This window comes from Heptranchias perlo, chromosome 20 (genome assembly GCF_035084215.1).
Source record: "Heptranchias perlo isolate sHepPer1 chromosome 20, sHepPer1.hap1, whole genome shotgun sequence".
NCBI classification, from domain to species: Eukaryota; Metazoa; Chordata; class Chondrichthyes; order Hexanchiformes; family Hexanchidae; genus Heptranchias; species Heptranchias perlo.
The window spans coordinates 24,385,251-24,489,843 of NC_090344.1; the positions used below are offsets into that span (position 1 = coordinate 24,385,251).

At 44.4% G+C, this 104,593-nt stretch overlaps 20 non-coding genes across 20 annotated transcripts; 9 read left to right on the plus strand and 11 right to left on the minus strand.

The window, feature by feature from the left end:
- Positions 1 to 2,040: 2,040 nt before the first annotated feature.
- Positions 2,041 to 2,111, minus strand: trnag-gcc (transfer RNA glycine (anticodon GCC)). Its single transcript has one exon. It is a non-coding gene; the product is annotated as a tRNA-Gly (tRNA).
- Positions 2,112 to 5,059: 2,948 nt separating this feature from the next.
- trnag-gcc (transfer RNA glycine (anticodon GCC)) lies at positions 5,060 to 5,130 on the minus strand. The gene has a single exon. It is a non-coding gene; the product is annotated as a tRNA-Gly (tRNA).
- A 6,233-nt stretch (positions 5,131 to 11,363) lies between these two features.
- Positions 11,364 to 11,445, plus strand: trnas-gcu (transfer RNA serine (anticodon GCU)). The gene has a single exon. It is a non-coding gene; the product is annotated as a tRNA-Ser (tRNA).
- An 11,479-nt stretch (positions 11,446 to 22,924) lies between these two features.
- On the plus strand, positions 22,925 to 22,998 carry trnat-agu (transfer RNA threonine (anticodon AGU)). The gene has a single exon. It is a non-coding gene; the product is annotated as a tRNA-Thr (tRNA).
- A 5,657-nt stretch (positions 22,999 to 28,655) lies between these two features.
- Positions 28,656 to 28,737, minus strand: trnas-cga (transfer RNA serine (anticodon CGA)). Its single transcript has one exon. It is a non-coding gene; the product is annotated as a tRNA-Ser (tRNA).
- A 5,565-nt stretch (positions 28,738 to 34,302) lies between these two features.
- Positions 34,303 to 34,376, minus strand: trnat-agu (transfer RNA threonine (anticodon AGU)). The gene has a single exon. It is a non-coding gene; the product is annotated as a tRNA-Thr (tRNA).
- Positions 34,377 to 52,333: 17,957 nt separating this feature from the next.
- On the plus strand, positions 52,334 to 52,404 carry trnag-gcc (transfer RNA glycine (anticodon GCC)). The gene has a single exon. It is a non-coding gene; the product is annotated as a tRNA-Gly (tRNA).
- An 11,395-nt stretch (positions 52,405 to 63,799) lies between these two features.
- On the minus strand, positions 63,800 to 63,872 carry trnak-cuu (transfer RNA lysine (anticodon CUU)). Its single transcript has one exon. It is a non-coding gene; the product is annotated as a tRNA-Lys (tRNA).
- Positions 63,873 to 67,210: 3,338 nt separating this feature from the next.
- trnai-aau (transfer RNA isoleucine (anticodon AAU)) lies at positions 67,211 to 67,284 on the minus strand. The gene has a single exon. It is a non-coding gene; the product is annotated as a tRNA-Ile (tRNA).
- A 2,506-nt stretch (positions 67,285 to 69,790) lies between these two features.
- Positions 69,791 to 69,864, minus strand: trnai-aau (transfer RNA isoleucine (anticodon AAU)). The gene has a single exon. It is a non-coding gene; the product is annotated as a tRNA-Ile (tRNA).
- A 933-nt stretch (positions 69,865 to 70,797) lies between these two features.
- Positions 70,798 to 70,871, plus strand: trnai-aau (transfer RNA isoleucine (anticodon AAU)). The gene has a single exon. It is a non-coding gene; the product is annotated as a tRNA-Ile (tRNA).
- Positions 70,872 to 71,397: 526 nt separating this feature from the next.
- On the minus strand, positions 71,398 to 71,487 carry trnap-agg (transfer RNA proline (anticodon AGG)). The gene is given in 2 exon segments: positions 71,398 to 71,433; positions 71,452 to 71,487. It is a non-coding gene; the product is annotated as a tRNA-Pro (tRNA).
- A 1,878-nt stretch (positions 71,488 to 73,365) lies between these two features.
- Positions 73,366 to 73,439, plus strand: trnai-aau (transfer RNA isoleucine (anticodon AAU)). Its single transcript has one exon. It is a non-coding gene; the product is annotated as a tRNA-Ile (tRNA).
- A 527-nt stretch (positions 73,440 to 73,966) lies between these two features.
- Positions 73,967 to 74,056, minus strand: trnap-agg (transfer RNA proline (anticodon AGG)). The gene is given in 2 exon segments: positions 73,967 to 74,002; positions 74,021 to 74,056. It is a non-coding gene; the product is annotated as a tRNA-Pro (tRNA).
- Positions 74,057 to 75,934: 1,878 nt separating this feature from the next.
- Positions 75,935 to 76,008, plus strand: trnai-aau (transfer RNA isoleucine (anticodon AAU)). Its single transcript has one exon. It is a non-coding gene; the product is annotated as a tRNA-Ile (tRNA).
- A 526-nt stretch (positions 76,009 to 76,534) lies between these two features.
- trnap-agg (transfer RNA proline (anticodon AGG)) lies at positions 76,535 to 76,624 on the minus strand. Its single transcript is given in 2 exon segments — positions 76,535 to 76,570; positions 76,589 to 76,624. It is a non-coding gene; the product is annotated as a tRNA-Pro (tRNA).
- Positions 76,625 to 81,082: 4,458 nt separating this feature from the next.
- Positions 81,083 to 81,156, plus strand: trnai-aau (transfer RNA isoleucine (anticodon AAU)). The gene has a single exon. It is a non-coding gene; the product is annotated as a tRNA-Ile (tRNA).
- A 2,493-nt stretch (positions 81,157 to 83,649) lies between these two features.
- On the plus strand, positions 83,650 to 83,723 carry trnai-aau (transfer RNA isoleucine (anticodon AAU)). Its single transcript has one exon. It is a non-coding gene; the product is annotated as a tRNA-Ile (tRNA).
- Positions 83,724 to 84,493: 770 nt separating this feature from the next.
- Positions 84,494 to 84,566, plus strand: trnak-cuu (transfer RNA lysine (anticodon CUU)). Its single transcript has one exon. It is a non-coding gene; the product is annotated as a tRNA-Lys (tRNA).
- Positions 84,567 to 97,072: 12,506 nt separating this feature from the next.
- trnag-gcc (transfer RNA glycine (anticodon GCC)) lies at positions 97,073 to 97,143 on the minus strand. Its single transcript has one exon. It is a non-coding gene; the product is annotated as a tRNA-Gly (tRNA).
- Positions 97,144 to 104,593: the final 7,450 nt, after the last annotated feature.

Here is a 104,593-nt window from a genome sequence, read left to right on the forward strand (position 1 = left end):
GCCTCCTTCTGTGCTGCAACTATTTGACGATCGTATGATTCTATTTATAACCTTCAATTTCTTTGCATGCATTTCTCTATTTTTTCACTATCTCTGTCTCTTGTACTATCCCCTGATGGACTTCTCAGGCTTCCTTGAACGGCGATGGCTGATCGAACCTGCAACACCAGCAGAGAAGGTTAAAGAAAGACTGAGACGGTAGGAAAAGTAAAGGGGCAACCCAGCTGCTGCATCCAATGTCTAAACATTTATGTCTCGTCGCCCTCACAGTGAAACAAATCACCAATTTGATTAAAGTATTCTTATGGTAGAGCCTATGTTATCACCATGCCGAGACAGACGGCAATCATATCAGAGAATCAGAGAATCTTAAAAATTTACGCCAGCGGAGGCCATTGCGCCCATCGTGTTTGTACCGGCCGGAAAAGAGGTATCCAGTATCACCCGACTTACCAGCGTTTGGTCCGTAGTCTTGTCGGTTATGGCTCTTCAAGTGCATATTAAAGTGCTTTTTAAATCCGATGAGGATTTCTGCTTCTCCCACCCTCTCAGGCAGTGAGTTCCAGACCCCCAACACGGGCTGGGTGGAAAAAATTCCCCTCTGCTCCAATCTAATCCTCTACCAATTACCTTAAATCTATGTCCCCTTTTTATTGACCTCCGTGCTATGTGAAACAGGTCCTTCCTTTCCACTCTATCGAGGCCTGTAATAATTTTGTACACCTCAAATAAATCTCCCCTCAGCCTCCTCGGTTCCAGAGAAAACACCCGCAGCCTATCCAATCTATTCTCATAGCTAAAATTCTCCAGTCCTCTCAACATCGTCGTAAATCACATCTGCACCATTTCTCGTGCAGTCACATCTTTCCTGTAATGTGGTGACCACAACTGTCCGCAATACTCCAGCTGTGGCCTAACTAGTGAATTATTCATTTCCAGAACAACCTCCCTGCTCTTACATTCTATGCCTGGGCAACACATGTAATTAAATAAAATGTCTCAAGATGATGAAGAGATTGATGCTGAATGTGAATTTCCCCCAGGGCAGGCGGTCTCATTGATATTGGATGACGGGACAGAGAACGACATATCGAAGTTTGCCGATGCCTCCAAAATGGGCAGCGGTGTAAGCAGTGTAGATGAAAGCATAACATTCCATTGAGACATTAATATAATAAATGAATGGCCAAAACCGTGGCAAATGGATTTCAATTTTGGCAAGTGTGAGGTCATCCACTTTGGACTTCACAAAGATAGATCAGAATACTTTACAAAAGGTGACAAATTCGAAACTGTGGAGTTCCAAAGGAACTTAGGTGTCCATGTACATAGATCAATAACATGTCATGGACAGGTACAGGAAATAATCAAAAAGGCTAATGGAATGGTGGCCTATATATTTAGAGGACGAGAATACAGGGAAGAGACATTATTCGAGAGCTACACAAAGCTCTGGTTGGACCACACCTGGAGTACTGTGTTCAGTTCTGGACACCGCACCTTCGGAAGGATATACTATCCTTGGAGGGAGTGCAGTGTCGATTTACGAGAATGACACCTGGACTCCAAGCGTTAAATTACGAGGAGAGATTACACAAACTATGGTTGTATTCCCTGCAGTTTATTAGATTAAAGGCTGATGTGATCGAATTATTAAGATATTAAGAGGAATTGATGGGGTAGTTACAAAGAAACTATTTCCGCTCGTTGGGGTGTCGAGGACTTGGGGGCAGAGCCGAAACATTAGAGTCAGCACTTTCAGGAGTGAAGTTAAGACACACTTCGACAAGCAAAGGTAGGTCGAAGTGTGGAAATCTCTTCCACAAACGGGAGTTGACGCGAGCTCAATTGTTAATTTCAAACCCATGATTGAGAGATTTTTGTTAACCAATGAAATTTAGAGATATGGGACGAGGGCGGGTACAGGGAGTTCGGTCACAACTCAGCCATGACAACATTGAGTTGCGGAACAGGCTGGAAGGACCAAACACCAGACTCCTCTTCCGAAGTTCCTCCTTGGTGCAGAATGCAAAATGATCGTGCATTGGCCGGGAATCGAACCCGGGTCTCCCGCGTGGCAGGCGAGAATTCTACCCCTGAACCACCAATGCTGGTTTATACAGAAATTGCCTGTTTCTAAATGGAATCCTGTCTGAACGAACATGCCATTGCCAGCTGCGATGAACGAGTGGTTCAAGCTGTGGTCTCAAAACTCCAATGGGGTTTTCCTGCCTTGGTTTGAATTCGGCTCGCAGTGCTGCGGCTTAAAGATCTCTTCAATGCTCAAATACATTAATTGGCATTAATTGACCGCAGTCACCTCTCTCCCAGCATCAGAGATACTTCAACGTGACCGGTGCTTTTAATCGGGCGTCCAATCTTCTCTTCCAAGATTTCAAGACCCGAGAAGGAATCTTTCCCAATCTGCAACTTCAATTCTGCTAGTTTGCAAAACCTGACATTTATACTCTTTATTTTCTTTGCATGCATCTCTCTATCTTTCCCTGTCTCTCTCTCTTTTCTCTCTGTGTGACCCCTGATGGACTTCTCAGACTACCTTGAACGGCGAAGGCTGATCTCACCTGCAACACCAGCAGAGAAGGGTAAAAAAGGGGACTGATACGGTTGGAAAAGTAAAGGTGCAACCCAGCTGCTGCAGCTAATGTCGACACACTGATGTCTCTTCGCTCTCACAGTGAAACAAAGCACCAATTTGATTCAAGTATACTTATGGTAGAGTGTATGTTAGCACGATGCCGAGACAGACGGCAATTATATCATAGAATCCTAGAAAGTTAGGCGAAAGAAGGAAGCCATTCTGCACATCGTGCCAGTGCCAGCTGAAAAATCTGTACCGAAACTCATCCCACTTTCCAGCGTTTGGTCCCTAATCCTGTTGGTAACGGATCTTGACGTGCATATTGAAGTTTTTATTTTTCAATGCGATGAGGGTTTCTGCCTCTCCCACCCTTTCAGGCAGTGATTTCCAGACCCCCACCACCCGCTGGGTGGAAAAAAAATCTTCCGCTTCCCTCTAATCCTTCTACCAATTATCCTAGATCTATGTACCCTGATTATTGACCTCTCTGCTAAGGGAAATAGGTTCGTGCTTTCCACTCTATCTCGGCCCGTCATAATTATATACACCTCAATTAAATCTCCCAACAGCCTCCTCAGTTCCAAAGCAAACAACCCCAGCCTATCCAATCTAATCTCATAGCTAAAATTCTCATGTTCTGGCAACAGTGTCGTAAATTTCCTCTGTACCATCTCTAGTGCAATCACATCTTTCCTGTAATGTGGTGACCACAACTGTATGCAGTATTCTTGCTGTGGCCTAACTATAGTTTCATAAGTTTCTACCATAACCTCTCTGCTCTTACATTCTATGCCTCGGCTAATAAAGGAAAGTATCTTGTATGCCTTTTTAACCATCTTGACTACCTGTCCTCTTACCTTCAGGGATCTGTGGACATGCACTCCAAGGTCCCTCTTTTCATCAACACCTCTCAGTATCCTCCAAAGCAATGTAGTTTCAAAGCAACCAACTCTGAAACGTCTTACTTGATAATACAAGTCGGACAGATGAAACCAATTTCGTAAAGGGAAACGAATATTGGTGACAGGAAATAGTTAGTGTACAACTTGATATTACTGCAAACCGGAACAGAAAACGAGATTGGATGGATAGAAGAGGTCTGAAAGGATGGCCGATCGGCTTTGTGAGACAGCGAAACTTTACACTGGTTGCATGAAGCAAGCAACAGCGCTTGGTTGATCCAGATGCATGATTCTCGCTTTGGGGCTTTTGTTGATTAATATCCAAGTAGTTCCGGGTTCAAATCCCCGATGAGCCTTGCTGTCCCACTATTTTGAGTGAAAAGACACCAATTGGCTTCTGACATCTTCTCAGTATTGCTGTTGGCAGGATTGAATGACATGCAGAGCATGTTTGAGCTCCAGAGGACAGAGTGCAGAAGTTCCCAAGACGCAACACATGTAAAGTATTTAAAATGTCTCAAGATGATGAAGAGATTGATGCTGAATGTGAATTTTCCCCAGGTCAGGCGGTCTCATTGATATTGGATGACGGGATAGAGAACGACATATCGAAGTTTGCCGATGGCCCCAAAATGGGCAGCGTTGTGAGCAGTGTCGATGAAAGCATAACATTCCAGAGAGACATTAATATAATAAATGAATGGCCAAAACCGTGGGAAATGGATTTCAATTTTGGCAAGTGTGAGGTCATCCACTTTGGACCTCACAAAGATAGGTTAGAATACTTTACAAAAGGTGAAAAATTCGAAACTGTGGAGTTCCAAAGGAACTTAGGTGTCCATGTACATAGATCATTAACATGTCATGGGCAGGTACAGGAAATGATCAAAAAGGCTATTGGAATGGTGGCCTACATATTTAGAGGACGAGAATACAGGGAATAGACATTATTCTGCAGCTGCACAAAGCTCTGGTTGGACCACACCTGGAGTACTGTGTTTAGTTCTGGGCACCGCTCCTTTGAAAGGATATACTGTCCTTGGAGGGAGTGCAGTGTAGATTTACTAGAATGATAACTGGACTCTAAGCGTTAAATTACGAGGAGAGATTACACAAACTATGGTTGTATTCCCTGCAATATAGTAGATTAAGGGCTGATGTGATCGAAATTATCAAGATATTAAGAGGAACTGATGAGTTAGTTATATAGAAACTATTTCCGCTCTTTGGGCTGTCTCGGACTTGGGGGCATAGCCGAAACATTAGAGTCAGACTTTCAGAAGTGAACTTGGGACAACTGTCCACAAGCAAAGGGAGGTAGAATTGTGGAAGTCTCTTCAACAAACCGCAGTTGACGCGAGCTCAATTGTTAATTTCAAACCCGTGATTGAGAGATTTTTGTTCACCAAAGGTATTCAGAGATCTGGGGCTCAGGCGGGCACAGAGAGTTTGGTCACAACTCAGCCATGATCCCATGGAGTTGCGGAATCGGCTGGAAGGACCAAACACCAGACTCCTCTTCCGAAGTTCCTCCTTGGTGCAGAATGCAAAATGATCGTGCATTGGCCGGGAATCGAACCCGGGTCCCCCGCGGGGCAGGCGAGAATTCTACCCCTGAACCACCAATGCTGGCTGCATGTTTATCTATGGAATCCTGTCTGAACGAGTATGCCGTTTATAGCTGCGATGAACGATTGGTTCAAGCGGGGGTCTCAAAACTCCAATGGGGTTTTCCTGCCGAGGTTTCAATTCTGTTCGCAGTGCAACGGTTCAAAGATCTCTTCAATGCTCAAATACATTAATTGGAATTAATTGACCACATTTACCTCTCTCCCAGCATGAGAGATACTTCAACGTGGCCGGTGGTTTTAATTGGGCGTCCAATCTTATCTTCCAAGATTTCAAGACCGAGAAGCAATATCTCACAATCTGTAACTTAAATTCTGCTAGATTGCAAAACCTGACATTTATACTCTTTATTTTCTTTGCATGCATTTCTATATCTTTCCCTGTCTCTGTCTCTTGCCTCTCTGTGTGTCCCCTGATGGACTTCTCAGGCTTCCTGAACGGCGAAGGCTGAACTAACCTGCAACACCAGCAGAGAAGGGTAATGAAAAGGACTGAGACGGTAGCAAAAGTAACTGTGCAACCCAGTTGCAGAAGCCAATGTCAACACACTAATGTCTCTTCGCTCTCACAGTGAAACAAAGCACCTATTTGATTAAAGTATACTTATGGTAGAGTGCATATTATCACGATGCCGAGACAGACGGCAATCATATCATAGAATCATAGAAAGTTAGGCCACTGAAAGAAGCCATTCTGCACATCGTGCCTGTGCCGGCCGAAAAAATAGGTACCGAGCCTCATCCCCCTTTGCAGCGTTTGGCCCCTAATCTTGTTGGTTACGGATCTTCAGGTGCATACTGAGGTTTTTATTTTTCAATGCGATGAGGTTTTCCGCCTCTCCCACCCTTTCAGGCAGTGATTTCCCGACCCCCACTGCCCACTGGTTGGGAAATAAATCTTCCGCTGCCGTCGAATCCTTCGACCAATTATCTTAGATCTCTGTCTCCTGATTATTGACCTCCCTGCTAAGGGAAATAGCTCCTTGCTATCCACTCTATCTCGGCCCGTCATAATTTTATACACCTCAATTAAATCTCCCAACAGCCTCATCAGTTCCAAAGCAAACAACCCCAGCCTATCCAATCTAATCTCAAAGCTAAAATTCTCCAGTTCTGGCAACATTGTCGTAAATCTCCTCTGTACCATCTCTGGTGCAATCACACCTTTCCTGTAATGTGGTGACCACAACTGTACGCAGTATTCTTGCTGTGGACTAACTATTGTTTTATAAATTTCTACCATAACCTCCCCTGCTCTTATATTCGATGCCTCGGCAAATAAAGGAGAGTATCCTTTATGACTTCTCAACCACCTTATCTACCTGTTCTACTACCTTCTGCGATCTGTGGACATGCACTCCAAGGTTCCGCTGTGCATCTGCATCTCTCAGTCTCCTCCCAAGCAATGTGGTTTCAGAGCAACTAATTCTGAAACGTCTTACTTCATAATTCAAGTCGTACAGCCGAAACCAAATTGGTAAATGGAGACTAATATTGGTCACTGGAAATAGTTAATGTACAACTTGATATTGCTGTGCACCAGAACAGAAAACGAGATTGGATGGACAGAAGAGGTCTGAAAGGATGGCCGATCGGCAGTGGGAGGCAGCGCACATTTCAACTGGCTGCACGACTTCACTCTCAGCGGCTCGTGGGTCTCGGGGTATGATTCTCGCTTCGAGGTTTGCGTTTAATGATATACGCGAGATCTCAGCTTCAAATCCGGCACGACACCTCCTGTCTCAGTGCTTTTAGTGAAAAGTCAGCAATTAGCTTCCGACATCTTTTCGGTGTTGCTGTTGGGAGAATTGAATTATGTCCAGAGAATATTTGAGCTCCAGAGGACAGGGTGTGGAAGTTTCCAAGGCGCAACACACGTGAAGGAGCGGGTGAGTGGGACGAACTGGATCGCTCTTGCAATGAGCCGGCACCGGCTTGATGGACCGAATAGCCTCCTTCTGTGTTGTAACCATTTTATGATTGTATGATTCTATGTATTCTCTTTATTTTCTTTGCATGCATTTCTCTATCTCTCCCTGTATCTGTCTCTCGTATTGTCCGCTGGTGGACTTCTCAGGCTTCCTTAAACGGCGATGCCTGATCGATCCTGCAACACCAGCAGAGGAGGTTAAAGAAAGATTGAGACATTAGAAAAAGTAAAGGTGCAACCCCGATGCTGCAGCCAATGTCTTCACATTAATGTTTTATTCGTTGATGGGATGTGGGCATCGCTGGCGAGGCCGGCATTTATTGCCCATCCCTAATTGAGCTTGAGCAGGTGGTGGTGAGCAGCCTTCTTGAACCGCTGCAGTCCGTGTGGTGAAGGTTCTCCCACAGTGCTGTTAGGAAGGGAATTCCAGTATTTTGACCAAGCGACGATGAAGGAACGGCGATATATTTCCAAGTCGGGTTCGTGTGTGACTTGGAGAGGAACGTGCAGGTGGTGTTGTTCTCATGTGCCTGCTGCTCTTGTCCTACTAGGTGGTAGAGGTCGTCGGTTTGGGAGGTGCTGTCGAAGAAGCCTTGGCGAGTTGCTGCAGTGCATCCTGTGGATGGTACACACTGCAGCCACGGTGCGCAGGTGGTGAAGGGAGTGAATGTTTAGGGTGGTGGATGGGGTGCAATTCAAGCGGGCTGCTTTGTCCTGGATGGTGTCGAGCTTCTTGAGTGTTGTTGGAGCTGCACTCATCCAGGCAAGGGGAGAGTATTCCATCACACTCCTGACTTTAGCCTTGTAGATGGCGAAAAGGCTTTGGAGAGTGAGGAGGTGAGTCACTCGCCGCAGAATACCAAGCATCTCGTAACCACAGTATTTATATGGCTGGTCCAGTTAATTTTCTGGTCAATGGTGACCCCTAGGATGTTAATTGTGGGGGATTCGGCGATGGTAATGCCGCTGAATGTCAAGGGAAGATGGCTAGACTCTCTCTTGTTGGAGATGGTCATTGCCAGGCACTTATCTGGCGCGAATGTTACGAGCCACTTGTCAGCCCAAGCCTGGATATTGTCCAGGTCTTTCTGCATGCGGGCTCGGACTGCTTCATTATTTGATGGGTTGCGAATGGAACTGAACACTGTGCAATCAGCAGCGAACATCCCCATTTCTGACCTTATGATGGAGGGAAGGTCATTGATGAAGCAGCTGAAGATGGTTGGGCCCAGGACACTGCCCTGAGGAACTCCTGCAGCAATGACCTGGGGCTGAGATGAATGGCCTCCAACAACCACTACCATCTTCCTTTGTGTTAGCCACTGTAGAGTTTTCCCCCTGATACCCATTGACTTCAATTTTACTTGGGTTCCTTGGTGTCACACTCGGTCAAATGCTGCCTTGATGTCAAGAGCAGTCACTCTCACCTCACCTCTGGAATTCAGCTCTTTTGTCCATGTTTGAACCAAGGCTGTAATGAGGTCGGGAGCCGAGTGGTCCTGGCGGAACCCAAACTGAGCATCGGTGAGCAGGTTATTGGTGAGCAAGTGACGCTTGATCGCACTGTCGACGACACCTTCCATCACTTTGCTGATGATTGAGAGTATACTGATGGGGCGGTAATTGGCCGGATTGGATTTGTCCCGCATTTGTGGACAGGACATACCTGGGCAATTATCCACATTGTCGGGTCGATGCCAGTATTGTAGCTGTACTGGAACAGCTTGTCTCGAGGCGCAGCTAGTTCTGGAGCACAAGACTTCAGTACTACAGCAGGAATGTTTTCGGGGTCCATAGCCTTTGCTGTATCCAGTGCACTTAGACGTTTGTTGATATCACGTGGAGTGAATCGAATTGGCTGAAGACTGTGCTATGAATATGAGGAGGAGGCCGTGATGGATTCATCCACTCGGCACTTCTGGCTGCAAGCGCTTACAGCCTCACGTGCTAGACTCCTCCATCATTTAAGGATGGGGATGTTTGCAGAGATTACAGAGCCTCCTCCTCCCGTTAGTTGTTTAATTGTCCACCACCATTCACGATTGGCTGTGGCAGGACTGCAGAGCTTTGATCTGATCCGTTGGTTGTGGAATCGCTTAGCTCTAATCTATAGCATGTTGCTTCCGCTGTTTAGCATGCATTTAGTCCTGAGTTGTTGCTTGACCAGGTTGGCACCTCATTTTTAGGTATGCCTGATGCTGCTTTTGGCATTCTCTTCTACACTCCTCATTGAACCAGGGTTGATCCCTGGCTTGTTGGTAGAGTGAGGAATATGCCGGGCCATGAAGTTACAGATTTTGCTGGAATATAATTGTGCTGCAGCAGGATGGCCACACTGCACCTCATGGAATGCCCAGTTTTGAGCTGCTGGATCTGTTCTGAATCTATCCCATTTAGCACGGTGGTCGTGCCAAACAACACGTTGGATGGTCTCCTCAGTACGAAGAGAGGGCTTCGTCTCCACGAGGACTGTGCAGTGGTCACTCCTACCAATACTGTCATGGACAGATGCATTTGCGACAGGTAGATTGGTGAGGCCGAGGTCAAGTTGGTTTTTCCCTCGTGTTGATTCATTCACCATCTACAGTCGGCCCAATCTTGCAGCAATGCCCTTCAGGCCTCGGCGAGTAGTGGTGCTACCGAGCCACTTTTGGTGATGAACATTGAAGTCCCCCAGGTCTGTGGAAATGTCCGATTGAAAAGGAATGAGGAGAAATGAGAAGAGCGGGAATGGTGAAAAAGTGTCGATTACAGGAGGTTGGCCGTGAGCGAAAGGTCCTTTGAATGTCCGGCGCGGAGGGGATTTTGTTCCGAAACGACAGACTTTAAAGCGCGTGGGGAAAGTGAAGTGTGAGCTTTGTCCTTTGGTCAAATTGGGTGCTTTCAGGAAAACAGCCATTGTGAAATCACAAAAATGAAAACAGAAAATGCTGGAAACACTCAGCAGGTCAGGCAGCGCCTATGGAGAAAGAACCAGAGGTAAGGTTTCAGCCCTCTAAACTTTTGAATTGGAAGTGGACAGACTGGTATGTAGGAGAGTCGCAGAACTATCTAAGTTGCTGGAGTCCGTCTTTCGATCATGTGGGTTTAAATCTCCCCTCTGCCACAATTGATAGAACCGTTTATTTTGGCCGCCTCACCTAAAAATCTTCTTTCCAAAGAAGTGCGTTTCCGCATTTCTGGCTCACATCTGTTTGCACAAATCAGCAAAGTCAGAATTGCCACCCAAAATGTTTCTTGCACGGAGGTGTTGGGATTGTAAGGGGTGATCCAGGTGAATTATCAATCAAAGTGCGCAATGGCCCCCTGGTAAACGAAGTATCTCTTATGGTGAGCAGAAGATGACAGATATGCACCATAATTATGTATTTCTTCTTTGCATCACACTCGGATTTATTATCAGGGAATGGACATGAGCAGGTCGATTTACGTTATGCTCCGGTCGCTTTGCATCGCCCCCGACACATAGAATCGAATCATCGAAAGGTTACAGCATGGAAAGAGGCCATTCGTCACATCGAGTCCGTACCGGCTCTCTGCAAGAGCAATCCAGCTAGACCCCAACGCCCCGCCCCACCCCGCCCTTTCCCTGCAGCCCTGTACTTTTTTTTTCGTTTCAAATACTTATCCAGTTCCCTGTTGAAGGCCATGATTGAATCTGCCTCCACCACCCCTCGGGCGGTGCATTCCAGATCCTAAACACTCGCTGTGTAAAAAAGTTTTTCCTCATGTCACCTTTGGCTCTTTTGCCAAAAACCTTAAATCGATGTCCTCTGGTCCTTGACCCTTCCGCCAATGGGAACAGTTTCTCTCTATCGACTCTGTCCAGATCCTTCATGATTTTTGAATACCTCTATTCAATCTCCTCGCAACCGTCTCTATTCCAAGGAGAACAACCCCAGCTTTTCCAGTCTATCCATGAAACTAAAACCCCTCATTCCTGGAATCTTTCCAGGAATCCCCCACCATCAACATCCTGGTGGTCACCATGAACCAGAAAGTTAACTCGACCAGCCATCTAAATGCTGTGGCGACAAGAACAGGTCAGAGTCTGGATATTCTGTGCCGATGTGATTCACCTCCTGACTCCCCAAAGCCGTCTCACCATCTACAAGGCGCAAGTCAGGATTGTAATAGAATACTCATGTGATGGTCATTTACATAAAATGTTAGCTGTGTTTTTATATCTAAAGATTCTGCCTGACCTGCTGAGGATATTCAGCATTTACTGTTTTTATTTCAGTTTGGCAACATAGCCAGTATTTTCATTTTAAATAAAGGAGCTTTGGCGAGTTTGCACATGCGACGAGGTGGCCGAGTGGTTAAGGCGATGGACTGCTAATCCATTGTGCTTTGCACGCGTGGGTTCGAATCCCATTCTCGTCGATGTTGTGTTTAATCTAGTTTCATTCATTCAGTCCATCCAGAAGGTCGGGTCTCTTCCTTCTCGAAACGGCAGACAAAGGTTTTTGCATTGTTTGCTGAAATCAGCAACAGTTCCAACCACGAAGGTGTTGAGATTGCAAGGTCGCAAATAATCAAAGTGTACAGTGGTGTCATTGTAAAAGGAGTAAATCTCATGGTCAACGTAAGAGAAACTTATGTCCCATAAATATGATTTATGTCCGGATCATTCCGTGTCTGTGTCTGTTTAAAAGCATTGCGCTGTCAGTCCCGGATCATTCCGTGTCTCCATCTGTTTAAAAGTGATGTGCTGTAAATCCCGGATCATTCCGTGTCTGTGTCTGTTTGAAAGGGATGTGTTGTAAATCCCGGATCATTCCGTGTCTGTGTCTGTTTAAAAGCGATGTTTTGAAAGTCCCGGATCATTCCGAGTCTGTATCTGTTTAAAAGGGACGTGCTGTCAGTCCCGGATCATTCCGTGTCAGTATCTGTTGAAAAGCGATGTGTTGAATGTCCCGGATCATTCCATGTCTCTATCTGTTTAAAAGGGATGTGCTGTCAGTCCCGTCTCATTCCGTGTCTGTGTCTGTTTAAAAGGGATGTGCTGTAAGTCATGATCCAGACCTTCAAAGCATCCTACGCGCTCTCATCCCACGTACTCCCCGCGTGGGAGACTTCTACTGCCTCCCAAAGATACACAAAGCCAACACACCCGGACGTCCTATCATATCAGGCAACGGAACCCTGTGTGAGAACCTCTCTGGATACGTCGAGGGCATCCTGAAACCCATCGTACAGGGAACCCCCAGCTTCTGTCGCGACACTACAGACTTCCTACAAAAACTCAGTACCCACAGACCAGTTGAACCAGGAACACTTCTCACCACGATGGACGTCTCAGCACTCTACACCAGTATCCCCCACGATGACGGCATCGCTGCGACAGCATCAATACTCAACACCAACAACAGCCAATCTCCAGACGCCATCCTACAACTCATCCGCTTCATCCTGGATCACAATGTCTTCACCTTCGATAACCAGTTCTTTACCCAAACACACGGAACAGCCATGGGGACCAAATTCGCACCCCAATACGCCAACATTTTCATGCACAAGTTCGAGCAGGACTTCTTCACTGCACAAGACCTCCAACCAACACTATACACCAGATACATCGACGACATTTTCTTACTGTGGACCCACGGCGAAGAATCACTAAAGAGACTACACGATAACATCAACAAGTTCCATCCCACCATCAAGTTCACCATGGACTACTCCTCAGAATCAGTTTCTTTCTTGGACACACGAATCTCCATCAAAGACGGGCACCTCAGCACCTCACTCTACCGCAAGCCCATGGACAACTTCACGATGCTCCACTTTTCCAGCTTCCACCCTAACCACGTCAAAGAGGCCATCCCCTATGGACAGGCCCTGCGAATACACAGGATCTGCTCAGACGAGGAGGAACGCGATGGACACCTACAGACGCTGAAAGACGCCCTCGTAAGGACGGGATATGACGCTCCACTCGTCGATCGACAGTTCCGACGGGCCACAGCGAAAAATCGCATGGACCTCCTCAAAAGACTAACACGGGACGCAACCAACAGAGTACCCTTCGTCGTCCAGTACTTCCCCGGAGCGGAGAAACTACGCCATGTTCTCCGCAGCCTTCAACATGTCATCGATGACGGCGAACACCTCGCTAAGGCCATCCCCACACCTCCACTACTCGCCTTTAAACAGCCACCCAACCTCAAACAGACCATCGTTCGCTGCAAATTACCCAGCTTTCAGGAGAACAGCGTCCACGGCACCACACAACCCTGCCACGGTAACCTCTGCAAGACATGCCAGATCATCGACACAGATACCACCATCACACGAGAGGACACCACCCATCAGGTACATGGTTCATACTCCTGTGACTCAGCCAACGTTGTCTACCTCATACGTTGCAGGAAAGGATGCCCCGGAGCATGGTACATTGGCGAGACCATGCAGGCACTGCGACAACGGATGAACGGACACCGCGCAACAATCGCCAGACAGGAGAGTTCTCTCCCAGTCGGGGAACACTTCAGCAGTCAAGGGCATTCAGCCACCGATCTTAGGGTAAGCGTATTCCCAGGCGGCCTTCGAGACACACGACAACGCAAAATCGTCGAGCAGAAATTGATAGCCAAGTTCCGCACCCATGAGGACGGCCTCAACCGGGATCTTGGGTTCATGTCACGCTACACGTAACCCCACCAGCGGAAAAAAAAGTTATCTGTTTTTAATTCAACGAGTCATTTTCTGTCTTTCTCTTCCTTTCGGATGTTTCTCCCTCTCTCTCTCTGTTTTGTGTTCTGGCCGTTTGTATATTCGGTGGTCCTGTATGTAACACCTCTCTGTCTGAACACCTTGCTTGCCTTGACAACGGGCAGTTGGAAAGATTATCTGTAATCATCAGGTATTGTTCTCTGAATATAAATGCGAAACGTTCAAGGATTTCCTGACATTCACCTGACGAAGGAGGAAGCCTCCGAAAGCTTGTGATTTTCAAATAAAATTGTTGGACTATAACTTGGTGTTGTAAGATTGTTTACATCTGTTTAAAAGGGATGTGCTGTAATTCCCGGATCATTCCGTGTCTCTGTCTGTTTAAAAGCTATGTGCTGTAATTCCCGGATCATTCCGTGTCTGTTTCCGTTTAAAAGGGATGTGCTGTCAGTCCCGGATCTTTCCGTGTCTGCGTCTGTTTGAAAGGGATATGCTGTAAGTCCCGGATCATTCCCTGAATGTGTCTGTTTTAAAAGGGATGTGCTGTCAGTCCCGAATCTTTCCGTGTCTGTGTATGTTTAAAAGGGATGTGCTGTAAGTCCCGGATCATTCCGTGTCTGTGTCTGTTTAAATGGGATGTTTTCTAAGTCCCGGATCATTCCGTGTCTGTGTCAGTTTAAAAGGGATGTGCTATAAGTCCCGGATCATTCCGTGTCTGTGTCTGTTAAAAAGGGATGTGCAAAAAGTCCTGGATCATTCCGTGTCTGTGTCTGTTTAAAAGGGATTTGCTGTCAGTCCTGGATCATTCCGTGTCTGCGTCAGTTTATAAGGAATGTGCTGTCAGTCCCGGATCATTCCGTATCTGTTTCACCCGATTTTCTTGATACCTTTTTCCTTCTGAACTGAAATGACGATCCTCTCTGGAGAAGAAGGTTCACCGCCTGCTGTTGAGTTCAAATTCATTCTGCTGGGCTTCCATTCCAATCTCCGCACTCTATCCCCCATTCAGTCCCACCCCCGCCTGGACATTATAATCTGCGATATTCATAAGGGAATGGAGAAGCAGAATATCATGGTTATAATTTTCTTGGCTCCACAACACTGAATATTGTCAATTCCAACGATTCCGAAGGTCATCATAGAATCATACAATCTTACAGCATGGAAGGAGGCCATTCGGCCATCGTACCTGTGCCGGTTATTTTTCGAAGACCTCTCCAAATTAGACCCACACCCCAGATTTTCCCCATAACCCTGCACATTAGTCCTTCTCAAGTACATATCCAATTGCCTTTTGAATGATCCTGTGGAATCTGCTTCCACCACCCTTTCAGGAAGTGCGTTCCTGATCTCAACAAACCCTCTGTGTGAAAAAAAATCTCTTAGATTCCTCTCTAGTTATTTTGCCAATTATTTTAAATCTATGACCTCTGGTTACCGACCCACTTGCCAGAGGAAACAGTTTCTCCCTACTTGCTATTTCAAAACCCCTCATTATTTTGAATATCTCTATTATGTCTCCCGTTAACCATCTCTGCTGTAAGGAGAATAATCCCAGCTTCTCCAATCTCTCCACATAACTGAAGTCCCTCATCACTGGTATCATCCAGGTCAACCTGCTCTGAATCCTCTTCAATCCCTTTTCATCCTTCGTATAGTATAGTGCCCAGAAGTGTACAATATATTCCAGCTGAGGCCTAACCAGTGACTTGTAAAGGTTTAGTGTGACTTCCTTATATTTAAATTGAATGCCCCCATTTACAAAGCCAAATATCCCATACGCTTTTTTAACTACCTTATCAACTTGCCCTATTTTGTGAATATGCTCCCCCAGGTCCCTCTGCTCTTGGAACCCCCCATAAATTGTTCCATTTAGATTATACTGCCTCTTCTTGTTCTTCTTCCAAAAGTGCATCACTTCACACTGATCGGCGTTAAATCTGTCACGTGACTGCCCATTTCACCATTCTGTCCATGTCCTCCTGAAGTCTGCTGCTATCTTCCTCAATATTTTCTCCGTTGCCAAGTTTTGTATCATCCGCAAACTTCGAAACGGTACTCCCTATTCCTACATCCAAGTCATGTGTATATAACAAGAAAAACAATAGTCCTAATACCGACCCCTGGGGGATTCCACTGCATATTTCTCTCCAGTCAGAAAAACATTCGTTCACCACGACTCTCTGCCTCCTGTCCTTTAGCTTATTACGTGCTCACGTTAACACCGGTCATTTAATCCCACGTGCTTCTAGTTTTCGAATAAGTCTGTTATGTGTTAATTTCTAAAATGTGTCCTCAAAATAAATGTAATCCCGTAATTTAATTCTTAAGCAATGAGAATACAGATATTAAGACCGAATGATAGATTGGGTTCATTCCCATTACCCGAAGTTGACGGGACCCGAGGAGGTGAAAACCCATCTGGGTTTATATTTTCCAAAAACGGAGACGAAAATCGCAAAGCTCATCCCGTCGAAATCCAACAATTGGACTGAAGATCCGACATTCTGGAAACCCGGGCGTTCCAGAAACCCTTCTGGAACGCCCGGGTTTGCAGACCTGGCCGTTCAAAGAAACCGGATAAGACCATCAGGGGGAAACACAGAGAGAGAAGAAACGCAGACAGAGATATCGAGATACATTCAAAGAAAAATAGTATCAATCTCCAAATTCTGTGATTGAGCAGAATTTAAGGTGCAGCTTAAAGGCAATTCGTGAAATCTTCGAGGTGGACATACGGGAACTCTGCCAGACTGCATGTTCTAGACATGTATCCAACGCCACACGTGCAGTCGGCAGCCGTGTGTGCATTGGTGGTTCAGTGTGGGACCCTTGCCTGCCGGCGGTAAACCATGAGTTTGTTTCCAGGACAATGCAGCATCCTTTACCTTTTGTATTCTGTGCCCATGAGATCGCCTGAGTTGGGATAAATTCATGTGACGGCTTCAATCTGTCCAACTTCGAGAAAGATTATCTTCATTTCGTCTCCGTGTGTTGCGTGGACAAACCTTCTGCATTCTGTCCTCTGGTGCTCAAACATGCTCTGCTGGAGATAAGTCAAACCTGCCTTCTGCACCGCTGAAAGGAAATGAGAAGCCAATTGGTGATCTTTGACTGAAAATGGGGACACAACGGGGCTCAACGGGTTTTGAACCAGTGAAACTCTCTGACCGAGAATCAGACCCGAAGACCAACTGGCAACAGAGCCGTGCAGCCACTGTAAAATTTTACTGCAACGCAGCCGATCCGCCATCCTTTCAGAACGCTCTGTCCATACAATCCCGCTTTCTTGTACGATATACGATGTCGAAAAATGTCAGGTTCTACACCAATTATATCATATCAACAACATCAAATTCCTTTTGAATGGACGACTTGTATTATCAAGTAACACTTTACAGAATGAATTGCTCTGAAACGACATTGTTGTTTACACGCGACCATAAATATACTTTACTCAAATTGCTGCTTTCATCCACTATGAGAGCGAAGAGCCATGAATGTGGAGACATTAGCTACGAATTTATCAGCTGGGTTGCACCTTTCCTTTTCCTACTGTCTCAGTCTTTTTTTCCTTTACCCTTTTCTGCTATTGTTGCCGGTTAGATCAGCTCTCGCCATTCAAGGAAACCTGAGAAGTCCATCGGGGACAACACAGAGAGACAAGAGACAGAGACAGGGAGAGATAGAGAGATGCAGGCAAAGAAAATAAAGAGTATAAATGTCAGGTTTTGCAAACTAGCAGAATTTAAGTTACAGGTTGGGAGAGATTCCTTCTCGGGTCTTGAAGTCTTTCAAGAGAAGATCTGACACTAATTAAAAGCACCGGCCTCGCTGGAGAATCTCTCATTCTGGGAGAGAGATAAATGCGGTCAATTAACTCCAATTAATCTATTTCAGCACTGAAGTGATCTTTGAACAGTGGCTCTGCGAGCAGAATTCAACCCTGCGCAGGAAAACCTCAATTGGATTTTGAGTCCAACGCTTTAAACACTCGGCCACCGCAGCTGTAAACGGCATGTTCGTTCAGATAGGATTCCAAATGGACACTTGCCGCTATTAAGAACGCGCGCATTGGTTGTGCAGGGGTCGAATTCTCAATTCTTATGCGGGAGACTTTGTTTCGATTTCCGGCCAATGCAGAATCATTCTCACCAATGAGGAGCTGAGGAATATAAGTATGCCATTTCTCCCCTCGAGCCTGTTCCGCAATTGAAACAGATCATGGCTGATATGTGACCGAACTCCATATAATCGCTTTAGCCCCGGATCGCTTAATAACTTCAGTTAACAAAAATCGATCAATCTCAGGTTTAAAATTAACAATTCAGTTCGCATCAACTGCCGTTTGCGGAAGAGAGTTCCAAACTTCTACCTCCCTTTGCTTGCAGAGGTGTTTCCCAACTTCACTCCTGAAAGTCCTGACCCTAATGTTTAGGCGATGTCCCCAAGTCCCAGACACCACAACCGGCGGAAATAGTTTTTCTCTATCTCCTCCATCAGTTCCCCTTAATACTTTGAAAAGTTCGATCAAATCAGCCCTTAATCGACTAAATTCGAGGTAAACCCTAGTTTGTGTAATCTCTCCGCGTATTTTAACCCTTGGGGTCCAGGTAACATTCTAGTAAATCGACGCTGCACTCACTCCACAGCCAATATATCCTTCCTTTGGTGCGTTACCCAGAACTGAATACATTACTTCAGGTGTGGTCTAACCAGGGCTTTGTATAGCTGTCGCATAATGCCTAGCCCCTTGTATTCTCGTCCTCCAGATATAAAGACCAACATTCCATTAACATTTTTGATTATTTTTTGTACCTGTCCATGACATTTTAATGATGTATGTAGATGGACACATCAGTCTTTTTGGACCTCCACTGTTTCGAGCTTTTCACCATTTACAAAGTATTCTGATCGATCCTTTTTGGACCAAAGTGGATGACCTCACACTTGACTAAATTGATATCGATTTGGCACAATTTTACACATTCATTTATTATATTAATGCCTCTCTGTAATTTTATGTTTCCATCTGCACTGCTTACAATGCTGCCCATCTTGGTGTCATCGGCAAACTTGGATATGTGACTTTCTATCCCGTCATCTAATATCCGCCTGAATTGGGAAAAATCCAAATTCAGCTTCAATCTCCTCATCATCTTGAGACATTTTATTTCCTTCACGTGTGTTGCGCCGACGAAACTTCGGCATTGAGTCCACTGGAGCTCAAACATACTCTGGATTTCATTCAGTTCAACCAACAGCAACACTGAAAAGATATCAGAAGCCAATTGGTGACTTTTCACTAAAAGGAGGGCTTGTCCGGGATCTCTCGCATATCACTCAATGAAACACCCGAAGCGAGAATCATACGCCTAGACCAACGAGCCGCTATTATTTCAGCTATGCAGCCAGTATAAAAGTTCGTTGCCTCCCACAGCCGATCGGCCATCCTTTCAGACCACGTCTGTGCATCCAATCTCGTTTTCTGCTCCGGTGTCCAGCAATATCAAGTTGCACACTAAATATTTCCAATCACCAATATTAGTCTCCCTTTACCAAATTGGTTTCGAGTGTACGACTTGAGTTGTCAAGTGAGACGTTTCAGAATTATTTGCTCTTAAACTACATTGCTTGGGAGGATACTGAGAGGTGTGTCGATTTGAGGCACGCTCTGTTCCCTTTGCATCGCCTCATGCGCATTGACTTGAATCATGGAAAGGCAACAGCACGGAAAGAGGCCATTCGGCCCATCGAGTCCGTGCTCGCTCTCTGCAAGAGCAATCCAGCTAGAAACACTCCCCCGCCTTTCCCCGAAGCCCTGCATTTTTTGTCCTTTCAAGTACTTATCCAGTTCCCTTTTGAAGGCCATGATTGAATCTGCCTCCATCACACCCTCGGGCAGTGCATTTCAGATCCGAACCTCTTGCTGTGTGAAAAAGTTTTTCCTCATGTCACCTTTGGTTATTTTGCCAATCACCTGAAACCGATGTCCTCTGGTTCTTGACCCTTCCGCCAATGGGAACAGTTTCTCTCCATCTTCTATGTCGAGATCCTTCATGATTTTGAATACCTCTATCAAATCTCCACAAAACCATCTCTGTTCCGAGGAGAACAACCTCAGATTCTCCAGTCTATCCACGTAACTAAAGTCCCTCATCCCTGCAATTATGCTGGTAATTTTTTTCTGCTCCCCCTCCAAGGCCTTCACATCTTTCCTGAAGTGCGGTGTCCCGAACCGGACACAATACTTCAGTTGTGTTCGAACCAATGTGTTATAATGTTTCATCCTGACTTCGAAACTTTTGCACTCGAAACATCTATTGATAAAGCCCAGGACCCCGAATGCTTTTTAACCGCTTTCTCAACCTGCCCTGCCACATTCAACTATTTGTACACATGAACCTCTCTTTGTTCCTGTACCGCTTTCACATTTGTGCCCTGGAGTTTATATTGCCTCTCCTCGTTCTTCCAACCGAAATGTATCACTTCGCATTTTTCAGCGTTAAATTTCATCTGCCACGTCTCCGCCCATGCCACCAGCCTGTCTATGTCATTTGAAGTCTATCACTGTCCTTAACACTGTTTACTACCCTTCCAAGGTTTGTTTCATCTGCAAATTTTGAAATTGTGCCCTTTTTATCTAAAGTCCAAGTCATTGATATATATCAAGAAAAGCAGTGGTCCGAGCACTGATCCCTGGGGAACACCACTGTACAACTCTCTCCAGTTCGAAAAAGAACCGTTCCCCAGTCATCTCTGTTTCCTGTCCCTTTCTTGATGATCAGCCTACCATGCAGCACTTTATCAAACACCTTTTGAAAGTCCATATACACCACATCAACTGAATTTCCTTCATCTATCCTCTCTGTTACCTCATCAAAAACACTTACAGGTTAGTTAAGCACGATTTGTATTTAACAAATCCGTGCTGGCTTTACCTAATCAATTCACCCTCGACCAAGTGACTGTTAATTCTGTCCCGGATTATCGTTTCTAAAAGTTTCCCCACCACTGAGGTTAAACTGACTGGCCTATATTTGCTGGGTTTATCCGTGTACCCATTTCTGAACAAGGGTGCAACCTTTGCAATTCTCAAGTCCTCTGGCACCACCCACATATATAAGGATGTTGATAGATTATGGCCATAGTCATATTTCTCTTTGCCTCTCATTTCCTTTTTCTCTTCCCCTCTGAACTCCCTAATTTCGGCCTGGTGAATGAGAGCATAAAAAAGTTAGCATTTCATTCAGCCGGAAACAGAAAGTTACTGGTTGATTAATGGCGATTTGAACAAGCATTCGTCTTTTTTACAGAGTTTAATGAGTGTTGCGAAATTAATACAGTGAACTAGAATTCCTGATGGGGAACCGCTTCAGACATCACATTACTGCCCACACTGGGAAAAAGGATACTTCCGAAACTTTGACAACACATCTCAGGTCCCGCTGCAAAGTCACAGCTTGCCAGCTGTTCCGAAATTTGGAGCCTGGACAGGGAATTAAACGCTGGATCTTCAGCTCACTGCCCACTTTAAAAGTCTGATACTCTACCGACTGAGCTACCCAGGCTCGATACTACATAAGCTCCCATCGTGCATATTCATGGGAGGTCTCTGAATTATCCCTGCTGCCGGCGAGCAAGGGTGAGGTCGGTTTTATACAATTCTCAGCAACGTGTTGAGGAGAATCCTTGTTCCTGTTGAACATGATGTAAGAAACATGGACAGTGAACTCGTGAGTTTACAATTCTTCTTGTTTGTGCCAAATGTCTTGTCATTCGTTAGCACCAATTGAAATAACACTTTACCCAGCGGCACAAAAGCTGAACTTGTCCCACACGGGAGCTGGAAAAGGCCTCTCGACCTTTCAGCGTATTAACATCTGTAAGCTGAATAATTTCTCCCGTTACACAGTGACACCAGGCAGCATATTTTCCTTCAAAATTTTGCCAACACGAAACTTCCAACCGATGAATATCGGCTTAACGAAAAGAAGAATTGTTTGTTTGGTTCTTTAGATTTAAAGATCTCGTACCGGCCCCTTTGCCATATGAGCTGCCGCTAAAAGTCCCCTCTCCCCCTATGAACAAGAAAACTGGCACCTGCTATTGCAAGACGGCAGGCCGGAGGAACCCAAGAGCTCCCATGGGAACACTAAGAAGTAGACGCGTTATGGAACATAACAGTTGCACCTTGAACTCCAGTCAAAATGTTCGGAGTAAAAGGTTTGATTGTTTTAGAAGACGCTCGAACTCACAACCTGGTCATTTCGGGAGCCCACACTGCTATAAATAAGTAACGCACGCTCAATAATTGTGCAACACGAGAGCAGCGAACAACCGACAGCATCAGCGCTCCTGCCAAACAGCTTCATTTTCGGTCTCTCAATGATCACTTCGAGATCTTTCTCAAACAGAAGCCTCCAATCAACATGCGCTTCATTAAATAACAATTCTTAAATCAAGAGAGTTTTGATCGATCATGACTAAAGCATGTACAATTTCCTCACTTGTTCCTTTCAATCCCCTGGGATGGTAAACATCAGGTCGTGGAGATTTGTCTATATTTAGCCTAATTATTTTCTCCATTGCCATTATTTTACTAAAACGAAACCCCTTGATTTATTAACAGTTTTCCTCGTGTCTCTGCTTTTAGCCTCATCCATTTCTGTGACGACCGATGCAAAGTAAAAATTTAGCAACTCTGCCATTTCCTGATTTTCAATTACAATATCACCTCCATCTGTCTTCAAGCGGCCCACATTACTCCAAGCCTCCCTTCGTTCTCTTAATATATTCGGAAAAACCTTGAGAGTTGTCCTCATTTTCCCTCACAAGTTTTTCTCCTTTTCCCTTTTTGCTCCTCTTACGCTTTTTCTTAGTTTCAGCACCACAATAAACAACACTCCGCTGTAAAGTTCGGCTCAATAGTTCTCCAATGTCAGAGCGAGAATTGTCTGATCCCCGAATTTATTTAATGTACCAAATACAATCACACATAATCATCCGTGTAACAACGCACTGATGGATACACAAAGATCAACACAGCGAGAAATCCAGTCAGTGTCGGTATGCACAGGTGAACGGACAAGCGAAACAGACAAATTTAAAACGGCCTGAACCCCCAACAGTGAAGTGTCGCTGATAGATATTAATGAGAGGAGGTGGAGATAAAGTGTCATCAATTGGCGCTGTGGCTTACTTGGTTAAAGCGTCTGTCTAGTAAACAGAAGATCCTGGGTTCAACTCCCAGCAGTGCCTTGTGCAGCTGGTTATTTTACCTAATTTGTGGAATTGAGCGACAAAATAACACTGTGGTGTTTGTTCAGGAGGAAACGGATCACCGAATGACTGTTCAAAAACGCCCTTTCATTGTGCAGACAGACCTCTCATAGAATGTGTCTGTAACACGTTAATTTAAAGACACATTCTTGTTTCTGGGCTCGTTGGGGTCGTGGTTTAATTCACGATTTGAGGTTCAAACCCGGAAGTAGTCCGAATTTGGACCTGGACTTGTGATCTTGACCTGCGGTGCAAACGTTTGCAAAGAGGGAAAGGAAGTCCCCAAATCACTCCACCTGAATCGCCAGGCCCGGATGAAATACATCCCAGGCTGTTAACAGAAGCAAGGAAGGAAATAGCGGAGGCTCTGCCCATCATTTTCCAATCCTCCCTGGCTGCAGGTGTGATGCCGGAGGATTGGAGGACTGCTGAAGTTGTACCGTTGTTTAAAAAGGGAGAAAGGAATCGATCGAATTATTGCAGGCCAGTCAGCCTAACCTCGGTATTGAGCACAATTCTGGGGGAAAGTATTAATCTTCATTTAGAAAGGGACGGATTAATGAAGGGCAGTCAGCATGGATTTGTTAAGGGAAGGTCGTTTGAATTGAATTTTTTTGGAGGTATCAAGGAAGGTGGATGAGAGTAGTGCGTTTTTTGTAGTCTACATAGATTTTCGCGAGGCTTTTGACAAAGTCCTACATGGCAGATTGGTCAAAAGTGTAAAAGTCCATTGGATCCAAGGGAAAATGGCAAGTTGATCCAAAATTGACTGAGTGGCAGGAAGCAATGGTCGACGGGTGTTTTTGTGACTGCAAGGCTGTCTCGAGTGGGGTTCCGCAGGGATCGTACTGGGTCGCTGCTTTTCGTAGCACAGATCATTGATTTGGATTTAAATGTACGGGGTATTATTAACAATTTTGCAGAAGATGCAAAAATTGGTCGTGTGGTTGATGGGGAGGAGGGAAGCTGTGGACTGCAGGAAGATATCAGTGGAATGGACAGGTGGATAGAATAGTGGCAAATGCAATTCAATCTGGAGAATGAGGTAATGCATTTAGGGAGGGCAAACAAGGCAAGGGAATACACAATAAATATTGAAACTAATTTGCCATTTACACGCCCATTTTGCAAGTTTACTGACGTCTTCCTGTATTTTTCGCTTTGCATTAACTACAGCTCCCAATTATGTGCTGTCTGTCAATTTTGAAATTGTATTTCCGATTCCTATGACTAAATCATTAATGTAAATTGTGAACAACAGTGGTCCCATCACCGATAAATTGTGAACAACAGTTGTCCCAGCACCGATAAATTGTGAACAACAGTGGCCCCAGCGCCGATAAACTGTGAACAACAGTGGACCCAGCACCGATAAAGTGTGAACAACAGTTGTCCCAGCACCGATAAATTGTGAACAACAGTGGACCCAGCACCGATAAATTGTGAACAACAGTGGCGCCAGCACCGACATATTGAGAACAACAGTGGTCCCAGCACCGATAAATTGTGAACAACTGTGAACCCAGCACCGATAAATTGTGAACAACCGTGAACCTGACGATACCGGATTTCTTTACCCATAGTCTGGTTCAGCAATAACTGATGAGAATAACACTTGAAAGTTTAACACAATTTATTAGCTGCAGCTGACCTTATCTATAGAATTGATTTCAACTCTTGACAGAGTCTGGTCAATCTCATAGAGCAGGCAAAATTACATAGGCAGATCCACACAATTATACATTTTCAGAGTGGGGAGGGACATGAGTAGCGAGGGGTTAAAACCAATCATAAGCTGAGTCTTGGCAAGCCATGCTAACTGACATAATGACCGACCACTCACAGGTAATATTTGTTCATGTGTATGCCAAGGAAAAGGGAGGCTACCTTATCTCTGGCTTGGGATGTTTTTTGACCTTGCCTGCAAAGGGAGATCCATTCATTAATGCAGCTGCATGACAACTCCTTATACTAGAATTCAACTTTATCATATCTCTTTGCTTGATTAACACAAGGCAGGCTTATACATAAAGAAAATTAATAACGTAAACAAGTGGTCAAAGAAGAAGCTCATTGTTTCTAATTCTAGCCAGCAAAATGGGCTACTTATATTAACCATTGGTTCACCACACTGCTACTTCGCTATGGAGGTATCTCACTATAAACCACTAAAAGCTTACCCCATATGCATTTTTATTAAAAGGGCGCCCCGTATGCATTCTCAAACCCAGCATTGATAAATTGTGAACAACAGTAATCCCAGCACCGATAAATTGTGAACAACAATGGTCGCAGCACCGATAAATTGTGAACAACAGTGGTCCCAGCACTGGTAAATTGCGAACAACAGTGGTCCCAGCACCGATAAATTGTGAACAACAATGGTCGCAGCACCGATAAATTGTGAACAACAGTGGTCCCAGCACTGGTAAATTGCGAACAACAATGGTCGCAGCACCGATAAATTGTGAACAACAGTGATCCCAGCACCGACAAATTGTGAACAACAGTGGTCCCAGCACTGGTAAATTGTGAACAACAGTGGTCCCAGCACTGGTAAATTGTGAACAACAGTGGTCCCAGCACTGGTAAATTGTGAACAACAGTGATCCCAGAACCGATAAATTGTGAACAACAGTGATCCCAGCACCGACAAATTGTGAACAACAGTGGTCCCAGCACCGATAAATTGTGAACAACAGTGGTCCCAGCACCGACAAATTGTGAACAACAGTGGTCCCAGCACCGATAAATTGTGAACAACAGTGGTCCCAGCACCGACAAATTGTGAACAACAGTGGTCCCAGCACTGGTAAATTGTGAACAACAGTGGTCCCAGCACTGGTAAATTGTGAACAACAGTGATCCCAGAACCGATAAATTGTGAACAACAATGGTCGCAGCACCGACAAATTGTAAACAACAGTGGTCCCAGCACTGGTAAATTGTAAACAACAGTGGTCCCAACACCGATAAATTGTAAACAACAGTGGTCCCAACACCGATAAATTGCGAACAACAGTGGTCCCAGCACCGGTAAATTGTGAACAACAGTGGTCCCAGGACTTTTGACCTTGAACTGCATTTGAAACTTCTGCATAAAATGAAATGAAGTCCCCAAATCGCCCCACGTGGCTCTCAAGCGCAATGGGAAGAAGTTCAATGCGAACAATCAGGAATTTAAAGGCAACTCAACGACCTGCACTTTATTTGAATACGTTTTGTTAGCCATTATATTTGACCGTGAAATCGCTCTCGGCTTTCATCTAGCTGAAGCAGAGTGTGGCCGCTTTGTATCTGCGAGCATGTCGGTGACGTGATTAGCTTGGACACTGATCGCTTCCAATTTGTAAAATTTCACCAAGCGTCAGCGAAATGAAACCGAGAATCGAATTGTCCCTGTAAGTGATGAATTGAAGGGATTGGTGCTCCAAGCAGATCTGGAAAATGCACAGTGCAATCGGTCAGGAGTTCGAAATCCACCCTCCAGCCACTCACCAATCATATTAACTGAGCTTTACTCTGGCCCAGTGTCACCGCACTGAAAGCGAGTATTTCTCCGGCATGTTTTTCTTCATAGTTGCTGGTTTAAGAGTGAAGACCGGCTGTTTGGATTTTCACTCCTACAAGCTTCAACCATTCATTTTGGACTGACTGTAGACAGTTGTTATATTGGTCGCTGCAAACTCAAAGTTTAGCCCAATTAATTATTGGTTCAGCAGGTGACCTCTTCACCTGTCTAGTTGGGGCTGTCGGTTTGCACGGAAGTTTGATGGTTCGAGCTGTTATTTGATTTTTCCTCAGGATTCTTCGCCTCAAAGTTCCAGGGTTTCAATGTATTTTTTGGAAGCAAGAAAATTACAATTCTCCTTGGCAGACAAGCCCCCGAAAGGCCCGAAGGGAGGCCGCATCAGCTGCAGGAGAGCTGTTTCGCTGTGACATGGAGATTTCTGTCGTGAGCGAGACCGGACTGTTTCTATGTTCAGAAAATAAATGTCACACCCTTTATGTTGGAAAAGCAAAACGGTGGGGATTTTTGTATCAGATGTTCCTCGTTGCGTTACTTTCATCTTGATCGTAGAACCGGTTCGGGCGTTCTTGTAATAAAAGGCGACAATTTCCTATTCATTTTAAATTTAACAACAGCTGCACTGAGCTTTTAATCATACTCTTAAGATACAGTCTATAAAATGATGAAATTTGATCACCTGCAAAGCATAAAAATCTGATTAAAGTTTTGACTGTCTCTCGGTAACCACGTCAACATCTCCTTCAGTATGAAATAGAAAGTTATCGTTTGATTAATGGTGAATAAAACAGTCATTCATCTACCAACAGGGTTTAATTAGTTTCATGTAATTAATTTAATAACTTTTGCTAAAGTTAATTCGCTGACTTGGAATCGAACTCATTCGTTGGTGGGAGCATTAAATTCTCACCATCAGTCCATCGGGGAGCGCCCAAGATTGCGCACGGAACACAGCAGAACTGGTAAGATTTACTTTTCTTTCACTCTTCCGTGATTCATTCAGCTCTGTGTTTATTTTCAGGCCTCTTATCTCTCCCTTCTTTTCAGCTTCTGACTGCGGATATTCTTGTGGTTAAATATGAATAATATAGAATATCTCACAGCCCCAGTATATGTGCTCCTTCTCTGTACAGTTCTGTACAAAATCAAACTGTACGTATATAACGACGGTGTCTCTCCTTCACCCCCGACAGAAGCAGGAGGAGATGCCACTTTAAACTGCCAGTTGCTTCAAATGATTCATGATGGACCTGCGTGGCCTTGCAGTTTTCCCAGGAGCTGCATTCAGGTTCGTGAATTTTGGAAATGGAAACATGTCCATCAGCAGCTTGTGGTAGTATTTTACCTCACTTTCCATTTCATGTACATGCCTAGTTGCACTTGGTGCTGTCATTGTCTGAACATCACCTTCTGTCGCGATAGTGGTTTGAACAGAAAATGCCATTTTGTGCGAGCAGCTTGTCTGGCAGGAAAATTACCTGAATTACGAAGGGGCAAGTAGGAAAGGCCGCGTTGGTCTGCCTGTTCGCAGCAAAGAATTTTCAGCGTTTCCTTGTGGTCCAGTGTTTAGATTCGGTCATCACCATGGCAACGGATCGATTGGTGTCTGTCTCGACATCCGCATTTAAACACTCTACCATAAGTGCACTGTACTCAAATTGCTGATGTTTTCACTGTAAGGGCGAAGAGACATAAATGTGTGTATATTAGCTAAAAATTCATCAGCTGGTTTGCACCTTTGTTTTTCCCCCCGTCTCAGTCTTTCCATCTTTACCCTTCTCTTCTGGTGTTGCAGATTCGATCATCCTTGGCCGTTCAAGAAAGCCTGACAAGTCCATCAGGGGAAAACTCAGAGAGTCAAGAGACAGAGACAGGGAGAGATTAAAGTAGAGAAACAAATAGTATAAATATCAAGCTCTGCGAACGAGCAGAATTTAAGATGGAGCTTGGGAGAGATTCTTTCACGTGCCGTGCAACTTTGCAAGTGACCATTGGGCTCCGAAATCGAAGAGTTTGCCGCGCTGGAGCATCTCTCTGAGGGAGGGAACACGGTCCGTTAACTCCAGTTCATATTTATTTGAGCATTGAACAAATCTTTAAGAAATAGCGCTACGAGCAGGATTCGAACCTGCGTAGGAAATCCCCATTGGATTTCGAGTCCAACGCCTTAACCACTCGGCCATCGCAGCTGTGAAACAAATTGACAGCTACTGCTACCAAAAGGGTGCAACCAGTGCAGAATTCGGTGCCACCCAGAGCCGATCGGCCATCCGACAATCCATCCGATCACTTTTTCTATTCCGATGTGCAGCAATGTGAAGTTGTCCACCAACTATTTCATATCAATAATATTAGCCTCTCCTTACCACATTCGTTTTCAATGTGCGACTTGTAATGCCAAGTGAGACTTTGAAGAATTAATTGCTCTAAAGTTACATTGTTGTCTCCCTCGGCATCCGCAGATTATCCACTCCATCACAAGTATAACAGTGACTACACTTCAAAAATACTCCATTGGTTGTAAAGCACTTTGGGACGTCTTGAGGTCGTGAAAAGCGCTTTATAAATACAAGACTTTCTTTCTTTTTATAGTGGAATAAAATTACTGATGTTTACACTGTGAGGACGAAGAGACATTAATGTGTAGACATTAGCTGCGAATTCATCATCTGGGTTGGATTTTTACTTTTCCTACCGTCTCAGTCATTCTATCTTCACCCTTCTCTGCTGGTGTCGCAGGTTCGATCAGCTATGGCCGTTCAAGGCTGCCTGAGAAGTCCATCAGGGGGAAACACAGAGAGACAAAGACAGAGAGAGATAGAGAGATAAAAGTATAGAAAAAAACCTAACATCAAGTTAGCAGAATTTAAGATGGAGATTGGGAATCATAGAAGCGTCACTGCACAGATGGAGGCCATTCAGCCCATCGAGCCTGTGCCGGCTCTCTTTAAGTGCAATCCAGATCGTCCCATTCCCCCGTTCTTTCCACGTATACCTGCAAATATTTTCCCTTCAAATACTTATCCAATTCCTTTTAGAAAGCACGATTAATTCTGCTTCCACCACCCTTTCAGCCGATGCATTCCCGATTATATCTACTCCCTAGTTTAAAATTTTTTTCCTCATATCGCCTTTGGTTCTTTTGTCAACCACCGTAAATCTGCGTCCTCTGGTTCTCGACCCTTCCGCCAACGGGAGCAGTTTCTCTTTATTTACTTTATCTAAACCCGTCATGATTTTGAACACTTCTATCAAATCTCCACTCAACCTTCTCTGCTCTAAGGGAACAACTTCAGCTTCTCCAGTCGACCTACGTAACTGAAGACCTCATCCCTGGAACCATTCCAGTAAATGTTTCTGCACCCTCTCTGACGCCTTCACATCCTTTATAAAGTGCGGTGCCCAGTTTTGGACAGTTGTGGAAGATTGTGAAGTTCCCTTCACGTATCTTGATATTTTGCAAGTGAACACTGGGCTCCCAGTTAAAATGATCTGCCGCGGTGGAGTATCTCTCTGAGGGAAGGAATTGCAGCCCGTTATCTCCAGTTCATATTTATTTGAGCATTGAACAAAACTTTACACAATAGCGCCGATAGCACGATTCCAACTTCTGCCGGAATACCCCATTGGGTTTCAGATCTAACGTCTGAACCACGCGACTACCGCAGCTGCGAGCGCCTTTGATGCACGGCTGTTATTCAGAATGCACAGGGTACTCACAGGAGATTTGTGAGACTATATGTTCTTTCAGACAGGTTTCCAACTGGACACATGCAGCCGCGACCGTCCGGACGTTGCTGTTTCACTGGTAGAATTCTCACCTGCCACCCGAGGAGACGGGGATTGATTCCCGGCCGATGAAGGAGCATTTTCTTTCTGCACCCCTGAAAAGAGATAGATTCACATTCAGCTTCAATCTGCACACCACGTTGAGACATTTTCCTTTCCCTATGTGGTGTTGCGTCGACAAACCCTCTGCATTCGAGCCACTGAACGTCAATCATGCTCTAGAATTAAATCAATCCTGTATTCTGCAACGCTGAAAAGATGTGAAAAATAAATGAATGAATTTCCACTGAAAATAGTGACACAGGAGTGCTCGTCCAGGAATTTGAACCGCGGACCTCTCACATATCAATTAGTGAAACGCCCAAAGTGAAAACCATAATCCGAGACCAACGAGCCGTCAGTCACACAGCCGTGCAACCAGTCGAAAGTTTCCCTGCTCCCCACAACCGATCGCCTATCCTATTAGACCGCTCTGTCCATCCAATCATCGAATCATAGAATGGTTACAGCACAGAAGGAAGTCAATTCGGCCCATCCAGAACGTGCCATCTCTTTGTCAGAGGAATCCAGTTAGCCTCATTCCCCCGCTCTTTCCACGTGGCCCTGCAAATTTTTCCCTTCAAGTAGTTATCCAATTCCTTTTTGAAAGCCACGGTTGATTCTGCTTCCACCGTTTCAGGCAGCACCTTCCAGATTATAACCACTCGCTGCGTAAAAAAGTTTTACTCATTTCGCCTTTGTTTTTTTTGCCAATCACCTTAAATCTGTGTCCTCTGGTTCTCAACCCTTCAGCCAATGGGAACAGCTTCTCTTTATTTACTTTTTCTAAACCCTTCATGATTTTGATCACTTCTATCAAATCTCCTCTCAACCGACTCAACCGACCACCTCATGAGTTCGATTCCAAGTCAAGGAATTAAATTTAGCAAGAGTTATGAAATTATTAAATTAATGACATGAAACTAATTAAACCCTGTTGGTAGATGAATGACTGTTTTATTCACCATTAATCAAACGATAACTTTCTATTTCATACTGAAGGAGGTGTTGACGTGGTTACCGAGAGACAGTCAAAACTTTAATCAGATTTTTATGCTTTGCAGATGATCAAATTTCATCATTTTACAGACTGTATCCTAAGGGTATGATTGAAAGCTCAGTGCAGCTGTTGTTAAATTTAAAATGAATAGGCAATTGTCGCCGTTGATCACAGGAACGCGCAAACCGGTTCTACGATCAAGATGAAAGTAACGCAATGAGCAACATCTGGTACAAAAATCCTCACCGTTTTGCTTTTCCAACAAAAAGGGTGCGCCATTTATTCTCTGAACATAGGAGCAGTCTGGTCTCGCTCACTACAGAAATCTCCATGTCACAGCGAACCAGCTCTCCTGCAGCGAGTGCGGCATCCCTTCTGGTCTTTCCGGGGCTTGTCTGCCAAGGAGAATTGTGATATTCTTGCTTCCAAAACATACATTCAAACCCTGGAACTTTGAGGCGATGAATCCTGAGGAAAAATCAAATAAGAGCTCGAACCATCAAACTTCCGTGCAAACCGACAGCACCAACTCGACAGGCGAAGAGGTCACCTGCTAAACCAATAATTAATTGGGCGAAACTTTGAGTTTGCAGTGACCAATATAACAACTGTCTACAGTCAGTCCAAAATGAATGGTTGAAGCTTGTAGGAGTGAAAATCCAAACAGCCGGTCTTCACTCTTAAACCAGCAACTATGAAGAAAAACATGCCGGAGAAATACTCGATTTCAGTGCGGTGACACTGGGCCAGAGTAAAGCTCAGTTAATATGATTGGTGAGTGGCTGGAGGGTGGATTTCGAACTCCTGACCGACCGCACTGTGCATTTTCCAGATCTGCTTGGAGCACCAATCCCTTCAATTCATCACTTCCACGGACAATTCGATTCTCGGTTTCATTTCGCTGAAGCTTGGTGAAATTTTACAAATTGGAAGCGATCAGTGTCAAAGCTAACCACGTCACCGACATGCTCGCAGATACAAAGCGGCCACACTCTGCTTCAGCTAGATGAAAGTTGAGAGCGATTTCACGGTCAAATATAATAGCTAACAAAACTTATTCAAAGAAAGTGCAGGTCGTTGAGATGCCTTTAAATTCCTGATTGTTCGCATTGAACTTCTTCCCATTGCGTTTGAGAGCCACGTGGGGCGATTTGGGGACTTCATTTCATTTTATGCAGAAGTTTCAGATGCAGTTCAAGGTTAAAAGTCCTGGGACCACTGTTGTTCACAATTTACCGGTGCTGGGACCACTGTTGTTCGCAATTTATCGGTTCTGGGATCACTGTTGTTCACAATTTATCGGTGCTGGGACCACTGTTGTTCTCAATTTATCAGAGCTGGGTTCACGGTTGTTCACAATTTATCAGTGCTGGGACCACTGTTGTTCTCAATTTGTCGGTGCTGGGTCCACTGTTGTTCACAGTTTATCGGTGCTGGCGCCACTGTTGTTCACAATTTATCGGTGCTGGGACAACTGTTGTTCACAATTTATCGGTAATGGGACCACTGTTGTTCACAATTTTGTCAGTGCTGGGACCACTGTTGTTCACAATTTATCGGTGCTGGGACAACTGTTGTTCACAATTTATCGGTGCTGGGACCACTGTTGTTCACAATTTATCGGTGATGGGACCATTGTTGTTGACAATTTACAAAAATGATTTAGTCATAGGAATCGGAAATACAATTTCAAAATTGACAGACAGCACATAATTGGGAGCTGCAGTTAATGCAAAGGAAAAATGCGAAAAATACAGGAAGACGTCAGTAAACTTGCAAAATGGGCGTGCAAATGGCAAATTAGTTTCAATATTTATTGTGTATTCCCTTGCCTTGTTTGCCCTCCCTAAATGCATTATCTCATTCTCCAGATTGAATTGCATTTGCCACTATTCTATCCACCTGTCCATTCCACTGATATCTTCCTGCAGTCCACAGCTTCCCTCCTCCCCATCAAACACACGACCAATTTTTGCATCTTCTGCAAAATTGTTAATAATACCCCGTACATTTAAATCCAAATCAATGATCTGTGCTACGAAAAGCAGCGACCTAGTACGGATCCCTGCGGAACCCCACTCGAGACAGCCTTGCAGTCACAAAAACACCCATCGACCATTGCTTCCTGCCACTCAGTCAATTTTGGGTCAACTTGCCAATTTCCCTTGGATCCAATGGACTTTTACACTTTTGACCAATCTGCCATGTGGGACTTTGTCAAAATCCTCGCGAAAATCTACGTAGACTACAAAAAACGCACTACCCTCATCCACCTTCCTTGATGCCTCCAAAAAAATTCAATTCAAACGACCTTCCCTTAACAAATCCATGCTGACTGCCCTTCATTAATCCGTCCCTTTCTAAATGAAGATTAATACTTTCCCCCAGAATTGTGCTCAATACCGAGGTGAGGCTGACTGGCCTGCAATAATTCGATCTATTCCTTTCTCCCTTTTTAAACAACGGTACAACTTCAGCAGTCCTCCAATCCTCCGGCATCACACCTGCAGCCAGGGAGGATTGGAAAATGATGGTCAGAGCCTCAGCTATTTCCTTCCTTGCTTCTGTTAACAACCTGGGATGTATTTCATCCGGGCCTGGCGATTCAGGTGGAGTGATTTGGGGACTTCCTTTCCCTCTTTGCAAACGTTTGCACCGCAGGTCAAGATCACAAGTCCAGGTCCAAATTAGGACCACTTCCGGGTTTGAACCTCAAATCGTGAATTATACCACGACCCCAACGAGCCCAGAAACAAGAACGTGTCTTTAAATTAACGTGTGACAGACACATTCGATGAGAGGTCTGTCTGTGCAATGAAAGGGCGTTTTTGAACAGTCATTCGGTTATCCGTTTCCTCCTGAACAAACACCACAGTTTGATTTTGTCGCTCAATTCCACAAATTAGGTAAAATAACCAGCTGCACAAGGCACTGCTGGGAGTTGAACCCAGGATTTTCTGTTTACTCGACAGACGCTTTAACCAACTAAGCCACAGCGCCAATTGATGACATTTTATCTCCACCTCCTCTCATTAATATCTATCAGCGACACTTCACTGTTGGGTGTTCAGGCCGTTTTATCTTTGTCTGTTTCGCTTGTCCGTTCACCTGTGCATTCCGACACGAACTGGATTTCTCGCTGTGTTTATCTTTGTGTATCCATCAGTGCGTTGATACACGGATGATTATGTGTGATTGTATTTGTTACATTAAATAAATTCGGGGATCAGACAATTCTCGCTCTGACATTGGAGAACTATTGAGCCGAACTTTACAGCGAAGTGTTGTTTATTGTGGTGCTGAAACTAAAAAAAAGCGTAAGAGGAGCAAAAAGGGAAAAGGAGAAAAACTTGTGAGGGAAAATGAGGACAACTCTCAAGGTTTTTCCAAATATATTAAGAGAACGAAGGGAGGCTTGGAGTAATGTGGGCCGCTTGAAGACAGATGGAGGTGATATTGTAATTGAAAATCAGGAAATGGCAGAGTTGCTAAATTTTTACTTTGCATCGGTCGTCACAGAAATGGATGAGGATAAAAGCAGAGACACTAGGAAAACTGTTAATAAATCAAGGGGTTTCGTTTTACTAAAATAATGGCAATGGAGAAAATAATTAGGCTAAAAATAGACAAATCTCCACGACCTGATGTTTACCATCCCAGGGGATTGAAAGGAACAAGTGAGGAAATTGTACATGCTTTCGTCATGATCGATCAAAACTCTCTTGATTTAAGAATTGTTATTTAATGAAGCGCATCTTGATTGGAGGCTTCTGTTTGAGAAAGATCTCGAAGTGATAATTGAGAGACCGAAAATGAAGCTGTTTGGCAGGAGCGCTGATGCTGTCGGTTGTTCGCTGCTCTCGTGTTGCACAATTATTGAGCGTGCGTTACTTATTAATAGCAGTATGGGCTCCAGAAATGACCAGGTTGTGAGTTCGAGCGTCTTCTAAAACAATCAAACCTTTTACTCCGAACATTTTGACTGGAGTTCAAGGTACAACTGGTATGTTCCATAACGCGTCTACTTCTTAGTGTTCCCATGGGAGCTCTTGGGTTCCTCCGGCCTGCCGTCTTGCAATAGCAGGTGCCAGTTTACTTGTTCATAGGGGGAGAGGGGACTTTTTGCGGCAGCTCATATGGCAAAGGGGCCGGTACGAGATCTTTAAATCTAAAGAACCAAACAAACAATTCTTCTTTTCGTTAAGCCGATATTCATCGGTTGGAAGTTTCGTGTTGGCAAAATTTGGATGGGAAATATGCTGCCTGGTGTCACTGTGTCACGGGTGAAATTATTCAGCTTACAGATGTTAATACGCTGAAAGGTCGAGAGGCCTTTTCCAGCTCCCGTGTGGGACAAGTTCAGCTTTTGTGCCGCTGGGTAAAGTGTTATTTTAATTGGTGCTAACGAATGACAAGACATTTGGCACAAACAAGAAGAATTGTAAACTCACGAGTTCACTGTCCATGTTTCTTACATCATGTTCAACAGGAACAAGGATTCTCCTCAACACGTTGCTGATAATTTTATAAAACGGACCTCACCCTTGCTCGCCGGCTGCAGGGATAATTCAGAGATCTCCCATGAATATGCACGATGGGAGCTTATGTAGTGCCGAGCCTGGGTAGCTCAGTCGGTGGAGTATCAGACTTTTAAAGTGGGCAGTGAGCTGAAGGTCCAGCGTTTAACTCCCTGTCCAGGCTCCAAATTTCGGAATAGCTGGCAAGCTGTCACTTTGCAGCGGGACCTGCTGTGTGTTGTCAAAGTTTCGGAAGTATCCTTTTTCCCAGTGTGGGCAGTAATGTGATGTCTGAAGCGGTTCCCCATCAGGAATTCTAGTTCACTGTATTAATTTCGCAACACTCATTAAACTCTGTAAAAAAGACGAATGCTTGTTCAAATCGCCATTAATCAACCAGTAACTTTCTGTTTCCGGCTGAATGAAATGCTAACTTTTTTATGCTCTCATTCACCAGGCCGAAATTAGGGAGTTCAGAGGGGAAGAGAAAAAGGAAATGAGAGGCAAAGAGAAATATGACTATGGACTGACGGCCAACATAAAAGGGAATCCAAAAGTCTTCTGCAGGCATGTAAACAGTAAACGGGTAGTAAGCGGAGGCGAGAGGCGGATTCGGCCCGATCAAGGGGATCTACTCATGGAGGCAGAGGTACCAAATGAGTACTTTGCATCTGCCTTTACCAAGGAAGAAGATGCTGCCAGAGTCTCAGCAAAGGAACTTATAGTTGAGATCCTGGATGGTCTAAAAATTGATAAAGAAGAGGCACTTGAACGGTTGGCTGTACTTAAAGTAGGTAAATCACCTGTTCCGGATGGGATACATGCGAGGTTGCTGAGGGAAGTAAGGGTGGAAATTGCAGAGGTACTGGCCATAATCTATCAACATCCTTAGATATGTGGGTGGTGCCAGAGGACTGGAGAATTGCAAAGGTTGCACCCTTGTTCAGAAATGGGTGCACGGATAAACCCAGCAAATATAGGCCAGTCAGTTTAACCTCAGTGGTGGGGAAACTTTTAGAAACGATAATCCGGGACAGAATTAACAGTCACTTGGTCGAGGGTGAATTGATTAGGGAAAGCCAGCACGGATTTGTTAAATACAAATCGTGCTTAACTAACCTGTAAGAGTTTTTGATGAGGTAACAGAGAGGATAGATGAAGGCAATTCAGTTGATGCGGTGTATATAGACTTTCAAAAGGTGTTTGATAAAGTGCTGCATGGTAGGCTTATCATCAAGAAAGGGACAGGAAACAGAGATTACTGGGGAACGGTTCTTTTTCGAACTGGAGAGAGTTGTACAGTGGTGTTCCACAGGGATCAGTGCTCGGACCACTGCTTTTCTTGATATATATCAATGACTTGGACTTTAGTGCACAGGGCACAATTTCAAAATTTGCAGATGAAACAAACCTTGGAAGGGTAGTAAACAGTGTTAAGGACAGTGATAGACTTCAAATGACATAGACAGGCTGGTGGCATGGGCGGAGACGTGGCAGATGAAATTTAACGCTGAAAAATGCGAAGTGATACATTTCGGTTGGAAGAACGAGGAGAGGCAATATAAACTCCAGGGCACAAATGTGAAAGCGATCCAGGAACAAAGAGAGGTTCATGTGTACAAATAGTTGAATGTGGCAGGGCAGGTTGAGAAAGCGGTTAAAAGCATTCGGGGTCCTGGGCTTTATAAATAGATGTTTCGAGTGCAAAAGTATAGAAGTCAGGATGAAACATTATAACACATTGGTTCGAACACAACTGAAGTATTGTGTCCGGTTCGGGACACCGCACTTCAGGAAAGATGTGAAGGCCTTGGAGGGGGAGCAGAAAAAAATTACCAGCATAATTGCAGGGATGAGGGACTTTAGTTACGTGGATAGACTGGAGAATCTGAGGTTGTTCTCCTCGGAAAAGAGACGGTTCTGTGGAGATTTGATAGAGGTATTCAAAATCATGAAGGATCTCGACATAGAAGATGGAGAGAAACTGTTCCCATTGGCGGAAGGGTCAAGAACCAGAGGACATCGGTTTAAGGTGATTGGCAAAATAACCAAAGGTGACATGAGGAAAAACTTTTTCACACAGCAAGAGGTTCGGATCTGGAATGCACTGCCCGAGGGTGTGATGGAGGCAGATTCAATCATGGCCATCAAAAGGGAACTGGATAAGTACTTGAAAGGAAAAAAAATGCAGGGCTTCGGGGAAAGGCGGGGGAGTGTTTCTAGCTGGATTGCTGTTGCAGAGAGCGATCACGGACTCGATGGGCCGAATGGCCTCTTTCCGTGTTGTCGCCTTTCCATGATTCAACTCAATGTGCATGAGGCGATGCAAAGGGAACAGAGCGTGCCGCAAATCGACACACCTCTCAGTATCCTCCCAAGCAATGTAGTTTAAGAGCAAATAATTCTGAAACGTCTCACTTGACAACTCAAGTCGTACACTCGAAACCAATTTGGTAAAGGGAGACTAATATTGGTGATTGGAAGTATTTAGTGTGCAACTTGATATTGATGGACACCGGAGCAGAAAACGAGATTGGATGCACAGACGTGGTCTGAAAGGATGGCCGATCGGCTGTGGGAGGCAACGAACTTTTACACTGGCTGCATAACTGAAACAATAGCGGCTCGTTGGTCTAGGGGTATGATTCTCGCTTAGGGCGTTTCATTGAGTGATATGCGAGAGGTCCCGGGTTCAAATCCCGGACCAGCCCTCCTTTTAGTGAAAAGTCACCAATTGGCTTCTGACATCTTTTCAGTGTTGCTGTTGGTTGAACTGAATGAAATCCAGAGCATGTTTGAGCTCCAGTGGACTCAATGCCGAAGTTTCGTCGGCGCAACACACGTGAAGGAAATAAAATGTCTCAAGATGATGAGGAGATTGAAGCTGAATTTGGATTTTTCCCAATTCAGGCGGATATTAGATGACGGGATAGAAAGTCACATATCCAAGTTTGCCGATGACACCAAGATGGGCAGCATTGTAAGCAGTGCAGATGGAAACATAAAATTACAGAGAGGCATTAATATAATAAATGAATGGGTAAAATTGTGGCAAATCGATATCAATTTAGTCAAGTGTGAGGTCATCCACTTTGGACCAAAAAGGATAGATCAGAATACTTTGTAAATGGTGAAAAGCTCGAAACAGTGGAGGTCCAAAAAGACTGATGTGTCCATCTACATACATCATTAAAATGTCATGGACAGGTACAAAAAATAATCAAAAATGTTAATGGAATGTTGGTCTTTATATCCAGAGGACGAGAATACAAGGGGATAGGCATTATGCGACAGCTATACAAAGCCCTGGTTAGACCACACCTGAAGTAATGTATTCAGTTCTGGGTAACGCACCTTTGAAAGGATATATTGGCTGTGGAGTGAGTGCAGCGTCGATTTACTAGAATGTTACCTGGACCCCAAGGGTTAAAATACGCGGAGAGATTACACAAACTAGGGTTTACCTCGAATTTAGTCGATTAAGGGCTGATTTGATCGAACTTTTCAAAATATTAAGGGGAACTGATGGAGTAGATAGAGAAAAACTATTTCCGCCGGTTGTGGTGTCTAGGACTAAGGGACATAGCCTAAATATTAGGGTCAGGACTTTCAGGAGTGAAGTTGGGAAACACCTCTGCAAGCAAAGGGAGGTGGAAGTTTGGAACTCTCTTCCGCAAACGGCAGTTGATGCGAGCTCAATTGTTAATTTTAAACCTGAGATTGATCGATTTTTGTTAACTGAAGTTATTAAGCGATCCGGGGCTAAAGCGATTATATGGAGTTCGGTCACATATCAGCCATGATCTGTTTGAATTGCGGAACAGGCTCGAGGGGAGAAATGGCATACTTATATTCCTCAGCTCCTCATTGGTGAGAATGATTCTGCATTGGCCGGAAATCGAACCAAAGTCTCCCGCATAAGAGGTGAGAATTCGACCCCTGCACAACCAATGCGCGCGTTCTTAATAGCGGCAAGTGTCCATTTGGAATCCGATCTGAACGAACATGCTGTTTGCAGCTGCGGTGGCCGAGTGTTTAAAGCGTTGGACTCAAAATTCAATTGAGGTTTTCCTGCGCAGGTTTGAATTCTGCTCGCAGAGCAACTGTTTAAAGATCACTTCAGTGCTGAAATAGATTAATTGGAGTTAATTGATCTCATTTATCTCTCTCCCAGAATGAGAGATTCGACAGCGTGGCCGGTGCTTTTAATTAGTGTCAGATCTTCTCTTGCAAGATTTCAAGACCAGACCAGGAATCTCTCCCAATCAGGAACTTAAATTCTGCTCGTTTGCAAAACCTGACATTTCCACTCTTCATTTTCTTTGCCTGCATCTCTCTATCTCTCCCTGTCTCTGTCTTTTGTCTCTCTGTGTTGTCCCCGATGGACTTCTCAGGCTTCGTTGAACGGCGAGAGCTGATCTAACCGGCAATAATATCAGAGAATGTGAAAGAAAAAAAAGACGGAGACAGTAGGAAAAGTAAAGGTGCAACCCAGCTGATAAATTCGTAGCTAATGTATGCACATTCATGGATCTTCGCTCTCATAGTGAATGAAAGCAACAATTTGAGTAAAGTGTACTTATGGTGGAGTGTAAACTATGACGATGCCGAGACAGACGACAATGTAGTTTCAGAGTAATTCATTCTGTAAAGTGTTACTTGATAATACAAGTCGTACATTCAAAACAAATTTGATATTGTTGAAATGATATAATTAGTGCAGAACCTGACATTGTTCTACATCGTATATCGTACAAGAAAGCGGAATTGTATGGACAGAGAGCTCTGAAAGGATGGCGGATCGGCTGCGTCGCAGCGAAATTTTACAGTGACTGCACGGCTCTGTTGCGAGTTGATCTTTGGGTCTGATTTTCTCTCAGGGAGTTTCATTGGTTCAAATCCCGGATGAGCCCAGTTGTGTCCCCATTTTTAGTCAAAGATCACCAATTGGCTTCTCATTTCCTTTCAGCGGTGCAGAAGGCAGATTTGACTTATCTCCAGCCGAGCATGTTTGAGCACCAGAGGAGAGAATGCAGAGGGTATGTCCACGAAAGACACGTGGATGAAATGAAGATAATCTTTCAAGAAGTTGTACAGATTGAAGCCGGCACATGAATTTATCCCAATTCAGGCGATTTCATGGGTACAGATACAAAAGGTAAAGGAAGCTGCATTGGACTGCAACCAAACCCCTGGTTTCCCACCGGCAGGCGAGGGTTCTACACTGAACCACCAATGCACGCATGGCTGCAGTCTGCACGTGTAGCGTTGGATAAAAGTCTGGAACATGCAGTCTGGTGGAGTTCCTGTGATGAGCCTGCGCAGTCTGCTCTGCAGCCGCGTGCAATCCGTGGGTGACCAAACGAGTGGGTCAAGCATGGTCTTGAAATTGACTGAGATTCGAAATCACTTCACACCGCCACTGTGAAATGGTCAAATAAATAACAGCTGTAGTTTCCAAGCAATGTTTACTTCTCTCAGAAATAAAGTTATAATCCAGCCCTATGTGCATCTCACGACATGAGACGAATTTCCTTTAAGCTGCAGCTTAAATTCTGCTCAATCACAGAGTTGGAAATTTAGACTATTTTTCTTTGCATGTATCTCTCTATCTCTGTCTGCGTTTCTTCACTTTCGGTGTTGCTCCCTAATTGACTTATCAGGCTTCCTTCAACGGCCAGGTCTGGAAACCCGGGATGGGAAAAGGCTGTCGGTTCTTCGTCCAACTGTTGGATTTCGATGGGATGAGTTTTGCTATTTTCAGTCTCCGTTTTCGGGAAATATAAACCAAGATGGGTTTTCACCTCCTCGGGTCCCGACACCTTCGGGTAATGGGAATGAACCCGATCTGTCGTTCGGTCTTAATATCTGTATTCTCATTGTTTAACAATGAAATTACGGGGTTACATTTATTTTCAGGACACATTTTAGAAATTAACACATAACAGACTTATTCAAAAACTAGAAGCACGTGGGATTAAAGGGCCGGTGGTCACGTGGCTGAGGGATAGGAGGCAGAGATGAGTGGTGAACGGATGTTTTTCTGACTGGGGAGAAATATGCAGTGGAATCCCCCAGGGGTCGGTATTAGGGCTATTGCTTTTCTTGTTATATATAAATGACTGGGATGTGGGAATAGGGAGTACAATTTCGAAGTTTGCGGATGATACATAACTTGGCAACGTAGTAAATCGTGAGCAAGTTAATAGCAGACTTCAGGATGAGGTGCACAGACTGGTGAAATTGGCGGTCACGTGACAGATTTAACGCCGATCAGTGTGAAGTGATGCACTTTTGGAAGAAGAACATGGAGAGGCAGTATAATCCAAATGGAACAATTTATGGGGGGTTCCAAGAGCAGAGGGACCTGAGGGTTCATATTCATAAAACAAGGCAAGTTGATGAGGTGGTTAAGAAAGCGTATGGGATTCTTGGCTTTGTAAACAGGGGCATTGAATACAAAAAAAAAGGAAATTATACTAATCCTTACAATCAGTGGTTAGGCCTCAGCTGGAGTATATTGTACAGATCTGGGCACCACACTTTAGGATAAAAAGGCATTGAAGAGGATTCAGAGCAGGTTGACCTGGATGTTACCAGGGATGAGGGACTTCAGTTATATGGAGAGATTGGAGAAGCTGGGATTATTCTCCTGACAGCAGAGATGATTAACGGGAGACCTAACAGAGATATTCAAAATTATGAGGGGTTTTGAAAGAGCAAGTAGGGAGAAAATGTTTCCTCTGGCAAGTGGGTCGGTAAACAGAGGTCACACATTTAAAATAATTGGCAAAAGAACTAGAGGGGAATTGAGAAGAATTATTTTCACACAGAGGGTTTGTTAAGATCAGGAACGCACTTCCTGAAAGGGTGGTGAAAGCCGATTCCATGGGATCATTCAAAAGGCAATTGGACATAATTGAAGAGGACGAATTTGCAGGGTTATGGGGAAAAATCTGGGGTGTGGGTCTAATTTGGACAGGTCTTCGAAAAAGCCGACACTGGCACGACGGCCGAATGGCCTCCTTCTGTGCTGTAAGATTCTATGATTCTATGATTACCTTCTGAATCATTGCAATTGAAGTTATTCAGTGTTGAGCAACGAAGAAAATTATAACCGTGATATTCTGCTTCTCCATTCCCTTATGAATATCGCAGATTATAATGTCCAGGCGGGGATGGGACTGAATGGGGGATAGAGTGCGGAGATTGGAATTTAATCCGAGCAGAATGAACTTGGTCTCATCAGTTTTTGTTATTATTCCTACCAGTTGCCTGAAGCAGGTGGTGAACCGTTTTCTCGAGAGAGGATCGTCATTTCAGTTCAGAAGGAAAAAGGTATAAAGAAAATCGGGTAAAACGCACAGAGAATGATCCGGGACTTACAGCACATCCATTTTTAACAGACACAGACACGCAATGATCCGGACATAAATCATAATTATGGTACATACGTTTCTCTTACGATGACCATAAGATTTACTCTTTTTACAATGACACCAATCTTCAATCTGATACTTCGCGACCATACAATCTCAACATCTTCCTGGAAGGAACTGCAGCTGATTTCAGCAAACAATGCACAACCCTCCGTCTGCCGTTTCGAGAAGGATGGGACTTGAACCAGACATTCTTTCACGAATGAGAGGAACAAAACTTAAACACAATAACGACGAAGATGGGATTTGAACCCACGCTTGCAGAGCATTATAGATTAGCAGGTCATCGCCTTAACCTCTCCACCACCTCGTCGCATGGAGAAATGCGTGAAAGAACCTTTATTCAAAATGAAAATACTGACTCTGTTGCCAACCTGAAGCAGAAACTTTAAATGTGCGTATCCTCAGCAGGTCAGGCAGAATCTTTAGACATAGAAACAGAATTAACGTTTCAGGTCGATGACCAGCACATGAGTATTCGAACTCACTCAACTTGCGCCTTGTCGATGGTTGAACGGCTTTAGGGAATTCGAAGGTGAGTCACTTGGCGCAGAATATCCAGCCTCTGTGGCTGGTCCAGTTATGTTTCTGGTTAATGGTGACCACCAGTATGTTGATGGTGGGGGATTCGGCGATGTTAATACCGAATCCCCACAGAAGAGATTTACTGTAAAGATTCCAGGGATGAGGGGCATAAGTTTCATGGATAGATTGGAGAAGCTGGGGTTGTTCTGCTTGGAACAGAGACGGTTACGAGGAGATTTAATAGAGGTATTCAAAATCATGAAGGATCGAGACAGAGTCGATAGAGAGAAACTGTTCCTATCAAAAACCAAAGAACATAGATTTAAGGTGTTTGGCAAAAGAACCAAAGGTGACATGAGGAAAAACTTTTCTGCACAGCGAGTGTTTAGGATCTGGAATACTCCGCCCGAGGGGGTGGTGGAGGCAGATTCAATCATGGTCTTCAATAAGGAACTGGATAAGTATTTGAAACGAAAGAAAATACAGGGCTACACGGATAGGGTGGGGGAGTGGGTCTATCTGGATTGCACTGGCAGATTGTCGGCACGGACTCGATGTGCCGAATGGCCTCTTTTCGTGCTGTGACCTTTCCATGATTCTATTCTATGTGTCGGGGGCGATGCAAAGCGACCGGAGCGTGACGTAAATCGACCTGCTCATGTCCATTCCCTGATAATAAATCCTAGTGTGATGTAAAGAAGAAATTCATAATTGTGGTCCATATCTTTTATATTATACTGACTATAAGAGGTACTCGGTTCACCAGGGCGCCATTGTGCACATTGATTGATACTTCACCGAGATCACACCTTACAGTCCCAACACCTCCGTCTCAGAAACAGTTGGGTGGCAATCCAGACTTTGCTGAATTTTACAAACAGGTGTAAACCAGCAATGCGGAAAAACACTTCTTATTAAAGAAGGGTTTTTGGTGTGGCGGCCAAAATGAAAAACTCGACAAATTCTGGCAGCAGTAAGATTCGAACAAAAAAAATTCAGAGATGGAAGCTCGCATCTTCGACAGTAAAGTTGCTCAAACACATGACAAACCTTTTAATTCTGATTACAAAGGTCATGCATCTGAAACGTTCCCTCTGGTTCTTTCTCCACAGGTGCTGCCTGACCTGCTCAGCGTTTTCAGCATTTTCTGTTTTCATTTTTGTGATTTCACAATGGCCGTTTTCCTGAAAACACCCAATTTGACCCAAGGACGCAGCTCGCACTTTACTTTCCTCACGCGCTTAAAGTCTGCCGTTTCCGAACAAAATTCCCCTCTTCGCCGAGCTTTCAAAGGACCTTTCGCTCACGGCCAATCTCCTGTAATCGACACATTTTCACCATTGCCGCTCTTCTCATTTCTCCTCATTCCTTTTGAATCAGATATTTCCACAGACCTATTAAGATCAAGCGGAACATTTCCGACTTTACTGCACCGCCCAGATTGCCAAAAGTGCACCTTTCAGCCGTCATTCGTAGCTATGTCGCGCCGCCCGTCTCTCCCGCACATCAACTGCTCGGGGAAAAGCTCCAACGACCATGAAAACAAATCCCAGTTCTTCAGTTAACATCCCCCGTGTCACAAGATACCCCATGGAAATTCCACGGAAAACTATGCCGCTGTCCTTCGGAATGCCAGACCTGCTTTCTTTGTGCTTGTCTCTGGAACAGTCACGCAGGTGGAAATGTTTCAAGGCACAAATGAACGGGCCATGTGCCCCCGAGGAACAGCGGTCGATATCGAGCAAACATAAAGGCGTAAGAATGTGAAGGTGAATGTTAGAGTAGCAAGGCCGCAGTAAAGTCTCAATGAAATGGACCATTATTGTGGAAGGAAGAAAAAGCTGGAAGAAGCGGCGGGTCTGAATTTTGGATCATCCAGCAGAGACACATGAGGGAATAAAAACAGGATACAGATAAAGGTGCTGGAGGCAGAAAGAAAAAGAACGAAATAAGAGGAATGAAAAGAGAGTGACTTAATTGAGAGCGAAGAGACATTAATGTGTAGACATTGGCTGCAGCAGCTGGGTTGCCCCTTTATTTTCCTACCGTCTCAATCTTTCTTTAACCTTCTCTGCTGGTGTTGCAGGATCGATCAGCCAACGCCGTTCAAGGAAGCCTGAGAAGTCCATCAGGGGACAACACAAGAGACAGAGACAGGGAGAGATAGAGAAATACATGCAAAGAAAATAAGGATTATCAATAGAATCATACAATCATAAAATGGTTACAGCATAGGAGGCGATTCGGTCCATCGAGCCCGCGCTGGCTCATTGTAAGACCGATCCAGTTAGTCCCATTCCCCCGCCACTTCCCGGTAGCCCTGCATTTATTTCCCTTCAAGTATTTATCCAATTCCTTTTTGAAAGTCACGACTGAATCTGCTTCCATCACCCTTTCAGGCAGCGCATTCCAGATTATAAATACTCACTGGGTAAAAAAAGTGTTTCCTCATGTCGCCTTTGGTTCTTTTGCCAATCACCTTAAATCTGTGTCCTCTGGTTCTCGATCCTTCTGTCAATGGGAACAGTTTCTCTTTATTTACTTTATCTAAACCCTTCATGATTTTGAACACTTCTATCAAATCTCCTCTTAACCTTCTCTGCTCGAAGGAGAACTGCCCCAGCACGGGGTAAATGCGGTCAATTAGCTTCAATTCATATATTTGTGCATTAAACAGCTCTTTAAACATGACTGTGACATTATGGTAGCGCGGCCACGCGGTCTAAGGTGTTACATTTAATTTCTATGGAGGCGTGGGTTTGAATCCCAATGCTCTTAGAATTTCTGCCAATGTTTATTTTGACCTGTTCACAGAAAACCCGAATGTAGTGCGATGGAGCAGAGGATGTGAAAGAAGCTGAAAGTGAAAGTGCAGATATTATTTTCATCACGGGGACAGGACACGTTCCCACAGGTGAGGGCCTCTCTCCTTAATATTCCTTCCAGCAGAGTGGGACGGGTGATCAAAGTGACCGGGCTCTTGCGGCGCGATCAGTCAGTGGGCGGTCCTTATATGACAGTCCAGGGTCGGGAAATGGCGAGGTTGTTAGTTGACTCTCATCGAGATCAACCAATCCTTTTCTTTGTGAACATTTCGAACGGAGTAGAATGTGCAATTTGTGTGTTACAAAATGCATCTAGTTATTTGTTCAGCCATGTGGTTCCTCCGGCCTACGCTGTTGCAAAAACAGATGAGATGTTTAATTTTATTAGTTTACAGGAAGGAGGCTGCGGAATTGGAGCCACAAACCATGATTTTGATCCATCTACAAATTATGGGATTTAACTGGAGCTTTAAACCAGCGTGTTAGACCGCTCAGTCACGATTACTTGAATTCTTGCGATTTTCAGGTTATTTCCCTTCTTTGATGAACATTCGTGATCCTGTTGTGGTTTTGCTGCAAAGTTCTAATTCCCACCACCAAAATTGAGCCCTCAACTTCAACGGTAGTCAAATTGGAATCCACAACTTTGGAGCTGGTGATTTGAAGTCCAACGTGCGACCCATTGCGCCACAAATCGGCTATCGATTATGTGATTTCACATTACCCATTTGCTGCTTATGATTTTTTGCTGCGGTGGAGCAAGTGGTTCGAAAGCTCAGTGGGGATTCACAGCAGCTCCTGAGAAATCTACACAGCGACGGTTTCTCCAATGCCTAGTGATCTGTCTGTCTGTCTGTCTCTCTCTATTCGTCTTGCTCTCTCTCGCTTTCATTCTTGAGCTCTTACTCTCCCCGTTTATTTCAAGAAGGCTGGAATACAAAGGGGCGGAAGTTATGTTACAGCTGCACAGAGCTCTGGTGAGACCCCATCTGGAGGACATCATTCAGTTCTGGGCACCCCACCTCAGGAAGGATGTGTTAACCTGGAGGCTCGAGGGGCTGAATGGCCGATTCCTGTTCCTATGCTCCAATAAATGAAAACATAATTCAAGTATAGAGACCCTAATGTATAAGGGTATCCGTTCACCACGACTCTCTGCCTCCCATTCCTGAGCCAATTAGGTGCCCACGTTACCACAGGTCCTTTAATTCCACGTGCTTCTAGTTTTCGCATAAGTCTGTTACGTGTTAATTTCTAAAATGCTCCTGAATATAGCTGTAACCCCGTAATTTTATACTTAAGCAATAAGAATACGGATGTTCCGACCGAGCGATAGATTGGGTTCATTCCCATTACCCGGAGGTGACGGGACTGAGGAGGTGAAATCCCATCTGGGTTTATATTTTCCGAAAACGGAGACGGAAAATAGCAAAGATCATCCCGTCGAAATCCAACAATTGGACTGAAGATCCGACAGTCGTTTCCATCCCCGGTTTCCAGACCTGGCCGTTCAAGGAAGCCTGATAAGAGAGAGAAGAAACGTAGACAGCGATAGAGAGATGCATGCAAAGAAATAAAATAGTATAAATCTCCAAATTCTGTGATTGAGCAGAATTTAAGGTACAGTTTTTTTGAAATTCTGTCTCAAGTCGTGAAATCTTAAAGGTGAACATTGGGCTGGATTATCCCTTAACCTCTGAGAGAAGTAAACACTGCCTGGTAATTACAGCTCTTATTTATTTGACTGTTTCACAATCGTCGTGTAAGCTGGTTTCGAACCCCCAGTGAATTTCACGACCATGCTTAATCTATAAGTTAACACAAAGGCATCGCGCGGCTGTAGAGTCGATTGCGCAGGGTAATCACAGGAACTCTGCCAGAGTGCATGTTCTAGACATGTATCCAAAGCTACACGTGCTGCCTGCAGCCGTGTGTCCATTGGTGGTTCAGTGGTGGAACCCTCGCCTGCTGGTGGGAAACCAGGGGTTTGTTTCCAGGCCAATGCAGCATCCTTTACCTTTTTTGTTCTGCACCCATGAGATTGTCTGAATTGGGATAAATTCATGTGCCGGCTTCAATCTACAACTTCTTGAAAGATGATCTTCATTTCGTCTACTTGTGTTGCATGGACAAACCCTTTGCTTTCTTTCCTCTGGTGCTCAAACATGCTCTGCTGGAGATAAGTCAAAACTGCCTTCCACACCGCTGAAAAGATGTAAGAAGCCAATTGGTGATTTTTGACTAAAAATGGGGACATAACAGGGCTCATTCGGAATTTTGAACGATTCGAACTTCCTGAGCGACATTCAGACCCAAAGACCAACAAGCAACAGAGCCGTGCAGTCGCTGTAAAATTTCGCTGCCATGCAGCCGTTCCGCCATCCTTTCAGAAGGCTCTGTCCATACAATCCCGCTTTCTTCTACGATGCACGATGTAGAGCAATATCAGGTTCCACACTGATCATTTCATATCAACAATATTTCTCGCTTATTATCAAATTTGCTTTGAATGTAAGACTTGCATTATCAAGTAACACTTTGCAGAATGAATTGCTCTGAAACAACATAATCGTCTGTCTCGACATCGTCATAGTTTACATTCTACCATAAGTATAATTTACTCAAATTGCAGCTTTCAATCACCATGAGAGTAACATAAATGGACATATGCAGTGCCTGTACGCACGAATATTGGTGGCTCTGGGATAGAATTCTGGCCTCTGACACGGATTCGACGTTTCATGTTTTGCACCATATTAGGAAGATGAGTAAGCCATTTAGCCACTCGAGCCGGTTCCGCAATTCAGTGAGATCATGGCTGATCTGTGACCTAATTCCATATAACCGACTTCGCTCCGTATCCCTTAATACCACTGGTTAACGAAAAAATCTATCAGTCTCAGGTTTAAAATTAAAAATTAAGCTAACACTGTCGCTTGCAGAAGAGAGTTCCAAACTTCTACCCCCCTTTGCTTGTCGAAGTGTTAACTAATTTCACTCCTGAAATTCCTGACTCCAATTTTTAGGCCAGGTTCCCGAGTCCGAGACATCCGAACGAGCGGGAAGAGTTTCTCTCCATCAACACCAACAGTTCCCCGTAATATCTTGAAAACTTCAATCAAATCAGCCCTTATTCTACTAAATTCCAGGGAATACAACCCTAGTTTGTGTAATCTCCCCTCGTAATTTAACCCTTGGATTCCAGGTATCAATCGAGCAAAATTACACTGCACTACCTCCACGGCCAAAATATCCTTCCTCAGTTGCGGTGCCCAGAATTGAACATGGTACTCCAGGTGTGGTCTAACCAGAGCTTTGTATAGCTGTAGCATAATGTCTATCACCTTGCATTCTGGTCCTTTAGATATAAACGCTAGTTTTCCATTAGCCTTTTTGATTATTTTCTGTACCTGTCCATGACATTTTAATGATCTATGTATATGGACCGCTAAGTCCCTTTGGAACTCCACGGGTTCGAGCATTTCACCAGTTAGAACGTATTCTGATCAATGCTCTATAGGTCCAAGTTGGATGACCTCTCACTTACCTAAATTGAAATCCATTTGCCACAGTTTTGCCCATTCATTTATTATATTAAATACTCTCTGTAATGTTCTGCTTCCATCTACTTTGCTTACAGTGCTGCCCATTTTGGCGTCATCTGCACTTGTCGCTCTCGATCCCGTCATCTTATATCAATGAGACCGACTGCACTGGGGTAAATTCACATTCAGCTCCAATCTCCTCATCATATTGAGACATTTTTTTTTTCACCTGTGTTGTGCCTTGGAAATTTCCGCACTCTGTCCTCTGGAGCTCAAACATTCTCTGGATATAATTCAATTCCACCAACAGCAAAACTGAAAAGATATCGGAAGCGAATTGGTGACTTTTCACTAAAAGCACAGAAACATGAGGGGTCATGCGGGATTTGAAGCTGAGATCGCGCGCATATCACATAACACAACCCTCCAAGCGAAAATCATACCCCTGGACCAACAAACCACTGATGCTGAAGTCGTGGAGTCAGTTGAAAGGTGCGCTGCCTCCCACAGCCGATCGGCCATCCTTTCAGACCTCTTCTGTCCATCCAATCTCGTTTTCTGTTCCGGTGCACAGCAATATCAAGTTGTACATTAACTACTTCCAGTCACCAATATTAGTCTCCCTTTAACAAATTGGTTTCGACTGTACGACTTGAATTATGAAGTAAGACGTTTCAGAATTAGTTGCTCTGAAACTACATTTCTTGGGAGGAGACTGAGAGGTGCAGATAAACAGCAAAACCTTGGAGTGCATGTCCACAGATCCCAGAAGGCAGCAGAACAGCTAGATACGGTGGTTAAGAAGCCATAAAGAATATTCTCCTTTATTAGCCGAGGCATAGAATATAAGAGCAGGGGAGGTTCTGGTAGAAATTTATAAAACAATAGTTAGGCCACAGCAAGAATACTGCATACAGTTGTGGTCACCACATTACAGGAAAGATGTGATTGCACGAGAAAGGGTACAAAGGAGATTTAAGACAATGTTGCCAGAACTGGAGAATTTTAGCTATGAGATTAGATTGGATAGGCTGGGGTTGTTTGCTTTGGAACTGAGGAGGCTGTTGGGAGATTTAATTGAGGTGTATAACATTATGACGGGCCTCGATCGAGTGTATAGTAAGGACCTATTTCCCTTCGTAGGGAGGTCAATAATCAGGATACATCAATCTTAGGTAATCGGTAGAATGATTAGAGGGGAGTGAATGTTTTTTTCCATCCAGAGGGTGGTGGGTGTGGGGGTCGGAAAATCACTGCCAGAAAGGGTGGGAGAGGCGGAAACCCTCATCGCATTGAAAAATAAAAACTTCAATATGCAGTTGAAGATCCATAACCGACAAGATTAGGGACTAAACGCTGGAAAGTGAGATGAGGCTCGGTACCGATTTTTCGGCCGGCACAGGCACGATGTGCAGAATGGCTTCCTTCTTTGGCATAACTTTCTCGGATTCTATGATATAATTGCCGTCTGTCTCGGCATCGCGATAATATACACTCGACCAGAAGTATACTTTAATCAAATTGATGCTTTGTTTCACTGTGAGAGTGAAGAGACATAAGTGTGTAGACATTTGCTGCAGCAGCTGGATTGCACCTTTACTTTTCCAACCGTCTCAGTGCCATTTTTTTACCTTTCTCTGCTTGTGTTGCAGGTGAGATCAGCCTTCGCCGTTCAAGGAAGCCTGAGAAGCCCGTCGGGCACAACAGAGAGAGAAGAGACAGAGACAGGGAAAGATAGAGAGATGCATGCAAAGAAAATAAAGAGTATAAATGTCAGGTTTTGCAAACGACCAGAATTTAAGTTACAGATTGGGAGAGATTCCTTCTCGGGTCTTGAAATCTTGCAAGAGAAGATTGGACGCTCAATTAAAAGTATCTCTGATGCTGGGAGAGAGGTAAATGCGGTCAATTAACTCCAATTAATCTATTTGAGCATTGAAGAGATCTTGAAACAGTTGGGGGTTGCGAGCAGAATTCAAACCTCGGCAGGAAAACCCAAATGGGGTTTTGAGACCAACGCTTGAACCACTCGGCCATCGCAGCTGCAAACGGCATGTTCGTTTAGACAGCATTCCATATAGGAGCATGTAACTTCTCCAATAGCAAGCATTGGTGGTTCAGGGGTAGAATTCTCGCCTGCCACGCGGGAGACCCGGGTTCGATTCCCGGCCAATGCAAGATCGTTTTGCATTCTGCACCAATGAGCAACTTCGGAACAGGATTGTGGTATTTGGTCCGTCGAGCCTGTTCCGCAACTCAATGCGATCATGGCTGAGTTGTGACCGAAATCCCTGTATCCGCCTTAGTCCCATATCTCTAAATATCTTTGGTTAACAAAAATCGATAAATCACGGGTTTGAAATAAACAATTGAGCTCGCATCAACTGCTGTTTATGGAAGAGAGTTCCAAACTTCTCCAACACTTTGCTTGCAGAAGTTTTTCCTAACTTCACTCCTGAAAGTCTGACTCTAATGTTTAGCCTATGTCCCCAAGTCCTAGACACCCCAACGAGCGGAAATAGTTTCTATCCATCTACCACATCAGTTCCTCTTAATATCTTGAACATTTCGATCACATCAACCCTTAATCTACTAAATTGAAGGGAATACAACTATAGTTTGTGTAATCTCTCCTCGTAATTTATCGCTTAGAGTCCAGTTATCTTTCTAGTAAATCACACTGCACTCCCTCCAAGGCCAATATATCCTTCCTAAGGTGCGGTGCCCAAAACTGAACACAGTACTCGAGGTGTGGTCCAACCAGAGCTTTGTGTAGCTGTAGCATAATGTCTATTCTCATCCTCTAAACATATAGGCCACCATTCCATTAGCCTTTTTGATTATATTCTGTTCCTGTCCATGACATGTTATTGATCTATGTACATGGACACCGAAGTTCCTTTGGAACTCCACAGTTTCGAATTTTTCACCTTTTATAAAGTATTCTGATCTATCCTTTTGAGGTCCAAAGTGGATGACCTCACACTTGCCTAAATTGAAATCCATTTGCCACAGTTTTGCCCATTCATTCATTCTATTAATGTCTCTCTGGAATTTACCAGAATGATACCCGGACTTCAAGGGTTAAGTTACGAAGAGAGATTACGCAAATTGGGGTTGCATTCTCCAGAGTTTCGAAGGTTAAGGGGTGACCTGATCGAAGTTTATAAGATATTAAGGGGAACAGATAGGGTGGATAGAGAGAAACTATTTCCGCTGGTTGGGGGTTTTGGAAGTAGGGGGCACTGTCTAAAAATTAGAGCCAGACCTTTCAGGAGCGAGATTAGAAAACATTTCTACACACAAAAGGTTGTAGAAGTTTGGAACTCTCTTCCGCAAATGGCAATTGATACTAGCTCAATTTATAAATTTAAATCTGAGATAGATAGCTTTTTGGCAACCAAAGGTATTAAGGGATATGGGCCAAAAGCAGGTATATGGAGTTAGATCACAGATCAGCCATGATCTTATCAAATGGCGGAGCAGGCACGAGGGGCTGAATGGTCTGCTCCTGTTCCTGTGTTCCTATTCCTATATAATCTGCACTGCTTATAACGCTGCCCATTTTGGTGTCATCGGCAAACTTCCATATGTCGTTCCCTGTCCCGTCATCCAATATCAATGAGACCACCTGAATAGGGGGAGATTCACATTCAGCATCAATCTCTGCATCATCTTGAGACATTTTATTCACTTCACATGTGTTGCACTTTGGAAACTTCAGCACTCTGTCCTCTGGAGCTCAAACATGCACTTTAATCCGACCAACAGGAACACTGAAAAGATGTCAGAAGCCAATTGGTGAATTTTACACTCAACGTAGCTGAACAGCAAGAGCTTATTGGGGATTTTACCCCGGGACGCTCAGATATTAATCAACCAAAGCCCCCGAAACAAGAATCATACATCTCGACCAACCAGACGCTGTTACTTACATCATGCAGCCAGTTTAAAGTTTCGCTGTCTCCCATAGCCGATCGGCTAGCCTTTCAGACCTCTTCTGTCCATCCAATCTCGTTTTCTATTCCGGTATACAGCAATATCAAGTTGTACACTAACTATTTCCAGTCACCAATATTAGTTTCCCTTTACTAAATTGGTTTCGTCTCTCCGACTTATATTATTAAGCAAGACGTTTCAGAATTAGTTGCTCGGAAACTACATTGCTTTGGAGGATACTGAGAGGTGTCGTTAAAAAGAGAGACCTTGGAGTGCATGTCCACAGATCCCTGAAGGGAAGAGGAGAGGTGGTTAAGGTGGTTAAAAAGGTATAAAGGATACTTTGCTTTATTAGCCGAGGCATAGAATGTAAGAGCAGGGAGGTTATTCTGGAACTGAATAAAACACTAGTTCGGCTACAGCTGGAGTATTGCGTACAGTTTTGGTCACCACATTACAGGAAAGATGGGACTACACTAGAAATGGTACAGAGATTTACGACGATGTTGCGAAGAGTGGAGAATTTTGGCTATGAGGATAGATTGGATAGGCTGAGGTTGTTTTCTCTGGAACCGACGAGGCTGAGGCGAGATTTAATTGAGGTGTATAAAATTATCACGGGCCTCGATAGAGTGGATAGGAAGGACCTGATTCACGTAGCAGAGAGTTCAATAAAAAGGGTCATAGATTTAAGGTAATTGGTAGAAGGATTAGAGTGGAGCAGAGGGGAATTTTGTTCCACCCAGCGGGTGGTGGGGGTCTGGAACTCACTGCCTGAGAGGGTGGGAGAAGCAGAAACCCTCATCGGGTTTAAAAAGGACTTCAATATGCACTTGATGAGCCGTAACCGACAAGACTACGGACTAAACGCTGGTAAGTCGGGTGATGCTGGATATCTCTTTTCCGGCCGGTACAAACATGATGGGCCGAATGGCCTCCGCTAACGTAAATTTTAATGATTCTATGATATGTTTTGCCGTCTGTCTCGGCATGGTGATAATATATACTCTCCCATAAGTATACTTTAATCAAATTGGTGCTTTGTTTTACTGTGAGAGCGAAGAGATCTTAATGTTTGGACATTGACTGCAGCAGCTGGGCTGCACCTTTACTTTTCCAACCGTCTCAACCTTTCTTCAACCTTCTCTGCTGGTGTTGCAGGATCGATCAGCCGTCGCCGTTCACGGAAGCCTGAGAAGTCCATTAGAGGACAACACATGAGACAGAGACAGGGAGAGATGGAGAAATGCATGCAAAGAAAATAAAGAGTATAAACAGAATCATAGAATCATAAAATGGTTACAGCAGAGAGGGAGGCCATTCGGCCCATCGAGCTCGTGCTGGCTCGTTGTTAAAGCAGTCAAGATAGTCCCATTCCCCCGCTCCTTCCCGTTAGCCCTGAATTTATTTCCCTTCAAGTATTTATCCAATTCCTTTTTGAAAGCCACCTTTCAATCAGCGCATTCCAGATTATAACCACTCGCTGGGTAAAGAACTGTTTCCTCATATCGCCTTTGGTTCTTTTGCCAATCACCTTAAATCTGTGTCCTCTGGTTCTCGACCCTTCCGCCAATGGGAACAGTTTCTCTTTATTTACTTTATCCAAACCCTTCATGATTTTGAACACTTCGATCAAATCTCCTCTTAACGTTCTCTGCTCGAAGGAGAACAACCCCAGCACCGGCTAAATGCGGTCAATTAGCTTCAATTCATTTATTGGAGCATTAAACAGCTCTTTAAACATTTCTGTGACATTATGGTAGCGCGGCCTCACGGTCGAAGGTGTTAAATTTAATTTCTATAGAAGCGTGGGTTTGAATCCCACTGCTGTTAGAATTTCTGCCAGTGTTTATTTTGATCTGTTCACAGAAAACCCGATTGTAGTGCGATGGAGCAGAGGATGTGAAAGAAGCTGAAAGTGAACGTGCAGCTATTATTTTCATCACGGGGACAGGACACGTTTCTCACCTTAAGATTCTTTCCAGCAGAGGAGGAGAGGTGATCAAAGTGACCGGGCTCTAGCAGCGCAATCAGTCAGTGCGCGGTCCTTATATGACCGGACAAGGTCGGGAAATGGCGAGGTTGTTAGTTGAGTCTCACCTAGATCAACGAATCCTTTTCCTTGTGAACATTTCGAACGGAGCTGAACGTATAATTGAGTGTTCCAAAATGCATCAATTATTTGTATCGCCACGTGGTTCCTCTTGTTGCAATATCAGATGAGATATTTCGTGTTATTAGTTTACAGGAGGGAGGCTGCGGAATTGGAGCCACAAACTATGATTTTGATCCATCTACAAGTTATGGAATTTAGCCTGAGCTTTAACCCTGCGCGTTCGACCGCTCAGTCACGAAACTTTCCATCTTGCGATCTTCAGGAGCTACTTTCACAGGAATAGAATTACTGCAAGCAAGAATTCTACCCCTCAAGCACCAATGCTCGCAGGCAGCAGGATGCATGTGTCCAGTTGGAAACCTTTCTGAAGGAACATGCAGTCTGACAGAGCCGGAAGTCCAGCAGATTGACTTTTGCGGTGAGCAGATGATGTGCCTCCATCTTGAGAGTGTTTCACCAATCCAGCTCAGAGTGGATTAAGCATTATAAATTCGGGTGGGACTGGAGCTACTTGTGTAAGATGAAGTGTAGGGGGTTATTTCCCTTCCTTGACGATCATTAATGATCCTGTTGCGGTTTTGCTGCAAAATTTCACTTCCCAGCGCCGAAATCACCGAACCCTGAACTAAAATTCAACGATGGTGAGATTTGGACACACAACCTTTGCAGTGATTTGAAGAAGTCCCACGTGCTATCCATGGCACCACAAATCGGCTGTCGATTAGGTTATTTCACGTTACCCATATGCTGCTTTGGAACTTTTGCTGCGGTGCAGCAAGTGGTTCAAAAGCTCAGTGGGGATTCATAGCGCTCCTGAGAAATCGACACAGGGACGGTTTGTGCAATGCATAGTCCTCTCTCTCTCTCCCATTTGCTCACTCTCGCTTTCTCTCTTGAGCTCTGACTCTCCCCATTTATCTCAAGAGGGCTGGAAAACAAGGGGTGGATGTTATGTTACAGCTGCACAGAGCTCTGGTGAGACCCCATCTGGAGGATTGCATTCAGTTCCGGGCACCCACCTCAGGAAGGATGCTCGAGGGGCTGAATGGCCTACTCATGTTCCCAAGTTCCAATGAATGGAACAATAATTCAAGTATAGAGACCCTAATGTCTCAGGATAAGTGAGTGAAGAATGTTTTCTGTTTGAAGTACTGATTTCATTAATTGAATACTCCCAGTGGCCTACCTCATTGCAGCCCACGCCGGACAAACTGCTCGCACAAAGTGGCATTTTCTGTGAGAACACGAAAGACTTGTTCAGGCCATGACAGTACCGAGTGCGGGTAGGCCTGAGCGTGAAATGGAAAATGAGGTGAAATACTCCCACAAGCAGCGGATGTCTCTGTTTCCATTTCCAAAATGCACGCACGCACGGGCCCATGATCCCCACTCACACTCTCCTTCCAATCTCACACACCTCGCTTTGGTTTGAAATCGTGTATGTTTTCACAATGGGATTTAATTTGAAGAAAGCAGTGCTGTAACAACCCGGGGATATTGAAGAGATGCAGTACAAGAAGATACATAAAAGGCAAATGATAACAATGACTGTTCTGACACTGTGAGCTACAGTTAAAGGCTGACAACATTTAAAGTCTCATGCAGCAGGTCCGGGTCCAAATCTTTCACGTGGCATCTCCTTCTGTTTCTGTCACTCCTTTTCCTCCACGGAGAGTGGATTTGGAATTCCTGTGCGGCTGCATTGCGCATTTTCCAGATCTGCTTCGAGCGCAATTCACTCCAGTTCATCAATTGCAAACATTAGTTTGATCAAGGGGAGAGGACACCTTTTCACAGACAAGGGCTGTTCATCCTATTGTTTTTCTAGCAGAGTAGGGCAGATCATCAAAGTAACCGGATTGGGTGAACTGTCCGTACAGGTGCCTGGTGGGCTCGTGGTTATGATTCGGCGTTCACACCTATAGAAATAATTACATGAAACCAAATAAACTCGACGAAATGAGGAATATTTCTGTAAACACCATTAACCAACCGATAACTTTCTGTTGCAGACTGAAAGAGACGCCAACGTGGTTACCGAGTGACAGTCACAAGTTTAATAATGATTTGTTTTGTATGTGAAACGCTTTTCAGACTGCATTTTAGGAGACTGGTTGTCCAGCTTGCTAGAGTAAATCATGCCACAATGTCGTGATCGCGGGTTTGATTCCTGTATGGGTTGATAAGGGGCTTTGTTTTGGGTATTCGTAATTTTAAAATCCAAGCTTTACAATCAGATCCACAGACAAATTCACGGGACAATTTTATTGAATAACATCCATTGTAACTTTACCCCTGGGCCGGAGAAACAAGTCTTTCTTTTTCTTTTTCTTTCTCCGGTTTGCAGAGAAACGTTTAACTCGCGGCCTGTTCCCATTAATGATCATCAGCAACAACAGAAAGACAGAGCGGGTCTGACCGCCCCGAGATGTGGAAAAAGGATCAGTTTAGAACAAATGCATCAAATCAAATGGTCACCCGGCACCGAGAGAGGAAAAACCAAGAGGAAAAGGCAGAAGGTAACAGAGAAATAAAAACCAAATGCAGACGATATAAATATTTCCCATCGTTGATGTCTCTCTGTTCCATCCCCAATTCTTCAGTGGCGGGGATAAAATTTCACTGCAAATAAATGCGAGAATCGACCCAAAGAAGAAGAAACTAAATAACCAAAAACTGCCAAACACTGGATGACACCAAAGACCTTTAAGTTTTCAGTCTAATGCAACCGCGACTGAGCTATTGGGACACCAAAGCAAATGCAACTTTTCGCCATTGTCTTGCAAGAAAATATCACCCCAGCGACGCCTTGCTGTTCATTACTGCACTTCATATATAAACGTCACACTCATATATACACAACCACAGTCCATTGATAAACACCACACTCATATATACACATCCACTGTTCAAGATATAAACACCGCACTCACATACACACAACAACAGTTCATATATATAAACATCGAACTTATATATACACACTCACAGTTCATATATAAACATCACACTCATATATGCACACCCACAGTTCATATATAAACATCACACTCATATATACACACCCACAGTTCATATATAAACATCGCACTCATATATGCACACCCACAGTTCATATGTCAATACTGCACTCATATATACACATCCACTGTTCGGATATAAACATCTCACTCATACACACTCACACACAGTTCATATTTAAACATCGCACACCTATATATACACCGACAGTTCATATATAAACATCGCACCTACATATACAAATCCACAGTCCATATATCAACATCGCACTCATAGAAACATACCCACATTTCATATATAAACATCGCACGCATATATAAACACCCACAGTTCATATATAAACATTGCATTCATATACACTCACCCACAGCTCATATATAAATATCGCATTCATTGATAGTCACCCACAGCTTATATATAAAAATCGCATTTTTTTTATTCGTGCATGCGATGTGGGCGTCGCTGGCGAGGCCAGCATTTATTGCCCATCCCTAATTGGCCTTCCAGAACTGCTGCAGTCCGTGCGGTGAAGCTTCTCCCACAGTGCGGTTAGGAAGGGAGTTCCAGGATTTTGACCCAGCGACGATGAAGGAACGGCGATATATTTCCAAGTCGGGATGGTGTGTGACTTGGCGGGGAACGTGCGGGTGGTGTTGTTCCCATGTGCCTGCTGCCCTTGTCCTTCTAGGTGGTAGAGGTCGCGGGTTTGGGAGGTGCTGTCGAAGAGGCCTTGGCGAGTTGCTGCACTGCATCCTGTGGATGGTAAACACTGCAGCCACGGTGCGCCGGTGGTGAAGGGAGTGAATGTTTACGGTGGTGGATGGGGTGCCAATCAAGCGGGCTGCTTTGTCCTGGATGGTGTCGAGCTTCTTATGTGTTGTTGGAGCTGCACTCATCCAGGCGAGTGGAGAGTATTCCATCACACTCCTGACTTGTAACTTGTGGATGGTAGAAAGGCTTTGGGGGGTCAGGATGTGAGTAACTCGCCGCAGAATATCTGACCTGCTCTTGCAGCCACAGTATTGATATGGCTGGTCCAGTTAAGTTTCTGGTCAATGGTGAGACCCAGGATGTTGATGGTGGGGGATTCGGCGATGGTAATGCCTTTGAATGTCAAGGGGAGGTGGTTAGACAGTCTCTTATAGGAGATGGTCATTGCCTGGCCCTTGTCTGGCGCCAATGTTACTTGCCACTTATGAGCCCAAGCCTGGATGTTGTCCAGGTCTTGCTACATGCCGGCTCAGACTGCTTCGTTATTTGAGGGGTTGCGAATGGAACTGAACACTTTGCAATCATCAGCGAACATCCCCATTTCTGACCTTATGATGGAGGGAAGGTCATTGATGAAGCAGCTGAAGATGGTTGGGCCTAGGACACTGCCCTGAGGAACTCCTGCAGCAATGTCCTGGGGCTGAGATGTTTGGCCTCCAACAACCATTATTATCTTCCTTTGTGCTAGGTTTGACTCCAGCCACTGGAGAGTTTTCCCCCTGATTCCCATTGACTTCAATTTTACTGGAGCTCCTTGGTGCCACACTCGCTCAAATGCTGCCTTGTTGTCAGGGGCATTCACTCTCACCTCACCTCTGGAATTCAGCTCTTTTTTCCATGTTTGGACCAAGGCTGTAATGAGGTCTGGAGCCGAGTAGCCCTGGCGGAAACCAAACAGAGCATCGGTGAGCAGGTTATTGGTGAGTAAGTGCCGCTTGATAGCACTGTCGACGACACGTTCCATCACTTTGTTGATGATTGAGAGTAGACTGATGGGGCGGTAATTGGCCGGATTGCACTTGTCCTGCTTTTTGTGGACAGGACATACCTGGGCAATTTTCCTCGTTGTCGGGTAGATGCCAGTGTTGTAGCTGTGCTGGAACAGTTTGGCGAGAGGCGCAGCTCGTTCTGGAGCACAAGTCTTCAGCACGACAGCCGGGATGTTGTCGGTGCCCATAGCCTTTGCTGTATCCAGTGCACTCAGCCGTTTCTTGATATCAAGTGGAGTGATTCGAATTGGCTGAAGACTGGCTTCTGTGATGGTGGAGATATCGGGAGGAAGCTGAGATGGATCATCCACTTGGCACTTCTTCCTGAAGATGGTTGCAAACGCTTCAGTCTTGTCTTTTGCACTCACGTGCTGGATTCTGCCCTCATTGAGGATGGGGATGTTTACACAGCCTCCTCCTCCCGTTAGTTGTTTAATTGTCCACCACCATTCACGACTGGATGTGGCAGGACTGCAGAGCTTTGATCTGATCCGTTGGTTGTGGTTTCGCTTAGCTCTGTCTATGGCATGTTGCTTCCGCTGTTTAGCTTTCATGTAGTCCTGAATTGTAGCTTCACCAGGTTGGCACCTAATTTTTAGATACGCCTGATGCTGTTCCTGGCATGCTCTTCTGCACTCCACATTGAACCAGGGTTGATCCCCTGGCTTGTTTATTAATGGTAGAGTGAGGAATATGCCGGGCCAAGATATTACAGATTATGCTGGAATACAATTCTGCTGCTGCTGATGGCCCACAGCACCTCACGGATGCCCAGTTTTGAGCTGCTGGACCTGTTCTGAATCTATCCCATTTAGCACGGTGGTAGTGCCACACAACACGTTGGATGGTATCCTCAGTGCGAAGACGGGACTTCGTCTCCACGAGGACGGTGCGGTGGTCACTCCTACCAATACTGTCATGGACAGATGCATTTGCGACAGGTAGGTTGGTGACGACGAGGTCAAGTAACTTTTTCCCTCGTGTTGGTTCTCTCACCATCTGCCGCAGTTCCAGTCTGGCAGCTATGTCCTTCGGGCCTCGGCCAGCTCAGTCAGCAGTGATACGACCGAGCCACTCTTGGTGATGGACATTGAAGTCCTCCATCTGGAGTACATCCTGTGCCCTTGCTACCCTCAGTGCTTCCCCCAAGTGGTGTTCAACATGGAGGAGGTTTGATACATCAGCTGAGGGAGGGCGGTTGGTGGTAATCTGCAGGAGCTTTTCTTGCACTTGTTTGACCTGATGCCATGAGATTTCATGGGGTCCAGAATCAATGTTGAGGACTCCCAGGGCCACTCCCTCCTGACTGGATATCACTGCACCGCCACCTCTGGTCGGTCTGTCCTGCCGGTGGGACAGGACATGCACAGGGATGGTGATGGAAGAATCTTGGACGTTGGCTGAAAGGTATGATTCTGTAAGTATGGCTATGTCAGGCTGTTGCTTGACTGGTCAGTGGGACAGCTCTCCCAATTTTGGCACAAGTCCCCAGATGTTAGTGAGGAGGACTTTGCAGGGTCGACTGGGCTTGGTTTGCCTTTGTCGTGTCCGGTGCCTAGTGGTCCGATGCCGGGTGGTCCGTCCGGTTTTATTCTTATTATGACTTTTATTAGCGAGATTTTACAACTGAGTGGCTTGCTAGGCCTTTTCAGAGTGCAATTAAGAATCAACCACATTGCTGTGGCTCATTTATACTCACTCACAGTTCACATATAAACATCGCATTCATATATACTCACCCACAGTTCATATATAAACATCGCACTCATATTTTCACACCCACAGTTCACATATAAACATCGCTCTCATATATAAACTCATTCGGTTTATAAAGCAACAGCGCGCTCATAAACCCACACCCAGTTTATAGTAGCAGATCGGTACCGATCGCCGATAGAGCTCTCAGATTCCGAGAGTCCGAAGTAGCAGCGACCGAACAAATTCTGGAAATCATCCTGAACACAGACCGGTCGATCCACCTGTAAAATTACATCGCACTTGGATATCAGGGAGGGTAATGGTTTCTGAGAATGTATCAGGGAGCCTAATGGCTTCTTAGTGGCGATCCATCGGGGCAAGGGGATCTCAGAGAGGGGAAGGGACTGTCAGAGGGTATCAGAGAGTGCAAGGGGATCTCAGAGCGGGGAAGGGATAGTCAGATGTCATCAGAAAGTGTCAGGGGGCTCAGAGAAGGGAAGGGACTGTCAGAGGGCATCGGAGAGTACATTAAGAACTGAGAGAGGGGAAGGACTGCCGAGTCTGAGAGAGTGTAAGGGGGCTCAGGGCAGATCTGTGTCAGGGGCACTCAGTGGGTATGAGAGAAGGTAAAGAACGCTGACAAGGTTCAAAGATGATCATGGACTCTCTGAGCTCAGAGACAGAGTGTATCAGAGAAGTTAAGGATCTCAGCGAGAATCAAAGAGGGTAAGGGGGGCTCAGGATGTATCAGAGAGGCGAATGGATCCAGAGATGTCATCTTCCAAATATTACAATTTCGAACATTCAACATTTTTGATAACAGCAATAAATGAAGCCGATTGAACCGATAATCTGCCGTGTCCCATCTGGAGGGAATGAGAAGGTAGAATCTGGAGGGACTGGATATTTGGCAACGCTCAAGGTTTCATTTCACACAGCTCAGTGTTGTGTCTGTTTTTTAACTGGATTTCATGAACTCGAGAAAAGAGGTTGCAATTTGAAAATTTTATGACCCATTGTGAAAAATAGAACACAAATCGCCCAACGTGGGGCTCGAACCCACGACCCTGAGATTAAGAGTCTCATGCTCTACCGACTGAGCTAGCCGGGCTGGTTGCTAAAATTCTTCCCATTCTATTATTGTAGAGAGACAGCTGTTGGCTTTGCTGCAGGGGTTCAGTTCGTTCTGCAATCTCAGGGTTTCTCCTTCTGTGCACCTGATTTTCATTCTGGAGTCAGTCTGATGCCTTTTGCACGTCATTCAGCACCACGCTGAGCTGAAAAGGAACATCGGAACAGGAGAGGGCCATTCAGCCCCTCTTCCTGCTGTGCCATTCAATTCGATCATGACGTGATCTGCAACTCAACTCTCCTTCCCCGCCTTGAACACAAATCCCTTGGAACCCAAACCGAGAAATGATCTATCAATATCAGTCTTGAAAATTTGAATTGAGCCACAATCCACATCCTTTTGGCCGAGAGAGTTCCAGCTTTCGGCCATATCTTGTTTGCTAAAGTAATTCCTGATTTCTTGCCTGATTGGTCTGTCTCCAATTTCAAGATTAAAACCCCTCATTATGGATTCCGCCAACATAGAGAGAGATGACACAAAGATAGACAGAATTATAAGCAGTGCAGATGGAAGAATGAGATCACAGAGAGATATTACTAGATTAAGTGAATGGGCAAAACTGCGGCCAATGGATTTTAACGTAAGCAAGTGTGAGGCCGTCCACTTTGGACCTCAAAAAGATAGATAAGAAAACATATTAATGGATGTTACTCCAAAAAATTAACCTGATGACATTTTCTGCGAATTCGCTTGTTTCAAAAGTCTGCCAAACTTTTAAAAGTTACCAAAATCTCATGGCCCGTACGAGGATCGAACCCGCGACCATGTCGTTATGAGTACCATGCTCTAGCCAACTGAGCTAACCGTCCATGTATACCGCTTAGCTTTATGGGCTTACCCACGTGTTGGGTAGTTTGTGTTTATTTTTAAACCGGCTGACAGGGTTTTTGAACGAATGTTGAACAAACCACATCCCTGAAACATTGTTACTTGTTTCTGTATACATTGTCGAGGATGCAGATCGAAATTAACAAACAAAGAGCACTTTAATGTAACAAATTAAATTCCGATCAATATTATTTTACGAACAATGAACAGCCCATCCATAAAACACTGCCCCGCTATAAAACCTGTGGGCAGGACCCTGAGCTACTGTGAAAATGATATCACCGCAACGTGATTCGATCATGCTGCGTTTTGACGTTGAGTCAGATATCTGTCTGTCTATCTGTCTGTCTGTTTATCCGTCTGATTGGGTCTCTGCCTTATTCTCAGGCCAGGCTTTTTGTTTGCTGGCTGCAGGCCTCGCTCCCCGACTGACTGACTGTCAGAATCAATGACTGTGACTGACTGTCTGCCCATTTATGGCCACATTTCTGAGTTCCTGCCTTCGCTCTGTGTCGCAGGCCTGTCTCTGTCCCTTAGGATGACAACACACCCACAAGCTTCACGACTGAACGCAGGTTTGGTCAGTCTGTCCTCGCAGGTCCTTCGGAAGCTAATGATTTTGAACTGAATTATTTTTCCTGAGTGCCTTGTGAAGTTTTGTTCAGTGATATGTTTGCGAAAGAGAACGGAGGAAACAGTTAGTGTGCAACTCGCCATTTCTCTACATCGGAATAGAAAATGTGATTGGATGGATAGAAGAGGTCTGAAAGGATGACCGATCGGCTGTGGGTGGCACCGAATTCTGCAGTGGCTGCAGTGGTTCATTACCGGTAATGAAAATGAGGTAATATACGACCACAAGCTGCCGCTGAAAATCATTCAATTTCCCAAACTTGACCCACCGAATCAAATGAAACTCGTGGGAAAGCGATAAGACAACGCCGGTCTATCGGGCATCGTTTGAAGCAACTGGCAGTTTAAAGTGGCATCTACAGCCATGCAAGTACTGCCATGTGCCGCTGCGATCGCCGAGTGGTTGAAGCGTTAAATTCAAGATCAAATTGAGTTTTCCTTCGCAGGTTTGATTTCGGCTCGCTGAATTATTGTTTAAAGATCCGTTCAATGCTCAAATGAATGAACTGGATCTAACTCACTTCATTTATCTCTCTCAGAGCATGAGAGATACTCGAACGTGGCCGGCGCTTTTAATTGGGTGCCCAATGTAATCTTGCAAAATTCAAATACACAAGAAAGAATCTTGCCCAATCTGCAACTAAAATTCTGCTACTTTGCAGAACCACCCATTTATACTCGACTTTATTTACATGAATCTCTCTATCTCTCCTTGTCTCGATGTTGTCCCCTGATGGAATTCTCAGGCTTCCTGGAACGGTGAAGGCTGATCGAACCTGCAACACCAGCAGGGAAAGGGAAAGAAAATAAAGACTGAGACGGTCGGAAAAGGAAAGGTGCAACCCAGCTGATAAATTCGGAGCTAATGTCTCCACATTTTTGTCTCTTCGCCCTCACAGTGAAAGAAAACAGCAATGTGAGTAAAATATACTCAGGCAGCTTGTATCCTCTGACGATGCCGAGACAGATGCCAATGTAGCTTCAGATTAACTAATTCTGAAAAGTATTGTTTGAAAAAACAAGTCGTACATTGTAAACGAATTTAGTAAAGAGAGGCTAATATTGGTGAATGGAAATAGGAAGTGTACAACTTGATATTGCTGCATATAGGAATAGAAAACGAGATTGGGTGGACAGAAGCGGTTGGAAAGGATAGCCGATCGGCGGAAGACTATGTTGAAATTTTAGACCGGCTGCAGGCCTTTCGAGCAAGCGGCTCGTTGATCTTGGGGTCTGATTCTCGCTTTGGGCGTCGGGGTATGATTTTCGCTTTCGGCGTTTTTCTAATGAAATATGCGAGAGGTCCTGGGTTCAAATCCCGGACGAGCCCTGTTAGCGCACTGCTTTTTCGTGAAAAGTCACCAATTGGATTCTGACATCTCTGCAGTTGTTCGAATTGAATTATATTTCAGCTCCAGAGGACAAAGTGCAGAAGTTTCCAAGGCCCAACACACATGGAGGAAATAAAATGTCTCAAGATGATGTGGAGATTGAAGCTGAATGTGAATTTACCCCAATTTCGGCGGTCTCATTGATATTAGATGACGGGATCGAGAACCACATATTCAAGTTTGCCGATGACACAAAGATAGACAGAATTATAAGCAGTGTGGATGGAAGAATGAGATTTCAGAGATATATTACTAGATTAAGTGAATGGGCAAAACTGCGGCAAATGGATTTCAACGTAAGCAAGTGTGAGGCCGTCCACTTTGGACCTCAAAAAGATAGATCAGAAAATATATCAATGGATGTCACTCGACAAAATTAACCTTATGACATTTTGTGTGGATTCGCTTGTTTCGAAAGTCTGCCAAACTTTTAAAAGTTAACAAAATATTGCAATAGAAACCATATGGCCCGTACGGGGATCGAACGCGCGACCTTGGCGTTATTAGCACCACGCTATAACCAACTGAGCTAACCAGCCATGTGTACATCTTAGCTTTATGGGCTTACCCGCGTGTTGGGTAGTTTGTGTTTATTTTTACACCAGCTGACAGGGTTTTACAACGAATATTGAATAAACCATATCACTTAAACATTGTTACTTGTTTCTGTATATACTGTCGAGGATGTAGATCAAAATTAACAAACAAAGAGCACTTTAATGTAACAAATTAAATTCCGATCAATATTATTTTACCAACAATGAACAGCCCATCCATAAAACACTGCCCCGCTCTGAAACCTGTGGGCAGGACCCTGAGAAGCTGTGAAAAATGATATCACCGCAACGTGATTCGATCACGCTGCGATTTGACGTTGAGTCAGATGTCTGTCTGTCTGTCTGCCTGTCTGTTTATCCGTCTGATTGGGTCTCTGCCTTATTCTCAGGCCAGGCTTTTTGTTTGCTGGCTGCAGGCCTCGCTCCCCGACTGACTGAACAACTACCGGGCTGTGTGTCAGAATCAATGACTGTGACTGACTGTCTGCCCATTTATGGCCACATTTCTGAGTTCCTGCCTTCGCTCTGTGTCGCAAGCCTGTCTCTGTCCCTTAGGATCACAACACACCCACAAGCTTCACGACTGAACGCAGATTTGGTCAGTCTGTCCTCGCAGGTCCTTCGGAAGCTAATGATTTTGAACTGAATTATTTTTCCTGAGTGACTTGTGAAGTTTTGTTCAGTGATATGTTTGCGAAAGAGAACGGAGGAAATAGTTAGTGTTCAATTCGACATTTCTCTACATCGGAATAGAAAACGTGATTGGATGGATAGAAGAGGTCTGAAAGGATGGCCGATCGGCTGTGGGTGGCACCGAATTCTGCAGTGGCTGCAGTGGTTCATTACCGGTAATGAAAATGAGGTAATATACTACCACAAGCTGCCGCTGAAAATCATTCAATTTCCCAAACTTGACCCACCGAATTAAATGAAGCTCGTGGGAAAGCTGCAAGACAACGCCGGTCTATCGGGCATCGTTTGAAGCAACTGGCAGTTTAAAGTGGCATCTGCAGCCATGCAAGTACTGCCATGTGCCGCTGCGATCGCCGACTGGTTAAAGCGTTAAATTCAAGATGAAATGGAGTTTTCCTTCACAGGTTTGATTTCTGCTCGCTGAATTATTGTTTAAAGATCCGTTCAATGCTCAAATGAATGAACTGGATCTAATTCACTTCATTTATCTCTCTCAGTGCATGAGAGATACTCGAGCGTGGCCGGCGCTTTTAATTGGGTGCCCAATGTCCTCTTGCAAAATTCAAATCCACAAGAAAGAATCTTGCCCAATCTGCAACTAAAATTCTGCTACTTTGCAGAACCACCCATTTAAAAGCGACTTTATTCACATGAATCTCTCTATCTCTCCTTGTCTCTTGTCTCTGTGTTGTCCCCTGATGGACTTCTCAGGCTTCCTGGAACGGTAAAGGCTGATCGAACCTGCAACACCAGCAGGGAAAGGTAAAGGAAAAAAAGATTGAGACGGTCGGAAAACTAAAGGTGCAACCCAGCTGATAAAGTCGTAGCTAATGTCTCCACATTTTTGTCTCTTCGCCCTCACAGTGAAAGGAAACAGCAATGTGAGTAAAATATACTTATGGTAGCTTGTATACTCTGACGATGCCGAGACAGATGCCAATGTAGCTTCAGATGAACTAATTCTGAAAAGTATTATTTGAAGAAACAAGTCGTACATTGTAAACGAATTTAGTAAAGAGAGGCTAATATTGGTGACTGGAAATAGGTAGTGTACAACTTGATATTGCTGCAAATAGGAATAGAAAACGAGATTGGGTGGACAGAAGCGGTTGGAAAGGATTGCCGATCGGCTGAAGACTGTGGTGAAATTTTAGACCGGATGCAGGGCTTTCTAGCAAGCGGCTCGTTGGTCGAGGGGTATGATTCTCGTTTTGGCGTTTTTCTAATGGAATATGCGAGAGGTCCCGGGTTAAAATCCCGGACGAGCCCTGTTATCTCACTGCTTTTTAGTGAAAAGTCACCAATTGGATTCTGACATCTTTGCAGTTGTTCGAATTGAATTATATTTGCGCTCCAGAGGACAAAGTGCAGAAGTTTCCAAGGCGCAACACATCAGGAGTAAATAAAATGTCTCAAGATGATGTGGAGATTGAAGCTGAATGTGAATTTACCCCAATTTAGGCGGTCTCATTGATATTAGATGACGGGATCGAGAACCACATATCCAAGTTTGCCGATGACACAAAGATAGACAGAATTCATAGCAGTTTGGATGGAAGTATGAGATTACAGAGAGATATTACTCGATTAAGTGAATGGGCAAAACTGCGGCAAATGGATTTCAACGTAAGCAAGTTTGAGGCCGTCCACTTTGGACCTCAAAAAGATAGATCAGAAAACATATGAATGGATGTTGCTCCAAAAAATTGACCTCATGACATTTTGTGTGGATTCGCTTGTTTCTCAAGTCTGCCAAACTGCCAAAAGTTCCCAAAATATTTCAATAGGAACCTCATGGCCCGTACGGGGATCGAACCCGCGACCTTGGCGTTATTAGCAGCACGCTCTAACCATCTGAGCTAACCGGCCATGTATACGTCTTAGCCGCGTGTTGGGTAGTTTGTGTTTATTTTCACACAAGCTGACAGGGTTTTCCAACGAATATTGAATAAACCACATCCCTTAAACATTGTTACTGCAGAATTCGGTGCCACCCACAGCCGATCGGCCATCCTTTCAGACCTCTTCTATCCATCCAATCACGTTTTCTATTCCGATGTAGAGAAATGTCGAGTTGCACACTAACTGTTTCCTCCGTTCTCTTTCGCAAACATATCACTGAACCAAACTTCACAAGTCACTCAGGAAAAATAATTCAGTTCAAAATCATTCGCTTCCGAAGGACCTGCGAGGACAGACTGACCAAACCTGCGTTCAGTCGTGAAGCTTGTGGGTGTGTTGTGATCCGAAGGGACAGAGACAGGCCTGCGACACGGAGCGAAGGCAGGAACTCAGAAATGTGGCCATACATGGGCAGACAGTCAGTCACAGTCATTGATTCTGACACACGGCCCGGTAGTTGTTCAGTCAGTCGGGGAGCGAGGCCTGCAGCCAGCAAAGAAAAAGCCTGGCCTGAGAATAAGGCAGAGACCCAATCAGATGGATAGACAGACAGACATCTGACTCAACGTCGAAACGCAGCGTGATCGAATCACGTTGCGGTGATATCATTTTCACAGTAGCTCAGGGTCCTGCCCACAGGTTTTATAGCGGGGCAGTGTTTTATGGATGGTCTGTTCATTGTGAGTAAAATATTATTGATCGGAATTTAATTTGTTACATTAAAGTGCTCTTTGTTTGTTAATTTTGATCTACATCCTCGACAGTATATACAGAAACAAGTAACAATGTTTAAGGGATGTGGTTTATTCAATATTCGTTGCAAAACCCAGTCAGCTGGTGTAAAAATAAACACAAACTACCCAACACGCGGGTAAGCCCATAAAGCTAAACTACATACATGGCTGGTTAGCTCAGTTGGTTAGAGCGTGGTGCTAATAACGCCAAGGCCGCGGGTTCGATCCCCGTACGGGCCATAAGGTTCCTATTGCAATGCGTTGGTAACTTTTAAAAGTTTGGCAGACTTTGGAAACAAGCGAATCCACACAAAATGTCATGAGGTCAATTTTTTGGAGTAACATCCATTGATATGTTTTCTGATCTATCTTTTTGAGGTCCAAAGTGGACGGCCTCAAACTTGCTTACGTTGAAATCCATTTGCCGCAGTTTTGCCCATTCACTTAATCTAGTAATATCTCTCTGTAATCTCATTCTTCCATCCACACTGCTCATAATTCTGTCTATCTTTGTGTCATCGGCAAACTTGGATATGTGTTTCTCGATCCCGTCATCTAATATCAATGAGACCGCCTAAATTGGGGTAAATTCACATTCAGCTTCAATCTCCACATCATCTTGAGACATTTTATTTACTCCGTGTGTGTTGCGCCTTGGAAACTTCTGCACTTTGTCCTCTGGAGCTCAAATATAATTCAATTCGAACAACTGCAAAGATGTCAGAATCCAATTGGTGACTTTTCACTAAAAAGCAGTGAGATAACAGGGCTCGTCCGGGATTTGAACCCGGGACCTCTCGCATATTCTATTAGAAAAACGCCCTAAGCGAGAATCATACCCCTAGACCAGCGAGCCGCTTGCTAGAAAGTCCTGCAGCCGGTCTAAAATTTCACCATAGTCTTCAGCCGATCGGCGATCCTTTGCAACCGCTTCTGTCCACCCAATCTCGTTTTCTATTCCTATATACAGCAATATCAAGTTGTACACGACCTATTTCCAGTCACCAATATTAGCCTCTCTTTACTAAATTCGTTTACAATGTACGACTTGTTTTTTCAAATAATTCTTTTCAGAATTAGTTAATCTGAAGCTACATTGGCATCTGTCTCGGCATCGTCAGAGTATACAAGCTACCATAAGTATATTTTACTCACATTGCTGTTTTCTTTCACTGTGAGGGCGAAGAGACAAAAATGTGGAGACATTAGCTACGAATTTATCAGCTGGGTTGCACCTTTACTTTTCCGACCGTCTCAGTCTTTTTTTCCTTTACCTTTCCCTGCTGGTGTTGCAGGTTAGATCAGCCTTTACCGTTCCAGGAAGCCTGAGAAGTCCATCAGGGGACAACATGGAGACAAGAGACAAGGAGAGATAGAGAGATTCGTGCAAATAAAGTCGCTTATAAATGGGTGGTTCTGCAAAGTAGCAGAATTTTAGTTGCAGATTGGGCAAGATTCTTTCTTGTGTATTTGAATTTTGCAAGAGTACATTGGGCACCCAATTAAAAGCGCCGGCCACGCTCGAGTATCTCTCATGCTCTGAGAGAGACAAATGAAGTGAGTTAGATCCAGTTCATTCATTTGAGCATTGAACGGATCTTGAAACAATAATTCAGCGAGCAGAAATCAAACCTGCGAAGGAAAACTCCATTTGATCTTGAATTTAACGCTTCAACCACTCGGCGATCGCAGCGGCACATGGCAGTACTTGCATGTATGGCTGTAGATGCTACTTTACACTGCCAGTTGCTTCAAACGATGCCCGATAGACCGGCGTTGTCTTGTAGCTTTCCCAGGAGCTTCATTTGATTCGGTGGGTCAAGTTTGGGAAATTGAACGATTTGCACCGGCAGCTTGTGGTAGCATATTACCTCATTTTCATTACCGGTAATGAACCACTGCAGCCACTGCAGAATTCGGTGCCACCCACAGCCGATCGGCCATCCTTTCAGACCTCTTCTATCCATCCAATCACGTTTTCTATTCCGATGTAGAGAAATGTCGAGTTGCACACTAACTATTTCCTCCGTTCTCTTTCGCAAACATATCACTGAACCAAACTTCACAAGTCACTCAGGAAAAATAATTCAGTTCAAAATCATTCGCTTCCGAAGGACCTGCGAGGACAGACTGACCAAACCTGCGTTCAGTCGTGAAGCTTGTGGGTGTGTTGTGATCCGAAGGGACAGAGACAGGCCTGCGACACGGAGCGAAGGCAGGAACTCAGAAATGTGGCCATAAATGGGCAGACAGTCAGTCACAGTCATTGATTCTGACACACGGCCCGGTAGTTGTTCAGTCAGTCGGGGAGCGAGGCCTGCAGCCAGCAAAGAAAAAGCCTGGCCTGAGAATAAGGCAGAGACCCAATCAGACGGATAGACAGACAGACATCTGACTCAACGTCGAAACGCAGCGTGATCGAATCACGTTGCGGTGATATCATTTTCACAGTTGCTCAGGGTCCTGCCCACAGGTTTTATAGCGGGGCAGTGTTTTATGGATGGTCTGTTCATTGTGAGTAAAATATTATTGATCGGAATTTAATTTGTTACATTAAAGTGCTCTTTGTTTGTTAATTTTGATCTACATCCTCGACAGTATATACAGAAACAAGTAACAATGTTTAAGGGATGTGGTTTATTCAATATTCGTTGCAAAACCCTGTCAGCTGGTGTAAAAATAAACTCAAACTACCCAACACGCGGGTAAGCCCATAAAGCTAAACTACATACATGGCCGGTTAGCTCAGTTGGTCAGAGCGTGGTGCTAATAACGCCAAGGTTGCGGGTTCGATCCCCGTACGGGCCATAAGGTTCCTATTGCAATGCGTTGGTAACTTTTAAAAGTTTGGCAGACTTTGGAAACAAGCGAATCCACACAAAATGTCATGAGGTCAATTTTTTGGAGTAACATCCATTGATATGTTTTCTGATCTATCTTTTTGAGGTCCAAAGTGGACGGCCTCAAACTTGCTTACGTTGAAATCCATTTGCCGCAGTTTTGCCCATTCACTTAATCGAGTAATATCTCTCTGTAATCTCATTCTTCCATCCACACTGCTTATAATTCTGTCTATCTTTGTGTCATCGGCAAACTTGGATATGTGTTTCTCGATCCCGTCATCTAATATCAATGAGACCGCCGAAATTGGGGTAAATTCACATTCAGCTTCAATCTCCACATCATCTTGAGACATTTTTTTTTGCTCCGTGTGTGTTGCGCCTTGGAAACTTCTGCACTTTGTGCTCTGGAGCTCAAATAGAATTCAATTCGAACAACTGCAAAGATGTCAGAATCCAATTGGTGACTTTTCACTAAAAAGCAGTGAGATAACAGGGCTCGTCCGGGATTTGAACCCGGGACCTCTCGCATATTCTATTAGAAAAACGCCCTAAGCGAGAATCATACCCCTAGACCAACGAGCCGCTTGCTAGAAAGTCCTGCAGCCGGTCTAAAATTTCACCATAGTCTTCAGCCGATCGGCTATCCTTTGCAACCGCTTCTGTCCACCCAATCTCGTTTTCTATTCCTATATACAGCAATATCAAGTTGTACACTACCTATTTCCAGTCACCAATATTAGCCTCTCTTTACTAAATTCGTTTACAATGTACGACTTGTTTTTTCAAATAATACTTTTCAGAATTAGTTAATCTGAAGCTACATTGGCATCTGTCTCGGCATCGTCAGAGTATACAAGCTACCATAAGTATATTTTACTCACATTGCTGTTTTCTTTCACTGTGAGGGCGAAGAGACAAAAATGTGGAGACATTAGCTACGAATTTATCAGCTGGGTTGCACCTTTACTTTTCCGACCGTCTCAGTCTTTTTTTCCTTTACCTTTCCCTGCTGGTGTTGCAGGTTAGATCAGCCTTTACCGTTCCAGGAAGCCTGAGAAGTCCATCAGGGGACAACATAGAGACAAGAGACAAGGAGAGATAGAGAGATTCATGTAAATAAAGTCGCTTATAAATGGGTGGTTCTGCAAAGTAGCAGAATTTTAGTTGCAGATTGGGCAAGATTCTTTCTTGTGTATTTGAATTTTGCAAGAGTACATTGGGCACCCAATTAAAAGCGCCGGCCACGCTCGAGTATCTCTCATGCTCTGAGAGAGACAAATGAAGTGAGTTAGATCCAGTTCATTCATTTGAGCATTGAACGGATCTTTAAACAATAATTCAGCGAGCAGAAATCAAACCTGCGAAGGAAAACTCCATTTGATCTTGAATTTAACGCTTCAACCACTCGGCGATCGCAGCGGCACATGGCAGTACTTGCATGTATGGCTGTAGATGCTACTTTACACTGCCAGTTGCTTCAAACGATGCCCGATAGACCGGCGTTGTCTTGTAGCTTTCCCAGGAGCTTCATTTGATTCGGTGGGTCAAGTTTGGGAAATTGAACGATTTGCACCGGCAGCTTGTGGTAGCATATTACCTCATTTTCATTACCGGTAATGAACCACTGCAGCCACTGCAGAATTCGGTGCCACCCACAGCCGATCGGCCATCCTTTCAGACCTCTTCTATCCATCCAATCACGTTTTCTATTCCGATGTAGAGAAATGTCGAGTTGCACACTAACTATTTCCTCCGTTCTCTTTCGCAAACATATCACTGAACCAAACTTCACAAGTCACTCAGGAAAAATAATTCAGTTCAAAATCATTCGCTTCCGAAGGACCTGCGAGGACAGACTGACCAAACCTGCGTTCAGTCGTGAAGCTTGTGGGTGTGTTGTGATCCGAAGGGACAGAGACAGGCCTGCGACACGGAGCGAAGGCAGGAACTCAGAAATGTGGCCATACATGGGCAGACAGTCAGTCACAGTCATTGATTCTGACACACGGCCCGGTAGTTGTTCAGTCAGTCGGGGAGCGAGGCCTGCAGCCAGCAAAGAAAAAGCCTGGCCTGAGAATAAGGCAGAGACCCAATCAGACGGATAGACAGACAGACATCTGACTCAACGTCGAAACGCAGCGTGATCGAATCACGTTGCGGTGATATCATTTTCACAGTAGCTCAGGGTCCTGCCCACAGGTTTTATAGCGGGGCAGTGTTTTATGGATGGTCTGTTCATTGTGAGTAAAATATTATTGATCGGAATTTAATTTGTTACATTAAAGTGCTCTTTGTTTGTTAATTTTGATCTACATCCTCGACAGTATATACAGAAACAAGTAACAATGTTTAAGGGATGTGGTTTATTCAATATTCGTTGCAAAACCCTGTCAACTGGTGTAAAAATAAACACAAACTACCCAACACGCGGGTAAGCCCATAAAGCTAAACTACATACATGGCCGGTTAGCTCAGTTGGTTAGAGCGTGGTGCTAATAACGCCAAGGCCGCGGGTTCGATCCCCGTACGAGCCATAAGGTTCCTATTGCAATGCGTTGGTAACTTTTAAAAGTTTGGCAGACTTTGGAAACAAGCGAATCCACACAAAATGTCATGAGGTCAATTTTTTGGAGTAACATCCATTGATATGTTTTCTGATCTATCTTTTTGAGGTCCAAAGTGGACGGCCTCAAACTTGCTTACGTTGAAATCCATTTGCCGCAGTTTTGCCCATTCACTTAATCTAGTAATATCTCTCTGTAATCTCATTCTTCCATCCACACTGCTCATAATTCTGTCTATCTTTGTGTCATCGGCAAACTTGGATATGTGTTTCTCGATCCCGTCATCTAATATCAATGAGACCGCCTAAATTGGGGTAAATTCACATTCAGCTTCAATCTCCACATCATCTTGAGACATTTTATTTACTCCGTGTGTGTTGCGCCTTGGAAACTTCTGCACTTTGTCCTCTGGAGCTCAAATATAATTCAATTCGAACAACTGCAAAGATGTCAGAATCCAATTGGTGACTTTTCACTAAAAAGCAGTGAGATAACAGGGCTCGTCCGGGATTTGAACCCGGGACCTCTCGCATATTCTATTAGAAAAACGCCCTAAGCGAGAATCATACCCCTAGACCAACGAGCCGCTTGCTAGAAAGTCCTGCAGCCGGTCTAAAATTTCACCATAGTCTTCAGCCGATCGGCTATCCTTTGCAACCGCTTCTGTCCACCCAATCTCGTTTTCTATTCCTATATACAGCAATATCAAGTTGTACACTACCTATTTCCAGTCACCAATATTAGCCTCTCTTTACTAAATTCGTTTACAATGTACGACTTGTTTTTTCAAATAATACTTTTCAGAATTAGTTAATCTGAAGCTACATTGGCATCTGTCTCGGCATCGTCAGAGTATACAAGCTACCAGAGGTATACTTTACTCACATTGCTGTTTTCTTTCACTGTGAGGGCGAAGAGACAAAAATGTGGAGACATTAGCTACGAATTTATCAGCTGGGTTGCACCTTTACTTTTCCGACCGTCTCAGTCTTTTTTTCCTTTACCTTTCCCTGCTGGTGTTGCAGGTTAGATCAGCCTTTACCGTTCCAGGAAGCCTGAGAAGTCCATCAGGGGACAACATGGAGACAAGAGACAAGGAGAGATAGAGAGATTCGTGCAAATAAAGTCGCTTATAAATGGGTGGTTCTGCAAAGTAGCAGAATTTTAGTTGCAGATTGGGCAAGATTCTTTCTTGTGTATTTGAATTTTGCAAGAGTACATTGGGCACCCAATTAAAAGCGCCGGCCACGCTCGAGTATCTCTCATGCTCTGAGGGAGATAAATGAAGTGAGTTAGATCCAGTTCATTCATTTGAGCATTGAACGGATCTTTAAACAATAATTCAGCGAGCAGAAATCAAACCTGCGAAGGAAAACTCCATTTGATCTTGAATTTAACGCTTCAACCACTCGGCGATCGCAGCGGCACATGGCAGTACTTGCATGGCTGCAGATGCTACTTTAAACTGCCAGTTGCTTCAAACGATGCCCGATAGACCGGCGTTGTCTTGTAGCTTTCCCAGCAGCTTCATTTGATTCGGTGGGTCAAGTTTGGGAAATTGAATGATTTTCACCGGCAGCTTGTGGTAGTATATTACCTCATTTTCATTACCGGTAATGAACGACTGCAGCCACTGCAGAATTCGGTGCCACCCACAGCTGATCGGCCATCCTTTCAGACCTCTTCTATCCATCCAATCACGTTTTCTATTCCGATGTCGAGAAATGTCGAGTTGCACACTAACTATTTCCTCCGTTCTCTTTCGCAAACATATCACTGAACCAAACTTCACAAGTCACTCAGGAAAAATAATTCAGTTCAAAATCATTAGCTTCCGAAGGACCTGCGAGGACAGACTGTCCAAACCTGCGTTCAGTCGTGAAGCTTGTGGGTGTGTTGTGATCCTAAGGGACAGAGACAGGCCTGCGACACAGAGCGAAGGCAGGAACTCACAAATGTGGCCATAAATGGGCAGACAGTCAGTCACAGTCATTGATTCTGACACACGGCCCGGTAGTTGTTCAGTCAGTCGGGGAGCGAGGCCTGCAGCCAGCAAACAAAAAGCCTGGCCTGAGAATAAGGCCGAGACCCAATCAGACGGATAAACAGACAGACAGATAGACAGACAGACATCTGACTCAACGTCAAAACGCAGCATGATCGAATCACGTTGCGGTGATATCATTTTCACAGCAGCTCAGGGTCCTGCCCACAGGTTTTATAGCGGGGCAGTGTTTTATGGATGGGCTGTGGATTGTTAGTAAAATAATATTGATCGGAATTTAATTTGTTCCATTAAAGTGCTCTTTGTTTGTTAATTTTGATCTACTTCCTCGACAGTATATACAGAAACAAGTAACAATGTTTAAGGGATGTGGTTTATTCAATATTCGTTGTAAAACCCTGTCAGCTGGTGTAAAAATAAACACAAACTACCCAACACGCGGGTAAGCCCATAAAGCTAAGATGTCTACATGGCCGGTTAGTTCAGTTGGTTAGAGCGTTGTGCTAATAACGCCAAGGTCGCGGTTTCGATCCCAGTACGGGCCATAAAGTTCCAATTGCAATATTTTGGTAACTTTTAAAAGTTTGGCAGACTTGAGAAACAAGCGAATCCACACAAAATGTCATGAGGTCAATTTTTTGGAGTAACATCCATTAATATGTTTTCTGATCTATCTTTTTGAGGTCCAAAGTGGACGGCCTCAAACTTGCTTACGTTGAAATCCATTTGCCGCAGTTTTGCCCATTCACTTAATCTAGTAATATCTCTCTGTAATCTCATTCTTCCATCCACACTGCTTATAATTCTGTCTATCTTTGTGTCATCGGCAAACTTGGATATGTGGTTCTCGATCCCGTCATCTAATATCAATGAGACCGCCTAAATTGGGGTAAATTCACATTCAGCTTCAATCTCCACATCATCTTGAGACATTTTATTTACTCCGTGTGTGTTGCGCCTTGGAAACTTCTGCACTTTGTCCTCTGGAGCTCAAATATAATTCAATTCGAACAACTGCAAAGATGTCAGAATCCAATTGGTGACTTTTCACTAAAAAGCAGTGAGATAACAGGGCTCGTGCGGGATTTGAACCCGTGACCTCTCGCATATTCCATTAGAAAAACGCCCAAAGCGAGAATCATACCCCGAGACCAACGAACCGCTTGCTAGAAAGACCAGCATCCGGTCTAAAATTTCACCATAGTCTTCAGCCGATCGGCTCTCCTTTCCAACCGCTTCTGTCCACCCAATCTCGTTTTCTATTCCTATTTGCAGCAATATCAAGTTGTACACGACCTATTTCCAGTCACCAATATTAGCCTCTCTTTACTAAATTCGTTTACAATGTACGACTTGTTTTTTCAAATAAAACTTTTCAGAATTAGTTAATCTGAAGCTGCATTGGCATCTGTCTCGGCATCGTCAGAGTATACAAGCTACCATAAGTATATTTTACTCACATTGCTGTTTTCTTTCACTGTGAGGGCGAAGAGACAAAAATGTGGAGACATTAGCTACGAATTTATCAGCTGGGTTGCACCTTTACTTTTCCGACCGTCTCAGTCTTTTTTTGCTTTACCTTTCCCTGCTGGTGTTGCAGGTTCGATCAGCCTTGACCGTTCCAGGAAGCCTGAGAAGTCCATCAGGGGACAACATCGAGACAAGAGACAAGGAGAGATAGAGAGATTCGTGCAAATAAAGTCGCTTATAAATGGGTGGTTCTGCAAAGTAGCAGAATTTTAGTTGCAGATTGGGCAAGATTCTTTCTTGTGTATTTAAATTTTGCAAGAGTACATTGGGCACCCAATTGAAAGCGCCGGCCACGCTCGAGTAGCTCTCATGCTCTGAGAGAGATAAATGAAGTGAATTAGATCCAGTTCATTCATTTGAGCATTGAACGGATCTTTAAACAATAATTCAGCGAGCAGAAATCAAACCTGCGAAGGAAAACTCCATTTGATATTGAATTTAACGCATCAACCACTCGGCGATCGCAGCGGCACATGGCAGTACTTGCATGGCTGCAGATGCTACTTTAAACTGCCAGTTGCTTCAAACGATGCCCGCTCGACCGGCGTTGTCTTGTAGCTTTCCCAGCAGCTTCATTTGATTCGGTGGGTCAAGTTTGGGAAATTGAATGATTTTCAGCGGCAGCTTGTGGTAGTATATTACCTCATTTTCATTACCGGTAATGAACCACTGCAGCCACTGCAGAATTCGGTGCCACCCACAGCCGATCGGCCATCCTTTCAGAACTCTTCTATCCATCCAATCACGTTTTCTATTCCGATGTAGAGAAATGTCGAATTGCACACTAACTATTTCCTTCGTTCTCTTTCGCAAACATATCACTGAACAAAACTTCACAAGTCACTCAGGAAAAAATAATTCAGTTCAAAATCATTCGCTTCCGATGGACCTGCGAGGACAGACTGACCAAACCTGCGTTCAGTCGTGAAGCTTGTGGGTGTGTTGTGATCCTAAGGGACAGAGACAGGCCTGCGACACAGAGCGAAGGCAGGAACTCAGAAATGTGGCCATAAATGGGCAGACAGTCAGTCACAGTCATTGATTCGGTCGTTGTTCAGTCAGTCGGGGAGCGAGGCCTGCAGCCAGCAAACAAAAAGCCTGGCCTGAGAATAAGGTCGAGACCCAATCAGACGGATAAACGGACAGACAGATAGACAGACAGACATCTGACTCAACGTCAAAACGCAGCGTGATCGAATCACGTTGCGGTGATATCATTTTCACAGTTGCTCAGGGTCCTTCCCACAGGTTTGATAGCGGGGCAGTGTTTTATGGATGGGCTGTTGATTGTTCGTAAAATAATATTGATCGGAATTTAATTTGTTACATTAAAGTGCTCCTTGTTTGTTAATTTTGATCTACATCCTCGACATTATATACAGAAACAAGTAACAATGTTTAAGGGATGTGGTTTATTCAATATTCGTTGTAAAACCCTGTCAGCTGGTGTAAAAATAAACACAAACTACCCAACACGCGGGTAAGCCCATAAAGCTAAACTACATACATGGCCGGTTAGCTCAGTTGGTTAGAGCGTGGTGCTAATAACGCCAAGGCCGCGGGTTCGAACCCCGTACGGGCCATAAGGTTCCTATTGCAATGCGTTGGTAACTTTTAAAAGTTTGCAGACTTTGGAAACAAGCGAATCCACACAAAATGTCATGAGGTCAATTTTTTGGAGTAACATCCATTGATATGTTTTCTGATCTATCTTTTTGAGGTCCAAAGTGGACGGCCTCAAACTTGCTTACGTTGAAATCCATTTGCCGCAGTTTTGCCCATTCACTTAATCTAGTAATATCTCTCTGTAATCTCATTCTTCCATCCACACTGCTCATAATTCTGTCTATCTTTGTGTCATCGGCAAACTTGGATATGTGTTTCTCGATCCCGTCATCTAATATCAATGAGACCGCCTAAATTGGGGTAAATTCACATTCAGCTTCAATCTCCACATCATCTTGAGACATTTTATTTACTCCGTGTGTGTTGCGCCTTGGAAACTTCTGCACTTTGTCCTCTGGAGCTCAAATATAATTCAATTCGAACAACTGCAAAGATGTCAGAATCCAATTGGTGACTTTTCACTAAAAAGCAGTGAGATTACAGGGCTCGTGCGGGATTTGAACCCGTGACCTCTCGTATATTCCATTAGAAAAACGCCCAAAGCGAGAATCATACCCCGAGACCAACGAACCGCTTGCTAGAAAGACCAGCATCCGGTCTAAAATTTCACCATAGTCTTCAGCCGATCGGCTCTCCTTTCCAACCGCTTCTGTCCACCCAATCTCGTTTTCTATTCCTATTTGCAGCAATATCAAGTTGTACACGACCTATTTCCAGTCACCAATATTAGCCTCTCTTTACTAAATTCGTTTACAATGTACGACTTGTTTTTTCAAATAAAACTTTTCAGAATTAGTTAATCTGAAGCTGCATTGGCATCTGTCTCGGCATCGTCAGAGTATACAAGCTACCATAAGTATATTTTACTCACATTGCTGTTTTCTTTCACTGTGAGGGCGAAGAGACAAAAATGTGGAGACATTAGCTACGAATTTATCAGCTGGGTTGCACCTTTACTTTTCCGACCGTCTCAGTCTTTTTTTGCTTTACCTTTCCCTGCTGGTGTTGCAGGTTCGATCAGCCTTGACCGTTCCAGGAAGCCTGAGAAGTCCATCAGGGGACAACATGGAGACAAGAGACAAGGAGAGATAGAGAGATTCATGTAAATAAAGTCGCTTATAAATGGGTGGTTCTGCAAAGTAGCAGAATTTTAGTTGCAGATTGGGCAAGATTCTTTCTTGTGTATTTAAATTTTGCAAGAGTACATTGGGCACCCAATTGAAAGCGCCGGCCACGCTCGAGTAGCTCTCATGCTCTGAGAGAGATAAATGAAGTGAATTAGATCCAGTTCATTCATTTGAGCATTGAACGGATCTTTAAACAATAATTCAGCGAGCAGAAATCAAACCTGCGAAGGAAAACTCCATTTGATATTGAATTTAACGCATCAACCACTCGGCGATCGCAGCGGCACATGGCAGTACTTGCATGGCTGCAGATGCTACTTTAAACTGCCAGTTGCTTCAAACGATGCCCGATAGACCGGCGTTGTCTTGTAGCTTTCCCAGCAGCTTCATTTGATTCGGTGGGTCAAGTTTGGGAAATTGAATGATTTTCAGCGGCAGCTTGTGGTAGTATATTACCTCATTTTCATTACCGGTAATGAACCACTGCAGCCACTGCAGAATTCGGTGCCACCCACAGCCGATCGGCCATCCTTTCAGAACTCTTCTATCCATCCAAACACGTTTTCTATTCCGATGTAGAGAAATGTCGAATTGCACACTAACTATTTCCTTCGTTCTCTTTCGCAAACATATCACTGAACAAAACTTCACAAGTCACTCAGGAAAAAATAATTCAGTTCAAAATCATTCGCTTCCGATGGACCTGCGAGGACAGACTGACCAAACCTGCGTTCAGTCGTGAAGCTTGTGGGTGTGTTGTGATCCTAAGGGACAGAGACAGGCCTGCGACACAGAGCGAAGGCAGGAACTCAGAAATGTGGCCATAAATGGGCAGACAGTCAGTCACAGTCATTGATTCGGTCGTTGTTCAGTCAGTCGGGGAGCGAGGCCTGCAGCCAGCAAACAAAAAGCCTGGCCTGAGAATAAGGTCGAGACCCAATCAGACGGATAAACGGACAGACAGATAGACAGACAGACATCTGACTCAACGTCAAAACGCAGCGTGATCGAATCACGTTGCGGTGATATCATTTTCACAGTTGCTCAGGGTCCTTCCCACAGGTTTGATAGCGGGGCAGTGTTTTATGGATGGGCTGTTGATTGTTCGTAAAATAATATTGATCGGAATTTAATTTGTTACATTAAAGTGCTCTTTGTTTGTTAATTTTGATCTACATCCTCGACATTATATACAGAAACAAGTAACAATGTTTAAGGGATGTGGTTTATTCAATATTCGTTGTAAAACCCTGTCAGCTGGTGTAAAAATAAACACAAACTACCCAGCACGCGGGTAAGCCCATAATGCTAAACTGTATACATGGCCGGTTAGCTCAGTTGGTTAGAGCGTGGTGCTAATAACGCCAAGGTCGCGGGTTCGATCCCCGTACGGGCCATAAGGTTCCTATTGCAATATTTTGGTAACTTTTAAAAGTTTGGCAGACTTGAGAAACAAGCGAATCCACACAAAATGTCATGAGGTAAATTTTTTGGAGTAACATCCATTAATATGTTTTCTGATCTATCTTTTTGAGGTCCAAAGTGGACGGCCTCAAACTTGCTTACGTTGAAATCCATTTGCCGCAGTTTTGCCCATTTACTTAATCTAGTAATATCTCTCTGTGATCTCATTCTTCCATCTGCACTGCTTATAATTCTGTCTATCTTTGTGTCATCTCTCTCTATTTTGGCGGAATCCATAATGAGGGGTTTTAATCTTGAAATTGGAGACAGACCAATCAGGCAAGAAATCAGGAATTACTTTAGCAAACAAAATACGGCCGAAAGCTGGAACTCTCTCGGCCAAAATGATGTGGATTGTGGCTCAATTCAAATTTTCAAGACTGATATTGATACATCATTTCTCGGTTTGGGTTCCAAGGGATTTGTGTCCAAGGCGGGGAAGGAGAGTTGAGTTGCAGATCACATCATGATCGAATTGAATGGCACAGCAGGAAGAGGGGCTGAATGGCCCTCTCCTGTTCCGATGTTCCTTTTCAGCTCAGCGTGGTGCTGAATGACGTGCAAAAGACATCAGACTGACTCCAGAATGAAAATCAGGTGCACAGAAGGAGAAACCCTGAGATTGCAGAACGAACTGAACCCCTGCAGCAAAGCCAACAGCTGTCTCTCTACAATAATAGAATGGGAAAAATTTTAGCAACCAGCTCGGCTAGCTCAGTCGGTAGAGCATGAGACTCTTAATCTCAGGGTCGTGGGTTCGAGCCCCACGTTGGGCGATTTGTGTTCTATTTTTCACAATGGGTAATAAAATTTTCAAATTGCAACCTCTTTTCTCGAGTTCATGAAATCCAGTTAAAAAACAGACACAACACTGAGCTGTGTGAAATGAAACCTTGAGCGTTTTCAAATATCCAGTCCCTCCAGATTCTACCTTCTCATTCCCTCCAGATGGGACACGGCAGATTATCGGTTCAATCGGCTTCATTTATTGCTGTTATCAAAAATGTTGAATGTTCGAAATTGTAATATTTAGAAGATGATATCTCTGGATCCATTCGCCTCTCTGATACCTCCTGAGCCCCCCTTACCCTCTTTGATTCTCGCTGAGCTCCTTAACTTCTCTGATACACTCTGTCTCTGACCTCAGAGAGTCCATGATCATCTTTGAACCTTGTCAGCGTTCTTTACCTTCTCTCATACCCACTCAGTGCCCCTTGCACAGATCTGCCCTGAGCCCCCTTACACTCTCTCAGACTCGGCAGTCCTTCCCCTCTCTCAGTTCTTAATGTACTCTCCGATGCCCTCTGACAGTCCCTTCCCTTCTCTGAGCCCCCTGACACTTTCTGATGACATCTGACTATCCCTTCCCCGCTCTGAGATCCCCTTACACTCTCTGATACCCTCTGACAGTCCCTTCCCCTCTCTGAGATCCCCTTGCCCCGATGGATCGCCACTAAGAAGCCATTAGGCTCCCTGATACATTCTCAGAAACCATTACCCTCCCTGATATCCAAGTGCGATGTAATTTTACAGGTGGATCGACCGGTCTGTGTTAAGGATGAGATCCAGAATTTGTTCGGTCGCTGCTACTTCGGACTCTCGGAATCTGAGAGCTCTATCGGCGATCGGTACCGATCTGCTACTATAAACTGGGTGTGGGTTTATGAGCGCGCTGTTGCTTTATAAACCGAATGAGTTTATATATGAGAGCGATGTTTATATGTGAACTGTGGGTGTAAAAATATGAGTGCGATGTTTATATATGAACTGTGGGTGAGTATATATGAATGCGATGTTTATATGTGAACTGTGAGTGAGTATAAATGAGCCACAGCAATGTGGTTGATTCTTAATTGCCCTCTGAAAAGGCCTAGCAAGCCACTCAGTTGTAAAATCTCGCTAATAAAAGTCATAATAAGAATAAAACCGGACGGACCACCCGGCATCGGACCACTAGGCACCGGACACGACAAAGGCAAACCAAGCCCAGTCGACCCTGCAAAGTCCTCCTCACTAACATCTGGGGACTTGTGCCAAAATTGGGAGAGCTGTCCCACTGACTCGTCAAGCAACAGCCTGACATAGCCATACTTACAGAATCATACCTTTCAGCCAACGTCCAAGATTCTTCCATCACCATCCCTGTGCATGTCCTGTCCCACCGGCAGGACAGACCGACCACAGGTGGCGGTGCAATGATATCCAGTCAGGAGGGAGTGGCCCTGGGAGTCCTCAACATTGACTCTGGACCCCATGAAATCTCATGGCATCAGGTCAAACAAGTGCAAGAAAAGCTCCTGCAGATTACCACCAACCGCCCTCCCTCAGCTGATGTATCAATCCTCCTCCATGTTGAACACCACTTGGGGGAAGCACTGAGGGTAGCAAGGGCACAGGATGTACTCTAGATGGAGGACTTCAATGTCCATCGCCAAGAGTGGCTCGGTCGTATCACTGCTGACTGAGCTGGCCGAGGGCCGAAGGACATAGCTGCCAGACTGGAACTGCGGCAGATGGTGAGAGAACCAACACGAGGGAAAAAGTTACTTGACCTCGTCGTCACCAATCTACCTGTCGCAAATGCATCTGTCCATGACAGTATTGGTAGGAGTGACCACCGCACCGTCCTCGTGGAGACGAAGTCCCGTCTTCGCAATGAAGATACCATCCAACGTGTTGTGTGGCACTATCAGCGTGCTAAATGGGATAGATTCAGAACAGGTCTAGCAGCTCAAAACTGGGCATCCATGAGGTGTTGCGGGCCATCAACAGAAGCAGAATCGTATTCCAGCATAATCTGTAATATCTTGGCCCGGCATATTCCTCACTCTACCATTAATAAACAAGCCAGGGGATCAACCCTGGTTCAATGTGGAGTGCATAAGAGCATGCCAGGAACCGCACCAGGCGTACCTAAAAATTAGGTTCCAACCCAGTGAAGCTACAATTCAGGACTACATGCATGTTAAACAGCGGAAGCAACATGCCATAGACAGAGCTAAGCGAATCCACAACCAACGGATCGCATTAAAGCTCTGCAGTCCTGCCACATCCAGTCGTGAATGGTGGTGGACAATTAAACAACGAACGGGAGGAGGAGGCTGTGTAAACATCCCCATCCTCAATGATGGCAGAATCCAGCACGTAAGTGCAAAAGACAAGGCTGAAGCGTTTGCAACCATCTTCAGGAAGAAGTGCCGAGTGGATGATCCATCTCAGCCTCCTCCCGATATCTCCACCATCACAGAAGCCAGTCTTCAGCCAATTCGAATCACTCCACGTGATATCAAGAAACGGCTGAGTGCACTGGATACAGCAAAGGCTATGGGCCCCGACAACATCCCGGCTGTAGTGTTGAAGACTTGTGCTCCAGAACGAGCTGCGCCTCTAGCCAAACTGTTCCAGTACAGCTACAACACTGGCATCTAACCGACAACGAGGAAAATTGCCCAGGTATGTGCTGTCCACAAAAAGCAGGACAGATCCAATCCGGCCAATTACCGCCCCATCAGTCTACTATCAATCATCAGCAAAGTGATGGAAGGTGTCGTCGACAGTGCTATCAAGCGGCACTTACTCACCAATAACCTGCTCACCGATGCTCTGTTTGGGGTCCGCCAGGACCACTCGGCTCCAGACCTCATTACAGCCTTGGTCCAAACATGGACAAAAGAGCTGAATTCCAGAGGTGAGGTGAGAGTGACTGCCCTTCATTTCAAGGCAGCATTTGACCGAGTGTGGCACCAAGGAGCTCCAGTAAAATTGAAGTCAATGGGAATCAGGGGGAAAACTCTCCAGTGGCTGGTGTCATACTTAGCAAAAAGGAAGATTGTAGTGGTTGTTGGAGGCCAAACATCTCAGCCCTAGGACATTGCTGCAGGAGTTCCTCAGGGCAGTGTCCTAGGCCCAACTATCTTCAGCTACTTCATCAATGACCTCCCCTCCATCATAAGGTCAGAAATGGGAATGTTCGCTGATGATTGCAAAGTGTTCAGTTCCATTCGTAACCCCTCAAATAACGAAGCAGTCCGAGCCGGCATGCAGCAAGACCTGGACAACATCCAGGCTTGGGCTCATCAGTGGCAAGTAATATTGGCGCCAGACAAGGGCCAGGCAATGACCATCTCCTACAAGCGACAGCCGAACCACCTGCCCTTGACATTCAACGGCATTACCATCGCCGAATCCCCCACCATCAATATCCTGGGGGTCACCATTGACCAGAAACTTAACTGGACCATCCATATAAATACTGTGGCTGCAAGTGCAGGTCAGAGGCTAGATATTCTGCGGCGAGTGACTCACCTCCTGACCCCCCAAAGCCTTTCTACCATCTGCAAGTCACAAGTCAGGAGTGTGATGGAATACTCTCCACTCGCCTGGATGAGTGCATCTAAACAACACATAAGAAGCTCGACACCATCCAGGACAAAGCAGCCCGCTTGATTGGCACCCCATCCACCACCCGAAACATTCACTCCCTTCACCACCGGCGCACAGTGGCTGCAGTGTTTACCATCCACAGGATGCAGTGCAGCAACTCGCCAAGGCTTCTTCGACAGCACCTCCCAAACCCGCGACCTCTACCACCTAGAAGGACAAGGGCAGCAGGCACATGGGAACAACACCACCTGCACGTTCCCCGTCAAGTCACACACCATCCCGACTTGGAAATATATCGCCGTTCCTTCATCGTCGCTGGGTCAAAATCCTGGAACTCCCTTCCTAACAACACTGTGGGAGAAGCTTCTCCGCACGGACTGCAGCAGTTCTGGAAGGCCAATTAGGGATGGGCAATAAATGCTGGCCTCGCCAGCGACGCCCACATCGCATGCACGAATAAAAAAAATGCGATTTTAATATATAAGCTGTGGGTGACTATCAATGAATGCGCTATTTATATATGAGCTGTGGGTGAGTGTATATGAATGCAATGTTTATATATGAACTGTGGGTGTTTATATATGCGTGCGATGTTTATATATGAAATGTGGGTGTGTATATATGAGTGCGATGTTGATATTTGGACTGTGGATTTGTATATGTGGGTGCGATGTTTATATATGAACTGTCGTTGTATATATAGGTGTGCGATGTTTAAATATGAACTATGGGTGAGTGTATTTGAGTGAGATGTTTATATACGAACAGTGGATGTGTATATATGAGTGCAGTATTGACATATGAACTGTGGGTGTGCATATATGAGTGCGATGTATATATATGAACTGTGGGTGTGTATATATGAGTGCGATGTTTATATATGAACTGTGGGTGTGTATATATGAGTGTGATGTTTATATATGAACTGTGGGTGTGTATATATGAGTGCGATGTTTATATATGAACTGTGGGTGTGTATATATGAGTGCGATGTTTATATATGAACTGTGGGTGTGTCTATATGAGTGTGATGTTTATATATGAACTGTGGGTGTGTATATATGAGTGTGATGTTTATATATGAACTGTGGGTGTATGTATCTGAGTGCAGTATTGACATATGAACTGTGGGTGTGCATATATGAGTGCGATGTTTATATATGAACTGTGGGTGTGTATATATGAGTGCGATGTTTATATATGAACTGTGGGTGTGTATATATGAGTGTGATGTTTATATATGAACTGTGGGTGTGTATATATGAGTGCGATGTTTATATATGAACTGTGGGTGAGTATATATGAGTGCGATGTTTATATATGAACTGTGGGTGTGTATATATGAGTGTGATGTTTATATATGATCTGTGGGTGTGTATATATGAGTGCGATGTTTATATATGAACTGTGGATGTGTATATATGAGTGCGATGTTTATATATGAACTGTGGGTGTGTATATATGAGTGCGATGTTTATATATGAACTGTGGATGTGAAAATATGAGTGTGATGTTTATATATGAACTGTGGGTGTGTATATATGAGTGCGATGTTTATATATGAACTGTGGATGTGTATATATGAGTGCGATGTTTATATATGAACTGTGGATGTGTATATATGAGTGCGATGTTTATATATGAACTGTGGGTGTGTATTTATGAGTGCGATGTTTATATATGAACTGTGGATGTATGTATCTGAGTGCAGTATTGACATATGAACTGTGGGTGTGCATATATGAGTGCGATGTTTATATATGAACTGTGGGTGTGAAAATATGAGTGTGATGTTTATATATGAACTGTGGGTGTGTATATATGAGTGTGATGTTTATATATGAACTGTGGGTGTGTATATATGAGTGCGATGTTTATATATGAACTGTGGGTGTGAAAATATGAGTGTGATGTTTATATATGAACTGTGGGTGTGTATATATGAGTGTGATGTTTATATATGAACTGTGAGTGTGTATATATAAGTTCGATGTTTATATATGAACTGTTGTATGTCTGTGAGTGCGGTGTTTATATCTTGAACAGTGGATGTGTATACATGAGTTTGATGTTTATCAATGGACTGTGGATGTGTATATATGAGTGCGATGTTTATATATGAACTGTGAGTGTGTATATATGAGTGTGATGTTTATATATGAAGTGTAGTAATGAACAGTAAGGCGTCGCTGGGGTGATATTTTCTTGCAAAACAATGGCGAAAAGTTGCATTTGCTTTGGTGTCCCAATAGCTCAGTCGCGGTTGCATTAGACTGAAAACTTAAAGGTCTTTGGTGTCATCCAGTGTTTGGCTGTTTTTGGTTATTTAGTTTCTTCTTCTTTGGGTCGATTCTCGCATTTATTTGCAGTGAAATTTTATCCCCGCCACTGAAGGATTGGGGATGGAACAGAGAGACATCAACGATGGGAAATATTTATATCGTCTGCATTTGGTTTTTATTTCTCTGTTACCTTCTGCATTTTCCTCTTGGTTTTTCCTCTCTCGGTGCCGGGTGACCATTTGATTTGATGCATTTGTTCTAAACTGATCCTTTTTCCACATCTCGGGGCGGTCAGACACGCTCTGTCTTTCTGTTGTTGCTGATGATCATTAATGGGAACAGGCCGCGAGTTAAACGTTTCTCTGCAAACCGGAGAAAGAAAAAGAAAAAGAAAGACTTGTTTCTCCGGCCCAGGGGAAACGTTACAATGGATGTTATTCAATAAAATTGTCCCGTGAATTTGTCTGTGGATCTGATTGTAAAGCTTGGATTTTAAAATTGCGAATACCCAAAACAAAGCCCCTTATCAACCCAGACAGGAATCAAACCCGCGATCACGACATTGTGGCATGTTTTACTCTAGAAAGCTGGACAACCAGTCTCCTAAAATGCAGTCTGAAAAGCGTTTCACATACAAAACAAATCATTATTAAACTTGTGACTGTCACTCGGTAACCACGTTGGCGTCTCTTTCAGTCTGCAACAGAATGTTATAGGTTGGTTAATGGTGTTTACAGAAATATTCCTCTTTTCGTCGAGTTTATTTGATTTCATGTAATTAATTATAGAGGTGTGAACGCCGAATAATAACCACGAGCCCACCAGGCACCTGTACGGACAGTTCACCCAATCCGGTTACTTTGATGATCTGCCCTACTCTGCTAGAAAAACAATAGGATGAACAGCCCTTGTCTGTGAAAAGGTGTCCTCTCCCCTTGATCAAACTAATATCTGCAATTGATGAACTGGAGTGAATTGCGCTCGAAGCAGATCTGGAAAATGCGCAATGCAGCCGCACAGGAATTCCAAATCCACTCTACGTGGAGGAAAAGGAGTGACAGAAACAGAAGGAGATGCAACGTGAAAGATTTGGACCCGGACCTGCTGCATGAGACTTTAAATGTTGTCAGCCTTTAACTGTAGCTCACAGTGTGAGAACAGTCATTGTTATCATTTGCCTTTTATGTATCTTCTTGTACTGCATCTCTTCAATATCCCCGGGTTGTTACAGCACTGCTTTCTTCAAATTAAATCCCATTGTGAAAACATACACGATTTCAAACCAAAGCGATGTGTGTGAGATTGGAAGGAGAGTGTGAGTGGTGATCATGGGCCAGTGCGTGCGTGCATTTTGGAAATGGGAACAGAGACATCCGCTGCTTGTTGGAGTATTTCACCTCACTTTTCCATTTCACGCGCAGACCTACCCGCACTCGCTACTGTCATGGCCTGAACAAGTCTTTCGTGTTCTCACAGAAAATGCCACTTTGTGCGAGCAGTCTGTCCGGACTGGGCTGCAATGAGGTAGGACACTGGGAGTATTCAATTCATGAAATCAGTACTTCAAACAGAAAACATTCTTCACTCACTCATCCTGATACATTAGGGTCTCCATACTTGAATTATTGTTCCATTCATTGGAACTTGGGAACATGAGTAGGCCATTCAGCCCCTCGAGCGTCCAGGTTAATACATCCTTCCTGAGGTGGGTGCCCGGAACTGAGTGCAATCCTCCAGATGGGGTCTCAGCAGAGCTCTGTGCAGCTGTAACATAACTTCCACCCCATGTTTTCCAGCCCTCTTGAGATAAACTGGGAGAGTGAGAGCTCAAGAGAGAAAGCGAGAGTGAGCAAATGGGAGAGAGAGAGAGGACTATGCATTGCACAAACCGTCCCTGTGTCGATTTCTCAGGAGCGCTATGAATCCCCACTGAGCTTTTGAACCACTTACTGCACCGCAGCAAAAGTTCCAAAGCAGCATATGGGTAACGTGAACTAACCTAATCGATAGCCGATTTGTGGTGCCATGGGTAGCACGTGGGACTTCTTCAAATCACTGCAAAGGTTGTGTGTCCGAATCTCACCATCGTTGAATTTCAGTTCAGGGTTCGGTGATTTCGGCGCTGGGAAGTGAAATTTTGCAGCAAAACCGCAACAGGATCATTAATGCTCGTCAAGGAAGGGAAATAACCCCCTCCACTTCATCTGATACAAGTGGCTCCAGTCCCACCCCAATTTATAATGCTTAATCCACTCTGAGCTGGATTGGCGAAACACTCTCAAGAAGGAGGCACATCATCTGCTCACCGCAAAAATCAATCTGCTGGACTTCCGGCTCTGTCAGATTGCATGTTCCTTCAGTCAGGTTTCCAACTGGACACATGCATCCTGCTGCCGTGCAAGCTTTGGTGCTTGAGGGGTAGAATTCTTGCTTGCAGTAATTCTATTCCTGTGAAAGTAGCTCCTGAAGATCGCAAGATGGAAAGTATCGTGACTGAGCGGTCGAACGCGCAGGGTTAAAGCTCAAGCTAAATCCCATAATTTGTCGATGGATCAAAATCATAGTTTGCGGCTCCAATACCGCAGCCTCCCTCCTGTAAACTAATAACACTAAATATCTCATCTGATATTGCAACAAGAGGAACCACGTGGCGAGACAAATAATTGATGCATTTTGGAACACTCAATTATACGTTCAGCTCCGTTCGAAATGTTCACAAGGAAAAGGATTCGTTGATCTCGGTGAGACTCAACTAACAACCTCGCCATTTCCCGACCTAGTACGGTTATACAAGAGCCGCGCACTGACTGATTGCGCTGCTAGAGCCCGGTCACTTTGATCACCTCTCCTCCTCTGCTGGAAAGAATCTTAAGGTGAGAGGCCCTTCCCTGTGGAAACGTGTCCTGCCCCCGTGATGAAAATAATATCTGCAGTTACACTTTCAGCTTCTTTCACATCCTCTGCTCCATCGCACTACAATCGGGTTTTCTGTGAACAGATCAAAATAAACTTTGGCAGAAATTCTAACAGCAGTGGGATTCAAACCCACGCCTCTATAGAAATTAAATTTAACACCTTCGACCGCGAGGCCGCGCTACCATAATGTCACAGTAATGTTTAAAGAGCTGTTTAATGCTCCAATAAATGAATTGAAGCTAATTGACCGCATTTAGCCGGTGCTGGGGTTGTTCTCCTTCGAGCAGAGAACGTTAAGAGGAGATTTGATCGAAGTGTTCAAAATCATGAAGGGTTGAGATAAATAAATAAAGAGAAACTGTTCCCATTGGCGGAAGGGTCGAGAACCAGAGGACACAGATTTAAGGTGATTGGCAAAAGAACCAAAGGCGATATGAGGAAACACTTCTTTACCCATCGAGTAGTTATAATCTGGAATGCGCTGATTGAAAGGTGGCTTTCAAAAAGGAATTGGATAAATACTTGAAGGGAAATAAATTCAGGGCAAACGGGAAGGAGCGGGGGAATGGGACTATCTTGACTGCTTTAACAACGAGCCGGCACGAGCTCGATGGGCCGAATGGCCTCCATCTCTGCTGTAACCATTTTATGATTCTTTGATTCTGTTTATACTCTTTATTTTCTTTGCATGCATTTCTCTATCTCTCCCTGTCTCTGTCTCTTGTGTTGTCCTCTAATGGACTTCTCAGGCTTCCGTGAACGGCGACGGCTGATCGATCCTGCAACACCAGCAGAGAAGGTTGAAGAAAGGTTGAGACGGTAGGAAAAGTAAAGGTGCAACCCCGCTGCTGCAGTCAATGTCTAAACATTAAGATCTCTTCGCTCTCACAGTAAAACAAAGCACCAATTTGATTAAAGTTCACTTATGGGAGAGTGTATGTTATCACCATGCCGAGACAGACGGCAAAACATATAATAGAATCATTAAAATTTACGTTAGCGGAGGCCATTCGGCCCATCATGTTTGTACCGGCCGGAAAAGCGATATCCAGCATCACCCGACTTACCAGCGTTTAGTCCGTAGTCTTGTCGGTTACGGCTCTTCAAGTGCATATTGAGGTCCTTTTTAAACCCGATGAGGGTTTCTGTTTCTCCCACCCTCTCAGGCAGTGAGTTCCAGACCCCCACCACCCGCTGGGTGGAACAAAATTCCCCTCTGCTCCACTCTAATCCTTCTACCAATTACCTTAAATCTATGACCCTTTTTATTGAACTCTCTGCTACGTGAATCAGGTCCTTCCTATCCACTCTATCGAGGCCCGTGATAATTTTATACACCTCAATTAAATCTCGCCTCAGCCTCGTCGGTTCCAGAGAAAACAACCTCAGCCTATCCAATCTATCCTCATAGCCAAAATTCTCCACTCTTCGCAACATCGTCGTAAATCTCTGTACCATTTCTAGTGTAGTCCCATCTTTCCTGTAATATGGTGACCAAAACTGTACGCAATACTCCAGCTGTAGCCGAACTAGTGTTTTATTCAGTTCCAGAATAACCTCCCTGCTCTTACATTCTATGCCTCGGCTAATAAAGCAAAGTATCCTTTATACCTTTTTAACCACCTTAACCACCTCTCCTCTTCCCTTCAGGGATCTGTGGACATGCACTCCAAGGTCTCTCTTTTTAACGACACCTCTCAGTATCCTCCAAAGCAATGTAGTTTCCGAGCAACTAATTCTGAAACGTCTTGATTGATAATTTTAGTCGTAGAGACGAAACCAATTTAGTAAAGGGAAACTAATATTGGTGACTGGAAATAGTTAGTGTACAACTTGATATTGCTGTATACCGGAATAGAAAACGAGATTGGATGGACAGAAGAGGTCTGAAAGGGTAGCCGATCGGCTGTGGGAGACAGCGAAACTTTAAACTGGCTGCATGATGTAAGTAACAGCGTCTGGTTGGTCGAGATGTATGATTCTTGTTTCGGGGGCTTTGGTTGATTAATATCTGAGAGTCCCGGGGTAAAATCCCCAATAAGCTCTTGCTGTTCAGCTACGTTGAGTGTAAAATTCACCAATTGGCTTCTGACATCTTTTCAGTGTTCCTGTTGGTAGGATTAAAGTGCATGTTTGAGCTCCAGAGGACAGAGTGCTGAAGTTTCCAAAGTGCAACACATGTGAAGTAAATAAAATATCTCAAGATGATGCAGAGATTGATGCTGAATGTGAATTCCCCCGATTCAGGTGGTCTCATTGATATTGGATGACGGGACAGGGAACGACATATGGAAGTTTGCCGATGACACCAAAATGGGCAGCGTTATAAGCAGTGTAGATTATATAGGAATAGGAACACAGGAACAGGAGTAGGCCATTCAGCCCCTCGTGCCTGCTCCGCCATTTGATAAGATCATGGCTGATCTGTGATCTAACTCCATAGACCTGCTTTTGGCCCATATCCCTTAATACCTTTGGTTGCCAAAAAGCTATCTATCTCAGATTTAAATTTATAAATTGAGCTAGTATCAATTGCCATTTGCGGAAGAGAGTTCCAAACTTGTACAACCTTTTGTGTGTAGAAATGTTTTCTAATCTCGCTCCTGAAAGGTCTGGCTCTAATTTTTAGACAGTGCCCCCTACTTCCAAAACCCCCAACCAGCGGAAATAGTTTCTCTCTATCCACCCTATCTGTTCCCCTTAATATCTTATAAACTTCGATCAGATCACCCCTTAACCTTCGAAACTCTGGAGAATGCAACCCCAATTTGCGTAATCTCTCTTCGTAACTTAACCCTTGAAGTCCGGGTATCATTCTGGTAAATTCCAGAGAGACATTAATATAATGAATGAATGGGCAAAACTGTGGCAAATGGATTTCAATTTAGGCAAGTGTGAGGTCATCCACTTTGGACCTCAAAAGGATAGATCAGAATACTTTATAAAAGGTGAAAAATTCGAAACTGTGGAGTTCCAAAGGAACTTCGGTGTCCATGTACATAGATCAATAACAGGTCATGGACAGGAACAGAATATAATCAAAAAGGCTAATGGAATGGTGGCCTATATGTTTCGAGGATGAGAACAGACATTATGCTACAGCTACACAAAGCTCTGGTTGGACCACACCTGGAGTACTGTGTTCAGTTTTGGGCACCGCACCTTAGGAAGGATATATTGGCCTTGGAGGGAGTGCAGTGTGATTTACTAGAAAGATAACTGGACTCTAAGCGATAAATTACGAGGAGAGATTACACAAACTATAGTTGTATTCCCTTCAGTTTAGTAGATTAAGGGTTGATGTGATCGAAATGTTCAAGATATTAAGAGGAACTGATGTGGTAGATGGATAGAAACTATTTCCGCTCGTTGGGGTGTCTTGGACTTGGGGACATAGGCTAAACATTAGAGTCAGACTTTCAGGAGTGAAGTTAGGAAACACCTCTGCAAGCAAAGGGTTGGAGAAGTTTGGAACTCTCTTCCATGAACAGCAGTTGATGCGAGCTCAATTGTTAATTTCAAACCCGTGATTTATCGATTTTTGTCAACCAAAGATATTTAGAGATATGGGACGAAGGCGGGTACAGGGATTTCGGTCACAACTCAGCCATGATCGCATTGAGTTGCGGAACAGGCTCGACGGACCAAATACCACAATCCTGTTCCGAAGTTCCTCATTGGTGCAGAATGCAAAACGATCTTGCATTGGCCGGGAATCGAACCCGGGTCTCCCGCGTGGCAGGCGAGAATTCTACCCCTGAACCACCAATGCTGGCTTTTGTAGAAGTTATATGCTCCTATATGGAATGCTGTCTAAACGAACATGCCGTTTACAGTTGCGATGGCCGAGTGGTTCAAGCGTTGGTCTCAAAATCCCAGTTTGGTTTTCTTGCCTCGGTTTGAATTCTGCTCGCAACCCCCAACTGTTTAAAGATCTCTTCAATGCTCAAATAGATTAATTGGAGTTAATTGACCGCATTTACCTCTCTCCCAGCATCAGAGATACTTCAACGTGGCCGGTGCTTTTAATTGAGCGTCCAATCTTCTCTTGCAAGATTTCAAGACCCGAGAAGGAATCTCTCCCAATCCATAACTTAAATTCTGGTCCTTTGCAAAACCTGACATTTATACTCTTTATTTTCTTTGCATGCATCTCTCTATCTTTCCCTGTCTCTGTCTCTTCTCTCTCTGTTGTGCCCGACGGGCTTCTCGGGCTTCCTTGAACGGCGAAGGCTGATCTCACCTGCAACACCAGCAGAGAAAGGTAAAAAAAAAGGCACTGAGACGGTTGGAAAAGTAAAGGTGCAACCCAGCTGCTGCAGCTAATGTCTACACACTTATGTCTCTTCACTCTCACAGTGAAACAAAGCATCAATTTGATTAAAGTATACTTCTGGTCGAGTGTATATTATCGCGATGCCGAGTCAGACGGCAATTATATCATAGAATCCGAGAAAGTTATGCCAAAGAAGGAAGCCATTCTGCACATCGTGCCTGTGCCGGCCGAAAAATCGGTACCGAGCCTCATCTCACTTTCCAGCGTTTGGTCCCTAATCTTCTCGGTTACGGATCTTCACGTGCATATTGAAGTTTTTATTTTTCAATGCGATGAGGGTTTCCGCCTCTCCCACCCTTTCTGGCAGTGATTTTCCGACCCCCACACCCACCACCCTCTGGATGGAAGAAAAAATTCATTCCCTCGAATCATTCTACCGATTACCTAAGATTGATGTATCCTGATTATTGACCTCCCTACGAAGGGAAATAGGTCCTTACTTTACACTCGATCGAGGCCCGTCATAATGTTATACACCTCAATTAAATCTCCCAACAGCCTCCTCAGTTCCAAAGCAAACAACCCCAGTTTATCCAATCTAATCTCATAGCTAAAATTCTCCAGTTCTGGCAACATTGTCTTAAATCTCCTCTGTACCATCTCTCGTGCAATCACATCTTTCCTGCAATGTGGTGACCACAACTGTACGCAGTATTCTTGCTGTGGCCTAACTATTGTTTTATAAATTTCTACCAGAACCTCCCCTGCTCTTATATTCTATGCCTCGGCTAATAAAGGAGAATATTCTTTATGGCTTCTTAACCACCTTATCTAGCTGTTCTGCTACCTTCTGGGATCTGTGGACATACACTCCAAGGTTTTGCTGTTCATCTACATCTCTCAGTCTCCTCCCAAGCAATGTAGTTTCAGAGCAACTAATTCTGAAACGTCTTACTTCATAATTCAAGTCGTACAGTCGAAACCAATTTGTTAAAGGGAGACTAATATTGGTGACTGGAAGTAGTTAATGTACAACTTGATATTGCTGTGCACCGGAACAGAAAACGAGATTGGATGGACAGAAGAGGTCTGAAAGGATGGCCGATCGGCTGTGGGAGGCAGCGCACCTTTCAACTGACTCCACGACTTCAGCATCAGTGGTTTGTTGGTCTCGGGGTATGATTTTCGCTTCGAGGGTTGTGTTATGTGATATGCGCGCGATCTCAGCTTCAAATCCCGCATGACCCCTCCTGTTTCTGTGCTTTTCGTGAAAAGTCACCCATGTGCTTCCGATATCTTTTCAGTGTTGCTGTTGGTGGAATTGAATTATATCCAGAGAATGTTTGAGCTCCAGAGGACAGAGTGCGGAAATTTCCAAGGCACAACACAGGTGAAAAAATAAATGTCTCAATATGATGAGGAGATTGAAGCTGAATGTGAATTTACCCCAGTGCAGTCGGTCTCATTGATATAAGATGACGGGATAGAGAGCGACATGTGCAGATGACGCCAAGATGGGCAGCACTGTAAGCAAAGTAGATGGAAGCAGAACATTACAGAGAGTATTTCATATAATAAATGAATGGGCAAAACTGTGGCAAATGGATTTCAATTTAGGTAAGTGTGAGGTCATCCAACTTGGACCTATAGAGCATTGATCAGAATACGTTCTAACTGGTGAAATGCTCGAAACCGTGGAGTTCCAAAGGGACTTAGCGGTCTATATACATAGATCATTAAAATGTCATGGACAGGTACAGAAAATAATCAAAAAGGCTAATGGAAAACTAGCGTTTATATCTAAAGGACCAGAATACAAGGTGATAGACATTATGCTACAGCTATACAAAGCTCTGGTTAGACCACACCTGGAGTACTGTGTTCAATTCTGGGCACCGCACCTTAGGAAGGATATTTTGGCCGTGGAGGTAGTGCAGTGTAATTTTGCTAGATTGATACCTGGAATCCAAGGGTTAAATTACGAGGGGAGATTACACAAACTAGGGTTGTATTCTCTGGAATTTAGTAGAATAAGGGCTGATTTGATTGAAGTTTTCAAGATATTACTGGGAACTGTTGGTGTTGATGGAGAGAAACTCTTCCCGCTCGTTCGGATGTCTAGGACTCGGGAACCTGGCCTAAAAATTGGAGTCAGGAATTTCAGGAGTGAAATTAGTTAACACTTCGACAAGCAAAGGGGGGTAGAAGTTTGGATCTCACTTCTGCAAGCGACAGTTTCAGCTTAATTGTTGATTTTAAACCTGAGACTGATAGATTTGCGGAACCGGCTCGAGTGGCTAAACTCATCTTCCTAATTGGTGCAAAACATGAAACGTTCATGCATTGTCCGCGAATCGAATCCGTGTCAGAGGCCAGAATTCTATCCCAGAGCCACCAATACTCGTACGTACACGCACTGCATATGTACATTTATGTTACTCTCATAGTGATTGAAAGCAGCAATTTGAGTAAACGATACTTATGGTAGAATGTAAACTATGACGATGTCGAGACAGACGATTATGTTGTTTCAGAGCAATTCATTTTGCATAGTGTTACTTGATAATGCAAGTCTTACATTCAAAGCAAATTTGATAATGAGCGAGAAATATTGTTGATATGAAATGATCAGTGTGGAACCTGATATTGCTCTACATCGTGCATCGTAGAAGAAAGCGGGATTGTATGGACAGAACCTTCTGAAAGGATGGCGGAACGGCTGCATGGCAGCGAAATTTTACAGCGGCTGCACGGCTCTGTTGCTTGTTGGTCTTTGGGTCTGAATGTCGCTCAGGAAGTTCGAATCGTTCAAAATTCCGAATGAGCCCTGTTATGTCCCCATTTTTAGTCAAAAATCACCAATTGGCTTCTTACATCTTTTCAGCGGTGTGGAAGGCAGTTTTGACTTATCTCCAGCAGAGCATGTTTGAGCACCAGAGGAAAGAAAGCAAAGGGTTTGTCCATGCAACACAAGTAGACGAAATGAAGATCATCTTTCAAGAAGTTGTAGATTGAAGCCGGCACATGAATTTATCCCAATTCAGACAATCTCATGGGTACAGAACAAAAAAGGTAAAGGATGCTGCATTGGCCTGGAACCAAACCTCTGGTTTCCCACCAGCAGGCGAGGGTTCCACCACTGAACCACCAATGGACACACGGCTGCAGGCAGCACGTGTAGCTTTGGATACATGTCTAGAACATGCACTCTGGCAGAGTTCCTGTGATTACCCTGCGCAATCGACTCCACAGCCGCGCGATGCCTTTGTGTTAACTTATAGATTAAGCATGGTCGTGAAATTCACTGGGGGTTCGAAACCAGCTTACACGACGATTGTGAAACAGTCAAATCAATAAGAGCTGTAATTACCAGGCAGTGTTTACTTCTCTCAGAGGTTAAGAGATAATCCAGCCCAATGTTCACCTTTAAGATTTCACGACTTGAGACAGAATTTCAAAAAAACTGTACCTTAAATTCTGCTCAATCACAGAATTTAGAGATTTATACTATTTTATTTCTTTGCATGCATCTCTCTATCGCTGTCTACGTTTCTTCTCTCTCTTATCAGGCTTCCTTGAACGGCCAGGTCTGGAAACCGGGGATGGAAAAGACTGTCGGATCTTCAGTCCAATTGTTGGATTTCGACGGGATGAGCTTTGCTATTTTCCGTCTCCGTTTTCGGAAAATATAAATCCAGATGGGATTTCACCTCCTCAGTCCCGTCACCTCCGGGTAATGGGAATGAACCCAATCTATCGCTCGGTCGGAACATCCGTATTCTTATTGCTTACGTATAAAATTAGGGGGTTACAGCTATATTCAGGACGCATTTTAGAAATTAACACGTAACAGACTTATGCGAAAACTAGAAGCACGTGGAATTAAAGGACCTGTGGTAACGTGGGCACCTAATTGGCTCAGGAATGGGAGGCAGAGAGTAGTGGTGAACGGATACCCTTATACATTAGGGTCTCTATACTTGAATTATGTTTTCATTTATTGGAGCATAGGAACAGGAATCGGCCATTCAGCCCCTCGAGCCTCCAGGTTAACACATCCTTCCTGAGGTGGAGTGCCCAGAACTGAATGATGTCCTCCAGATGAGGTCTCACCAGAGCTCTGTGCAGCTGTAACATAGCTTCCACCCCTTTGTATTCCAGCCTTCTTGAAATAAACGGGGAGAGTAAGAGCTCAAGAATGAAAGCGAGAGAGAGCAAGACGAATAGAGAGAGAGAGACAGACAGACAGATCACTAGGCATTGGAGAAACCGTCGCTGTGTAGATTTCTCAGGAGCTGCTGTGAATCCCCACTGAGCTTTCGAACCACTTGCTCCGCCGCAGCAAAAAGTTATAAGCAGCAAATGGGTAATGTGAAATCGATTTGTGGCGCAATGGGTCGAACGTTGGACTTCAAATCACCAGCTCCAAAGTTGTGGATTCCAATTTGACTACCGTTGAAGTTGAGGGCTCAATTTTGGTGGTGGGAATTAGAACTTTGCAGCAAAACCACAACAGGATCACGAATGTTCATCAAAGAAGGGAAACAGCCCCCTTGTCGCTCTTGAAAATATCAAGAATTCAAGTATCGTGACTGAGCGGTCTAACCCGCTGGTTTAAAGCTCCAGTTAAATCCCATAATTTGTAGATGGATCAAAATCACGGTTTGTGGCTCCAATTCCGCAGCCTCCTTCCTGTAAACTAATAAAACTAAACATCTCATCTGTTTTTGCAACAGCGTAGGCCGGAGGAACCACATGGCTGAACAAATAACTAGATGCATTTTGTAACACACCAATTGCACATTCTACTCCGTTCGAAATGTTCACAAAGAAAAGGATTGGTTGATCTCGATGAGAGTCAACTAACAACCTCGCCATTTCCCGACCCTGGACTGTCATATAAGGACCGCCCACTGACTGATCGCGCCGCAAGAGCCCGGTCACTTTGATCACCCGTCCCACTCTGCTGGAAGGAGTATTAAGGTGAGCGGTTCTCACCTGTGGGAACGTGTCCTGTCCCCGTGATGAAAATAATATCTGCACTTTCACTTTCAGCTTCTTTCACATCCTCTGCTCCATCGCACTACATTCGGGTTTTCTGTGAACAGGTCAAAATAAACATTGGCAGAAATTCTCAGAGCATTGGGATTCAAACCCACGCCTCCATACAAATTAAATGTAACACCTCAGACCGCGTGGCCGCGCTACCATAATGTCACAGTAATGTTTAAAGAGCTGTTTAATGCACAAATATATGAATTAAAGCTAATTGACCGCATTTACCCCGTGCTGGGGCTGTTCTCCTTCGAGCAGAGAAGGTTAAGAGGAGATTTGATAGAAGTGTTCAAAATCATGAAGGGTTTCGATAAAGTAAATACAGAGAAACTGTTCCCATTGACAGAAGGATCGAGAACCAGAGGACACAGATTTAAGGTGATTGGCAAAAGAACCAAAGGCGACATGAGGAAACACTTTTTTTACCCAGTGAGTATTTATAATCTGGAATGCGCTGCCTGAAAGGGTGGTGGAAGCAGATTCAATCGTGGCTTTCAAAAAGGAATTGGATAAATACTTGAAGGGAAATAAATGCAGGGCTACCGGGAAGTGGCGGGGGAATGGGACTAACTGGATCGGTCTAACAATGAGCCAGCGCGGGCTCGATGGACCGAATAGCCTCCTATGCTGTAACCATTTTATGATTGTATGATTCAACTGATAATCCTTATTTTCTTTGCATGTATTTCTCTATCTCTCCCTGTCTCTGTCTCTTGTGTTGTCCCCTGATGGACTTCTCAGGCTTCCTTGAACGGCGTTGGCTGATCGATCCTGCAACACCAGCAGAGAAGGTTAAAGAAAGATTGAGACAGGAGGAAAAGTAAATGGGCAACCCAGCTGCTGCAGCCAATGTCTACACATTAATGTCTCTTCGCTCTCAATTAAGTCACTCTCTTTTCATTCCTCTTATTTCGTTCTTTTTCTTTCTGCCTCCAGCACCTTTATCTGTATCCTGTTTTTATTCCCTCATGTGTCTCTGCTGGATGATCCAAAATTCAGACCCGCCGCTTCTTCCAGCTTTTTCTTCCTTCCACAATAATGGTCCATTTCATTGAGACTTTACTGCGGCCTTGCTACTCTAACATTCACCTTCACATTCTTACGCCTTTATGTTTGCTCTATATCGACCGCTGTTCCTCGGGGGCACATGGCCCGTTCATTTGTGCCTTGAAACATTTCCACCTGCGTGACTGTTCCAGAGACAAGCACAAAGAAAGCAGGGCTGGCATTCGGTGGGACAGCGGCATACTTTTCCGTGGAATTTCCATGGGGTATCTTGTGACACGGGGGATGTTAACTGAAGAACTGGGATTTGTTTTCATGGTCGTTGGAGCTTTTCCCCGAGCAGTTGATGTGCGGGAGAGACGGGCGGCACGACATTGCTACGAATGACGGCTGAAAGGTGCACTTTTGGCAATCTGGGCGGTGCAGTAAAGTCGGAAATGTTCCGCTTGATCTTAATAGGTCTGTGAAAATATCTGATTCAAAAGGAATGAGGAGAAATGAAAAGAGCGGCAATGGTGAAAAGGTGTCGATTACAGGAGATTGGCCGTGAGCGAAAGGTCCTTTGAAAGCTCGGCGAAGAGGGGAATTTTGTTCGGAAACGGCAGACTTTAAGCGCGTGAGGAAAGTGAAGTGTGAGCTGCGTCCTTGGGTCAAATTGGGTGTTTTCAGGAAAACAGCCATTGTGAAATCACGAAAATGAAAACAGAAAATGCTGAAAACGCTGAACAGGTCAGGCAGCACCTGTGGAGAAAGAACCAGAGGAAACGTTCCAGCTGCATGACTTTTGTAATCAGAACTAAAAGGTTTGTCATGTGTTTGAGCAACTTTACTGTCGAAGATGCGAGCTTCCATCTCTGAATTATTTGGGTTCGAATCTTACTGCTGC